Source organism: Mirounga angustirostris, unplaced genomic scaffold (genome assembly GCF_029215605.1).
Source record: "Mirounga angustirostris isolate CCGP_5_RB_7025 unplaced genomic scaffold, mMirAng1.0.hap1 SCAF_8, whole genome shotgun sequence".
NCBI lineage: Eukaryota > Metazoa > Chordata > Mammalia > Carnivora > Phocidae > Mirounga > Mirounga angustirostris.
Genome location: NW_026991716.1, coordinates 13,328,929 through 13,473,107, shown reverse-complemented (window position 1 = coordinate 13,473,107; position 144,179 = coordinate 13,328,929). Strand labels below are relative to the sequence as shown.

General features: G+C 43.8%; 2 long non-coding RNA genes across 2 annotated transcripts; one reads left to right on the top strand and one right to left on the bottom strand.

The window, feature by feature from the left end:
• Positions 1 to 104,798: 104,798 nt before the first annotated feature.
• Positions 104,799 to 132,513, bottom strand: LOC135365479 (uncharacterized). Its single transcript, XR_010413413.1, has 3 exons — positions 132,118 to 132,513; positions 109,861 to 110,010; positions 104,799 to 105,242 (listed from the first exon to the last, which is right to left on the bottom strand). It is a non-coding gene; the product is annotated as an uncharacterized LOC135365479 (long non-coding RNA).
• Positions 132,514 to 132,668: 155 nt separating this feature from the next.
• Positions 132,669 to 142,491, top strand: LOC135365530 (uncharacterized). Its single transcript, XR_010413486.1, has 3 exons — positions 132,669 to 133,928; positions 134,104 to 134,211; positions 134,428 to 142,491. It is a non-coding gene; the product is annotated as an uncharacterized LOC135365530 (long non-coding RNA).
• The last annotated feature ends 1,688 nt before the right edge of the window (positions 142,492 to 144,179 follow it).

Genomic DNA, 144,179 nt, shown 5'->3' with positions numbered 1-144,179 from the left:
GTCAATCCTCATTTTGACATTCATCCCAGATCCATTTTAGAGGCAGCCCACAGACTCAACAGGGCGAGAGAAAACGCTAAATCATAATTACCTCATAAAAGCCAAGCCTGTTTCTCTGAATGCTTGAGAACTGGTATAGCTTCTCAAAATATCATAAATCTATTGTGTTCTCTCCTGTTTTACTTAACAGCCAATTAATGTTACTGCTTAAAAGAATTAAAGCCAGGGCCCAGAGGAGGGTGAGAGTAGGGGAAATCAAGGTCTTTAAACTTTGGCAAGCGGGAGAGCGCACGTGCTCATGTAGCCCGCATTACAGGCTCATTAAAAGGCTCAGCCGCAGAAAAAAAAAACCCTGCCACCATGCACATCCATGGATAGGATCTTGTTCTGATTAGCATACTGGAAAGGAAAACATTTTTCAACACAGTCTTGAGTCGGTTTTAATATCCGACAGGCTGACACCGGACACGAAGGCGGGAGATCTTGCTCCTCTCTGGGAAGTCCTCCTGCCACCCACGTGGCCCACGTAATCAGGGGGAGCAGTGGGATGCATCAAAACAAGCCCTAAGGGGGTCCTCCTGGCATCGGTGACTCTGGCCCCAGCAAGGTCTTACGACGCCACCACGCATCGCCCAATGAAGACCATAATAAAACCCTGGGTTTTTTCCTCACAAGCCACTTGGTCATTCTCATGAAGAGAGTGCTGTCAGGTGGCACCCTAAATTCTCAGCAAAGACCGAAGCTGTGCATGCTTCCGGGCGGTGCCTGAAAACCAGCCTGGAAAGACGTAGAATCAGGAGCACTTAGGCTCTGACCATACCTCCTTACGGCCTTGGACCCCAGTTCCTGGCTCTGGGAAATGAAGATGTCAGTGATTGCCAGTGGTCCCTGGGGCAGAGCCATTCTAAAATGACCTAGGATATTAGGTTTGTCATATGTGAATCTCTCTATCGTATTGCAAGGTCTGACCAGGATGATATTCAAAATACGTAACCAGCCGTGGGGCATGGGTACCAGGATGACTGGCCGGCCGGTTGGAATGTGGTCGGTCACTGCATTAGTGACAGGGGGACATGACAGGCATGGCACTGCCTGTGTGGGCTGGCTCAACATCACCCTGGTCCCTGAGGGTTGTCAAAGTTGTTCTGAACTGAGGCTTTAGAAGGGAAGGGGAGGGGCTTGTAAGATGACATGGACGGCCAGGAGACGGCCAAGACGCAGATGACTATTCGAAAGTGGGACTCAAGGAGAGAGAACCAGATCTGGGCAGAGAATAGTGAGCGGGGGTCTTAGAGTCAGGCTGACTTGGCTCAGGTCCTCCTGCAGCCCCAGGTGTGTGGCCTTTAGGGAGCTACTTAACTTCTCTGGGCCTCAATTTCTACGTCTGTAAAATGGAGATAAAGTGGGGTGTCACAGAGGAGACAAAACTAAACACACGAGGCCAAATATAGTACGTATCACAACTTATTCTTGATAATGCTTCAAAATGCCTATAAAATTTACCTCCCAAGTCATCTCTCAGTGGGTCTAATGCAGCCAGATTTTCCTCTAACAGAACAGATTAAATTCTTAGCCTCAGTTTATGGGCCATTTTGGATGGGGAAAAAAAAAAAGAATTGGATCGTAAATTTATCACCAGAATCATCCTTGGTGTTGTGAGATGCTAACAGCGTGCAAGGCATCCCGGGAACAGAGATCATTCGCGCGATCTCACATCTCCCGTGCACTCTGGGGCCCAGGTTCACTGAGTGGAATTGGGAGTAAAATCATTTGCACCAATTATATTAAATCCATTCTCTCTCTCTTGCACCTCCATGCCTCCCTCTCTGTGAAGTATACACCACTGAATTTATCTAGGTTGGATAGGCCAAATGCATGCATCATGCCACTCTACTATAATTAGATACACATCTCACACGATGGGTGTAAGGAGTGAGGGGTGAGTGCTTGTCAAGGGTACAGCGTAAGGGCTCGTACGTATTTAATCAGTACAAAGTGCCTCTCTTCTCCCTCCCATTTGAGGGAGCCCAAAGGATGACTATTTTTTTAAGAGAATCAGACAAATCACATGTATGGAAGCCCTACCCTCATTCAACATCTTCACCCTTTTTTTCTAAAGATTTTATTTATTTGAGAGAGAGCACAAGCAGGGGGAGGGGCAGAGGGAGAGGGACAAGCAGACTCCCCACGCTGAGCATGGAGCCCCACCCAGGGCTCGATCCCAGGACCTGAGATCATGACCTGAGCCGAAGGCAGACGCTTTAACCGACTGAGCCACCCAGGCGCCTCTCAACATCTTTATCCTGGAATGTCCCTGCAGGTGGCAGCCATAGACAGAATGTGTCCTCCTAGAATTCCTATGTCGAAATCCTCACCCCCAATGTGTTGGTATAAGGAGGTGGGGCTTTGGGAGGTGTTTAGGCCGGGAGGGTGGTTAGTGCCCTTATAAAAGTGGCCCCAGAGAACTCCCTCACCCCTTCCGTCATAGTGAAAATGCAGGAATCTGTGAGCGGGAAGTGGGCTCTTGCCAGACACCAATCTGCTGGCACCTTGAGCTGGGACTTCCCATCTCCAGAGCTATGAGGAGTAAGCTTCTAAGCCCCTCAGTCTAGGGTAGTTTGTTATAACAGCCTGAACAAATTAAGATGGTGATAGGAAGTTGAAAAAGAAGGACAGAAGGAGGGCGAGAGGGAGGGAGGACAGAAGGAAAGAGGGGAGACCCCTGAAGAGCGTGTCAGGGGAGAGTTTCTGGAATGATGATACGGACGGCTGAGACGGCTGGGAAGGCGTTACAGCTTGATTCTGCTGGTCCAGGAGCTCATGAGGGTGAATTATTTATTGCTCGCTTCCTCTCCTATGGACCAGGCACCGTAATAGGCCTTTTCATGTGTGACGGGCAAAAAAAAACACACCGAAAAACAAAAAACAAAACAGTACTTATTCATAGCCTCACCCTTTTCCACCTGTCCAAAAGGATTCTGTGCCGCTCTGCGGTCCTTGAATCTTTGGTTGCAGAATAGGGATGTAGTGCAGAACAGATGGACTCTGTAGGGCTGGAGTTATGCACTTGCTGGGAAAGACAGTGTTTCCTGTGGAACAGAATCCAGCAAGGAGGTGAGAAAAAGGAGTAGGGTGAGAGGCGTAGGTGGAGAGAGCAGGAACATGGGCTTGAGCTATCTGGGGAGTTTGGAAAAAGAGAAAAGAGATGTGCATTGGGGGGTAAGGTGGGGACACTTCCCAGGACACGGGATGGGGACGGGGGTGTGGAAGGTTCTAGAGGACTTTGAAGCATATTAGGAATGCAACCCCACGTGAAGGGAGCAAAGTTCTCATTAACCTTCAAATAAATTTTAGGAACCATCATTCTTCCTTACTTTTGTAGCTTACTTAAAAAAAAAAATCTCTCCTCTTGTAGTATAATTCTTTCATTCAACTGTCACGATTTCTCTTCCATCTTGAACCTCAGATCTTGTTGAGCTTTTTTCTCTTTTTCATTTTTCATTACTAACCAGGAAGATAATTGCTCAGGTCAATCTCTGAAATATCAGTTTGTAACAACCATAGAAATTTGCTGTAATTAAATAGAGCCCCCCAATTCAGCAGTATTCACGCCCTACCCACAGGGCAGAGTGGGAGGACAGAGACATGCTTTCCGAGGACTTCCCTGAACATTCTGTACGAGTTGTCAAGTTGTCACTCTCCCAGCCTGAGTTATTCGGGGTGCGGCCACTCTCCACCGCAGACCTGTGACCATCAGTCACAGCAGGCTTGTCCAACAGCTTGCACTCTGAGGAGCCTGAGCTGCCTCCCGAGCATCTCTTACTTCCAGAGGTGTGAAGACAGAGGCACGTCTCCAGCCCCAAGGACTCGCGTGAGGCTAGGAAACTTGGAAGGGCCTTGTGGCACCACGGCCACCGTCCCAGAAATGGAACCAGGGCCGCAAATTAAACAACCCGTCTGCAGAGACCTGAGTCGCCAGCAGACGTTGCAAATTATTAATACCCCCTCCTGCTAAATCCTCAGAATTTGCAAGAGAGTGCCTCAGCAGCTGAAGCCCAGTCTTCCAGCAAAGGACTCTACCCCCACCCCACCGAGAAAGGTGCGAACAAGAGAATTAGTCAGGGCCTGTCCTGCGGAGTCTCAGCTGCTCCTTTCCTTCTTTCTGAAAGTGAATGTGACACCTGACACTAAGCCATCCAAGAATCTTAGGGCATCTGGCAAGCCAGTGAGTTGGAGTTTGTGTGGTTGCTTTCACAATTAACAACTTGCAAAGATACGTTTCTGAAATCTCAGAGTTACCTTCTTAATGATGTCAATGCCTCAGAGTTAATTGAGTAAAAATCTTGCTTTCGCCAGTCACAAATAACCTTTTTAATCGACAGGATTTCAATATATCTTCCGGGTCCGCTAAAATGGAAATGACAATTGCTGTATTTCTGAATCTTAAAAAAAAAAAAAATTTTTTTTTCTAAACAAATATCTACTACTACTGGGACTTGGGGATGCAAGGTCAGACACAGATAGGATATATCAACGCTGCACCTGGATTCAGAGGAAAAAGGGTCTTGGAAAATAGTCAAGCGGACAGGTGGTAGGGTCCTGTTCTCCTGTGATGGACACTGCTGAAGTCCTAAGGGGTAGGCTAGGAATTCCCATGAGTGTCTCTGTCACTTTTCACGTATGTGTCTTATCACAACCCCCTCCAGGGACACGTGCCTGCATCCACTTCCCAGATGCTGATACCCAACTGCCACCAGCTTCAAATTCCTTCTCTGATAGGAAAGACAAAGGGGACAGGAGGTGGGATTTATGATAATCGTTTGTGTCCAGAACTCTATCATGTTTCCGATGTTTATTGCACCATATTAAGAAATTAGGATGTTAGGTGCACTGCACCCGAAGTTTCTTTTAAAAAGTGTTCTGCCTTATTTCCAATACCCTTTGGTGGACTTCAGGCAGGGGACAATCAGGCAGCTGGGAGTCTCTAAATGGATAGCAGGAGGGGAGGGAGCAGGGACAGAAGAGCGCTAGGACCTGGTCAGGGCGTAGCCCTGCAGAATGGGCAGGCATTCCACGTGTCCATCTCAGTACACCTGGACAATGGTGCCCCTAGCCACCACTTCCCTGCTCTCATGCCTCCTTGGTGAATTACCTTTAGCTTCCATCATATGAGGATGCTTGATATTATCTGAAATGATAGTAGAGACCCTGAGTCATCTAGCTACCATTTCCTCCATGGATTGGTTCCTCAGTATGATCCTTACAACTCTGCAAGGTCTGGGGAACCTCAGAGGTACGCATCCTCATCTCAGTTCTACTGGCTCCATCACCTCGAATCTCTCACAGTCTTTCCAAAGATTCATCCTTTTTCCATCCTCCAGTGGTTGCAAAAAACAGTGCATCTCAGCTAAGAGATCCTTTATGCCCTAGTGTGAATAATTCGATTAACATTTACTCATGAACTTCTTCTCGACCTTTCTCATCATCTTTTTTGTCTCCTTCTGTGCTTGGAAAATTGGGCCAATGCTTTTCAAGGCCCCTTCTAAACACAGTGATCTCATTTTGTTCTATATTTCTGATTAGCACAAGATGTCTAGTAGACTCTCAATTCAACTTTAAAGTTGAATCTAAAGTGGTATTAACTATGGTCATTTGATACATAACTGTATTAATTTAATCTACATTAATGCCCCCATAGCTAATATTTTTCTTGTTATAAAATCACAGCTAGAAAAAATTAAAAGATCTAATAAGCCGGGTCTCTAAACTCCAACCATTAAAACTGAGACACACATGGAATTCTGCAAAATATCCAGACTTCATTGTTTTCATGTCTATTCTTTTTTTCCTCCACATGGTGTAATGGGAAAACAGGACGAAACAAAACAAAAACGTTGGACTTGGGCTCTTAATTCATTACTTTTTGTTTTCATGACCTCAGGTAAGTCATTCAACCCTGCTCCCTGCCCCCATCTCCTCATTTATAAAATGCGGGTTTGAATTATATCACATTCATTTTCAAAAGGCTTTTTATTTTTAGACATGGAAACCTTTCTTCAAAAGAAATCTTAGGGAGATGCACAATGCATATAACAGATAAAAGCAGAGTTCCCTGGTTGAAACAGGGATGGCGAGAACCTAAGACTCACCGCCTAGATCCTGTTATGCAAATTTCACCCATCCCCATCACCTTTTAACAATTTATGATTTCTCACACAAGCACAGCTTTGGTCTGTGTGAGCATTCACATTCACCGTACCTGTCTTTGGTAGAGTCTACCTGTAAGCGTGTGACTTTGTGTGGGTTTATATGAGCATATAGAAGAAATCCAAATTTCCCACAAACACCTTGAAATCTACGACTCGGAATGAGAGCAAACATTGCTAGTGCTTCGAGTCCCAAGCCTAACCCAGAACGGCAGCCCCACACACACTGCCCCCAGGGATCGCTGCCCGCCTCCTGGGCCAGGCAGTGGATGTCTCATTCGTATTCTGGCAGGTGCAGCTGTTCTTCCCCGCCTGGTCCACTTGGCCCCGTTATCTCTCCTGTGGGACACCAAAATCCCTGCCCATGGCCGTTGTGTCCACTGCTCCACAAGGCAAGGTTGGCTCTTGCTGGTTGATGGTTCCGCACATCAGTGCTCTGCTGACCACGTGCAGGTATGGCTGTTCCATTGTCAACAGTGCCCCACGAGGTAGTGCAACCTCTTGGTCTTGGCTCTTGGGCATCAGCATCCCCAGTGCGGTGAGCACTTGCTGGACCAATGCCCTGCAGCACGGTGGGAAGACTGCCTCCTTACCCACTCCCATTGTCACCACTTCATAGGACTCAAACAGGTGGCCAGTGGGTACTGGACCAGAAGACACATCTATGTGACAGGTCACACTATGCAGAGTACTACCCCTCCCCTAGAATGAATAAGTCAAATTCTTTGTGCCTTGTTTGTTTCTCCCCTAATGCTCTTCCAGGAGGCTTCTCAGCCCTTATGCAGATAGACTTCAGGTTTCTGAATGCCAGCTGACCCATCTCGGGCTCATTCTGAGATCCAGACATGCGGTTGAATCCGTGCATGGTTACAGTATAAATCAATAGCATCTTCTTATTAATATACCCACCAACTGGAGAGCTCGGATCTTCTCTCACAAGTTTTCATTTCGGGATGCATGCACAAACTCTTCACCTATGCTAGGCAGACATTAAATACCAACATTTTCAGCTGAAATCCAGCGGGGAACCTTGTGAACAATTACACTGTGCATAAAAGGAAGAGGCTTTAGATCCCAGTAGAAAAGTCTTACTTCACTACGCGATGACATCGCTTTGATTTTTGGCAACTGGTTTCAGAACTAACACGAGTAATACCTGTGCCTAAGAAATCTGCTTAGATCAGTATCTCCCCAAGAGTGACATGCACAACCCCCTGTGTTATGAGATCCTCCAGAAATAAAAGAATGCATGAACAAGTTTTGGGGAACTCCACATTCTATGTCTTAAAGGATCCCAATATGCTTCGACACACTCAAGATTAGAGAACTATTGAATAAAGAAACTTTTAACTTTTTATAACTCGTTGTTTTTAAATACACTGATAATAAAACTCTTTTTAAAAAATCTAATCCTTTTTAATATTCCTCCGAAGTAATGTTTTATGGAGTGCATTTTGAGAAAGTTAGCTTAGAAGGGGGGTCAGCAAACTATTGCTGTAAAACATCAAATAGGGAAATATTTCAGTTTTGCAACCCTATGCTTTGTAGCAATTACTCTTCTTTGCCACAAAAGTAGCCGTACACAACGCATAAACCACTAAGCGTGGCTCTGTTCCAACAGTACTTCGGTGACGGACATCGAAATTTAAGTTTCATGTCATTTTCTTGTATCACGAAGTATTTTTCTCCTTTTGGCTTTTTCCAGCCACATTTAAAATTCCAACGAACATTTAAAAATGAAAAAGAAACTAGGGCTGTATGAACATAGGTAGTGAGCTGAATTTGACCTGTGGGGTCGTATTTTGCCAGTCCCTAGCTTGGAAGTACTACCAGCTAGTAAAAGAACTGAATGTCTATGTAGATACCAGACCCACAGTCCCTGGAGCAGAAACCCCGTCTGGTCTGCTTATCCCCCATTCTATCTCCATACTCAGTTTGCTGCCGAGGACTGTGACAAACCATATGGTACATACTTCTAAATATTTTTTAAATGAGGGAATAATCACCAATTCAATTTACCTGTTAATAGCATGACCAAAATTTAGTTTGTATTGGCCCTGATCACTGGATATGTCAGCGTAAGTGGCAAATGGGAACCCATGACTCCGATGGGTTCGTTCAATGCCAACAAGAATTTCACACCTTTTTGAATAGCATTTGATTGCAATTACATATTGCTACAGCTGCCTGGTGTACAAATTCAGGCCATTAATGATCAGATCAGCCAGCTAGAATAAAAACAAATGCATTAGAAAAAGTTGCCCCGTCTTTGCAAGACAGGAATTTAGATTCAGTGGTGACATCTGGATTGGAACACATACTTCCTTTATTCGAAGCTGCCTTTTTTTTCGTGCTCCCTGGAAAGGGTCTGTTGAGGTGTCCCCCGAGGCCTCTATTTGTCTCCATCAGTCCCAAGAAAGTTCGTTGCAACAAGCTTGACTTCTGGGCTTACTCCCCACATTCAGGTTCTTTCTGGGACTGTCCTGTCCTTTGGAAGTTTCCATTGGTACGATGGCGTTGCTCATTGGATGACAACTGCCTGCCTGATTATAGTCCTGTCCCCTCACTGACACCCTCCCTAACAAACTCCAGGCTGCTCAGTGCTCCTTCCTCTGAACATACTGATCGATTGATCAATTCATCAATTCATTCATTCAACAGATGCTTACTGAGCAGCCAGTATGTGCCCCATAAAATGCTGTAGCCTAGAAATTTAAGCATGAAAAACAAAAACTCCCTTCAAGGAGTTCGTAACGCAGTGGAAGAGCCAGACAATGAGAGGGGCTTGGAGGACACTGAGAACCTCTCCACCAGCCCTTACTCACACACAGCCTGGGACCTTCAGTTCCCTTTCCAGGGGTGGATGCTATTACTCTCCAACGGGTTATGGTTCCTTGAGGGCAGACACTATGCCCTTTGTCTGTTTCACCTCGAAAGCGCCCCACACAGTGATTCCTTACATAGTAGATTCTCAGCGAGCATCTGATTGGTTTTGGGGCCATGAACAGAAAGCATAAATAAACTAGGGAAGAGAAATTGCAGACTTTATTGTGCAGTTTTGACACTGGATAGTTTGCTTCTCCATGACATAGATTCACCCAGACTTTTGTGCTGTTGGTGAGCAGTGGTCCCAAGGGTATGGCGTGGGGCAGGAAGGGACAGTGGGATCTGGACCTGCTCTGGGTCCTGGAGGACAAACAGCTGATAGGGAGTGGGGGGAGGGTGAGCAGTTTCCTTGATGGCCTTTCTCTCATGATAAAGGCCATTGTGTTGGGTGGTCCCTCAACTACAGTGGACCTCAAAGGATTCACTTCCTAGATATACCCCCACCTCCACAGGAGTGCCCCAGTAGACCAGATCCTGTGCAGGGGGCAGTGGTGACACTTTTGTTTCTATAGGAATTTTCAAAACAACAGAGTAGCTTGAGTCTAATGGCTGAACCAAGCTATGCAGCCAGATCTCTCACAGCGGCGGACCTGCCCAGCCCTGGCTGTCTCGCCAACCAACCACATGGCAACCTGGCCATGCCATCCACGCAGGTACAGCTGGTCCTCATGCCTCCATTTCCCATGGACAGGTGGTGGAGTCTAGTGGTGAGGCTTTGGAATTAAGAAGGCATTGGTTTCGTATCTCTCTGTTATCTGAGACAAATCACTATTCCTCTGAGCCTTAGTTTTTGCGTTTATGAAATGGGGAAAATTATACCCTTTTTTAAAGATTTTATTTATTGATTTGAGAGAGAGAGAGTGCATGAGCAGGGTGGGGAAGGGCAGAAGGAGAGGAAGGAGAGAGAATCTCAAGCAGACTCCGTGCTGAGGGTAGAGCCTGACATGGGGCTCAATCCCAGGACCTTGAGATCATGACCGGAGCCAAAATCAAGAGTCAGACACCCAACCGATGGAGCCACTCAGGCACCCCCATAATATCCTTTGCTGTTGTTGGAGGATGGCAGGGGAGGGTGTTTGTAAAGGGCTGGGCACCAGCATATGCTTCACAAATGTAGCTGGTATTACTTATTACCTTCTTCCCACAGGGTCGTTTGCAGGACCGTGCTCACTCTGGCCTGCTGCAGCACGTGGGCCTCCCAACTCCTGGGACAGTCCTGTGTTCTGCACAGTGAGCCACGGCTAGATTCCCAAGGACATCACCCTGGGGCTTTTGGGTTTGACTTTCCGTGGATCAACTAAGTGCTTCGCCATCCCGCCATCTGTTTCTCATCTTCGTGCACTGTGGTTCCAGATTATGATGTCTCCTGCCCTTAAAGAATATGGGGCTTGTGTTTCTGTTTATTGTTCTCTTCGCTGTTTTGGAGCGATTCTTGAAAAAAAGGAGGGTAGAAACATCTTTGCTCTGTCATCTAAAAACCTGGTTAATCTCTTCCGATATTTTGATGAGCACAACACATAATAGGGTATTTTAGAAATCAAACGTAATCTCTCCCCTCCCTCGTCCTCCTCCCCTAGGCCCTTAAATACAAGAAAGTACACAATAGTTTCCTGCCATCAGCACATTCCTCCCGCCCCGTCCCACAGGCCCTGCTCTCGGATGAAGCAGTCAAGGCTAGGCTTTGCCTGACTCGTAGGAGAGAGGGATGTAATTGGAGGGAGGAGAACATTACAACAAACCAGCTGCTCTTCGGAGGTTGATTTTCCTTTTGGAAAGCAGCAGAAGCAATCACCGTGGCTCATTAGAAGGCCTAACACACTGGCTGCAAAACTATATTTGGAAAACGTATTCACTTAGCTCTGAAGTGGTGAGAGGGTGTGAAAGGGTGGAAGGAAGAGGAAAAGACAGATCAGGGCCTGCCTGGGTGTAGACTTGAATCAGCAAACAGGTCATTTGAATTAGATTCTAAGAGGAACAAGACAGGGCTGGAGCTGGGACCGCAGGCCAAGTATGGACCTGGGTCTTGACACGCCTAGCACTGGAAAGCTCCAGTCCGTTAGCAGAGCGAGCTTGCCCATGGAGACGTCATTGGGCCAAGTGGGAAGAAGGTAAAGATATAGTTAATGTAATGTGCCCTGAGAAAGTCCACTCCAGGCTCAGGTTTCCAGGGACCTGTGGCATGCGTCTGTGGACCTGCCCCGAAGTTTCCCACCGAATCACATCCAGGCCCATTGAATGTAATGGGCCATTCCATTCCATCTTTACCTTTCTGCAGCTTTCTGACCAGAAACTGTCAACACCACAGGCTACAAGCTCTCGTCTTGTACTTGATCAGAACCAAAGGAAGTGTCCTGGGACTGGAAGGACATACTCTGGGCAAGAAAGGCATGCATGGTTCAGGAAGTTGGTAGGGTGGGACTAGCCCAGAAAGAACTTGGAAAGTCACCTCTGCTCTCTTCTGTTGGATGAGAGCACCGGGAGCCCTTCCTCCCAGTAACCCTTCTCATATGAGTTATGTAACACAGCCATTTAATTTATATGTAGGGGTGCCTGGGTGGCTCAGTCAGTTAGGAGTCTGACTTTGGCTTAGGTCATGATCTCGGGTTCATGAGATTGAGCCCTGAGTAGGACTCTGTGTTCAGCAGGCAGTCTGCTTGAGATTCTCTCTCCCTTCCTCTCTCTCTGCCCTTCCCACTGCTCATGTTCTCTCTCTCTCTCCAATAGATAAATAAAATTAAAAAAATGATACTTAAGCAGTCCCCAGTGTTGGTACAGTTCTTTATATATATTTTATAAAGTACTTTTACCAGGGCTGCCAAGAGCTGCTTCTTGCTTAAAAAAAAAAAGGTCCTCCCAGCAAGGACGGAGGATAGAGGTGGGAAAACAGTCTTTATATAGCATTTGTATTAATATGCAACACAGACAGGATCCAGGCCCCTTGGGATTCCTTAGTCTCAGTAATTTCTACTTGCCTTCCCCCTGCCCCACTGATGACCCCTGGCTTTCTCATAAAATATCTCATTAAAACTCAAGTAGATATTACTGTTCCTATTTCATAGGAATTAAATGGAATTGGAGAAGTTTTCATGACTTGCCCAGGGCCACCCATCGACATAACACCATGGCGGGGACATGGAACCAAGTTACTCTCATGTCAGTTCCTGTCGACCACAGGGCATTAATCAGAAATGTGCAATCCTTGACAGAAAACCTGAGCACCAATAACTGAAACAGTAGGTAGGGTTGAGTTATCTAAGTCTGGGGAATTTGCCCCAAGGAAGCAGGTTTCTACTGTCTTTCTGGTCTACCATCTTTATTTCGCATATGGCTTCCATCTTCATACTCATAAGCTGTCTGCTATTCCTCAAGGCATTACATCCTCATTCGAGGAAGACAAAAGAAGTTGTTGTCCCAGGGCTGCCATACAACGTACCACAGACTGGGTGGCATAAAATGATAGACATTTATTCTCTCAAAGTTCTAGAGGCCAGAAGTCCAAAATCAAGGTGTGGGCAGGGCTGCCTTCCCTCTGAAGGGTCTAGGGAAGAATCCATCCTTGCCTTTTCTGGTTTCTGGTGTTGCCAGCCATCTTTGGCAATCCTTGGCTTGTAGATACATCACTCCAACCTCCACCTTCATCTTCAACTGGCCTTCAACCCTGGGTGTCTGCACCTCTGCATTCAAATGTCCCTCTTTTTCTTCTTTTTTTTTTTTTTAAGATTTTATTTATTTATTTGACAGAGACACAGCGAGAGAGGGAACACAAGCAGGGGGAGTGGGAGAGGGAGAAGCAGGCTTCCCGCTGAGCAAGGAGCCCATGTGGGGCTCCATCCCAGGACCTTGGGATCACGACCTGAGCCAAAGGCAGACGCTTAACGACTGAGCCACCCAGGCACCCCTAAATGTCCCTCTTCCTATAAGGGCACCAGTCATATTTGATCCAGGGCCCATTCTAACTCAGTAGGACCGCATCTTAACTTGATTACATCTGCAAAGGCCCTATTTCCGAATAGGGTCGCATTTATTGGTAGTTATGACTTATTTGGGGACACTATTCAACCCTGCACAGAAGGGTAGAAAAATTACTAACAAGCTTCTTTTGTGTCCTATGGCCACGCTAACTGCAAGGAAGCCCAGAAAATCAAGTAGAGGTACACAAGGGAGAAGGAAGTTGGAATGGAGGACAGGTGAGTCGGATACACAGAGTTCTTATTTAATCAGCTTCTTGGTTTCAAGTGAAAGGAAACTAACATTTATTGATCATACAGTAGTCGTGGCACTTACTAGGTTCTTTATCTACATGATCTTATTTAATATTGTACATCCTTTCTCTGTGTCTCCCTATTGGATTGTCAGCTCAGTGAAAACAGGGCTATATCTTCCATTTCTTTTATACATCATACAAATTGGAGCCCAGTACCTTACCAGGTACCTTACTGCCCCTTCTTCCCTAATTTCTGCTCATCTATTCTTTCCCAAGGGCCTCCTGATGCCCACCATGGAAACTGGCCCATCTGGGATATTGTTTTCTTTCTCCTCCTTTATCCTTGTTTTGTTGTTGTCGTAAGGGAAATAAGCAGCACTTATACTGCAGAAGTAATTCAGTGGGCTGCCCCTCTGTGACCCAGGAAAGAGTAACTTCCTGTCAAGGTACTGCTACCTTGGAGGTACCGTGCATGAGAAAGACTACAGAATAAAGAATTACCATTTTTTTTTAAAGATTTTATTTATTCATTTGACAGAGAGAGAGAGTGAGAGAGCATGCAGGAGAGGGTCAGAGGGAGAAGAAGGCTCTCCGCAGAGTGGGGAGCCAGATGCGGGACTCAATCCCAGGACCCTGGGATCATGACCTGAGCCGAAGGCAGACGCTTAACCGACCGAGCCACCCAGGCGCCCCAAGAATTACCATTTTTTAAGAAGCTAAATTTGAATTCTGAAAAGGAATCTAGAGTCATGTGCTCTGCTCTCTAGAATCACAGCTGGAAGGCATGCCCTTCTGTTCCCAGTTTTTAGACCCATGCTAGCTTGTCCTAATCCCCATAAGTGTTTCTGAAGAGAAAGGAGAGGGGTATTAGCACCAAGATCCGGTATCTAAATATCACACCTAGGAAGGTAAAAATATAGGTAGATATCAGCTAGATGGGAAGGTAGACAGGGTATCTGGACAAACCCTGTGAAGTTCTGGGTGTCTGCAATGTTCACTCCTTGTGCTTTGAACCAGGGTCTCTACCTCCCTGGGCACAGCTGAAAGGACCAAAGATGAGCACCTGGCCTGGCCAAAAGGCAGCCCGCAATGGCAGTGGCTCTGGGCCAGAAGTGCACAACAGAAACACCTGGGGAGACTTTCCAAAATACTAATGTCCAATTCAACTGGACATTCTCATTTATTACATATCTCCGGATCCCCAGGAAGTGTGCTTTGAAAAAGCTATACAGTTGCTTCTGATGTGCTTCCCAGGTAAGCTGTGTGCTGGCTTTACAGAAATGTTGCCCAAAAGGGGTTGGGCACCTGCCTAAACTGGACAGTGATTAGGTAAATCAATCCAACCCTTTTTAGAGGAGTTTGACTGCAGGACCTGCAGAGAGGTGGGGATGCTGGAGAGTCCGCAGTGATGGAAGTGGTGAGCCAGGGCCACTATTTGGCTGATACGTCAGAGCCCTGGCACAGAAAGCAAGGGATGCTTGATCTGAATGGACAGTGAGGAGGGTAGATGCTGTGTCATCAGGGGCGCCATGATGTTATAAAGCTCTGACTGGACTATTGAGGAATAGTGACAGCCATGCTCATTTCTCAGGAGGGCCTGCCTGCCCCCTCCCGGGTCCCCTGACCTCCTCCTTGCTTGTCTATCCCACATCAGCGCTCGCTTGCGGAGGTAACCTGGGGTGTCTCTGTTGTTTGCAAACTGGAAGAACTGAAAACAGAAAAACAGAGGGACAGATTCATTCAGTACTCCTCAGGCACTTATTTAATAATGAGAATATAAAGAATATATGTGTTTTTCATTAACGAAGTGCTGAATAAGACAGACTGTATCCCTATTTTTATGGAGCTTACGTCCTAGTCCATTAATCAAACAACTATAAAGAAATTGACAAGAGGTTTCAGATGAGGCTAAGTGCTGTGTTTGAGAATGAGGGGGGGCGGGCAATACTTTGGGTATGCTGGGGAGGTGGCCTTCGGGCTGCCTACCTACATATCTATATATCTACCATGAGAACTGTGATTTTTTAATACTAAAAGGTCCTTTAGAGATCATCTTTGAATTGTTTCACTTTACAGATTAGGAAACAGGCTCAGAGAGGGGAAGAGACTTGTCTGTGGTCACACAGCAAGTTAGTACCAGGATGTAAGATTCCCATCTCCTCACTCAGTGGAGGTCTCTTTGGGTGTCAGAACTGCTCTTGCCACGGATCCATCCGCTGCTTTAAGAAGGGATGGCTGGAAGGGAGGGGAGAGCATAACGCTACTTCTCTTTCAATTATTGACAGCCTCTTATTCTTGTCATCACTTTGGGCCAATTTCTTTCTTACCCGAAGGGCTTGCAGGGACGTGGCAAAGGGTGGAGGGCCAGGCAAGTTTTGCAAATTACAGGGGACTCCTTGGTGCCAGAGCACCCCATTACCAGTTACCACTGGCTGACAGCTGTCTGAGCATCTCTCTTCCCCAGAGATTGCCGGGAGAGGAGCTGAGAAGAACAGGGAGGCAGCACCGAGGAAGGAAAGATGATCCTCCTCCACTCACTTAGACTTGCACCGGTATGAAAATAATCATCCACTAAAGGCACGTTTCCACCCTAACGTGATCATGGTCTCCAGAGATTTGCCATTCCCTGCCTCTTCTCCCTTTCTGGTCTGCCTGGGCTTCTCTCCTCCTTCCACACGCCTCCTCCCCCACTTCCTTCTTTCTTTCCTCTCTCTCCCTCACACCATGTTACCATTATTGTCAGTAGAACGAGCTGCATGCATGCCAAATCAGGTCATTCACAAATATAGAACAAACGTCTGTCACTACAGATTTACCACTATGACTAAAGCATGGCCCTTCTGTCTCTGAAAAGTGTGCCCATTAGTTCTGTGGGATCACAGCCCCCGGAGACTTTACACCCTCTACCTTAGCTTCACCGAGGTAAGCATTCTTCCAATAAACATCCGTTTTGGGGTGTCTTTGAATGATGTATTGTGGTGGCTCCATTTGTGTTTCTAAAGCCCAGACAAAGTCGGCCTTTCCCTGTGCCCCTCCCACCCCACCTCCATTGCGTGGATGCAAAGCCATTTTCTGGAGTTTAGGGCTTAGCTGTACATATTTGTTCTGGCTGAAACCGCTGGAGGATATTTGCTGAAAATTAGATAACTAACAACACTGCATTAAAGAAAAAGAGGGTAACGCAGGCAACTTTTCACAAAAAAGAGTGAACCAGAAACACGACAACTAAATGCAACACATAATCCTGTACCACATGAAAAACACAAGTAAAGAAGAAAAGAAAGAAAGAAAAAGAAAAAAAAAAAAGCTAACGAAACATCAAACCCTACTTATGTTATTCAGAATTCTGTGTCCGATGTTTTAAATTCACCATGTACTTCCACATCGTTAAAATCAGAGCAATTCTCCATTCAATCGGATATTGCAACATACTAGATGCCAACTGAGAAAAAGAAAAAAAATACAAAAAGGGGAAAAAAATAAAAAGGGGTAAAAAAGGATCAAATATGCTTTTAAAATACCTATTTATCTTGAAAGTGGTCTTGTTTCCAAATGGTTTGGTCCATGTCTGCTCTGAGTCTTACAGATAACTAAAGCAACGCCAAAGACACATATGTATGAATGAGAACTTTGGTAATGAAGATTACAATTCAGTACTGAACCCAAATTCCAAAAAGTTGGAATCTTTCTACAGTTTTCACAGTTTCCCTAGAACAGTCCAGACAAATTCTAGGGGACATCCAAAACCCAATACAAAACAAACAAACAAAATTGCAATCTACTACCCATACACCTTGTTTCTATTTTGATTCTTAGGTTGGGTCTATTTTCAGGGTTGATAATTAAAAAGAATTTTCTTTTTAACATGAAGGCAGTGGAAACCACAAAGGTTAAAGTGAGAAAATCAGCCCTGTTATTACTGCCCCAAATAACTTTATTACCCAATTGACCCCAGTTGTAAATGCCTTTGCCAGTTAATCATTACACTGTTGCTATTGTTATCACCATTGTTATTATTTTGTTCTTTTCTTTGATCATTAGTTTGCTGGTTCAACCATCATACACGGTTATAATAGAAATTCATTCCCTTGTGATGGCTCTTGGACTGCCTATGGGAAATGACTTGGTAGTCTTGCAAACACTGAATCATGCAGTAAATTAACACTCATTTTCATGCACGTTTGCTTGCATGTTGATGACCTGGAAACACATGCTTACACTCCATATTTTCCCTTGTTGCTCCTGATTTGTTTCTTCTGTGGTAGGAATAGAACAATATGGGCTTCCTCCAGGGGACAAAACAACACCTAACTCTGCGGCGTGGAAGGGCGAGAGGAGCAGATGGATACAAACTGTGCTCACAGAGGGCCAATAGAGAACACACAGAGAGGAAATGCTGCTACCTGGTTTCCACCTGGGTACTGCCAACCAGCTTGGCAGTCAGGCAGCCCGGGGAACTGGGAAGGCGTGGGCCAGGAGGAGAGCGGGATCCAACAATGGCTCATAGGACAGTCCTTGAGAGAGGGTATTCTAGGTAGATTGCTCCTCAAGGCCTCACCCTCCTGACACCGAAGAGAAGAAATGGATGTCAATGGATGCCCCGTCTTCACTTCATCAAACCTCTCCTGGCTCGCTTCAGTCTTTTTTGTCCTCTTGTTGGCATTAAGACCAACTAAAATAGCCTTTTATTCACCAAACATCAAACATTGCTTGGTCTTTAGAGTGAGACCAGTAACAGCTTTTTTGCATTATGAGTGGGCTTTGGGCAGGTTATCAACACCTTCCTCAGGGGCGCTGTCCCACAGAACTTTCTGTGGTGAAGGAAATGATCTATCCCTAGATAGCAGCCACTAGCCACATGCGGCTATTGGGCACTTGACGTGGGCTACTTTTAACTGAGGAGCTAAATTTCAATTTTATATGCTTTTGATTCATTTAAAATTAAATATAAATTCAACTCAATTTTTATTTTCCATAATAAAAGGGTTTTTGTCTTTAAATTACCCTGAGCCCTCAGAGCAGTGTATTCTAAAAGTACATTAACTATTGCTTCTCTTATTTTATCTGAATCGCAGGTGGCTAGCGGCTACATACTGGGCAGCGCAGATCTGAAGTACAACTCTGAGCTGCCTGCAGATCTTTCTGGCTATTCCTGTGTCAATTCTGCCAGCAATGTGCTCGTTGAATTGCTTCCATCTAGCTATAAAAGACCTTGGTGCCTAAATCTTCTTATTATAAACCAGGATTCAGGCCAATGTTATCACACCCAAGTATAGGATTACGGTCTATTATCTGATGACACACAAATTGACGTTCTACCCCCGAGTTGACCTTTTTGGGTTCATGTAACACTTTATCTACTCTGGCAGTGGGCCAAAACCTCACCCAAGACATACTGAATCAGAGTCTCTGAAAGGCCAGCTTTGCTTAGGAACTTACAATTTTTACAAGCTTCTCAGGTGATTGTTTTGCAAACAGTTCAAGATCGACTCCTACCACTTCTGCATGGCATTTCAGAACAGACGTATCACCACCAATTCAGCTGAATATGACAAAGATCCAACTCCTCTACTCCCCTCTGGCTACTTCTGCCCTTCCCAATTTGTCCAAACCCAGGAACAATGCCATAGTTTCCATGACATATTGTAAATCTTAGAGTCAATATCACTTTTTTGACTAAAGTACCAATGCTAGAGTGGCTGGTACTTAGGAAACATTCAACAGATATTTAATCACTGTGCTTTTTCTTGTGTCCTTTGTTTCTCATATCTGATTAGCTATAAAGCAAGGTCCTTTCCCCACATCCCATCTCATGTGTCCATTTTATTCTTTCTTTCTTCAACCTCCACAAAGTTAGCTGATAATTTAATCATCTTTGTTTGGCATTACTATAGCCATCATCATCATCATCATCACCAGCACCACCACCATGATCATCATCATTATCATCAGCACCACCATCATCATCATCAGCACCACCATCATCATCATCACCATCATCATCATCATCACCAGCACCACCACCATCATCATCATCACCACCATCATCATCATCATCACCATCATCATCATCACCACCATCATCATCATCACCACCATCATCACCATCATCATCATCACCACCATCATCATTACCACCATCATCATCATCATCACCACCACCACCACCATCATCATCATCATCACCACCATCATCATAATCATCACCATCATCATCATCATCATCCATTGCGGTTCCCTTTATATCAATCCACAAAGGAACCCTGTGAGATAGAAATTATAATTCTTATTTTATAGAGGATTACACTTAAGGAAACTTACCCAGTACCACTCAGGAGCACAGCCCTGATCTGGGAATAACCATTCTGGTGTAAACCACCATGGAACATAGACTGGTATTCCATAAAGACATGACCACAGTCAGGCTGACCATGTCCCAAGGACTCACACCACAGTGGAGATACTTACAACAGTCCTACTTCATTAAGGGTTTCACCTGATCCCAATCAAAAGCAATGAGGTTCACATGAGAAATCGACAGTGGTTGCATCTTTATATTAATTGTTCTTTACGTATTCATTATTTGGGTTTTTTTCACACTTACAGAGTAAGTCCTTCCTTTTTTTTCAAATATTTACTGAACACCTATGTGCCAAATGCTATGCTTGGCATTTGGAGTACAGTGTTGAATAATCAAAATACCTTTTGGATGTAAGACAGATGATATCTTTTCTATTCATTTTAACAAATTTATTAAGCACCTTGATATTTCAGGGACTGTGCTAGAAGCTAAAAAAGTAAACAAAATGGAGATAATTTTTGATTTATTGAGTATTAGATATGCACACGTATGCTTAAGTTGAGTGATTAATAAATAATATGTGGTTTTTTGAGATACCACCTTACACCAGCTAGAATGGCAAAAATGGACAGGGAAAGAAACAACAAATGTTGGAGAGGTTGTGGAGAAAGGGGAACCCTCATTTATACTCTTATACTGTTGGTGGGAATGCAAGTTGGTACAGCCACTTTGGAAAACAGTGTGGAGGTTCCTCAAAAATTTAAAAATAGAGCTACCCTATGACCCAGCAATTGCACTTCCGGGTATTTACCCCAAAGACACAGATGTAGTGAAAAGAAGGGCCATATACACCCCAATGTTCATAGCAGCAATATCCGCAATAGCCAAACTGTGGAAAGAGCCGAGATGCCCTTCAACAGATGACTGGATAAAGAAGATGTGGTCCATATATACAATGGAATATTACTCAGCCATCAGAAAGGATGAATACCCAGCTTTTACATCAACATGGATGGGACTGGAGGAGATTATGCTAAGTGAAATAAGTCAAGCAGAGAAAGTCAATTATCATATGGTTTCACTTATTTCTGGAACATAAGGAATAGCATGGAGGACGTTAGGAGAAGGAAGGGAAAAATGAGGCGGGGGGGAATTGGAAGGAGAGATGAACCATGAGTGATTATGGACTCTGAAAGACAAACAAAGTTTTAGAGGGGTGGGGGGAGTTTGGTTAGCCCGGTGATAGGTATTAAGGAGGGCACGTACTGCATGGAGCACTGGGTATTATATGAAAACAATGGATCGTGGATCACCACATCAAAAACCAATGATGTATTGTATGGTGACTAACATAACATAATAAAATTAAAAAAAAAAAACATAAAAAAATGTGGTTTTATGCCACATGGCACAGATAAAATAATTATCTTTGAAATATTTTTCTTGTCTCTCTATGACATTTTAGTCATGTTATTTTTTGGCTTAAAACTCCTCAATATTCAAGTTCAAAATCCTTCCCCTTAGAAATAAGGCCCTTCATTTTTTGGTTTCTGTGCCTGATTTTCCAATGTATCTTTCCAGCATATCTTCAAAATACACCTACATGAGAACAAAACTGAACTTTTCAAGTTTCCTGGCAGTAACCATGCATGTCTGCTTTTGCACTAATTTTCCATTTATCTGACATCTCCTCCCAACTCACATGCTCCCTTCTTATTCTGCAAGGCTCAGCTCAGATTTTAACCTTTCTGAGAAGACCTCTTACCTTTCCCATACAGCCACTCCTATGTCCTAGCAGAATTTGTTACCTTTCCTGCCATAAGGTGATTTGATGTGGGTAGCAGGACTAATCTCAGTCCACCTACTGAGCTGTGTAGGACATGTCTCTACTCAATAGAACACAACAGAACTTTCTGATGGCAAGTGTCATTTTGCCAAGGTAGCAAAAATTTTAACTTCAGTCACCTTTAGGATCTGCTGTTCCCACCCCTGGGCTGTGCCATGGGACTGCAGCTGCACAGTGCTGGGTGGGGATGGGGATGGGAGTTCTCTGCTCAAGGTCTCTCTCCATACAGCCCCTTGGGGTGTTTTGCCATTCTGTTGCCTTTTTGCCATGCCCGGTTATATCTTGCAAACCTATCTGGTCTCATCTGCTGCCTAAATGAGTCATGCATCCATTGCTCTTTGCAGTATTTTCACGGCCCCAGCAGGATGCCCAGGAGCCAGGCTGGCTTCCTGCTGCTCTAAGACTCACAGGCCTCAATCTCTTCACGTCCCCCTCCTCCTTGCAATATGAGGGAGAGTCTAGTCTGATAGGGAGAAGGTGGGGAAAGAAAACACTTACGCTTCAGCCTAATCATCCACCTGGCCACCAGTATTTGTCTATTGCTATAATATCTCCCCATTCTGGGGCTTAAGCTTTTGAAAACAAAAGCTGGGCAGTATACCAGCCTATTTCTTCTTTCAGTCCTGCCAGCTTTTTTGCCTGAGGATATTAATTTGAAGCCTGCTTGAATGGAGGGGAGGTAGGGGAGAGGGAATGAAATAAGAATCTCATGGATTATTTTTGCAGAATAATATACTGCTTTACCTATAAACGAATAAGTATCACACAGTAGAGTGTTTCTTGGTATCGTGAGTCGGCTGGAGGCTGGGTCACCACTTAGTTACCTTTGCATTCTCTGAATCCTGAGTAGCATCTAATGTGTAGGAGACAACAACCATTTATGAATGAATGAGTGAATAAATGAATCAAAATGTCAGTGGCAGCTCTCCCTTGCTTGGAATCTTCAATGGCTTACCATCACCTATATTATAAAATTACAACTTTTTAGCATGACAGTTGAGAACTTTCATTAACTCGTCTCAGTCCTGTTTTATGACCCCATCTTATTTTTTCATTAATCTCTTTATTTGTAGTTTGATTTCTCCACTAAGCTGGGAGCCCCTTCAAGGCAGAGATCATATCATATTCCAATCCAAACTCAAATGTAGTAAAATGTGCTTAATAAGGGCTGCATTAATGCATTATTTAAGCAAAATTCAGAGCATCCACTTATTATTTTGTCAAGATTCTAGTGCCCAAAGCAGGCTGATCTGGAAAGTGTTAGTTCTAATAGAATGGTGACTGCCCAAGGCATAGGTCTTTCTAAATCTTTCAAATGGTATCTATACGGTTATTAGTTTTGCCTGCTGGGTAGCAGGGACACAAAAGTGTTTGTGACCATAGGAGGAAGGGAATCACAGTGTGAAACTGAGGGTGAATATACACAAAATGAGCTCCTTCAGGGCAAGAGTAATTATTATTCCCTTTACCCCCTGAATCAGCACCTAACAAATAGAATCTGCAATACAACAGGAATACTATATATATATATTTATTTATTTATTTATTTATTTATTTATTTATTTTTAAAGATTTTATTTATTTATTTGAGAGAGAGAGAATGAGAGAGAGCACATGAGAGGGGGGAGGGTCAGAGGGAGAAGCAGACTCCCTGCCGAGTAGGGACCCCGACGTGGGACCCGATCCAGGGACTCCAGGATCATGACCTGAGCCGAAGGCAGTCGCTTAACCAACTGAGCCACCCAGGCGCCCAGGAATACTATATTTTTTGAAATCAAGTACTGTGAGTCTGCCAACTTTATTCTTTTGTTTTCCAAAATTATTTTGATCGTTCTAGTTTCTTTGCCTTTCCCTATAAATTTTATAATATTTTTGCGCCTACAAACAAAATAAAACCTGCTAGAGATTACATTAACTCCATGGATTAAGTGGTAGAGGATTGACATTTAACTCTAGTGAGTTTTCCAATCCATGAATATGGTATGCCTCTTCATTTATTTACGTCTTCTTTGATTTCTTTCACTAGCATTTTGTAGTTTTCAACATGCAGATTCTGTACGTTTTTTAATTAGATGTCATCCAAATGTTTTATTTTGGGGAGTTATTATAAATGGTATTGTTTTAATTTCAGTTTCCAATTGTTGATTGCTAGTCTATTGAAATTTAACTGATGCATGTGGATATTGTATCCTGCAAGCTTATCAAGTATACTTATTAATTTTAGGAGGATTTGGGTAGATTCCATGGATCTTTCTATGTAGATAATTATGCCGTGTTCAAATACAGTCAGTTTTTCTAATTTGTATGCCTTTTATTTCTTTTTCTTGCTTTATATTACACTGCTTAGGACTAATAGTATAATGTTGAGTCAGAGTGGTAAAAACAGGTATACTTATTTTGTTTCTAATCATAGATAAAAGCCCTTTATAAAGTTAAGAAAGTGCTCTTCTTTTCCTACTTTGCTGAGAATTTTGATCAGGAATGGATGTTGAGTTTTTTCAATGACTTTTCTGCATCAATTGATATGATCATATGGTTGTTCTTTTTTGGTCTATTCATATGATGCATTACTTTGATTGGCTTTCAAATATTGAATCAATCTTTGATTACTAGGATAAATTCCACTTGATTATGATGTATTGTCTTTTTATATATTGTTGGATTTGATTAATTAGTATTTATTTAAGAATTTTTTATCTATGTTTATGGGAGATATTCTTTTGCAGCTTTCTTTCCTTTTAACGGTCTTTGTTTGCTTTTTATATTAGGGTATTGCTAACCAAAAGAATAACTTGGGAAGTAGGCTCTTCTCTTTAAATTTTAGGAAATTCTACAAAAATTTCAGGAAAATTTATGTAGAATTTGCATAAATTCATCCTTAAAGGTTGAATAAAATTAATGAGTAAAACCATCTCAGTCTGAAGATTTCTTTTTGGGGGAAAGATTAAACTAAATTCCATTTCTTTAATAAGTATGAAAATATTCAAGCTATCTTTTTCTTCTTGGGTGATTTTTGGTAGCTTGTGTCTTTCAAAGAATTTGCCCATTTTATCTAAGTTATCGAATTTATGTTTGTAAAGTTTTTTTTTTTTAATTTTATTATGTTATGTTAGTCACCATACAATACATCATTGGTTTTTGATGTAGTGATCCACGATCCATTGTTTTCATATAACACCCAGTGCTCCATGCAGTACATGCCCTCCTTAATACCCATCACCGGGCTAACCAATCCCCCCTCCCGTCTAAAACCCTGTTTGTTTCTCAGGTCCATAGTCTCTCATGGTTCATCTCTCCCTCCAAATCCCCCCGCCCATTTTTCCCTTCCTTCTCTTAATGTCCTCCATCTTATTCCTTATGTTCCAGAAATAAGTGAAACCATATGATAATTGACTTTCTCTGCTTGACTTATTTCACTTAGCATAATCTCCTCCAGTCCCATCCAAGTTGATGTAAAAGTTGGGTATTCATCCTTTCTGATGGCTGAGTAATATTCCATTGTATATATGGACCACATCTTCTTTATCCAGTCATCTGTTGAAGGGCATCTCGGCTCTTTCCACAGTTTGGCTATTGCGGACATTGCTGCTATGAACACTGGGGTGTATATGGCCCTTCTTTTCACTACATCTGTGTCTTTGGGGTAAATACCCGGAAGTGCAATTGCTGGGTCATAGGGTAGCTCTATTTTTAAATTTTTGAGGAACCTCCACACTGTTTTCCAAAGTGGCTGTACCAACTTGCATTCCCACCAACAGTGTAAGAGGGTTCCCCTTTCTCCACAACCTCTCCAACATTTGTTGTTTCTTTCCCTGTCCATTTTTGCCATTCTAACTGGTGTAAGGTGGTATCTCAGTGTGGTTTTGATTTGGATTTCCCTGATGGCTAATGATGATGAACATTTTTTCATGTGTCTGTTAGCCATTTGTATGTCTTCTTCAGAGAAGTGTCTGTTCATCTCCTCTGCCCACTTTTTGACTGATTATTTGTTTTTTGGGTGTTGAGTTTGAGAAGTTCTTTATAGATTTTGGATACCAGCCCTTTATCTGTAGTGTCATTTGCAAATATCTTCTCCCATTCTGTGGGTTGTCTCTTTGTTTTGTTAACTGTTTCCTTTGCTGTGCAGAAGCTTTTTATCTTGATGAAGTCCCAAAAATTCATTTTTGCTTCTGTTTCACTAGCTTTTGGAGATGTATCTTGAAAGAAGTTGCTGTGGCCAATGTCAAAGAGGTTACTGCCTATGTTCTCCTCTAGGATTTGGATGGATTCCTGTCTCACATTGAGGTCTTTCATCCACTTTGAGTTTATCTTTGTGAATGGTGTTAGAGAATGGACGAGTTTCATTCTTCTGCACGTGGCTGTCCAATTTTCCCAGCACCATTTATTGAAGAGACTGTCTTTTTCCCATTGCATGTTTTTTCCTGCTTTGTCAAAGATTATTTGACCACAGAGTTGAGGGTCCATATCTGGGTTCTCTATTCTGTTCCATTGGTCTGTATGTCTGTTTTTGTGCCAGTACCATGCTGTCTTGGTGATCACTGCTTTGTAATATAGCTTGAAATAGGGCAACGTGATGCTCCCAGCTTTGTTTTTCTTTTTCAACATCTCCTTGGCGATTCGAGGTCTTTTCTGATTCCATACAAATTTTAGGATTGTTTGTTCCAGCACTTTGAAAATGTCATTGGAATTTTGATTGGGATGGCATTGAAGGTATAGATTGCTCTGGGTAGCATAGACATTTTAACAATGTTTATTTTTCCGATCCATGAGCATGGAATATTTTTCCATCTTTTTGTGTCTTCTTCAATTTCTTTCATGAGTGGTTTGTAGTTCCTAGAGTATAGATCCTTTATCTCTTTGGTTAGGTTTATTCCAAGGTATCTTATGGTTTTTGGTGCTATTGTAAATGGAATCATTTCTTCAATTTCTCTTTCAACAGTTGTGTTGTTAGTGTATAAGAAAGCAACTGATTTCTGTGCATTGATTTTGTATCCTGCCACATTATTGAATTGCTGGATGAGTTCTAGTAATTTGGGGGTGGAGTCTTTTGGGTTTTCCACATAAAGTATCATGTCGTCTGCGAAAAGAGAGAGTTTGACTTCTTCTTTGCCAATTTGAATACCTTTTATTTCTTTTTGTTGTCTGATTGCTGTTGCTAGGACTTCTAGTACTATGTTGAACAACAGTGGTGAGAGTGGGCACCCTTGACGTGTTCCTGATCTTAAGGGAAAGGCTCTCAGCCTTTCCCCATTGAGGATGATATTTGCTGTGGGTTTTTCATAGATGGATTTTATGAGCTTGAGGAATGTTCCCTCTATCCCTATACTCTGGAGAGTTTTAATCAGGAAAGGATGTTGTATTTTGTCAAATGCTTTTTCTGCATCAATTGAGAGGACCATATGGTTCTTCTCCCTCCTCTTATTAATGTGTTCTATCACATTGATTGATTTGCGAATGTTGAACCACCCTTGCATCCCGGGGGTACCCACTTGGTCGTGGTGGATGATCATTTTAATGTATTGTTGGATCCTATTAGCTAGGATTTTGTTGAGGATTTTGGAATCCATATTCATCAGGGATATAGGTCTGAAATTCTCCTTTTTGTTGGGGTCTTTGCCTGGTTTGGGGATTAAGGTAATGCTGGCCTCATAGAATGAATCTGGAAGCTTTCCTTCTGTTTCTATTTTTTGAAACAGCTTCAGTAGAATAGGTATTATTTCTTCTTTGAATGTTTGGTAGAATTCCCCAGGGAATCCATCAGGCCCTGGACTCTTGTTTTTTGGGAGTTTTTGATCACTGCTTCAATCTCGTTACTGGTTATTGGCCTATTCAGGTTGTCAATTTCTTCCTGTTTCAGTCTTGGCAGCTTATAGGTTTCCAGGAAGGCCTCCATTTCATCCAGATTGCTCAGTTTATTGGCATATAGTTGTTGATAATAATTTCTAATAATTGTTTCTATTTCCTTGGTGTTGGTTGTGATCTCTCCCCTTTCATTCATAATTTTATTAATTTGGGTCCTTCCTCTCTTCTTTTGGATAAGTCTGGCCAGTGGTTTATCAATCTTATTAATTCTTTCAAAGAACCAACTTCTAGTTTCATTGATCTGATCTACTGTGTTTCTGGTTTCTAATTCATTGATTTCTGCTCTAATTTTAATTATTTCTCTTCTAATGCGTGGCTTAGGCGTCGTTTATTGCTTTTTCTCTAGTTCTTTAAGGTGTAGAGTTAGTTGGTGAATTCAGGATTTTTCTATTTTTTTGAGTGAGGCTTGGATGGCTATATATTTCCCCCTTAGGACCGCCTTTGCAGTATCCCATAGGTTTTGGACCGATGTGTTTTCATTCTCATTGATTTCCATGAATTGTTTAAGTTCTTCTTTGATTTCTTGGTTGACCCAAACATTCTTGAGCAGAGTGGGCTTTAGCTTCCAAGTGTTTGAATTTCTGCCAAATTTTTTCTTGTGATTGGGTTCCAGTTTTAGAGCATTGTGGTCTGAGAATATGCAGGGAATAATCTCAATCTTTTGGTATCGGTTGAGACCTGATTTGTGACCCAGTATATGGTCTATTCTGGAGAAAGTTCCATGTGTGCTCGAGAAGAATGAGTATTCTGTTGTTTTAGGGTGGAATGTTCTGTAAATATCTATGAGGTCCATCTGGTCCAATGTATCATTCAAAGCTCTTGTTTCCTTGTTGATTTTCTGCTTAGATGATCTGTCCATTGCTGAGAGTGGAGTATTGAGGTCTCCTACAATTAACGTATCATTATCAATATGACTCTTTATTTTGGTTAACAGTTGGCTTATGTAGATGGCTCCTCCCATGTTGGGGGCATAGATATTTACAATTGTTAGATCTTCTTGTTGTATAGACCCTTTAAGAATGATATAGTGTCCTTCTGTGTCTCTTATTACAGACTTTAGTTTAAAATCTAATTTGTCTGATATAAGAATTGCTACCCCAGCTTTCTTTTGAGGTCCGCTGGCATGGAAGATAGATCTCCATTCCTTCACTTTCAGTCTGGATGTATCTTTAGGTTCAAAATGAGTCTCTTGTAGACAGCATATGGATGGGTCCTGTCTTTTTATCCAATCTGCAACCCTGTGCCGTTTTATGGGAACATTTAGGCCATTCACGTTGAGAGTGATTATTGAAAGATATGAACTAATTGTCATCATGTTGCCTGTGAAGACGTTGTTTTTATAGATTGTCCCTGTAAATTTCTGTTGTAGATCACTCTTGGGGTCTTTCTCCTTTTATAGAACCCCCCTTAATATTTCTTGCAGGGCTGGCTTAGTGGTCACATGTTCTTTCAACTTCTGCCGGTCGTGGAAGCTCTGCATCTCTCCATCCATTCTAAATAAAAGCCTTGCCGGATAAAGTATTCTTGGCTGCATGTTCTTCTCATTTAGTACGCTGAATGTGTCTTGCCAGGCCTTTCTGGCTTGCCAGGTCTCTGTGGATAGGTCTGACGTTATTCTGATGTTCCTCCCTCTGTACGTAAGGAATCTCTTCCCCCTAACTGCCCTTAAGATGGTTTCCTTGGTTCTAAGATTTGCAAGGTTTACTATTACATGCCGGGGTGTTGGCCTGTTTTCCTTGATCTTAGGAGGGGTCCTCTCTGCCTCTAGGACTCGAATGTTTGTTTCATTCCCCAGATTAGGGAAGTTCTCAGCTACGATTTGCTCAAATACATCTTCTAGTCCTCTCTCTCTCTCCACTCCCTCCGGATTCCAATGATTCTGACATTGGAACGCCTCATGGTGTCACTTATTTCTCTGATTCTATTTTCATGGATTCTAAGTTGTTTTTCCCTGGCCTCCTCTTTTCCCTTTTTATCTATTATACTGTCTTCCAGATCGCTTATTCTCTCTTCTGTCTCAGTTACCCTAGCTGTTAGATTATCTAGATTGGATTGGATCTCATTGATAGCATTTTTAAGTTCTGCCAATTCCCCTTTTATTTCTGCCCTTAGAGACTCTATGTTGCCATTAATTGATTTCTCCATTCTAGCCATTGTCTTCACAATTGCTAGCCTGAATTCCATCTCCGACATCTTGGTTATATCTTCATCCATTTGTAAATCTGCAGCATAAGTCATCATCTCTGAGTCTTTTCTGTTTTGGGGTCTCCTCCTCCTAGTCATTCTGTTGATGGGTGTTTGAGGGAACGTATAGACTCCAAATTATTGACCAGAACCCAAGCAAGATGCACCTGTTTTCGTGGGACCTTAGGGTTGCTGGCCTCTTGTTTTCCCAGCCTGTCTTCTGCGGGAGGGGCCTGCCGCGCTGTTACTCAGGCAACCCTGTTTGGGCGGAGTGGCCCTGCGCCCCTGTGGCGGGGGATGGGCTCAGTGGGAATCAGTCTTTGGGGCTTTTGTTCTCTGGTGGCTTTCCCTGGCGGCTTTCTGCGTCTCTTCCGCGAGTCAGAGCAGAAGAGACCGTTTCCAACCCTCTGCCTCAGAGCAGACAGACCTCAGTCTGTTCTTCAGTGAGCTCTCCAGGCCACACTGTCTCTGTTTCTGTCTGTGCTGCTATAAACTGCAGCGTCCTGGGTTGTGCGCCCCTCCACAGCGCCCCCAGTCCTGCCTCCAGGTCGGGGCCCGTCTCTGCCCTTTGTGCTTCTAAAACTGCCAGCCACTCCCCATTCGCGTGTGCGGGACTCCACCACTTGGGGTTTCCACCCCCGGGGGTTGCAGTTCACCGGCGCCACCCCGGCGCACCAGGTTTCTGTCTCGGAGGCTGCAGATCGTGTGCACGCGACCGTCACTCCGGGTTTCTGTCCGGGGGGCTGCGGTTTGCATGCGCACGACCCCACTGCTCTGGTTTTCCACCTCGGGGGCTGCCCTAAAGTCCTTTCCCGAGGCTACTGGTCTGCGAGTCCGTGCCTGTGGGCAGCGCGCGAGGCTGTCACTCACCGTCAGTATAGGATCCCCACGGCCAGGCTCCCTCCCGCCGCCGTTTATCCTCCGATATCTGCCCGCAGAATCAGGGCTCCCCGCTTCGTACCTCACAACCAACCAACCGCCTGCGATACTCTGTTTGTAGAGATCCAGATCTTCTTACATCTCAGGCTGGTTTCGTGGGTGCTCAGAGTGGTCTGGTAGATATCCAGCTCAATTCCGGGGACCAGTTGAAATAGGGTCCCCTACTCCTCCGCCATCTTTCCCCCCTCCTGTAAAGTTTTTTGTAATATTCCTTTATTATTATTATTATTTTTAAAGATTTACTTATTCATTTTAGAGAGTGAGAGGGAGAGAGAGCATGAGTGGAAGGGACAGAGGCAGAGGGAGACAGAGCATCAAACAGACTCCATGCTGAGCGCAGAGGCTCATGCAGGCCTTGATCTCACCATCCCAAGATCACAACTGGAGCTGAAACCAAGAGTCCAGCACCTAATGACTGCGCCCCACAGGCGCCCCTCCTTTACTATCTTTTTAAAGTCTATGGAGTCTGTAGTTATGTGATCTCTTTTATTCCTGATAGTAGTGATTTGTGTCCTTTCTCCTTTTTCCTTTTGTCAGCCTAAATAGAGGTTTATCAATTTTATTTATCTATTCAAAGAATCAATTTTTTTTATTTCATTAATTTTCTTTTTTTTTTTTAAGATTTTGTTTATTTATTTGACAGAGAGAGAGAGAGCGTGAGTAGGAACACAATAAGGGAGTGGGAGAGGGAGAAGCAGGCTTCCCACCAAGCAGGGAGCCTGATGTGGGGCTCGATCCCAGGACCCTGGGATCACGACCTGAGCCAAAGGCAGACACTTAATGACTGAGTCACCCAGGTGCCCCCTTTACTGCTTTTTAAAATAAATTCCATTAATTTCTGTTCTTATCTTTATTATATCCTTCTTTCTGCTTCCTTCGGGTTTCTTTTTCTTTTCTCCTAGTTTCTTAAAGTGGAAGCCTACATTTTTGAGTTGAAGCCCTTATTCCTTCCTAATAGAAGCATTTAATATTATGAATGTCCCTCCAAGTACTGCTTTATCTTCCTCCAACAAATTTAAAGATGTTGTATTTTTATTTTTGTTCAATTCAAAATATTTTAAAATTTTCTTTGAGATTGTAACTGACAGAGGTGAATGGAGTGGTCTAATAATAAATCTGAGTGGTCATTAGGTATGGTTAACTGGGTGATGTTAACATTGTTTTCCCTCTCAGTCTAACTGAAGTGAGGCAACCCAAGAAAGATTTTAAGAAATAAAACATGGCATAAACTGTTTACTGTGAATAGTTTAAATATAATTTAATCTTCAGCAATTTAATGTAACAGTTGCCCTGCACCTTAGTTCTGGGAAAATCCTAGAACTAAACTCTTGCAATTTCAAAATCAGAAAACTTGCTTTTGCCAGTAGCAACTCATCTTCCAGAAACATGTTACAAAGTTGTTTCTCAGATTCTAATGTGCATAAAGATCACTTTGAGAGCTTATTAAACACAGTTCTCTGGGCCCCCACCTCAAAAGATTCTAATTCATTAGATCTGAGATGGCACAGAGATTTGCACTTCCATCAAGTTCCTAGGGGATACTTATGCTGCTGGTTTGAGGACCACTTTGAATAGCACTGTTTTACAGCATTAGAAAATATTATCCAACAAGTTCTCTTTGGCATGTCTTCATACTTTGCATGATTTTCTTTGCCTTTCCTTTTTTTACTTTTTTGAAATATTCTTGTCTTCTTTCTTTTTCTCTTCCTGCCATCTAAATATGAATATTTTCCAAGACTATAACTTCTTATCTCTTTATCTTCCTTTCCGCTATAAATTCAACAACTACATATTGAGAATCCACTAATTGTTAAATTTGGCTCTAGGTACCATGTAAGGCAAAACCAGTAGGGTCCATGCCCTTTGCTCCAACATTATCTTCTCTGTGAAAGTTTTCTAAGAACTTTCTCACAAACGCGACCATCTCTTCCTTTGCTTTCCCATAGCTCTTTACTTGTTTCGCTCATGTGGTTTTTATTTCATTCTATCTTGGTTGGGAATTCCCTGAAACAATATCTCAAATCTTAATTGAAAACAGGATCTGTACTGGGCAAAATTATCTCAGCCTCTAATTTTTATTCTGTCACCCATCTGTATTTACTTTTTCAGGTTTAATAATTATATCAGCCTTGGAATTGATCAGAAAATCGTGACAATCTTTTCAACACAACACCACCTTATCCCAAAGTAAAATATATATTGGAGTTATACAAAATTTTGATTAATATTTGGAGATGTTGCAAGATGACAGGGAAAATGAAAAAAAATTCCACTTCTAAGCATATTGGCAGAAGACAAGTATTTATGGCTTTTACTTTTATCTACTTTGGTCAATCAACATATATTGACAAACCACAATAGGCAAAACACCATTCTATTATATTTGCATGAATTTTTTTTCCCTAACATATATCATGCTGCCCCCCAAATTTTGTGGGAGAAATAGAGATTGGCCCTGCCATCTCCATTCTGTGTGTGGCAGCAATCAATGAAAATAGTGCCCATCTCTGTGGATATCTGTGTGTTTAAAGGGGGGAGAAGTGGGAGCAGAAGAGAATTTTTCATGTAAAGTTTGAGTAAAACATGAGTGGAAACCTCTCCAAGCTATCTGCCCTGTCCTCCAGACTCCTTTCTCTGTGGTATAAAGTGCTTACATAGAAGTCACAAGGTTACAATGGAAATCCAAGCCTGAGACGATTTACTAGATGCTCACATGTTGACCTCTCCTAGACAAATAATTGGAGTGGGAGGGCATTTGGTTAAGAGAAAGAAAGGGGATGGGAGCCTGGGTGGCTTAGTTGGTTGGGCGACTGCCTTTGGCTCAGGTCATGACCCTGGAGTCCCAGGATTGAGTCCCACATTGGGCTCCCTGCTCAGCAGGGAGTCTGCTTCTCCCTCTGACCCTCCTCCCTCTCATGCTCTCTGTCTCTCATTCTCTCTCTCGCAAATAAAATCTTAAAAAAAAAGAGAGAGAGAGAAAGAAAGGGGAGCCCTGAGTAAGCCAGTAGATTGGAATCAGACAGATTTAACAGAATGAATAGCAGGCATTTCCTGGAGAAGGAGGGAAGTAGAGTTCTGCCTGTCAACCACCCTTGTGACCATATCAAGTTTGGAGTATCACAGATATTCTGCCAGGGTTTTCCAGGACAGGGAAGAGGAGGTCCGCATAACTTTTCGTATTTCAGTGGGGACACATCACACTCACATTCAACTTATACACATTCAACTGCATGTTCGGGGAAAATCAACAACCACCACAACCATATTTTTTACACAACACGGCCCCTAAATACATACTCACTACTTAGTCTGGGACAAAAAAAAAAGAAAGAGAGTCATGTTCCAACAATGGAAAAAACTGGCTCTATTGGCCCCATTGAAAGGTGGTGTGATATATGCAAAGCATGCATACTGTTCTTTGTGGGTGATTTCCATGGTGGAAGAAAGCTGATATTTCAGTACCCTTGGGGCTTCCATAGGCAGCGGTGGAATCGGGTCAGTGCCCCTCAGAAAAAGCTCTTCTGAATCATTAGTGGTTGAGAGTAAGAGGAAGGAAACCACCTTTCTCTCCCTTTCTATCTTTCTGTACATTCTGCACACTCCTCCTTCCTCCCTCTTTTCCAAATCCCCTATCAGAGAACTTTCCTCATTTCACAAGATAAGGCAATGAGGGTAATGCTGTGAAGGCTTCATTGAAGGGAGAAGCCCGTGCATTGTATTTTTGGTGAGAGCTCTTACCTCAGATAAACCAGGTGGACCCCTCAGGGCTCATGGTGCCCAGTACAATACAATAACGACATCCAGCTAAGCCACCACAGCTGGTGCTTTTCTAAGCACAAAAGACCTAGCTTTGTCCTCATAATGAGATCAAGTTTGGGATAAAGCTAGGTAGGACACCACATGGAGACATTTCTACCCATGTCCAAAATAACTTTTTCTAGTCAAATCGTGATCAAGTTTTAAGAAGCAGGAAGTTATTTTAAATTTTGCTATTGTGCAGAATTGTGGAAGAAATGTATAATTAGAAAAAATAGCCAGATATTTTGAAAGAAAATGGAAGGTAAGGGGCAAAGTGGGAACTCACAGTACTGGAGCAAGTTGCTAATCCATCAGTAGGCAGTGTGATTGCTCTAGAGGAACAAGGTCATCAGGAAAACCTTTGCTTAGAAACTAAATTAAGAATAAGGTCCCCATTGTTTGTCTTACAGTGGCCAGAGGTCATGAGTGTCTCGCTTTGTCCCCAGGGGCTCTGTTTCTCCACTCTAGGCCAGCTCTGATTAAGAGGAAGCCATATATCTTCTAAGAATATTTCTGTCTCTTGCTTAACTCAGTAACATTAACAGAGGGAAATGAGGTTATGTGAACTTCCCATGGATATTTCGATGGGAGGGACTGAGCTGATACAAAGGATTCCCTGTGAAACGCATCCAAATAAATAAAGTTGGATTGATTCTAGTGATTCCTTTTGGCTTCACAAGCTCAAGAAGGAGGAAAGAATATCTTCAGAGACAGTGACTCCATAACTACCTGCAGATGGCCAAAATCTGTGCCTGGAGATGCCCCCACATAAAATAAAGCAATGCAAAAGCTTCCACTTGCAAATGGATTAGATGTGGAATATTTTAATGACTGAGTCAATTCTGTTGTGAACAGCTTCCTCATTGTTTCATTTTTTTATATAAAAGGCTATCATTGCTTGGCAGCTAGCGAGCTAGGTTGAAAACCTATCTCATCTTCAAAATCTTCTGGAGAGCTGAAAACTTATACTAATGAGGAAAATAAACTCTTAGGCAACAAAGTTTAGATTCTTTCAGAATTTAGCAAGTGTGAAAATTACTACATAAGAAAAGAAATTTTGCAGTCTAATCCTAGAAACAAACTGCCAAAAATCCCCTTCTCTCTCCCCCCGCCACACACACTCTTAGATTTCTGCTTTTCAGGATGTATTAATTATAGCCCCATAAAAAATATTTAACCCTAATATGAGGAAAAGAAAGTCATTTCCCTAAGCAAGGGATTAGAATAGGTTACATGTTTCCATTTTTGGTTGTAGGGAAGAATTACTTTTGGTCTCCTCTCTGAAATATGAGTAAAACTTGAGTCTCTAAGGGGCGAGATGGAGCTGAGGTGAAGCTGAATTGGAGGGAGGGAGAACAAACGTCTTAGAAATTGATCTGTAGATTCTACCTGCCTTTGGAACCACCTGAGACACAGAATCCTTGACTACGCCTCTTCAGTCCTTCCTTAATCAGTTACATTTTTTGTGCTCATCCTCTCTCCTCTGATTTTTTATTCATCTCCCAGAGTGGTGAACCAATGCCTTCAAAAGAGTAGGTATTCAATAAATATCCCATGGATGAATGGATCTTTCTTATTCACTTCCAGGCTTTAAAGGCTTGTTTGGCTCTATCTCTCAACAGATACTAGTGTGCATGGAGTTCAGAAATCAAATTACGGCAGTTACCACAGGAATTACTTCTACTTCATTAGCAGCCTGGGCATTATATACTATAGTGGGTTATTGAAACCTGAAATTACTTACCTCAAAAAAATGTAAATTGGGATCAAATCCAGATGGGAAAAAGGGAAGGCTTTAATTTCTGGATCCACCTAAATATCACAGAAATACTATAGGTATCTTCTGCTTCTTTCCCTTTCTTCTTGGTGGATAACTCGGACCCAAAAGGAGGGAAAAACCTCTCAAAAAATGCAGTTAGAAGCTTTAGACAGAGAAACATGGCCATGATATAACAACATTCTTGAGAGTGTATGTCTCCTCCTTTCAGAAAGCCATCAGCTTTTGTCTTTATCAATAACTGCTATCACAAAGTCCCTTGTTACTAATATAAATTATGAATACAGAATTGGTTACAGAGATACCATAGCTTCTCTGGATCTGGTCAAATGAAAGGGAATTGACTTCCTTGATAGAAATGTTCTCAGTAACAATAGTAAAAGAAGAAGGAAAAGATTTGCCTTGATTTTAGTCCCCTTATACTTCTTACATCCATACATTGAAAACAATCTATTGAAAATGTTCATGGACAGAAGGCTCTGCTCAGCCTTTGGAAGAATGCAGTATTAAGTCTACATTCTGCAATGACCTGAGTTGACAATATCAGTAAACATACTGTACTTAAACAAAAGTGTTCAAAGATAGAATAAAAGTAAAATCCCAGATATGGAGAGATAAGGCTAGGACATCCCACAATACTCATCTGAATCTCCTTTCTTAAGAGTACCAGCAAGTGGAGGGTATTGTGGGCCTGGAAGAAACCAAAGACATATTTGACCTCAATGTGGTTTTCTACTTGACCAAAATGAGACAGTAGCAAATAATCAATTACACACTGAATAGACTCCAGAGCATTTCAGAGAAAATCAAGTATAGTGCTGTTGAGGCACCATCCTATCATCTGTGCAAAGTCAGATCCCTGGGATAAGTCTCAGGGCTTGTGTAATATTTACATAACCTGCATCTGTCCAAAATCAGCTCTGGGGAACTGTTCCTAAAAAATGTTCTCGGCTCTTCCCAATTCTCTGTTTTGTCTCCTAGAATCCCTTCATCCCTTTCAACATATGACAAGCCTCCAAAGAAAAAAAAAAAGAATCTCTTGGTCTTCTTAAGTCATTCTCTCTCTCTTTTTTTTTTTTGGACAAAATATTCATTGTTCATTATTGAGTCTTCTCTTCTTCCATACAACACGGTGCCCAGTGTTCAGTGTTCTGGACAAATAATTTTGTAAAGCACTTTAAAAGTGTATTTAGATGATGGTTAATATGGGTGTTTTTGAACCATTGGTGAGAAATTAGTAGGGTCTAGCTATCCAAAAACCGCAAGGTTTGTGCCCCTGGTCTTTGCTGTGTGAAACAGCCATGCAGCCAAAAAGCAGAATGAAATCTTTGGGGAACAATGGATCCAGCTGTGCTCATGGAATTCATAGTACAAAAGTGGAGAAAGAAGCTTGAAAGATCCAGCCAAGATCGTAAGTCTCAGTGTTGACTGCAGTAAGAGTTGCATTAATGGGAGACAGATGCCTTCCAAGACTAAGATTTTTGGTCTTTTGGGTCAAGTTTTGGTATAGTTCAGGGGTCAACAAGCTGAGGTACACAAGCCAAATATGGACCCCATTGTCTGTTTTTATACAGCCTGTGAGTCAGGAGTCATTTTTTACATTTTTAAATTGTTGGGAAAAATCAAAAGAAGAGTAATATTTTGTGACACATGAACATGGTATCAAATTCACATTTGAGTGTCCAGAAGTAAAGTTTTATTGGAGCGCAGTCACACCATATTGACTAAGGCTGCTTTCGTGTCCACCAACAGAGCTAAAGAGTCGCAACAGAGACCATATGGCCTGCAAAACAAAAAAACAAAAAAACAAATAACCAAAAAAAAAAAAAAAAAACCCTTACACTCAGGCTCTTTTCAGAAAAAGTTTGCAGATCCCCAATAAAGTTCATTCTGAAATTCAACTTTGGTCCTTAAACAGATGCCTGAAATCTCACTCAAATACATGGCTTACATTTAGGGGATTGTTACATCATCCACTGGAGAATGAGCCATTCATTTTTCTCAACTAGAAATGGACTACAGAACAAGTGGCATAGAAGACATTTGACCAACCTGTTAGAGAAATGCAAATTAAAACCACAACGTGATACTGTTTCACATCTATCAATTTGTCAAAAAATTTTAATTTGATGTGTTGTGAGGATACAGAGCAATAAGCATGCACACTGCTGGAGGAAATGAAAATTGGCACAACCACTTTGGAGAGCAGCTTGGCAATTCCTAGTAAAATGGAAGGTATGTTTATAAGATGACCTATAATTCCATTCCCATGTTTATCCTCTATTTTGAAGAAATTCTAGCACTTATGCAAGAGGAAATCTGTAGAAGGATGTCCAATGCAGCCTGGTTTATGCGGTAGTCATTAATGCTGTTAGCCAGATAGTGTGGTTTTCCCCATCCCTCCCAGGCACATGGTAGGTTGTGCTTTTAGCTCCCATGTGGCTAAATGGAGCCCCACATCTAGTTCTGGCCACTGAGTTTTGAGCAGAAATGACACATATCATGGCTGGAGAATATACAAGGCCAGTGTGAGACTCTTCCAAGTTATGATAACCCGTAGGTCAAAGAAGAAATTACAACGAAAAACAAAATACTTCAAATAAAATAATAATACTCCATGTCAAAACTTATCATTATACTACAAATATGTATCATTATATTACCAAATACAGCACTTCAAAGCTATAGCTTTGCTTAGAAAGAAATTTATAGTTTCAAATGCATACGTATCAGGAGAGAAGAAATGTTGAAAAGTCAATAAACTTTGAATCTTGGTTTGGATTCCACAGAAGCAGATCCCAAGCCAAGGGTTCAAGGACAAACAGTTTATTGGGAATAAGCTAGCATGTGAGGACTGCTATAGCAAAATACTGCAGACTAAATGGGTCAAACAACAGAAATGTGTTTCTTCACAGTTCTGGAGGTTGGAAGTCCAAGGTCAAAGTGCTGGCAGGATTGCTTCCTCTGAGGCCTCTCTCCTTGGCTTGTAGATGGCCGCCTTCTCCCTGTGTCCTCACGTGGACTTCCTTTGGTGTGTGTGTGTGTGTGTGTGTGTGTGTGTGTGTGAGTCCTAATCTCCTCTTCTTATTAGGGCTCACTCCATGACTTCATTTTAGCTTGATCCCCTCTTTAAAGGCCATATCTCCAAATACAGTCACTTTCTGAGGTACTGGGGGATAGGGCTTCAACATATAAATTGGGGGACTGGGGGTGGGCACCGTTCAGCCCATAACAGGCAGGTTCTGGGAACACATGTGGAAACGCAAGTAGGAAGTGAGACAGAGAAGGGAAGGTAACCAATAAAGGGGAGATTATTAAGGCCCCATAACAGCAGATAACTATAGCTTGATTGCCAAAGAAAACTCTAGAAAATATATAAAATATGCTTCAGAATTATCTTGGCCAAAGGGCAAGAAGCTGGGGTATTTATACCCTGACAGCATTTGGTCTTTAGTTAAGTGTTTCCTTGGGCCATGTTAGGCACATCTAGTCCTCTGTGTCTACAGACTAAGTGGGTTCAGGCAGTTGGAGGGCAACCTCTTGACAAAGAATTTGCTGCTGGCCCTTGGAAGTCAGGCTAGTGTGCACGGGAATATCAAGGGGATCCCAAGGCCTATGCGCAGTCTCAGCAGGACCAGCTTAACAGCCCTCTCCAGAAGTTACAAAAAGAGCGGCAAACAGACTTACAGGAACACAATAATGAAAACAAATTTAAATGTATAAATAGATAAGATCCACAAAGCCATAGATTGGTTCATTAAAATACTAATAAAATTTAAAAATTACTGCCCAGACTCATCAATTAAAATAGAGAAGAGGCACAAATAAAAAAAATGTCAGAAATTTTAAAATAGGGCATCATTACAGATCCTGCAGACATGAGATTATCAAGAGAAGAAACAAATAAAAGAGAGCAATTCCACTCTTTCTCAAAAGAATTGAAAACAGGTCCTTAAACAAATGTACACACACATACATGTCCATAGCAGCACCATTCACAAAAGCTGAAGGTGGAAACAACCCAAATTTCCAACAAAGGATGAAGGGACTAACAAACTGTGGGATATCCATACAATAGAATATTCTTCAGCCATGAAGTACTCAAAGAAAAAAAAATAGAGACAAACAAAAAAATACCCTTAAATACAGAGAAGAAACTGATGGTTACCAGAGGGGAGGTTGGTCAGGGGATGGGTGAAATAAATAAAGGAGATTAAGAATACACTTATCTTGGTGAGCACTGAGAAATGTATAGAATTGTTGAATCATTATATTATACCCCTGAAAGTAATATAACAGTCCATGTTAATTACACTTGAATAAGAACAATTTTTAAAAGGGATGAAGTACAACATACATGAACCTTGAAAACAATGCTGAATGAAAGAAGCCAGACACAAAGGCTAGTTTGATTCCATTTATATGGAATATACAGAATGGGTAAGTCCATGGAGACTGAAAGTACATTATTGTTTGCAAGTGCCGGTGGGTTGGGCAGGGGGGAAGGGGATGGGGAATGACAGCTTAATGAGTACAATGAGTACAGGGTTTCCTTTTGGGATGATAAAAATACCCTGGAACTAGATAAAAATGCGATTGCACAGTATTGTGAAAGTATTAAATGCCACTCAATTGTTCACTTTGAAACAGTTAAGTTGCTTTTTAAATTAAAGTTTATTTATTTATTTTAGAGTGAGAGAGAGTGTAGGGGCTAGGGGAGAGGGAGAAAGAATCTCAAGCAGACTCCCCACTGAGTGTGGAGCCTAACATGAGGCTGGATCTCACAACCCTGAGTGAGATCATGACCTGAGCCAAAACCAAAAGTCAGATGCTCAACCGACTGAGCCATCCAGGTGCCCCAACAGTGAATTTGACATATGTGAATTTCATTTCAGTTAAAAAAATAGAAAAGATGAGAAAAGAAGTAGAAATACCTGGCAGTATTTGAGAATGGAATACAGACATTCGCCAGATCTACAATTGCCACTCCCTGGCAGTTTTTAATATTTTGCTGATCTTATTAAATATTCACGCTTGTCCCATGAGGTAGGGATTACTAATAATCCTCATTTTCACAGAGGAAAAAGGAGTTGATGGAAAACAGCCTGATCGCTTCTCTGACTTTGTGTCACTTTGTATTTTGCCGAGTTGATCCAGAGTTCCTCTCTGGAGAAGCAGGACCATGAAGCATAGATGAGGTTACTTTAAGGCTTGGAGTCCTCTCAACTAAAGGAAATGAGCCAGGGAGGAGTGAGGTGCTCTGACATTCCAAATATAGCCTGTGCTTGGCCACTTAGGAAGATGGATTTGTTGCTAGCAACGAGTATGTAGAACGTGTGTGATTTGGCATGTCTCGAGCTGTGAAGTAGATGCAATGCAGGCAAAAAATTGATGATGTTATGGGGAGGGGCTGTGCAGGGTGCTAATTGCCATACGAAGTGCCTGGAGGTGGAGTGGAGGGGAGGGGAGAATCTCTTCCTTTTTAATAGATTTTCAGGGTGGGAAAGTCATCTTGCAACCCCTAAACATTTGGGAACAATTGTACATAACCCAGAAGGCACATCGAACACGAGGCTGGGAAATCTGGACACTCCCTGCACACTTGGCAGATTCCTGTATGTCAGAAGAAAAGATCTGTGGCCCCCTTACTGCTTCTAGCCACGCATACCAAGTCTGGAAGAGACAACAGAAAGCAGAAGAGCAGGTACCAATGACTGTGGGACTTCAAATCACCACCTACGATTACTTCTGTGATCTCTGGGGAAGTAGGCAAAATGTGTTAGGTGAGATAGGAGCAGAGTTAAGATGTAAGCCTGAGCCACGACCCTGCAGGCATGTGGTGAAGCAAATTTGTTGGCACCCTTTAGGATTTACATTAGAAGGCACATTTGTGAAATCTCTGTGAACCTGTGAATCTCTGTGAATATATATGATGTTCCCTGCAATTATACCTGGAGAAGTAGGTTAATGTTGAGTCTTTCTTTTAATTTTGTCAAGGAGAAAATTATATTGCAGATGTTAAGGTAAAAGTGGAAATTAGCATGGAATCATAGGTCCAGAAGCTGAAAAGGCTTTTGACTAAGTCCTAGAAAAAAATCAAACTCTTGAGAGTAGAGGAAGAAGAAGAAAGATTAAAGTAAAATTAAAAATAGAAAGCCTTAGACTCACACTTTAGTTCTTAAAACTCTAAGACTCTTGAGTTTTTACTGTCATCTAACCATCAAATGGACCAGCATTTTCTATTGATTTGAACTCCGATTTTAAGGCCTTTCTGCCACTTTCCTGCCTTAATTCAGGCCTGGGTTATTCTTTTCTTTTTTCTTTCTCTGTTAACTATGTATTTTCACTGGGGTAAAATACATATAACATAAAATATACCATTTTAAGTATTTTTAAGTGTGCAATTCAATGGCGTTAAGTATGTTAACAATGTTGTATAACCATCACCACTACTGAGAGTGGTGCTAGAGGAGTAGGACTTTTAAGGATGAGTTTTCTCAATTGGTTCTGGGAATTGACTCTCCAATCTGATTAGATTTTAAAATGCTAATGATTCTATTTTCAGTAGTAAAGAGAGTACTGATACAGTCCAGGGCAAGATCTGGCAATAGAGATACATAAAACATTTCCACTGGATACTTCTACTCAACCACTTATAAGAAGCAGGGAGCTGAGTGACCATGTGTATGATCATTTTGAACATTTTCGGTAAGCTAACAAATACAAGGAGATTGGTGGCTGTTCCTAATATCCTTGGACAAAGTGGGGACAGAAGAGGATGAGTTCAGTGGTTCAAATTCCCAGCTCAAGGGCCACATAAATGACCTGGAAGCTTCTATGTGTGCCCTCAAGGAGATCCTTATCTCCTGAAATTGCTGAAAATCGAACACAGAATCTCATCCTGTGACTGGTTGAATTATAGTGCAAGTTAGGGCATTTATCAGAAAGGATAGGGATTCTGAAAGTCTGAATGGGGACATATGGGAAGTCCCTGATGAAACTGAGGACATTGAGCCCCTAAATTCTGATGAGCTTTCTTTGCTGGTGGAAGAAAGCTCTCCATCTCCAGGGGAAGTGGCTTTTTCCATCCCTTCCACTCTCTTTTCAGGGGGATCAGCCCTGAATTGAGTGGGGAAATTATACTGGCCTTCCCAGAGGTGGCTGCCATACAAGACAATGCTGATTCTCTTCAGGATCCACCCCTACTACTCCCTTTTTGCTTCTAGACTTATAATAAGACTCAAGATCCAGCAAGTGCCTAAAGGTGACATACAAAGGGTGACTCATGAGGAAGTGTGCTACACTCTAAAAAACTATTTCGGTTTTCTAACTTATACAGACAGAAATCTAGGGAGCACACACGGTAATGGCTTTTAAGAGTGAGGGAAAATGGTGGGAAGAACATAAAGTTGGATCAGGCCAAATGTATTGACATGAGCTTGCTAAGCATAGATTCTGCATTTAATGTTGCAGCTCAGAGAGTTAGAAAAGGGCTCTAAAGTATGCTTGGTTGCTTGGTTGAAACATGGACCCAAAGGTGGCCCCCAGTGAGTAAGTTATAAATGCCCAACCTGTGTTGGTCTTGAGGTAGAGGAAAGGAAATTGGAGTGTTAGAGTGGATTTGTCATTTAAGACCTACTCATCCACTCTCAAAGGGTAGAAAAGACATACCTTTCACTGTGACTGTGAGAAATAAATTCACGAGGAGAGTTCCAGAATCCTTGAAAAGCTCTGTGATCATTCTTCTATGTAGGTCAGACCTTAACCATAAGAGTTGTAGCCACTGAATTAAGAAAATTAAATGTAATGGAGGTAATTGGAAACCAGGGTGGCAGGAGCCAGGTGGTAGCACTCAGCTGCCCAAAGCAAGGTACACATGATTACCATAATGAACAGCAAAATCAAAGCAGCAATATGAATAGGATGGTCTGACTCATGCAGACCTACGGTGTTGGCTAGTTGATCATGGTGTTTCTAAATGTGAATTAGATAGGAAGCCTGCTAAATTATTACTTGATCTATGTGGAATAATAAGAACTATATTTGATCTTTATTCCTGGTTCCTGGCATAGATGTCCTAAAACCCTAGGAACCTGGTAGGTCTTTCCTTATTCAAAAGGTGCCCTTTTGAGCACACCTGAATTTATGTTAATAAGGTGATATAGTGTGGGCCCTTAGGTAGCCTCAGGATGGGGCTGATCACGAGAAAGAAAGGTCAAGTGATTACAGGATTGAAACTTTCAGCACCACCCACTGACCTACAGGGAAAAGGAATGGGGCGGGCCAGAGATTAAACGCTATAAAACTTTTGAACTATAAGATTAATGAGCTTCTAGGTTGATGAATGCATCCACATGCTGGGAGGGTGGCATACCCCAGTTCCACAGGAACAGAAACTCCTGTGCTTGAGACCCATCTGGACCCTGCCCTCTGTCCTTCTTCATCTGGCTATTCATCTGTATCTTTTATAATAAACTGCTAAATATAAGTAAATCTTTACTTGAGCTTTGTGAGCCACTCTAACAAGTGATTGAACTTGACGGGAGGGTTATGGGAACCTCTGCTTTACAGCCAATTAGTCAGAAGCAGAGGTGACAAGCTGCACTTGCAATTGGCTTCTAGAGCGGGAACAGTCTTGTGGGACTGAGCTCTTAAACCTGTGGGACCAGAAGCTATCTCCAGATAATGTCAGAAATGAATTGAATTGTAGGACACCCAGTTGATATCTGCCAAGAACTGGAGAATTGCTTGGTGATGTTGGAAAACATTCCAGGATCTCTCTTGGCAGACAGGTACTACATTAAATGAACAAAAATCTAACTCCAATCATAAAGCAGAGAGTCATGCCCTGCCCCCCAGTCAATTCTCAGACTTGAGCCAGCTTATAGACCCAGAACCCCTTGAATGAAAGAGAAGCCAGGTCCCCTTGAAAAAAGATCTCACGTGTTTCAATGATTAATCTTTCTCCCAGCTTTCCCCAGAGGTGTCTATGGCCTTTTACCAGGGTAAATGTGCACTGTAAAAAAGGAAATAATAAGACATTTGAACTAACACTGAGCTAACACTGATTCCAGGAGACCCAAAATGTCACTGTGGTCTACCAGTCAGAGTAGGGGTTTATAGATGTCAGTGATCAATGAGGTTTTAAGTTCGGTCTGTCTCACAGTGGGCCCAATGTGTCCCTGAACCCATCCTGTGGTTATTTCCCCAGTTCCAAAATGCGTACTTGGAATAGATGCACTTGGCAGCTTGGTTCTTTGACCTATGGAGTGAGGGCTATCATGGTGGAAAAGGCCAAGTTGAAAACATTAGAAATGCCTCTGCCACAGAAAATAATAAACCAAAAGCAATACTGTGTTCCTGGGGGAATTACAGAGATTAATGCCACCCTCAGGGACTTAAAAGCTGCAGGAGTGGTGATTCCCAGCATATTCAGTTCACCTTGCCTATTGGACCTGAGCAGAAAACTGATGATCCTTGAAAAATGACAGCAGGTTATTGTAAGCTTGACCAATTCCAGCTGATATCTAACGTGGTGCCATATCTTGAACAAAATTAGACCTTGCCTGGTACCCGGTACACAGCTATTAATCTGGCAAATGGACTTTTTATCCACACTTGTCAATAAGGACCAACAGAAGCAGTTTGCTTTCTACTGACAAGGCCAGCAATACACCTTCACTGTCCTGTCTCAGGGGTGTATCAACTCCCTGGGTCTATATCATAACTTATTTCACAGGGATCTTGATTGCCTTTCCCCTCCACAAGATATCACACTGGTTCATTACATTGATGGCGTTATGCTGACCCAACCTAGTGAGCAAGAAGCAGCGACTACTCTAGACGTATTGGTCAGACATTTGTGTGTCAGAAGTGGGAAATAAGTCTGACAAAAATTCTGTAAGTTTCTACCTCAGTGACATTTCTAGGCATTCAGTAATGTGGGGCGTGTTGCAACATCACTTCCAAGGTGAAGATTAAATTGTTGCATCTGGCCTCTCCGACAACCAAGAAAGAGGCACGATACCTCGGTCTTCCTTGGATTTTGGAGGCAACATATTTTTCATTTGGATATGTTACTCTGACCTATTTACAAAGACCCAAAAAAGCCACTAGCTCTGAGTGGGGCCCAGCACAGGAGAAGGTTCTGCAGCACGTCCAGTTCACTGTGCAAGCTGCGCTGCCACTTGGGCCATATGATCCAATGAATTCAATGATGCTTGAAGTGTCAGTGGCAGATAAAAATGCTGTTGGGAGCTTTTGGCAGGCTCCTATACATGAATCACAGTACAGACTATGAGGATTTTAGCGCAAAGCCCTGCCATCCGCTGCAGAAAACCACTCTCCTTTTGAGAGACAGCTCTTAGCCTCTCCTGGCCTTAGTGGAGAGTGAACAAGTTACCATGTTATCTGAGTTGCCCATCATGAACCCGGCTGTTATCTGACCCACCAAACCATAAACTTGGATGTGCACAGAAGCACTCTGTCATCAAATGGATATGTGATTAGGCCTGAGCAGGTCCTTAAGGCACAAGGAATTTCCATGAAGAACTGGCAAAAAATGCCTATAGTCCCCATTCCTGCTACACTGCCTTTTAGCTCCTAGCAGAAGAGAAGACTTGAGTGTGGTTTACAGATGGTTCTTCACAATATGTGGGCATCACCAGAAAGTTGATAGCCGAAGCACTCTAGACCCTGGCTGGGACAACCCTGAAGGGCAATGATAAAGAGAAATCCTCCCAGTGGGCAGAATTTTGAACAGTGCACCTGGCTATTCACTTGCAAGGAAGAGAAATGACCAAATGTGCAATTCTATGATTATATACCAATCCATGGGCTGCGGCCAATAGTTTGGCTGGATGGTCAGGAACTTCGAAGGAACATGATAGAAAAATTGGTGATGAGAAAACTTGGAGAAGATTTATGTGGTTAGGCCCCTCTGAATGGGCAAGAAAAATGAAGATATTTGCATCCTACATAAATGCTTACCTATGGGTGACGTCAGCAGAGGAGGATTTTAACAGTCAAGTGGATAGGATATCCCATTCTGCGGACAACAGTTGGCCTCTTTCTCCAGTTACCACTGGCATCATCATGATGGGCTCATGAAGAAAGTAGTCATGATAGCAGGGATGGAGGTTCTCCCTGGACTCAATGATGTGGACTTTCACTCACTAAGGCTTACCTGGCTACAGCCACTGCCGAGTGCCCAATCTGCCAGTAGCAGAGACCAACATGGAGTCCCCAATATGGCACAAGTACCTGCGGTGATCAGCCAGCTACCCAGGGGCGGGTTGATTGCACTGGGCCACTTCTATGGTAGAAAGGGCAGCATTTTGCTCTTACTAGAGTAGACACACAGGTACAGATTTGCCTTCCCTGCAGGCAGTGCAAAAACGACCATCCATGGATATACAGAATGCCTTATCCACTGCCATGATATTCCACATAGCATTGTTTCTGATCAAGGAAATCACTTCACAGCAAATGAAGTATGACAACGGGCCCCTGCTCATGTAACTCATTAGTCTTACCATGTTCTCCACCATCCTGAAGCAATTGGTTTGCGAGCATGGTGTAATGGCTTTTTGAAGACTCATTACAGCACCATGTAGATAGTAATAACTTGCAGGCCCGGGGCCAAGTTCTCCAGCAGGCTGTGTGGGCTCTGAATCAGTGTCTGATGTATGATGCTGTGTCTCCCAAAGCCAGGATTCACGGGTACAGGAATCAAAGAGTGGAATTGGAAGTGGCACCACTCACTATTACCCCTTGTGACCAGCTACAAAAATTTTTGCTTCCTGTTCTCTCAACCTTAGGCTCTGTTGGCCTAAAGGTCTTAGTTCCAAAGGGAGGAATGCCTCCACCAGAAGACACACAAAGATGCTATTAAACTGGAAGTTAAGGTTACTGCCCGGCCCATCTAGACACTCATGCCTCTGAATCAAAAGACAAAGAAGGAAATTACTGTGCTGGCTGGGTTGATTGATCTTGAGTACTAAGGGGAAATTGGATGACTACTCCATGATGGAGATAAGGAAAAATAGGTCTGGAATAGAAGCGGTCCCTTACGGAATCTCTTAACATTACCATGCCCTCTGATTAAGGTCAATGAAAAACTACAACAACCCACTCCAAGCAGGACTACTAATGGTCCATATTTGTGAATGATGGTTTCACTCTACCAGGTAAAGCACCCACAACCAGCTGGAGGTACTTGTTAAAGGCCAAGGGAATACAGAATGGGTAGTGGAAGAAGGTAGTTATAAATGCCAACTATGACCACATGACCAGTTACGTAAACTAAGGGTAACAGACTCAGGAGACAGAAACCTGGATCCTTAAGGACATTTCTGAGTGGGTGACTCAACCAGCTCTGAGGTCTGCCCCACCTCTGGACTTCTTACTAAGTGAAAGAAATAACCTTATTGCTTAAGTTGAGATTTTCTTATACTTTTAGCCCAAATCATCCCAACCCATACAGTGTGTGGGAGTATGCGAAGCCATTGCTATTATGAGGATCCCAGATACCAGGCCATGAACTGATTCCAGAGGTAGAAGTAAAAGACAGCCTTATATTGCCACAATCCCTCAAATACTTCTCTTACCTCCCAGACTTCTGAAATTGCTTTACTAGGAGACAAAAATTTATTTTTCCATAATTAAATATCATCCTGCTGATAGACAAGGGAAAATACGAGTAGAAAAAAAAATACCTCAGGAAATGATCAGTCCAAAAACTAATAAAGCATACAGATTTCAACAAGATGCATTTCATGCTACCAAATTAATTTTAAAAGATCCTAACACTCAAATGACTGGCCAGGTTGTGCTAAAATTTCTGAAAGCAAGAAAAATTGATCAACTTCTTTGGTAAGTATCTTAGTTTGCTCAGGCTGCTGTAAAAAAATACCTTTAGACTGACTTAAACAACAGGCATTTATTTCTCACAGTTCCGGAGGCTGGAAGTCTAAGATCAAAGTGCTGACAGATTTGGTTCCTGGAGGAAGCTCTCTTCCTGGCTTATAGATGGCCACTGTCTTGCTGTGTCCTCACATGGCTTTTCCTGGATCATGCACATCAAGAGAGTGAGAGTTCTCTGTCTTCCTCTTCTTATAATGGCATGAATCCCATCATAAGGAATTCCCTTATGACCCCATCTAAACCTAAGTACTTCTCAAGTCTCCACTTCTAAATACCATCACACTGGGGATTAAGGGTTGGACATGGGAATGGAGGGGGTGCACAAACATTCAGTTCATAATGATATGCAATGTTAAATATTTTTATTGAAAACCATACAAACACTCATACCTTTGTCAATGTCCTGTAGCCAGTGACCACCAGACACACAAAACACCTAAAATTGACCAAGCTGGGTTTAATGCCCATGGAGGACCATGGGAAAACTCAGTAAGTCCTAGACAGGACTTACGATAGGATTTGGGCTTGTGTTAAGTGTTTGGGGAGAGATTTTTAAAAAGGATGGATTTTTTAAGGATTTTTTTTAAATTTAAAAAGGATTGGATACTGTCAGGAAATGAAAGTAATTCAAGAATGAATCTTATCTAGGAGGAGGAAAGAGTAGGGTGAGGCTAAAGCTCAAAGTGGTAAAGAAGTAGTAGTCACTCATATTATCCAGGACAGAAAGAAGTTTGGCTATTTTTGTGGTTTGGACAGTGTTCATGTTTTGTCTGGATAAAGACATGGTTATGGAATGGTCTTATTTCTGTCCTGATCCATCATGGCCTCGTGGTGGCCTGGTTTAATGTTTTCTATTAAAGTGTTTAACAGAGAACTGTAAATGCAAGGCCAGCTCCTGGCTGTCAGCCGCTGCTTTTTCTTTTTCTTTCCTTTCAACCCAAACACAGTGTGTATCAGTCAGCTTGTGTTGCCAGAGCAAAGTACCACAGACTGGGGGGCTTAAACCACCGGCATGGACTTCTCACTGTTCTGGAGGCTGGGAGTTCAAGATGAAGGTCCCAGCAGGATTGGTTTCTGGTGAGACTTCTTTCCTTGGTCTGCAGATAGCCGCCTTCTTGCTGTGTCCTTACATGGCTTTCCTTCTGTGCACAGAGAGCGAGCGAGACCTCTGGCATCTCTTCCTCTTCTTAGAAGGACATGGGTCATATCAGATTAGGCTTCACCCTTATGGTATTATTTAAGCTTAACTACCTCCTTAAAGGGCCTATCTCCAAATACAGTCACAGTTGGGGTTAGGGCTTTAACATACAAATTGGGGGGAGGCATAATTCAGTTCCTAGCACTGTGCATCAGAGTCTAAGATTTCTAGAGAGATCTTTCACAGAAGGTAAAAGTAATGGACATGTTGATGGTGCTACTACCTTTTACAGGAGAACTTAGAAATGGCCAGCATCTAACAAAGCAGGGTAGAAAAGGTGTGTGATGGCTCAGAGGGCAAAAGGCCCAGGGTTGGCTCAGATGGCATTAGGGTGGTGGGTTAATTGGTAACTGTTTTTAATTATCAATTTTTTCATGTTTCTATAATATTGCTGCTGTGGCAATTAAGATACAAATACCTATGGGAAAGTTGATAAATATATTTAAACTTTTTCACCCGTTGGAGTAAGTGCAAGCTAGCAGATGCTTGTCCGTGTGCTTTGCTGTGCCTATGGGTGAGACCATCAGAAGGGGAGAGCAGCAAAACAGTGAGGTGGGGAGGGAGCCCCTGGAGCAGGGGGCTTAGCATAAGACCGGGAAGGGCAGCCAGAGAAAACCTGGAAAATCGACCACCTTCCTAATTTGCCTATCATCCGTCTGGCTGCATCATCAGCCCATAATTACCCAAATCACTTTCAGGCTCTGCCTTCAGAACTGACCCAAGCTCTTATGTATGGCTGCAACCCCCACCCCAAGTAGACGGCAAGGAAGAACAATTGAAAGAATAATCTCTAGGGGCGCCTGGGTGTCTCAGTCTGTTAAGCATTTGACTCTTGGTTTCTGCTCAGGTCATGATGCCAGGGTTTTGAGATTGAGCCCCACATGGGGCTCCGTGCTCAGCAGGGAGCGTGCTTGGGATTCTCTGCCTCTCCCTCTGCCCACCTCCTCTCCCCACTGCTCATGCATACTCTCTCTCTTTAAACTAAATAAAAACTTTAAAAAAAAAGAAAAGAAAAGAAAGAATAATCTTCAACCACAACCCCCACCCTCCCCTCAGCTGAAACTCTAGCTCCATCAAAACAACATTATAGCATTATTTTAGGTACAAGGTGATAAATGAGAGCTTCCTTTCTGTCCATTTTTGCTGTTCTTTTTGAGTTTTCTACCTGAAAGAACTGCCCCCAACATAAGGAACAGGTAGGGTAGAGACATTCACTTAGGTTGTGTAGATCTTGAAAAAGTGCTCAAGGAGCCTTAAGCATGTGGACTGTCCTTAGTTTGGGGACAGATCATTGCAGAAGACAACACACTGCGACCTTCATGCTCAAAGTGGAGTCCAAGGCTACTATCTAGGCCAAATCTGTTTTCTGGATAAATCTGCTCCCATCTCTTGTAACAGCTGATTTCCTCTCACCTTTATGGTGTGCCCCAGTCCCTCCTTACCAGAGCACCCCACCACCCCCTTCTTCCTCTTGGGGTCCCTTGGAGGATAAAAGAGTCCATTTTGAAGTGAAATGGCAATTGGGAAAAGCTTTTGGTTTCATATGGGGAAAACCTCATAAAGCATTTCTGTCCCTTGATTGGCGTTCACAGTAGCAGCCTGGAATGCTTTCTCCAGCCAATTTGTAGCTGATCTTTTAAAATGGATCTCTCTTCTTGATCTGATTTGGCCACCCCCATCCTGCCTGCCCTGTGCATTTGCTCTGCTTCAACCTTCCAGCACATTTGTTAACTTGAGTGACATTGAACAAAATCGCCACCCCGTTAACACGGAGTCATGCAGTACACGGGATGTGTATCATTCATTTAATTGGGATGGCTTGGTTGCCTCCCAGATGTTCCCTTTCAGCAGATACCATTGTGTTTTAAAACTTTGGATAATTATAGCTCTGTAAAGCTAGAGTACAAGATTTGTTGGCTCCAGCCAGCTCCCGGCTCCTTATGTAATATCTTCATTGTTTGGTAATCGCCCTATTCACAGAGGAAGGGATCCGTGTCAGCCAAGACATCTATTCAAAGCACTTCCCCTGTGCTGGATAAACAGTAGCTGAAGAAGTCTACCAAGAGAACCAAAACACTCACGAGAGACTTGGCCACAAGTTTGACCAGAGCTACTTTTCCCTTCTCGCATGGAGTTGTTCTGCAGAAATTTCTTCACCTTTTCTTTAGCAACACATCAGTCTCCAGGCAGAGGCTCCCCCTTGGCAGGGGAGATCCCTGCTAAATGTGGGGAGCCCGGAGTGGGTGTGGCAGCTCCGTGTGGGTGGTGCAGGTGGGAATGCTCTGCGGCCCAGAAATAAGATGAAGGGCCTGGGAGGAGACACAGAGTGCCAGGGTGGTCCTCACAGGCTCTCCCAGAGGAAGAGAAAAAGGAGAGAGAAATGTCCCTAAACCGTTTCCTGGAAAAATTCAGAACGACCTCTGGGAGCTGCGTGGGAGGATTCACCAGGGACGGCACAGGGCAGAAAGATAGAAAATTCTTAGATTCTGTGGGAGGTCTTCACCAGAGCGTCTATACCCTGAGGGATGTCAGTGAATGTCCCAGCCAGTTTCCTCCACTCTTCTTCACACCTGCTAATGCAGGAGCAAATGCACCCCAAAAAGCCCTCCCTTCCGTGCTGGTGTTTCTGAGCACCATAGCTGGTGTGTGATGGTGTGTGATGGAAGTCTTCTTGGAGAGTAATGATCTTGAGCCACACGTAGCTGGCTTCCCCCCAAATCCATGGTGGACCTAAGAGCCCAGGGCTGCCCCACCGTAATTGGAAGGCACTCAGCTAAACCGCTCTCCTCCCCGCTCGTCCCCCACCCTGACCCCAATGCCACTCTCCCACCTCCTTGGCTGTCCTCTGAGTCCCGGTCCTGCAGGACCCCGGGGAGCAAGCCAGGGTCCTGAGAGGAGACAGAGGAGAATGAGAGAAAGTAACACAGGGAGATTTTAAAAGGAGTGATACAGGCCCCCATCCAAGGCTAATTCTATGTAATGTCGAAATGCCATAACCTACCCTCCAGTGTTGACACACTCATGATTAATTACTAGAAACATTTCTTCCTATCTGTCTTCTCTCTCTCTCTCTCTCTCTATCTATCTGTGTAGGTATATACATACATGCATACATAAATGTAATTTATATATCATACATTTGATATATATATGTATACATGCATATATGTATTAAAGGCATCATGGTTTGGGCATAAAGATTATTTTAAAATGAAAATATTTGAAATCTTATCTGAACTTCCCTTATCTGACTAAACCAGAGCCTTCCGAAAAATACAGCTACGACCGCCCCTGTTCCGAGGGGGTTTCCTGTGAATTCCAGGAAGAAGACTGACAGTCCATTCCCATTAGCATCAAGAAAAACCCTACAGAACTTTCCATACTTTCCTGCTGAAGCTCTAAGACCCCCACAACACACACATACACACACACACACACACTTTTTATTAAATTAGTATATGAACTTTTACCTCTAAGTATTCCGTGAGTTACGCATTACTGAAAACTCCCACATGCACAAGTAAATAAACCGTGTCTTTTCTCCTGTTCATCTCTCTATTGCCAGTTCATTTGCAGGGCCTGACCATTTAAACCCAAGTGGGTAGAGGAATCATTTTCTCCCAACCGTTTATATACACAAATGTATATATACATATACACACAAATTTATATATACAAATAAACAGTCTATATACGTGTGTTTATACAACTTTATATATGTATGTTTACATGTACACACACACACACAGTTATATATTTTGATACCCAACAGTACCTACAGGCCCTCTGACAATACTGAGATCTGAAAATCCTCTGGCTACTGGTCCCACAATACCCCTCCGTCACCCCACCTGATGGGCACAATGGTCTCCTCCCATGGGGGTCTGCTTCTGGAGGGTAGGCATCAGCTGTGGCCTGTGCTCTGCCAGGCACTCAGGGTTCCAACCACAGCTGAAGTCCTTGGCCCTCAGGACACCAGAGTCCCTGAGCCTTCTATTGTGCACAGGATGAAGGGGGTGGGGGTGGGGGGAGGGCGGGTCCTTTCTCTCCTCTCTGTGATTTTCTGTTGGAGACTTTTTAAAAAAACATTCATGCTTATCCTCTACTATTTTGTAAGGCTTTAATGGAACATGGTGGAGTGTTCTCTTTAAAACCTGCCTTCTCCCCCTGGGCTTATACCTGTGTGATGTGGCCTGGCAAGGACCCACCAGCTCCAGCAGGGACCTGGTCTGAGGTCCTCGGCGCAGTTTCCCCAGCACTTAGACCCTGCCTGGCACCTGGCCCAGCTCCACAGTCTCGGATCCATAATTCTAAACTCCGAAAGGCTTTGAAAACAGATTTTTATAACCGCTTTGGTGGCCAAATGGGAAGTGAAGTGATATAAAGCGCCATTTATCCCACTTAGTGTGAATATTCATATATTTTGCTGATACAGGACTGTGGAAATATTAACGTATTTGATTCACAGAGTGTCACTTCAGACCCTTTGGGATGTTACATAATATTTGGTGTATGCACCCTATTTTCTTTTAAACCCTGCAACACTGAATTCTAAAACCCATCTGACCTCAGGGGCTTCGGATCTGTGCTTGTGGTTTAGGCAGGTTTCAGTAAGTAAGAGCTGAATGAATGTCTGAATGGCGCTTCCTCCCACACCCGGGCTTTATTACGGGTCCAGTTCTCCGCTCTCAGCAACTTTCTCTGCAGTAGGTCCTGCCCCCAGGCTCGTGCAAACAGGTTTCGCTAGGTCTGCTCCGGTTCATTATGACCAGTGGGCAATGACCCACGGCTGGACCAAAGATGGGTCCTGAGTGCACAGTTTCATAAGAAAACAACCATCCTTAGCATCATATTAAGAAAGAAATAGACGGGGAGACACAATATTTTCAGATCTGAGCAGGTATTTAGGTCTGGTCAGTTAGCAAGGAAAAAAAAAACAACCCAGGCAGTTAATCTTACTAGTGGTCGCAAACACCTGAATATGGTCATTGACTGATGCTCTAATCATCTGATATCCCAGTGGGCTTGGTTGGATACATCAAGCCTTTTTCAAGGCCCCGTCCTACTCTGTACTTGTATGTAGGATTTCTTTCTTTTTTTTTTTTTTTAAGATTATTTATTTATTTATTAGAGAGTGAGCAGGAGAGAAACAGCATGAGAGGGGAGAGGGTCAGAGGGAGAAGCAGGCTCCCCGCCGAGCCGGGAGCCCGATGTGGGACTCGATCCCAGGACCCTGGGATCATGACCTGAACTGAAGGCAGTCGCTTAACCAACTGAGCCCACCCAGGCGCCTGTATGTAGGATTTCTACACGTTCAAAAAGGCCCCCAAATTGATGAACTCAGGGCCCCACAAAACACGGATGCTCTTCTGGGAGCCGACGGCCATTCCTGGCCCCAACTGGGCCGCACTCTTGAGTTTCTCATTCTTCATGACGGGGCATTTACGCGGCAAACCTTCCTCATGTGAATCATGATGGCTTCTCACCACATAAGTTGAATATTTCATGCTAACATATTCCCTCCCGCCCAGGATTCAGAGGCCTGAGATAATAAGGGACTCAAAGGGAAAGTCTGTACACGGCTGAGTTGGGCTTTTTTTTTTGCTTTCATTTACAAAAGGGAAAGATGATGCTCACAGGGCTTGGTGAGTCATTTACCTAAGATCGTGTGGCTGGTCAGAGACCCAGCCAGAATTTGAACCTAGATCCTAAACTCCCAAACTGGTGCCTCTTATGCTATTCTGTATTCCTAATTCATTAGAGGTATTCCCTGGCAGAAATAAATTGGGTTTTACCTTTTTTTTTTAAAGCAATCTTCACACCCAACGTGGGGCTTGAACTTACAACCTATAGATCAAGAGTTGTGTGTTCTACTGACTGAGCCAGCCGGGCACCCCCTGGGCTTTACTTTTCAGAGCCAGTTCATATAAGAAGCTCCTGGGTCTTGCTGAGGAACCTGGACCTAATATTGCCAGAATTTTCAACAAAGACCAAGATCACTTTTGAGGTTGTATTTTTTCTCTTTACTTTTTTTTTTCTTTAACATTCATGGGTGTTTCAGTAGGAATGTGATCTCTGTATGTGGGATACTAATATGCTTAAGCCACTTAATAATTTGGGGCTTCATTTTTGGTGAAGCTGGTGCTGAACCGATTTTTTCAGAGCAGTACTTGGAACCAGAGCAATCCATCACAGTGTGGCTGCGTCCTGCCCATGTTGATACTCCTGGTATAGTGGCAGGGCAGGCAGGCCAGAGGAGCCAAAATCATGGGGGCTGTGGGGCAGGACCACCTCATCGCCCCTACATGACATAAGAGCGTCCAGCAAGGTGGGCTTCCAGATGATGATCCCGCGGGGAGAATAGTGTAAACGTGACAAGGGATGGCGCTATTGACTTGCTAGGGCTGCTGTGGCCAATACTACAAATGGGTGGCTTAACAGAAACGTCTTGTCTCCCTGTTCTGGAGGTTAGAAGTCTGAAATCAATGTGTCGGCAGGGCCATGTTTCCTCTGACGGCTCGAGAGAGGAATCTGTCCCATGCCTGTCTCCTAGCTTCTGGTAGATCCTTGGCTTGTGGCAACACGCCCCAATCTTTGCATGGTGCTCCCTTATGTGTGCGTCTGTCCAAATGACCCCTTATTTTATAAGAACATAAGTCATATTGGATTCGGGGGCCACTTTACTCCAGCATAAATTCATCTTAACTCATCACATCTGCAAAGACCCTATTTCCAAATATAGTCACATTCCGAGGCTGGGGCTTCAGTACAGAAATTCGGTGGGGGGACACATTTCAACCCATAACCGTCCACCCTCTCGCCCCTCCCCCCAAATTAGTGTCCCTCTCACATGCAAAATACATTCACCCCCTCCCAACAGCCCCAACATCTTAAGCTATTCCAGCAGCAACTCTAAGTCCTAGAACTTGTCTAAATAAGCTAAAGGTGAGACTCAGAGTACGATTCGCCCTGGGGCAAAATTCTTTTCCATATGTGAACCTGTAAAAGCAGACAAGTTGTCTGCTTCCAAAATACAAAGGTGGAGCATGCTGAGGCTAGATGTTCCCATTCCAAAAGGGAAAAGCTGGAAGGAAAAAAATAAAAAGGTGTTATGGGTCCCATGCAAGTTTGAAACCTAGCAGAGTAAGTTCCATTCAATTTTAAAGCTTGAGAATAATCCATTTTGGCCCCAAGCTCTGTCCCCTGAGCCCATCCGTGTGTTGGAGGATAATCTCCTTCACGTAAAGTCTACTGATTTAAATGGTAATCGCATCTAAAAAATACCTTCACAGCACTGTCTGGACTGGTATTTGACCAAAAACCAGGGTACCATTGCCTAGCCAAGTTGACACGTAAAATTAGCCACGCAGATCATTTCTGAGTGAATACTATAATGTGTCCAAGATAGGGAAAGCCAGGAAATGGTAATAAAGAAGAGAAAGTGGAGAAATCTTCTTGGCTGTTTGTCCTGGGCAATGTACCAGTGGGGCAGGACTCCGAGGGGTCATCATTTAAAGATTGTGTAAAGAGTAGTTTTAATCTGTGACAGTGGTTTGGACCAGGGGAATGGACAGAAAGAACATTGTGTTTTCAGCCATCACAAAGCAAGGGAATTTGCCGTTGGCATAAAGGGTGGGAAACAGGGTGACTAGAAAGTCAGGGTGTGGTGGTATAAGGTGGGGTGCTAAGGAGAACTGGCTAAGGGGCTGAGGACGCTGGCAGCCCCCCAAATTCACATGTGGGGCCCTTAACCTCCACTGTGATGGTGGAATCTTTGGGAGATAATTAGGTTTAGATGAGGTCATGAGGCTGGAGCCCAGATGATGGGATTAGAGCCTCTGTAAGAAGAGGAAGAGACGCCAGATCTTCCTCTCTCCCTGACGTGAGCGAGAAGTCAGCCTGGAACTGAATCTCACCAAACGATGAATCTGCCAGCCCCTTCATCTTGAACTTCCAGCCTCCAGAACTCTAAGACATAAATACCCGTTGTTTAAGCCCCCCAGCCTATGGTATAGTGTTACAGCAGCCCTAGCTCACCACGACAAGGAGGAAGCCACTAATGGCGTCCTGAACGTGTCTCACCAGAACAATATTCTTTTTTTTTTTTTAAGATTTTATTTATTTATTTGACAGAGAGAGAGACAGTGAGAGAGGGAACGCAAGCAGGGGGACTGGGAGAAGGAGAAGCAGGCCTCCCGCTGAGCAGGGAGCCCGATGCGGGGCTTGATCCCAGGACCCTGAGATCATGACCTGAGCAGAAGGCAGACGCTTAACCGACTGAGCCACCCAGGCGCCCCCAGAACAATATTCTATTATATTGTATTTGCCTGCCTCTCTGTATCCCTACAAGGCTTCAAGTTCCACAAGCTGGTCTTTTGAGAGGTTGCCTCCTCTGCAACCAGCACGGGACCCCGTCCTGAGCAGGTGCTCGGACAAGAGTTGTTCAATGAAAACGTCAATGGACTGCACTCAGCTTCCTCAAGCTCAGCGGTGACAACAAAATTTCATAGTTGGGGGGGTGGAGCAACTTAGGTTGTGGGGTACAGTGAACCTATCTCGAAGGCGTGTTGTCAAGCAAGCACGCAGTTCTTACCTAGATTGTGTGGTTGTTTGACTCCGCTTGGGGCAGGCAGACAGCTGAGAAGAGGGAGGTGTTGAGACACCCCCAGCCACCCCTTGAAGGCTGCAAGAGCCTGGTGGTTGTATGAGCCAATGTTAAGATAAAGGACTTTAAGGAGACTAGCCTGCAAATACCTTTCTGTTCTCAGTCTGTAACCAGAGATCTTAATCTCTACGCCAAGTAGATATTTGCCTCTAGGCATTCTTTATTCTAAAGGGCATGGAGGGAGAAGGAAGGAAGGAGCACATTTTGAGGAGGAGAGAGAAGGTAAGTGAGAGCTTATGCCCCTAAAGAGAAATGCCTTCCTACTGGGTGCAGGGAGCAGCAAGTCACCCATTTAAATCCTCCTTAGAGCCTTCTGGGTGTCCGTCTGTCTGGAGCCCATCTTGTTTCTGCGCAGGAGAGAGGGAGCTGAAGCAGGCAGCTGGGGTTTATGATGATAGCTTCATGTCAGCCTGTTCGGCACCCACACACTACCCAAAACATATGACATGTGATATTTCATTCCCTTGTATTGCTAACTTGCCATCTACGTTGCTCAGGGGCCCCCTTCCTTTGAATGAGGCTTGCGAGAGAACCAGAAGGCAATCTGCGCCTCTAGCTTCCCATTGACGACGAGGCAGCTCCCCAAACTGGGATTACTGATTTTCATTTCAAAACTGTGTTCAATTTAGTCGATTTAAACGACTTGACTTTCCTCTGTGAAATGACTGTGGCATCTGAGCTCAGCCAGTCGCTCTTTGAAAGGCATAAACACGCTCCCTGCAGGGACCGATGGAGCTCTGCCGCTCATTGTTTATCTAAAAACAGCGTTTTCTTATTGTCGCTCAATTAGTCCAGACAGCGGACACAAATGACTTTCAACAGCAACATCCCAACGCTGCGCGTCACTCATAAAATGGCAAAGACTGCTCTAATAGGTGGCTAATAAAATCAAAATGCGCCTCTATTGATTCCACGATTACTCAAATCCTCACCCTTTCTTCTGAAATCTCTTCTTAATCTAATTACATACAATTTTTTCACTTTCGTAAAAGAACACTAACCCCAGCAATCAACGATTTTGCTCTCAATTTATGAGCAATCAACCAAGTTTCTTCCGAATGTAAACTTTGGAGAGGAGTTTATTTTCTATAAACAAGCTAGCATATTTGTTCCCCTCAAGGTCAAAATATTATTGCCTGTAGGGTTTTTTTTTCTACAAACTTTTTTTTCCCCTAAAAATTGCACGATCTGTCATTTCGCAGACACCCACGAAAAGCCACTCCTAATCACTTGCAGAAGATAACTTTCTCCCTGTTTGTACTGACTGCTGTGAAAATGCTATTATACGCAAATGTTTCATCTGTTTCGCAAACATATGCTTTCACACACACGCTCAGCTCACCGCAGAGACAGTTGTCTGAAATGGGAAAAGTCCTTTGCAAAGGACAGAAACGAGATGCAGCAAGCCTCTCAGCATTTCCCATTTTTCAAATCCGTCTTGGAAGCATGGGTGACTGATACGCAGAAATCACATGCGCCGTTGACTCCGTGAGCGCTGCGCTCTCAGTGGAAAGATGCCTGCTCTCTGATTCATGCCTCTGATTTACACCTGGACAAGTTGGCGGTCCGAGAGGTGGAGATTTAAGGAAGGTGAGCAAGCAAAGGAGTGGGGAGCCCAGGTGTTCCAGTCATGCGCCCAGACTGCTGGGTGATTGAAGCAGAATCTGAGAATTTGGGTGGTAAGGACCCGTCCTCTTTGTGGGGACCATGAGGGTCTGCTGTAGTTCAGGTGTGCTTGCTTAGCTGTATAACGGCCCCCTCCCCCATGACATTTCCCCTCCCCCCACCCTTACCCCAACACACACACACACACACACACACACACACTCTTGGGTAATATAACATTTCTAAGGTTTTCATTGGAGTTTAAGGTTGGAAAACATCCAGGCCAAACGTAAAATCTCAAATCTGACACTCTCTTCCCTCAAGGCCACTGCCAAGTGCCCTCTGGTTTCAGACCTAGATGAGGAACCAACATGACCTCATGGCTGGAAACTCCATCTTTGGGCAGGCCTGGTCTCGCCCCGTCTCTGCTCTCTCCTCAGGTGAGAAGGAGAAGGTGATGTTGGCATGGCGAGAGGAATTCCTCTTTTACCCACGGGCAGAGAAAGGACCCTGTCCGGGGCTGAAGGCCAAAGGGAAGGAACCTCCCAAACATTTCTAAAGGCTGTGAATGAACTTGGAGTTGGGGGCTCAGAACTCTGCCCGCCTGAGCACAGCTTCTTGTTTGTTTGGTTGGACTGAGCTTCCAACGTTTCTTCAGAAGAATAGGAAGCATTAGGTCATTGCCAAAGCAGCACCTGGGTGTGAAGCCATCTTAACCTTGGTGCCCAGCAAAATGCCTCTGCACTTGACTGGCTCTAAGCCACATGACTTTGGGCACATGTCTTCTGCCCTCAGTCTCTGTTTCTATATCCCGCACGTTTTCCTAATCATTCCTCTCCTTGCCTCCCCCGGGGGTGTGGACCCCTCTTTGAAAAGCACACAATGTCCTCCCGATGCACATCCTTATTTGCCCCGATCTCTTCCTTTCATGGAATGATGACAAGTTCCAAGGAGAGGTAAGAGACGTCTGATGTCTGATAAGTGAGTTAGAAAGACTTCCTTGGCAGGAACACCCAGCATTAGTTGATTAGACATATGCTACTACTCAGGGGTCATCTGCTGTGTGTACGCCTTTAAGAGAAAATACATTTTTCATCATGCCAAATTCTCTCCGAGTGCTGTCAGTTGGTCAGTTTCTTTCCCACCTCCGCCTGCCCACCACATAGGGGGGAAATACCATCTCCATCACTCAGCTAGCTGCTTGGCGGAGTGATGGGCTTCCTTGGTTTCCACCAGCTAACTTTGCAATGGCATTGCACTCTGGCCACTGGAACTTTCCTCAGGAAGCCACACGAGTGACCCTCGAACTGCGAGGGCTTTCTGGTGGTATTCACCCTGAAGCTTTAAGCTCTCACCCCTCTCCGCGGCTCTGGCCTCTCTTGCCTGCCCCCTCCCGAAACCACAAAGCAGTTAGAGATGCTAATCTCTCAACACAAAGTCACTCTGGCACCCACAATCAGATGTCACCTGAGGTCACAGCGGCCCGCCCGTGGTGGAAAGTTCCAACGCAGGTTGCAGCTGCGTTTACGATCTGCCTGTTGACTTGCAGAGAGCGCCCTGAAACCCAACAGGAAGGTGGTTTTCTGAGGCATGTTAAAAATGTATTTACATTTGTTTATATACGAGTGATTATTTTTAGTCTGAGGAAGAGGCTTGACAAGGATTGAGAGGCTCCTCCGTGGCCAGGGGTAACCATTAGGATTTGCACCTGCACAAAACCAGTCGTTGGGTGCTCTGCTTCTGGGCTGTTGCCTCACATTTTTCTCCCGGCCGGTCTCCCAGTGCTGCAGGAAGAGGGAAAACTGGTCCCAGACCAGGCTTTCTATCTTATTTCTCTGTTCCCCTCCAGGCACCGCTAAGCATGTCGCACTCAAGAAGCCAACCGCTGAGCCTCTGGCCTCAAGAAGCTCTTTCTTGTTTCTGCAGGACAAGAGCCATGCCTTCTGAGTTCTGCCCATGGGGCTGTGCTCTGTTATAATGACTGGGAGCTCCTGTCACTCCTTTGGGTCAAGGGAGCAGGCTGGCTGAACAGCTATAATCCAGATGGTTCCTCCATTGTGGTAGGAACTCCAGACTGAGGGACGGCTAAGGTTTGGAAAGATGTGCTGATTCTTTGGTATCTGGCCACCTCCTATATGCCCTTCTTTCATTATGCCCTTCTTTCAGATGTGGCACATAGAGGAGAACACAGAGATGTACGTTGTTCTCCAGCTAATGCAACGGCCCTCCCCGCCCCCACCCCACCGCCATGCCTCCATGCAGTCAAGGGGGAAGGGTGGGGAGCACGAGAACCAGAACAAGTTAAGGCAAGATGAAGGGCATAACCCCAGAGGACCAATGGTTAACAGTAACTCTGGGATCAGTGACAGTGTCTGGGGCACTCACAAATCAACAGTGACCATCTAGATCCTTCTGTACCTGTGCTGCCATGGATTGCTTCAGTAGCGTTTCTCCTATGGATAATTGTACCTGCTCTGGATACCCCTGACCTCAAGTGATGACCTGCCAGCCTAGGGCTCTCGAGTCCAGACAAGAGACAACGAGGCAGTCAGCACTCGGCCCGTACTCCTTGGGAGCCCTTGATCATTATCATGCACACCCTCTTCAGATGTGCCAAGCAGTACCTGTGTCTCTGCTGGAAGGCTACCCTCAGGGTCCTGAAACTACTTTGCCTGATTATAGGAAAAGCAATGATGAGAACTTGCATCTTTCCAGGGATGTCAGCCCTTAACTAGTGAATGACAGATGGGAGGCGGTGTTAATACTCCAGCTCCCCTGGCCTCTGATCAGGACCACAGCGTGGGGCACAGGAACGCTCTGGAGAGAGCATCAGTCACCCTTCACAAATTCCCTCCCTGGGACTTCTCATGATGTTGCACCTTTACCTGACGTCCTTCTTTTCTTTGGCCATTTCTCAAACCGCCCGCTGGTTTTTCCTGGGAACATTTCTTGAATGAATCCCTCTGGGTCTGCTTCCGGGGAATCTAACCTAAGACACAAGGTAAGACACAAGAGGCGATTTTGCTCTGAGACCCTAGCTCAACAACACAGATTCCCCTCAGCTCACATGGCTTCTCATCCTTTTAAAGTTCAGCCTTCCTAGGCTGTCTCACTAAGACGCTTGGAGTGAAGGACTATCACCCTGTTGCACTAGCATATTGGGCGACTGTTTTCCCACTCCACAGAATCTTCTGGAAGATCTCAACTCAAAGTCAGCACCAGGGCCCTGGGGAAATTCTGTTTCCTCAGTCTTAATTCAGAGAAACATGGGTCCTGGCCAAAGCTTCCAACCACACAACCACCTCATGTTTCTTCCTCCCTCTAGCCCAGCAAAAAAATCAAAGCCAATGGGGGCCTTATATGGCATTCACCAACTCTGGAAAACTTTTCAAAAATACTTTTAGTGCCTTTCTTATTGTCTCCCCAGAGGCCAGTAATTCCTGGAAGGAGAACTGTAGCTTCATTGACACTTGGGAAGTCCAGCAGAAAATCAATCCTGTAGCTCAAGAAAGCTGTATGGAAACCCCACGGCTTCCCTATTAGGAGCTGTCAGCTCTGTCCTCCCTCCCCCCTCTGTGAGCTTGGAATTAACTCTTCCCATTCTGTAGAGCAGGCAGTGGACGACCAGAGGCAGGGAGGGTAGTAAATGGTCCACATTAGAACTAGAGTTCCTCCATCTTGTCCTTCCTGCCTTTTATAAAAACTCCAAGCATGCCTCATTTAGGAGAAGCATCAACATTTGTTTCAGCCTGACATGCATGCCAGGAAACTCTTTCCGGATCTCTAAGCAGAGCTTGGGTTTGCAGTGATCACTGTTGCTCTTGGCCCAACCCTGGAAAAATTCTGAAGATACAAGCTTGGTCCGGAAGCCTACAGGCAAATACTCAGAAATCCTATGGGTTATTCCATCTCAGTACATACTACTCATATCAGGACCTGTGGGCACAAGAAACAGGAAGAGGGGTGTCAAGAAAGCTCTCGAAATCCCAGTTCTTGCACTTGGTTTCAGGTGGCAAGGCCTGAGAGCCTCCTAATGGTGGAGGGGGGCAGGACTATTCATGCGGAGCTCTATTCTTAAGGAGGATGCTGCTTGGATCTGTTAAGGGAAGGAGAAGCTACAAGGGAAGGAGAAAGGTAGAATGAGGGAGAGGAGGGCTTTGAACAGCAATAAAATTTGCCTTGTGTTTATAGTAAATCATTCGGGTTGTGCCAGGTGTGCCCTTCAGGGCCTGGCCTCTCCACTTAGCCCACAGCTCTGAGGAAGGCCCACGGAGGCACATCCATAGTCAGCAGAAGTGTTTACAGCAGCAATGTCCACAATAGCCAAACTATGGAAAGAACCCAGAGGTCCATTGGCAGATGAATGGATAAAGAAGAGGTGGTATAGATATACAATGGAATATTACTGAACCATCAAAAAAGAATGAAATCTTGCCATTTGCAATGACATGGTTGGAACTAGAGGGCATTATGCTAAGTGAAATAAGTCAGAGAAAGACAAATACCATATGATTTCACTCATATGTAGAATTTAAGAAACAAAACAGGTGAACATAGGAAAGGAAATATAGGAAAAATAAAATAAGATATAAACAGAGAGGGAGACAAACCATAAGAGACTCTTAGCTCTAGGGAACAAACTGAGGGTTGCTGGAGGGGAGGTGGGTGGGGGGATGGGGTAACTGGGTGATGGGCATTAAGGAGGGCATGTGATGTAATGAGCACTGGGTGTTATATCCAACTGATAAATCACTAAATTCTACCCCTGAAACGAATAATACACTATATGTTAACTAAATTGAGTTTAAATTAAAGAGAAATAAAGAAGGAGTGTTTGGGCTGGAGGAGAGATGGTCTTGAATTCCAACCTCAGCAAAACCCTTGAGGACACTGCCACCCCAGGTGTGGCAAACAATGAAGTGTGTTTTTTCTTTTCTCTTTCCTTTCTTGCCAATCAGAGTGAATGAATTCTAAGCCCGCTATAATGTTTTATTTCTTTAATTATTTTTAATTAAATAAATGTGTTTTAATTATTTTTTGATTAAAAAAAAAGGAAGGGAGTTAAAATTAAAGCCTGCTATATAAAAGCGATGCAATTTCTGGAAGGTCACGAGCTGCAGCTGGCAAGTATGCCAGGAGTTAGGAACAATATACTTGCTGTTTGGGGGAGCGAACCAGCAAAGCAAATCCAGGCCGGAGAGGGTGTCTTCGCCCAACTCAGGGTTGGGTTTGGTTCTGGAGTCACACAAGCCTCTCTGAAAGTGACTGAAGGGGCAGGGCCCACTGACAGTCCAAAGCGTGTTCTCCAGGCTTGATGCCCCAGTGTTCGCAGGTGGAGCGTGACTCCCAGGGGGATGAAGGATGGGTGGGGAAGAAGCTGACTGAGCTCTCATTTCCCTATCACCTAGTACAGTGCCTGGCGTGCCACAGGTGCTCATTGTGTGCTTGCCAATGATATGGAAGCCCATCGAAGCCATCCTGTTCACTGGGGAGGTGAAAACAAGATCCAGAGGGAGTTGCTAAATGGAGAAAAGACAGGGACCTCGTTTATTTCTCTCTTTTGAACTAAAAAGTAGATACGCCATCAAGATTTGTGAGAAAGAGCATGAAAGGAGAGTTGCTTTAAGCAAGAAGCCCATGCTTTATTGCCTCCGCTTTAGAAGTGAGAAACCAGGGATGCCTGGGTGGCTCAGTCGGTTAATATCTGCCTTCGGCTCAGGTCATGATCTCAGGGTCCCGGGATCGAGTCCCACATCGGGCTCCCGGCTCAGTGGGGAGCCTGCTTCTCCCTCTCCCTCTGCCCCTCTCCTCTCTCATGCTCTCTCTCTCTCTCAAATAAATAAATAAATAATCTTAGAAAAAGAAGAAGCAAGAAACCAGCTTAGTGCTATGGATAAGAACTGGGACCCTATGGCCAGACTGGGTCAGTATCCTCACTCTGCCATTTCATAGTTGTCTGACCTCAAACAATTTACTTAACTTCTCTGGGCTTTGACTTCTCATTTATAAATTGGTAATATTAACAGGACCTATCTCATGGGATTGTTGTGACAATAAATGAGTTGACATACAGAGAGCATATACGACAGTGCCTAGTACATAGGAAGTGCTACTGAGGAATTACTACCATGGTTATTGATTTTGATCATTGTCTGGGTCAGTCATGGTGCTAGGAACTTTACATAGATTGTCTTAGGTCTCACATACACCATCTCTGTAAAATAAACACCATTGTATTTACTTTATAATTGAGGAAATGGAATCTAAGAGAGATTAAGTCATTTGTGCACGGTCAAGCATCTAGTGGTCATTGTATTTAAGCCAAGATCTGTCTGCTTCCAAAGCCTGTGCTTTTTATGTTAAGCTACATTCAAGGTGACACGTTTGAAACTTCCTCTGCTTGCCATCCTGCTGGCATCGTCTCAACCACTGAAGCTTATGAAAACATGGCACTAAAGTCAGCTTCCCCGGGACACTGACAGAAGAGCAATTGTACATTTGCCAAAGAACGTACTCAGCACCAATAATGGTTCTAGCTACTGTGGAATACTTTAAAGGAACTAAATTTATGAGTTCTTAAATACAGACCTCTTAAGAGTTCAAGGATTAGAAGAGGCAAATATGAAGGAGATGGAATAATTATTCTTCTACTCTGACTGGGGAGAGCAGAATCCCCTTTATTTACCTTAGGAAAATTACAGCTCCAGAACTCAGGAATATAGTTCTCAGCTACTGCATATTAAAAAACAAGAGAGCCCCAAATATACCCAATCAACTGATCACTTTAGGGAAAACTCAGTCCAAGCCCCCTGGTATAGAAAGCCACTAGTCCTGTGAGTAGAACCACCTTCTGTGAGACTCAGTTGCCTAGTGGCAGGAAAGAGAGAGACCAATGTGGGGCAGTTGCTAAAACACAATAACATTACAGCTCTATTGACTTCATGACCTCATTCTCTTGACCTGGTAATTCTGAGATGAACCCCCACCCCCCCGGATGTCCCCAGACACTATTCTTTCTGTGCGGAAGTCAGTAGACCAGATGTCCTTTTAAGTTTAATATATTGGAGCCATCAGGGTCTTTGATTGTGTGGGCATTTCCAAGTCATGTTTCTTTTCAGTCTTACCTAAGCGTCTGTGCAGCTACTCTGCCTTGCCCTCCTCTGGGGGTTGAAAGATGTAGTTGGAAGAGGAGCAGTGAGGGTTTTTTGGCAGGGGGAGGCGGTTGTTTGTTTGTTTTTCATCCAACAGAATTTTAAATCTTGAACATAGTATGATGGCATACAAACGGAAAAGTACACAGATCGTAAGTATATAGCTCAGCGAGATTTCACAAAATGTTACTGTTACTTAACATCATATTTGAAAGTTTCCATGTATTTGTGTATAATAGGAGTTAATTTATTTTCATTGCTCTGTACTATTCCATTCTATAAATATGCCATAATATATTTATCTATTCTGCTGTCCATTTGATGAACATTTAGGTTGTTTAAAGTTTGAGGCTCTTACGAATAATTCTGCTGTGAACATTCTTGTGCATGTCTTTTGGTACAAATTTTGGGGTGGAGGAGGATCATGTATGCCAAGAGTAGAACCGCTAAGTCAGAGAGTATACATACATTCATGTTAGAGAAATTTGCCAAAAGTTTTGCCAACACTTCCACCAGCAGTGTATATGCTCAAAATCCTTCCTAATATTTGGTATTGTCAGTGTTTTAAATTATAGATCTTCCTTGACTTATGTCCCAATAAATCCATCATACATTGAAAAAGTTGAAAATGCATTTAATACACCTAACCCACTGACATGATAGCTTAGCCTAGTCTACCCTAAATGTGCTCAGAACACTTATGTTATTAGCCTTCAGCCGGGCAAACTCATCTAACACAAAGCCTATTTGATAATGAAGGGAACACTATCTCATGTAATTGAACACTATACTGAAAGTGGAAAACAGAATGGTTGTGTGAGTGCAGAGTGCTTGTCAGTTCACCCTCGTGATCGCGGGGCTGACTGGGGACTGTGGCCACCCTTGCCTCTGCATCACAATGAGGATCACACTGCACATCACTAGCCCAGGAAAAGATCCAAATTCAGAACGTGAAGAATGGTTTCTACTGAATGCATCTCACTTTCGCACCATGGTAAAGTCGAAAAATCCTGGGTTGAACCACTATAAGCTGGGGAGTGCCTGTGTGGTCATTCTGGGAGGCATGTGGTGGTAGCTCATTAATTTTCATTTCCTTGATGACAAATGAGGTAGAGTACCTTTTAAAATGTTTATCGTCAATTTGGCTACCTTCTTCTGTGAAGTGTCTGGTCACGTCATTGGGTTATTTGTCTTTTCCTTTTTGATTTACAGCTCTTATATATTCTGGATACGAGTCTTGTGCAGGGCAAATAACTTCTCCCACTCTACAGATCGTCTCTACACTCTTTTAATACCATTTTTCTTAATGAATGGAAGGTCTTAAATTTAAAGGAATCCAATGTATCTCTTCCTTTATGATTAGTACTTCCTGTGCCTATTTAAGAATCTTCTTTTCCTACCCCAAGATCATAAAGATACTCTCCATTATTACCTTCGGACAGGGGTTAGCAAACTGCAGACTCTGGTCCAATCCATTTCACCACCTATTTCTGTAAACAAACTTTTAATGGGACAGAGTCTCTGTCATTTGTTTACATAGTTCCTATGTCTGTTTTCCTTCTACAGTGGCAGATTGTATGACCCTCAATGCCCGAAATGTTTATTATCTGGCTCTTCAGGAAAAAAAAGTTGCCAAATTCTGTTTGAGTTCACATTTGGTATTAGCACTTGTGTACAGTATTTGTGAGAAATCAAGATTCATTTTTTCTATATGTATATATCCAGTTAAGCCAAGACCACTGGTCGCAAAGGTTGTCCTTCCCCCACAGCTCTGTGATGTCATATATCAAGAATACCTTGTGTGCATGAATCTGTTTCTGGATTTTCTATCTTATCCCTTGGCCCATTTTTCTAGCCCATGACCAGGGCCACCCTGTTCAAGTTGGTGCATTTTTATAGTGAGTCATGATATCCTCCCACTTCTTTTTCTTCAAGATTGTCTCTGCTGTTCTTGAAACTTCGTGTCTCCAAATATATTTTACCATCAATTTGACAATTTCCTCAAAACAACTTCCTGGGACTTGAATTGGTCTTACCTTGTCTCTACAGATCAGTTTGGAGAGATTTTACTTATTTACAATGATGAGCCTTCATGAACGTCATGTATTTTTTTTTTAAATTTATTTAGCGCTCCTTCAATTTCTTTCAGTAATATGTAGGTTTTCCGACTGAGATTTTGTGATTTCGTATGTATCTGATAAGTTTATTTCTAGGTACTTTGGACACTATTACAAATTTATATCAGTCTAGCTTTTATGTTAAAAAAAAAAGGAGAGAGAGAGAGAAAGAGAACCAACTACTGACTAGTCACTCACCAACCATGCCCTAATGAAACTATTGTGGGAATTTAAAATTCCATGTCTCAAGAAATAAAAAGATTTGGATGGGAAAAGAAAATGCAAGACTGACACAAAAAATCACACATAGCACACATATAAATATATTCACTTCAGTCTCTCTTCCATGGGTTTTTGAATGTCTGTGGGCATTGACTCACAGGCTATGTGCTCTAAGATTATAGGATAGCATGAAAACGGTGCTAGTGGAATGTCAAAACTCCTGGATCCTAGGCCTGGGTCTTCACAAACTGGTTGTGAAATGTCAGGTAAGGTCCTCCTTAACCTCCCTGGACCTCAGTTTCTGAACCTCTACAAAGTAAGTTGACTCTAATACTCTCTGACTTACAAATGAGGACGGGGAACCCTTCGGTTACTGGTGGCTACCATCAGGATCGTCCTGGGTGTGATCTGGGGGCTCTGAATGGTCAAGAGATTTCTTAAGGGAAGTTGTCTCCCCACTGGTTTGGGAATGCTTGGAATGCCTTTTATAGAAACAAAGCTTTTCAAAGAAGTATCTCTGAGGGAGGAGACCCCCCCACCCACCCAAGGTAAAAACAAACAGAGGCACAATGAATGCAGAAGAAACCACAGGGTCTGGGCACTGGTTCCTAAAAGGAAGTGGATTCCAAACAGGGGTGGAGAAGGATCAAGGGAAAAGCCTAGAGGCAGATGTGTAATGAAGCTGGTAGTGCCTGTGTGAGAACTTCCCTTTGAATCATGGGTTTCACAGGAGAGATAGATTAGGGTTCTGCTTTAGAAACCTTAGAGAAAAAGTTACACTCATGCTGCTATTTTTCTTAGAGTCTAAGAGTGACAAAGATAAATGGGGAGAGCAGCAATGGCTGTTTGTCAAAATTCATGCTCCTCTTTACCTAGAAAATGGTGCTGGTGGGGTTGAGCTAAGCTGTCAGGGACTCTTATTTCCAGCCCCTCGTGACATCTGGGTTGGGCCAGTAGAATATGTATAGAAATAGGATTTGTCACCCTGAGCCAGGGCAATCAAGAGGAAGGGTTAGCTTCTCCACTCTCGCTTTCTCTTTCCATGGCAACATCCAAAGGACTCCCAGTTCCAATGAGATACCAAAGCTGCAAGATGCAAGATGCCTCAATCCTTGAGTTATCTCATGGAGCAAAATTGTGTTCCCCCTGGGAATACCTTTCAGGACAATTCTGGAATGAGAAAGAAACATTTTTTGTGTTAAGTGACTGAAGTTCGGGTTTATTTTTATTTTTTTAGAGAAAGAGAACTGGGGGTTGGGGACAGAGGGAGAAAGAGAGAGAGAGAAAGAATCTTAAGCAGGCTCCACAACCCACACAGAGTCTGACCAGGGGCTGGATCTCACAACCCTGAGATCACGACCTGAGCCGAAATCAAGAGTCCGACGCTTAACCGACTGAGCCACCCAGGCACCCCTAAAGTTTGGGTTTATTTGTTACACTAGCTAGTGTTATCCTAACTAATGCAGCTGGTTTCTTAAATCATTCACAATATTGACAGAAAGGGATAAAACCCAATGTTATTATGTTACTGCCATTTCATTTGAGAGAAGATAAAAAATGAAAAAGGAAGGTAACTCAAAGAAGCTTCCTGAAACTTCCAGTCATTGGAGAATATTCACAATTAGTGTAAAAGCAGGACAATAACAATGTCAGTACGTAATATCTGTGCTTAATAGACTTCCACGCATCGATTTGCATTTTAATTTCCTTGCTTTGGCTCACCAAGCGTTCTTATGTGGGATTCAACCTTTAGCAACAAATAAGACTTCCTTCTCTCTTGGCACCTCTCATTGCTCCCATTCCCCCCACACATGCATATCCCCACTGCCTTTTCCTTCCCACAAAGCTCACTTTTGGCAAAACGGTTTTCATAAACCACACATTTTAATGAATTAAGTGCAGTCTCACCATCATGCCTACATTCCTGCACAGCCCCTGACTTCTACACTCTTCCAGCTGTGGGAATTCTCCCTTACACCTCCAGGAAAGAAAAAAAAAATGTATTCGAAATTCCGTCTGTAAGTAGAAAAGTTATGCAGAGTGTAATGGCTCTTCTACCTTCTTTCTTTCTCGAAAATCCTAGAAGGAAGATGATTTTCCACACTGCATGTCCTCTGAGAAACTAAAAAATTCAGTGCTGTTTTTCTTTGGGCACTGGCAAAACTGGTTATGATCATAAATCTGCATAGTGCCCCCCCAACACCCTTTTCAGTGGCAGTTTCATGGATTGGCTTCTACCCCGCCAAAGATGAAAGTTGAGGTGTTTGGCAGCAGGGAAAATTTAGGGAATTTCAAATAAGTAAAGGAACTGATATGTCAATTTCCAAACCTTCTTATTTGACTACTGAGATTCATGCACATGGTTCAATTTGCCCAATGTCATACAACAAGCCAATGGCTCTTAGAAAATTAAGCTGTGTTCAACCTTTACAGTTGATGTCATATGGAATTTCTAGCACCAGATCTGCCTGGATCATCACATCAACCACACGGCAGTGATAAAAGCACCTCTCTCTGAGAGATGAGGGGACATCACAGTGCTAAGAGGCGTGCCAGGTTTTAGGGTTTAGCCCTTCACCACCAAATCTATGTCCTCAAGTCTCCCTGGTGTTTTCTTCATTTCGTAGGGTGGCACCAACTACACATTAGACACTTGACGAGCGTCTGGGGACAAAAGACAGGACCTCTGCCCCCAAAGAACACACAGTTCCCTGAGGGCAGATCTCTAATACATGATTCTAATCCTCTACAGTAGATGCTCTGCATGTCTTTCGCTCCTGGGGCGCAGTCGCTCTCCAAGCAATGCCTGCTTTTCCTGGGGAGGGAACAGCAGGGGCAGCAACAGCAATAGCCAATCGCAAAATCATCAAGCGAGGAGGAGCCAACAGCTTTGCCTCCCAACCGAGGAGCATCTTACCCAACCTCCTTCCCACCCACCATCACCACCTGTAGGTTTGGAACCAAGAAAGGCTTTGGAAACTGAAGATCATGTGCTAATAGGATGTTAAAGCAAAACCACCCTCACCACCCACTACCAGGGGTAGTTTGTGTAAATGCGTTATTCGCGAGCCTGGCACTTCGTTTCAGGACTCCAGCGCCTGGCACTTCGCTGGCTTTGAAAGCGTTGCTTATCCAGAGAGCTCAGAGTCGGCTTTTGGCAGAGGACTCAAAGCAGGCAGATCCAACCTTCTCTCTGTCTCTCTTGTGTTGCCAAAACATAAGACTCTTGGTTTTATGGGAAACTTGCATGAAGTCTCCTCCCAGTGAATAACCTGAAAATTAAAATCAGGTAGTGGAGGGACCAATAGAAGGAAGTGGAGGGAGGCTGGGAATCAGGAGATGTAGGATTTGGTCCCGAATGTACTACTTATCTAATTGCAACCCTTGGGCAAGCCCATTTACCTCTAGGCTTTCATTTTTTGTTTGTTTGTTTCATTTTCGGTCCATTTTATTATTTTATTTTTTCTCTTATCCTACTTTTTTCCCACCTTTGAAATAAGAGGACTAAAGTGGACTAAATTACCACCAAGGTTTCTAACAATTCTGGCACCGAATACATTAAAATGTTGTTACTTGATTTTAGAGAACACCTACCAAGTCCCTATCACATGCCAGTCACCGTGGCAAGTGCTGGAGTAAAGAGATGAAGTGGACAGACTTGCTGGAGAGTCCAGCAGTTAAACGATCAGAGTCCAGCAGGAGAGGCGGGATTGCAGAATGTATGGGGGCGGGAGGGACATTGTGGAGCAACAAAGAAGGGCACCGTGTCCTTCTAGCTCCATTCCTGTCACTTCCCCACTGAAGAGGATCTGAACAGGCTACCCCGAAATATGTCACTTTGACATATTGATTGTTTTGAGCTGAAAGCACTTGAGAAATAGAAGATGCAGGAAGTACTCTCCTATCTTCCCTTTCAACCTTAAAAGTAGGACACATTCCCCATGAGAATGGTGCCTCTCCACCACCTGAGGTGAATTTGTACAAACCAACCCCCCCCCCCAAATACCCTTATATTCCATTAGTTTCCCTCCTATGTTTTCCTAGTCAATTTCCCAGTATTTACTGCCCCAGCCCAGACCCCTTTCCCTTCATCTTGGCACATCTCCACACTGTATTTTTCTTTGGGGAATTGGTCTAAAAGCTCTCAGGCCTATCCACTTCTTTGGCCCTGCATTTCTTTTTTAAGAAGACTCCTGTGTCCTGTAAAAATATTAATATCAAATAAAATGTGTATGCTTTTCTCCTGGGAATCTGTCTTTTGTCAGTTTAATTCCCATGCCCAGCCACAGAACTGAAGGGGGTAGAAGAAAAGTCTTTCCTCCTCTCTCCTACCCTTGGCTCATCCCCGGAGGTTGGCTTCCATGGGCCCTCTGGGATTCTCTGGCTTCTTGTTGGCTTCCATCGATGGGGACCATTTCAGGAGATCAGAGGGAGAGAGAAAGGGAGCTCAGGGGTATTTTTTTTCCCTTCCTGGGAGGATGACACAATCAAAAATCATGACTCATCTTCAGCTGACCGGCTCTCTCTCTCACCTTTTCCCTCCTGACCGAGTGATGGTGGCAGCTCTGCCCTGTGGCCAGCCCAGCTTTTATATCACTTCCTGGGGTTCCATGGCACCCTACCCATAAGTTTGTAATTAGTGCCTTATAAATAAATCTTCCTCCAATTTAGATGGATCAGAGGGTGCCATCTATTTCCTGCTGGGACCCTGGCTGTTAGAGGCATGAAATCCACTTTTGACACGTGTGTGCATTGGAAAAAGTTGGGGTGATAGTGAGATGAAGAGAGGGAAGGGGCAGGACGGGAGAACAGGAAAGTGTCCCAGAGAAAAACAAAGCTAAATCTTGAAAGATGTCTTGTAGGTAGCCAGCTAAAGAAAGGAGAAGAAGGGAGGGATGACTTCAGAGAGCAAAATGTGGATGCTCAGAGACAGGAGAGTATCCCAGGGAAGGTGCAATGTTCAAGATGACTGGAGGGAAGACTAGTGAAGACAGGGGCTGGTAACGGATGGGGTTGGAAGTGGGGAAAAGGGTGAGCTCACAATGGTCTCTGTTTGTCTTGTTAATGAGCTTGGATTGTATCTTGCAGAAAATAAGGAATAACTGAAATATTTTTAAACTGAAGAATGACATGATCAGGTTTGCATTTTAGAGGATTGCTCTGGTGAGCAGTGTGGAAGAAAGCAGGAAGATTGGTTGGCATGAATCAAGGACAATTTGGACTTTGTCCACAGTGGTGGAATAGAAGAGAGTGTATATGAGAACTACGAAGAAATAGTGAGAACTTGGGGAACTATTTGTGGTGGAACATTCTAGAATGATTCCCAGGGTTCTGGGTTTGGCAAGTTGGTAGATGGTGAATCATCTATCAACAGAGAAAATCCTAAAGGGGGATGTGATTCAATTCACCCTTCATTCACTTTTTTTTCAGTGTGCTAATGATTTCCCTTTGATTATTAGCTTTTATTAAATATTCAGCTTGTATATTGCTCTTCCATCCTGGCTTCTGGGTATAATATTAGTTTCCTCCTCATATTAAGGATTAATCAATGGATACATCCATTGTTCCAGGCACAGAATACATACTCAGTAAAGGCTATTATCAAAACCAATGTATAAACTCAATCCAAAATAGTCATAAAACTTATTTGCTCACACAACAAATACTGCTTGAGCGACTACTTTGTGCCTACCATTGTTTATTCCTTATGTGGATGCTTGTCAAGGAGCTGTGAGAAAGGGCGTATACCATGAAAATAATTTTGCTTTCTTCTTTTTTCTTTGTATTCTTCTTTTTCTCCATCCTTCCCTCTATCCACCTCCCCCTTTTCTCTTTTAGCTTTCTTTCCCCCCGTATGTATATAGCTTCCATTTCCATGAGAAAAAAGTCCAGAAAGCTAGATTTTTAGAGAGGATAAAAAAACTTGCCTGAATTATTGATTCATAGCTTTATAATGCACCCAGGATAGTAAGGACATTTATAGATTTCATGAGCTGTTTAATATCTATTTGTGGAGCACCGCCATGTGCAATCATCTTGGACTCATTATGTTTCTTCGGCTACCCAATGAGTCATAATGAGCCTCTGAAAATGTAAAATAATGGGTTAGAACTAGAGGGAATGAAGTAACAGCCAAAGTCAGATATAAAATTATTATTACATGCAGTCTGTACGAGCGATCAAGACAGGGAAGGGATAGAGGCCCTATTATTACACGTGCACACACACAGGCACACAAACTTTAAAGAGAGCTCTCTGTAAAGGGGGAGCTAAGTGGGGAGCCCTATGAACAAGATCCTTAAAAGTGATGGATTGCAGATCTATTTCCCATTAATATTCAAGCAAGTGGGGAGTGGGGAGCTCAAATTATGGGGAAGAAATAGAAAAGCCAATGGAGACCCCTTTGAGAAGATGGAGCCCTGTGCTAAAAGGATAAAAGAGACTTTATACTCCAGCACTTAAAATGAAGAGGAAGAGATCATTTCCAAACAGGGCACAAGAAATAGCTTCATTTCTCCCTATTAACCTCTGTTCCCCCAAAGAAAGCCAGCTGAAGCAAGCAGGACAAAAGAATTCTGTGTGAACATAAAGAAGACTACCTTCTGTAATGGGAGCCATATTTTGAAAAAATATTAATGTAATTTTCTCTTTCAGTTTGCAAGGATAGGTCCTTCTTCCTAATTGGTTTCAGGGTCATCTGCCCAGAGGTCTGTGGGTAGGTCACATGTGGTATGCAAAGAGAAGGAAAGAATTGGTATTCAGCTTTTGATATTCAAAATCCGATTTGAAGCAAGATAATAGTCTTGCAAGAAGACGGTTTTCTTTGAGACCCAGTCTTTATCTTCCTTTATCTTCTCCTTTGGCTTACCAAGCACCAGCCAGAGGCACCCAGGATGTTAGAGTTCTCCTGCAGGTAGAAAAGTTTGTCCCCTGGAGGTACAATGAGGCCTTGATGCTTGCTCCTCCTTGGGAGAAGGAGATGCCACAGGGGAAGGTGGGAAAGTCCTGCCCTTCCTGTCCCAGGAGTTGATGAGAGGAAGAATGGAGAGAGTAAAAGGGAGCGTTTGATTTAGGAATATTCAGAAGGAATTGCAGGGGCACTGAGACAAAATCGGGGCGCCCAGCATTGGTAAGTGGATGGGGTGGGGTTGGAGACAGGATCTAGAGCACTTTGGGGAGATTTTGTCAGTTCCCGCGTGACACTGAGGGGCAGAATATACAAATGGACAATGGCCAGACCATACTTAAAAAGAGAACCCTGACCCCAAATCTGCACCAATTTGCCCAGGAAACCAACTCCTTATCTCCAATAATCAGCCTAGGAAGGCAGCCTGCTATATGTCCATCTTCCAGGAAGCCAGATCGCTATCTCTAGTGCTAATCCAGGAAGCTGAACAGCACCTTCTCTAACAATTAGTCCCAAATGGCCAGAACTTGATGAATTACTGACAACCTCCTTAATTTTCATCCCTGCTTCCAACTTAGAACCAAGCAGAGAAAGCTAAGTATGCACCCCTAACCAATCATGTAGGATACCCCGCCACTAGTGAGCTCGCTTACAGCTTCCAGTCAGGTCATAGGTGAAGCTTTCCCTTTTTCCCCACTATAAAAGTTTCCCACCCCTGTGCCTGCCTTTCAGTCTGCCAAAATGCATAACGGCTGACTCCCATGCTACATCAAGCTCAGAACAAATAACCTTTGCTTTTCTCATTTGGGTGGTCTTTCTTTATTTTGACAGTAGAGAAGCTTCTAATGGAACCAGTTGGCCTAAGCTGGGGGCTCCTATGGCAGGGCAGGCCTTCCTCTTGAATGTTTGTATCTGCCAAAATTCACATGTTGAAATCCTAATGCCCAATGTGATGGTATTAGAAAGTAGCACCTTTGGGAGGGTCTTAGGTCATGAGAGTGGAAGCATCATACATGGGATTGATTTATGCCTTTGTAAAAAAGACCCCATAAAGATCCCTTGCCCCTTCCACCATGTGAAGACGCAGCAAGAAGTCAGCAGTCTGCAATCTGGGAGATGGTTTTCACCAGAACCTATCATGCTCCCGCCCCGATCTTGGACTTCCATTTTCCAGAAGGGTGAGAAATGAATTTCTGTTGTATAAAAGGTACCCGGTCTGTGATCTTTTGTTACAGCAGCCCAGATAGACGAACACATAGGATATCACCCACCTACCCTGAGGAATAGAATGGCGAATCAGGGTTATAAGTGTTACAAATGGCTAATGCTGAGGAAAGATCAGTTCACCCAGAGAGAACCGCTAGTACCAAACCAAGTGAGGTTCATCAACCCTAGTTGTACAGTCCAACAGAGTAGGTAGCAAGCAGGTGGCCAAGGGGCATTGCTCTGGAGACAATGGGAAACAGAAAACCCTGAGCTGTCCTTTTTCCCCTCTGCCAAGAAGACACAACAAGTCACATCCCTTCCTTTATACACCTAGACACAATCTTGGGGAGGAGCTGGAGAGAGGAGTAGAAGTATGAAAAATTGCCGAGATTAGGCATTTTTACTTAGGCTAAGTATTTGCTAACGGGGCTGCTTTGCTGACTTCATTATTATTTCCCCTCTAACCAGCTCACCCTGAAGAGCAGATCAGTTATAGGCAAAATATTAAAACCATATTTCCTCTGCATGCTTAAATTGTAGTATAAACAAATTTTGCAAACCCATAAGAACCAAAACTAACACATTTTCCCATTGCTGTGCTAAACAATTCTGGGATAAAGCCTAGTTTCCTGGTTTTGAGCTGAACAATGCTGGGCCCAGGAAAAAATAACTTAGGTTACTTACTCCAGTAAGTACTTAGTCCTGGAAAATTAGCCTGCGGAATGACTCAAATAGCTAACTTGTCAAGACTGAAATTGGGATGTCTATTATTTCGATGTGGTTTTTTTTTGTGAAAGTTTATAGAGCTGTACACTTAACTTGTGAACTTCTCAGTACATATGTTGTTTTTTTTAGCAAAATGTTTTTTAAAAATTGAACAGTTTCGTCTCATGTTTGTGTTTGCTATTATGGAGCTGTTGAGGTAGACGCCAGACAACCTCTTCTTTGGGCATTCATGGGAGATTCCTACCTAGCACAGAAAGCTGGACAGCATTTCTGTTTCTTTGGACTTTATGATTCTATTTTCTGGTTCTTTCTGAGACAGGGAATTAGCATAGCATGCATTCTCCTGCCACCAATATCAGTCCTCAAGAAACAGCAGACACGAGAGAGAAAGATGGATTCCAGGAACCGAGAACGATGGTAACAACACAAAACCCTGAGCAGTCATTGGGTGGCGGAAGCTCGTCTTTTGGTGTGAATGTGGGAGACAGGTGGCTCAAGTCTGGGGGCTGTGAAGTGGGTCGAAGTGGCAGTGGGAGAAGAGGTTGGAAGAAAGCTTTGTAAATTCTGCTCTGGTCTTCCCACCCCAATGCCCATTTCTGGAGCCTGAGGACAGTCCTGAGGACCCCAATGTCATAGCAATGGCTCAGCACTGGTGTCCATACGTCTAAGGGCTTAGGGGTGTGAGCAGCGCTAATACCCGGGCAGAAGAAACCCTAATTGAAGGTGGAGTTAGGTCTGAGCAGCTCTCCTTAGGCTGGTGGGTAGCCACCCTGGAGAATGACGCCCCCCCTGTGTAGATTCACTGTGAGGCATGAAAGTTAACCCTAACCAGAGAGGTTTCTGATGGAATGAGGGACAGTGGTTCTAGGGCGACTGGAGTTCCGATTTGGGACTCATGCCCTGCCTCCTTTCTAAACTCACCACCCTTCTCAGATACATAGCACTTTAAAACTGTAGCAGGTGTTCTCAAGGGACTGTGAGCTCGCCTGAGCACAACCAGACCCCAGAGGACCACTATGGCTGAAAAGGGCTACAATCTGTAGGACAAATACTAACTGACACAGAAGGATTAGAAGAGTTGGGGCTTAAACTGATCACGACACATATAAGTGAAGAAACAGGGAAGGCATTATCAATACAAAACTTTGTGAGGACAAGTAAGGTGAAGCACTAGGTATGAAAACACTGTGGGTTCAAATATGCCCCGGACCTAAGGGCCCCACACAAGTTCCTCATGTATTTCTCACAACGTAGGCAGGTGCTATTATTTAGCCCATTTTTCAGATGAGGGCCTTGAAGTACAGAGAGGGTTAGTAACTTGCCTGTGGTTACAGGCAGAGCTAGAATTGAACGAAGTCTATCTCCGAGGACAGCCTTAACCATATCCCATTCCCATGTTTGACAAAAGGTCCCTGTGGAAGAAAATGGCACCATGGATGAAGCCAAAGAAGACACGTATGAGTTGGACTTAGGCCAAGGCCTTGAAAGCACGAGGAATGTATAAAATGATAGAAAATGAAAAAGGAAAGCTAAGAAATATAAAAAAAATAAAATCGAAGTGTCAACATTCCGATTTTAAGACTTAAAGATGGACAGAGATGGAAACCAGGAGAACCGTATGACTCTAAACCAAATTGCTTAAGTGATGCCCTTACACGTCTCCTTGATTGACAAGAGGGGGTGAGTTTTGTCACCTACATTATCTACCTGTCCCATTCCTGCCAATGGTGGGAGTTTATCAACAAAATCATGACACCTGTAGTCGCGATCCCCATTGACTTTTGCTTTACCTTGTCAAGGTAAATGGCCAATTCCAGCACTTGGGGTTTGTAATAGGGCCCAGGAGGGTGGAGAAAGCACAGTCACACAAAGGTTTGGGAGCAGGGAGGCACACTGGTCTCCATCTAGGACATAGCTAGTTAAATATGACTGTGGAGGGGGCAAAAGGGAAAGCACGTCCTCTAGATCAGGGGTCCAAAGAATACAGCCCACGGGCCACATCCAACCTGCCACCTGCTGTTGTAAACCATCTTTTTATTGGAACACGGTTATTTTCAAGCATTTTTCAATGGTCTCTGGCCCATATTGTGCCCTACAAGGCAGAGTTGAGCGCTTGCAACAGAGATCGACAGAGACCAGACGGCTGGTGAAGAGAACAAATTATTTACTATCCAGACTTTTACAGAAAGAGTTTGCTGACCCAGTCAAAACCTGGCAGGACATTTTAAACCCAGCTTGTCCTGCTATCCCTTCATCCCACCAAGTTCACACGTGACTCCGCCATTTCCCTGGGCCAAGTAACTAGGACTCGCTCTCTCACCAGTGGGCTCCCAGTGGGAAGTTCAGCTCCTTTGTTTGCACCTGAGCAATTAAAAGGGAGGTTTTATTTCTCTGTATTTTCAAGGTGCTGCCCCCATCTATAAATTTGAACAGGGCTCAGCCTCGTTGATGGGTGGAGTGAAGGAGGGAAAAGCCATAAAAACCAGAGGGCAGTTCCCTCGGCCACAAGCAGCCCTCAGTAGCTCACTTAATTTACACAAAGAATAGAAAGAGAACTTGACCTACTGCTCAAGGGGGGGTGGGGGGGAGAATCCAGCTGGAGCTGGGGCTGCGAGGGAAAGAAGGGGCTCTCTTCTGGACAGTCATTTGTTGACATTGCAGTCATGGCCTTTGCTTGGACCTCCAGCCCCCCTGCTGAGATGACATTTCACAAGGAGAAAAGGAGGTGGCTCCGCCTGCAGAGGTTCCTGACTTGGCTGGAGTGTTCTGCTTCGCTGACACGCTTTTTCTCTTCTCAAGTTAGCTGAGCACACAAATCATCCTGCACTTATTTGCACAGTCCATATTGAGATAAAGGCAAGACAGTTTGACTGAGGGCAGGAGGAAGGGGGTGAAGAGAAGGAAGAAAGGCAGGGGCTGTGGTCTGGCCAGACTGAGCCTTCCTCAAACTAGGTCACTGTTTATAGAAAGAGTTAAAAATAAACCAAGGGCTCTTTTCCAAGCTTTCTGACATGGCTCTGTACACCATCCCTGGAATGCAGTGTAATAAACATCACAGAGCGCATGACATCACGTCGAGAGAAGCATGAATCACGAAATCACGTTGAGGGCAAGGCAATGAATTCCAGACTCTACAAAATTATCCTGGAGATGGGCGGCATACGTGCTGTCTCTGGCTCTTCCTTCTGAGTTTTCCTGCTGGCTTTTCCCATCTTTCTAATGTCCACATTTTTACCCATGGGTGACCACATTCCCTCTGAGCTACCATACACAGGAGTCTCTGTCCCCATCTGGCCAACAGCATAAGTTCAAAGCCTGTCTCCCCTGCAAAGCCTTGCCCTTCACCCCTCCAGCAACCTGTTACCACCTAACATTGCCTCAGTGACTCCTCAGCATGACCCTATAAGGTACATATTGCCATCACCAATTTACAGATGGGGAAAAGAGAGGGTCAGGGACATGCCTATGGCCACAGAGTGAGTGACCTGTAGAGAGTGCTCTGAGCCAGGTCTCCTATGAGCTCCCCACCACACTGGAAGCTATCCTTCTGACCTCCCCTCTGCTCCACTCACCTTCAGGTGTTTAACCAACTAAATGACAACAAGAATGGATGTTCCCTGTGAGCAGGGAATCTCGGTCATGCTCCTTGATGGATCCCTGGGCGCCAACCCAGTGCCTGCCTCATAATGGACATCCAATAAATCCATGTTTTGTGAGGGTCTCGGTAGTTGCCTATTAACTGTCCACTTGATCTGCTTCCTAGTAGCTCCAAAGGTCTTTGAAGGGCTGGATTGTAGTTTTTCTTTAATATAGGACCAACCCAGTAACCTCCACCTCTGCCTCCAAGGGATTTAGATGGAAATAAAGTACTGAGTATAAGGTGAACCCACCCAGTCCACCAAGCATCGTTCTTTCTATGGCTTCCCTGCTGTCAAAATGTCTCCTTCCATGCCTGGGCATTGTTGACTCCATTGCTGACATCCCGCCTCATGCAGCAGCTCCATCTGGTAGGCAGATTCCTCCTCCCTGTTTGAATTCTATATCTATGTGTTTAAATAAGCCAGAAAACACTCCCTTCGCCAGCTCCAAATTAGTTCTTCCTTTCATGCCTTTTCTGTTTCCTGGCTCAGGGCCAGGCTTTCCCTCCATTAGAATCAGGAAGGAGTGCTCAGAGTCATATGTCTTCACCTAGTTAGCGCCTCTCTTCTGGGACAATTTCTCTTATGGTGGCTCCCACACATGCCAGGCTTCTCTCCCAGCCATTCCCAGGTTGTTAGTGACAGGGGCACGGACGAGGATGTGTGAGTCCGAGCCCCGACTTTCAGCATGAGCGTGGGGGGAGGGGGTGGGGAGGGCGCACTGTATTGTCACAGGCGGCGTTCTGTCACGGTGATTGAAGGAAACAGTTTCTTGGCCACATGTCCAGGATGTGCTTTAAGGAAGCCAGGAAGGATGGTTCAGATCTTGTGAGGAGCTGTATTTGAAATCTTGAAATAAATAACAAAAGCTTGCATCTTCTTGTCTACCTCTACAGTTTTGTTTTGTTTTGTTTTGTTTTAATGTTTACCTTCTATCCTGAATTTAATAAAGCTACCTGGAATTAAATCTCCCCAAGTCAGGTTCCATAGAGGGCACTAGCCAGCAAAATCTTTCCCTCTGGGATGGCCTGTGTTGGGAAATTGCCTCACTCCTCCCTTCCTTTCCATCCCTTCCACGCTCTTCACACTGCCCTTCTGGGCACTTTCCATACACCCCCCTCCTCCCCCAGGATCATTGGCTTCTTGTGTCTCCCTCCCTCCCTACCCTCTCTATTCACACTGAGCCTGACTTATAATAGAAGGTCAACAGGAGACTATTGAGTGAATAAATACATGAATGAAAATTTCATGACATCACTAGTTTTTCCCAGATTTCAACAAAGGACTGTCATAAAAGTATCAGGAAAGCAGAAATGACCTAAAGGAAATCTCGTGATTATTGAATTATTGTTTAGATTTTAAAATACACTGCCTTTAAAAATATCCTGCATTCCTCCTGTTTCAGTTACCTATTACTTTCTAACAACCACCTCCCCTGATTTCTTAGGAGTCTGCACTTGACAGGGATCAGTTCCTGGTTCTTTAGCACCAAATGCAATAGCTGAGGTTACTCATGAGACTGCATTCACCTGGGAGCTGGGGCTGGAAATTTCTGGATGGCCTCTTTATCCCTGGGGTCTTTCTCCATTGGGATGTTTATCATTCATTGATTTAGCCCAAGCTTTTTTACAGCATGGCAGATGGGTTTGAAAGGGAAACATCTCAAGAGGACAAGCCCCAATGTGCCAGTGTTAATCAGGGCTTTTCCATCACATCTGCTGCTGTCCTACTGGCCAAAGCAAGTCATGTGGCCAAGTCCAGAACCAACGTGGAAGGGACCACACAAGGGCATGTAGCTGTCTACCGCACCTCCCAACCTTCCTGAATATTTCCTTGTCTCCAATGCCGAGGGGTCAATGCACCTTGTAGATTGACTCCCTTGTGGATTGAGTTGGTCGGCAACATGTACTGAACGTTGGCTAGATGCCAAGTGCTGTGGAGTGATAGGAAATAGGATCCTTGACTCAAGGACTATATGTTTTTATTTGGGGACCTACAAGATATATCTCTGAAAATATTTTAAGCCATGCACCAGTGTTATTTATGCATAAAATAAAAATATTAGTAGTTAAAGCCATGAAAGTCAGCACAGTGAAAAACTTAATTATCAGAATTAATATATGATCCAGATTGATATTGTGTGTGTGTGTGTGTGTGTGTGTGTGTGTGTGTGTAGAAATTTGTTTTCTGTTGATGCCAATTCTAAGGATGAGGACTCCAATAATTCTCTTAGGGAAAAAATGCCCATGAATAAAACATAGTTGTAGCTCTTCATCATGATTATCACAATCTATATAGTTGTTTGGTTGATCATGTAGCATCCTTGCTCTTAATCACTCACCTAAATGATCATCCAAAGCTACTCTGAGGGATGTGAGTGACAGGTAACACCACCTAGGACAGTGTTCTCTCAGTGTGGTCCTTAACCAGCAGCACCTTGGAAGTTGTTAGAAATGCAAGCCTTACCCAGACCTACTGAATCACAAACAGGCAATCTGTGTTTTAACAGCCCTCAGTGATTCTGATGCACACTGAAGTCTGAGAACCACTGCTTTAAGGACCACAATAGGTTTTAATGTGGTGATGCTATAGACTGTGTTCCCCCAGAATTCATGTGTTGAAGCCTAATTCCCAGTATGATGGTAGGTGGCGGTGGGGCCTTTGGGAAATGATTGGGTCAGAAGGGTGGAACCTTCACAAATGGGATTAGCTGGGCCCTTGTAAAAGAGATCCCAGAAAACTCCCTTGTCCCTCCCACAATGTGAAGTTACAGTGATAAGACAGCCATCTATGAACCAGGAAGCAGGTGCATCAAATCTGCCAAGACCTTAATCTTGGACTTGCCAGCCTCCAGAACTGAGAGAAGTCTATGGTATTCTGTTACAGCAGCCCAGATAGACCGAGACAGGTGACTTAGTTATAGCAGATAATTCTAATTACAGTGGTTCCCCCTTATCCATGGGGGATGCATTCCAAGACCCCCAATGGATGCTTAAAACTATGGATTGTACTAAACCCTCCACATACCATGTTTTTTTCCTATGTATACATACCTATGATAAAGTGTAATTTATAAATTACATACAGTAAGAGATTAACAACAATAACTATTAATACAATAGAATAATTATAACCATACACTGTAACAAAAGTATGTGAACATGGCCTCTCTCTCTCTTTCAAAATGTCTTATTGTACCGTACTCACCCTTGTTGAGATGATAAAATGCCGACGTGCTGAGGTGGAATGACCTGAATGACACAGGCATTGTGACATAACACTAGGCTATTGTTGACCTCTGACCACACATCAGAGGAGGATCATCTGCTATTGGACAGTGGTTGACCTCGGGCAACTGAAACCACAGATAAGGGGTTGGGGGTGTTTTGTGTAGCATGACTGCTCACATCCCTGCCCTCTGGCCAATGTGCAGCATATACCCTCATAAGCAATCGGGGATGAAATCTTATGCTTTTGGTAAAATCATGCAATTTTTCAGAGGTAAGAAAATCCTCTCGAGAATCTTCTATGGTGTAGATTTGGCATGTTATGTGTACCAACTTAGACATATCTATCCATAGTTCTTTTTATTCCTCTTGTATGAAAATTTCAAGCAGAAGGTCAGAATTTCAGGCTTAAGTAACTGCTAAAGGAACTCTTTGGTGGAGTGTCTACTTTTACTCTCTTCTCATTTTCCTACTATATCCCAGGAAGAATGGGAGATGAGAACTCTGAAAAATCGAGTCAGAAAGTAGTCACACTTCTTTGAAAAAAGTTTATCCCCAGACCCAAGATGAATATTGTAAAGAATTTCATCTTTCCAGAATTGTCAAGCCATCTGGCAAAAGAGCTGACGGATACAATTTCTATTTTATTGACCAGATTCTCATATCCATTTCCTCTTGTCCTCATAAATGTAATTATTTTCCAGTTAAATTTTGGGGGTTGGCCATGGTGGTGTGGGTGGTTCTTCATTGTTGATTTTTTCCTTTTGAAATGAAGTGAAGGCAATTTAGAATTATGAATTAAAAACCTTCCACATTCATATCTTTGATTCCACAATAGCATATCTAGGAATTTCTGTCAAATAATTGAGAATGTGTGCAAAAAATAGCCATAAAGTATTTATTTTATCATAATTTATAATAGGAATAAACTGAGAACAACCGAAATATTCAGCAATAGAGGACTGTTTTTAAAAGTATGTGCAGGGCACCTGAGTGGCTTAGTCGGTTAAGTGTCTGCCTTCAGCTCAGGTCATGTTCCCAGAGTCCTGGGATCGAGTCCCCTGTCGGGATCCCTGCTCATGCACTCTCTCTTTCTCTTTCTCTCAAAAATAAATAAAATCTTTAAAAAAAAAAAAGTATGTATGTGCATACATACAACTGAATAACTACAGTTGTTAAAATAATTGATATGGATTATAAAAGAATATTATCTGACTTATTCCATAACATGTTGGAACTTATTCCATAACATGTTGCGTGACTGGCACCACGCACTTTCCACCTGGCTGCTGTCCTACTGGCCAAAGCAAGTCATGTGGCCAAGTCCAGAACCAACGTGGAAGGGACCACACAAAGGCATGTAGCTGTCTACCGCACCTCCCAACCTTCCTGAATATTTCCTTGTCTCCAATGCCGAGGGGTCAATGCACCTTGTAGATTGACTCCCTTGTGGATTGAGTTGGTCGGCAACATGTACTGAACGTTGGCTAGATGCCAAGTGCTGTGGAATGATAGGAAATAGGATCCTTGACTCAAGGACTATATGTTTTTATTTGGGGACCTACAAGATATATCTCTGAAAATATTTTAAGCCATGCACCAGTGTTATTTATGCATAAAATAAAAATATTAGTAGTTAAAGCCATGAAAGTCAGCACAATGAAAAACCTTGTATGATCCCGATGGGGGACTCGATCCCAGGACTCTGGGAACATGACCTGAGCTGAAGGCAGACACTTAACCTTATGGTGGAAAGGAAATATGTTCAGGATATATCACTAAGAGGAAAAACCAGATTTCAAAATAGTATGTATAGCTCCTTCACACTCATTAGGATGGCTGTTATATATATTTAAAGACAGAAAGTAACAAGTATTGGTAAGGATGCAGAAAAACCGGAACCCTTATGCATCAGTGGTAGGAATGCACAGATCTTCCTTGACATACAATGGGGTTACACTCTGACAAACCCATCATGAGTTGAAAATATCATAAGTCAAAAATGCATTTAACACACCCAACCTCCCAACCATCATAGCTCAGCCTGGCCTACCTTAAACATGCCCAGAACACTTACATTAGCCTACAGTTGCACAGAATCATCTAACACAAAGCCTATTTGATAAGAAAGTGTTGAATAACTCATGTAATTGATTGAATACTGTACTGAAAGTGAAAACCAGAACAGTTGCGTAGGACGGGGTGGCTGTCAGTGTTTTGGTCATTCACCCTTGTGTTGTCTTGCTGACCCTGCCCGGCATCACAGGAGAGGATCATATTGCCCATCGCTAGCCCGGGAAAAGATCAAAAATGAAAATTCAAAGCACAGTTTCTACTGGATGTGTAGTGCTTTCACACTATCATAAAGTCAAAAAAATCCTAAGTCAGGGACCGTCCATATAATCATGCAGCCACTGTAGAAAACAGTCTGGCAGTTCCTCAAAAAGTTAAACAGAATTGTCATGGGATCCAGCAATTCCACTCCTGGGATATTTGGTTCCAAAGAATGGAAAACAGGGAATCGCCTAGGTACCATATACCCACGTTCATAGCAGCATAATTCGCGGTAGCCCAAAAATGGAAACAACCCAAGTGTCCATCAACAGGTAGACAAAATGTGATATATTATTCATCCATAAAAAGGAATGAAAATTCTGATCCATGCTGCAATATAGACAAACCTTGAGAACATTATGCTACATGAAATAAACCAGACACAAAAAGACAAGTATTGTATGATTTCCACTTAATGTGATGAATAGGCAAATCCATAGAGACAGGAAGTAGAATGGTGGTTACCAGGCACTGGGAGAAGGGTAGAAGGTGGAGTTCTTAGGTCATGGGTAGAGAGTTTCTGTTTGGGACGATGAAGAAGTTTAGGAAATAGATCGTGGTGCCAGTCACGCAACATCGTGAATATTCTTAACGCCACTGAAAAATGGTCAATTTGGTGCTAGGTACGCTTTGCAAAAAGAAAAAAGAGGGGTTTGGGGTGAGCAAAATGGGTGAAGATACAAAAGATACAAATTTCCAGTTACCAAATGAACAAATCAGGGGGATGTAATGCACAGCATGGTGACTACAGCTAGTAATACCCTATAGCATACTTGAAAATAGCTAGCAGAGTAGATCCTGAAAGTTCTCATCACAAGAAAAATCTGTAAGGGTGTATGGTGACAGATATTAACTGGACTTACTGTGGTGATCATTTTGCAGTATGTACCTGAATTGAATCATTGCATTGTACACCTGAAACTAATATAATGTTATGTCAATCATACCTCAGTTAAAAAAAAAAAAAAAGAAATACAAACATATAATATGTATTTCTGGTTTGAAGATGTCCTCATTTGTAGGAAACCACATTAGCTTAATGTTGTTGAAGGCTTTTTGGAGAGAAGGAAATGCTGCCCACACTGTATGTACCCATAGATTCAACCTGATTCCAGAAATACCAAACTTTGAAACACCTGCATCTTATAAACTAGGAAATGTAATTTTCCATAAGCATGGTAAAAAGTCTGGAAGATGCTCATAGCTAGTATTTTGGGTGAGGGAATCATGGGTATTATTTACCATTCCATTTTTCCCGGTACATGTCCTCTATTTTGTTTTGTTTTGTTTTGTTTTGTTTTTCTGTATACAGTACTATGTGTATAATAGTAATTTTGTATCTATTTAAAAAAATGCCTTTTCTAGAATGATCTTTTTGGAACCCACGGTTTTATAATTTCACCCACATCAAACATCATACACTCCCACTCTGGAAATAATGTCAGAGAATTAAAGTCAGCGTGGAAAGACCTCTCTGCATTCGGTCAGGGTGAGGGGACTCGCCTTCACTAAGCTCGTTTTTGCTTCATCCAACTTCCCTGTGCCTGGCATCCACATCAATATTTACACACTCCATCATTCCTCGGGTTATTTATTTTCCTTGGTTCATTTTGCACAGTGACTAAGTTTTGCAGCATGGAAGTTGACAGAATTTGTCTCTGATATCAATCTTTATTAAGTTTACTGCTGAGAGCTCAGAAAATGGCGGCTCTGGAGCCAGGCACGGGGTGGGAGCAGGAGCACCATCCGGCACTAAAGAAAAGCTAAACTTCCTTTCTTGAAAAAAAAAAAAAAAAAAAAATGTTTGTCATTGTTATTCAGGACCTGAATTTACCGATGTTGACATTTCCCTGTGATGTGTTTAGTTTTTACACAAACAAATTCCTCAACCCTGCTCACCAGCCCCCTCCACCCCAAGAGAGAGCAGGGACATTCCTCACAGTCCCTCATCCTCCTCCTCGGGCCTGAGCACTGAGTCCCAGAAGCTTCCTTGTGTTGCACAGCCAAGTTCTCACAAAGACGCGGCTTCTGTAGAGAACTCTTCCCATGACGGACCTCCTCCTGGAGCTTCTGAAAGTGAAGACGCCAAGGCCGTGTGCCACAGGAAGGTGACTCTTTGTGTCTTGTATGGTGAGTGTGTAATGAGCAAGGGCTCTAGAAAGAACCCCGCTACCTGACTTCCCCACTTGCTAGCTGTGATCTTTGACAGGTGACAAGGGCTCTCCACCTCACCGGTAACATGGGACAGAGACTATTTCCTCCCTGTCTTACTTTAGGCTGTCTTAACAAATACCACAGACTTCATGGTTTCTTTCTCACCATTCTGGAAACTGGAGGTCCACGATCAGGGCGCCGGTTTGGCTGCGTTCTGGTGAGAGCCTCTTCCTGGTTTGCAGACAGCTGCCTTCTTGCTGACCTCATATGGCAGAGAGCAGAGAGAGAGGAAGCAAGCTGTCTCTTGTCCCTTCCAAAAGGGTGCTAATCCCATCCCGAGGGCTCCATCCTCATGACCTCATCACCTCCCAAAGGCCCTACCTCCTAATGCCGTCCCCCTGGGGGTTAGGGTTTCAAAATATGAACTTGGAGGCAACACAAACATTCAACCCGTAACACTACCTCAGGCAATTATGTGATCAAATAAGTTAATGGTGCCCAGAGGACAGATGCACGCAACAAAGATTAGCTTTTCCCAGTATAACTTGGAACAGGCTTCCGTGAAAGCCAGGAATTCTCCTGGTGACTTCCTTTTCACCTTCACCAGAAGGATCTGTGTCGAGGGTGACGGCTCTTCCCCACTGTAGATCTGTGTAAGAAAGAAGTAGCATTTCTAAGCTGGTCTTCATGTTGTACTTGATTAGTGTTGGTTGGCAGCCCCAAGCAATGAGGCTAGGCAAAAGAATGCTAGGGACCAAAATTAATGTGAAAACTTGCCGAGTGTTCAGCCAAGGGAGATGGAGAAAAGCAGTTTAAACAGAGCTGCAAATGGCAATAGAGTTTAAAGCTCTCAGCCACTCTCTCAGATTAGCATGGTCTTACATGCAGCGAACGTGTAATAAATAATTGGGTCATATCAACATTTTTAGCCATTCTGCCAAGCATGAACATCAGGTCCATAAGCAAAATACCTCCCTGAATTAGCTTTTGAACTTTTTTTTATTACTGTTAAGTGAATTTTTACAAAGTGAACCCACCCATGGATTTGCCACCTAGATAAAGACATAGAACACTGTTTGCATTCCAGAACCTTCTAATGACTCTGAGTTATTAGCCACCTCCTTCCTTATGATAGCAATTCATCTGACTTGAATCATCATAGATCTGTTTTTCTTATTTTCGAACTTTATATAAATGGTATCATAGAGAAGTACTTTTCTGTGTCTGATTTCTTTTGTTCGATATTATGATTGTGAGATTCATGCATGGGGTTGCATGGAAGAATTTGCCCTTTTTCTTTGCTGTATAATACGAATATTTTCTTGTAGGAAATATGCCATATAAATATATCCATTTTACTCTTGATAGACATTTGTTTTGTTTTAAGTTTGGAATTATTACAAATCTTATTTCCCATATATGCATTTAAAATTACAGATTTCCATCTTAGCACTATTTTAGCCACATGCCACGTTTTGATATATAATATTTTCATCTTTGTTTCATTCAAAAGACTTTCTAATTTCCAATATGATTTCTTTTTTGACTCTTTGATTATTTAGAAGTTCATTGCTTAATTTTCAAACATTTGAAGACTCTTAGACCTGATTCTGTGACTGGTTTCTAGCTTAATTCTACTGTGTTATGAGGATATACTCTGATTTCTATTCTTTAAAATCTGTTGACTTTCTTTACGGCCCAGTATTTATTTAGTTTTGGTAAAATATTCCTTGGGCACTTTAAAACATCTGTATATTCTATATTCTGTAGTTTGACAGTGTAATTTTCAACACGTCAATTAGATCAAGTTCTTTAGAAGTATCATTCAAATATTATATATATCCACTTGTTCTATCAATTACTAGAAGAGAAGTAGTAAAGTCTTCCATTATATTTGTACACTTGCCCAATTCTCCTTTGTATTCTGACAACTTTTGATTTACAGATTTTAAAGTTATGCATTAAGTGCATATAAATTTAGGATTGTTACATCTTCTTATTGAATCGACCCTGTTTTCACTAACTGAATTTGTTTGCCTCATCAACAAAAATTTCATCTTTATCTCTGGTAAAATTTCTTGCCATACCAAGTATCTTTTTCTACTGATAATAGAACTTTATTTAGTTAGTGGCCGCATGGTATATACTTCCAAATTTCCCATTTTCTTACATTTAAGTTATGTCTTTGTAAGCAGCATATAGTTTTTTTAAATACAGTCTGAATTTTTTTTTTTTAAGATTTTATTTATTTATTTGAGAGAGAGAGAATGAGAGAGAGCAAGCACATGAGAGGGGGGAGGGTCAGAGGGAGAAGCAGACTCCCCACCGAGCAGGGAGCCCGATGCGGAACTCGATCCAGGGACTCCAGGATCATGACCTGAGCCGAAGGCAGTCGCTTAACCAACTGAGCCACCCAGGCGCCCTGAATTTTTTTTTTTTTTTAATTGGAATGTTTTGTCTATCGACATTTCACGTAATTATTGATAAATGTAGATTCATAATTACCTCCAACTATTTGTTTTCTGTCTGTTCCTTCTGTTTGTTCCTTGTTCTCATTTTCTCTGCTTTCTAGGCTTCTTTAACATTTACTGATTACACTTCATTCCATATTCTATTGGATTTTTAGCTATATCTTTCTATATTATTACTTTGGTGGTTACCCTAGAGATTGCAATATGCAAGTTTGATTTATTAGTCAATCTCAACTTCTGTTTTTGTCACTTTCTGGATGTAGAGTATTCACTATACTTACTCCTTTCTAGTCTTTTGCACTATTATTTTCATGCTAATTCCACATATGTTTTAAACACCACAAGACATTATTATTTTTGTTTTTTAATCAGGCAGTGTAGATGTAGATTTGCCCACACATTTATCCTTCCCAGTGTTCTCCACCCCTTATCTGCTTTACACTGCTTCCTTCTAGGGTTATTTCGCTTCTATCTGAAGATAGAAGGTATTTGGTATTTTATTCTCATGGTCCTGCCAACAATGAATTTTCTGAAAATGTTATTCTTATGCCTTCATTTTGAAGGATATTGTGTTTGGGTATAAAATTCTAAGGGAGAAGTTATTTACTTATTATTTATGTTTAACACTTTAATGATGTCATTCCTCTGGCTTCTCAATTTCTATAGTCAATGCTATTATTAGTCTCTTAAGTGTACTGTGTTTTTCTTTTCCTCTGGCTACTTTGAACATCTTTGATTTTCAACAGCTCCAGCATGATATTCTAGTATAGTTGGAGGGGGAGGGATTGTGTTTTTGGTTTTTTTCTTTTGTTTTTATCCCATCTTGAAAAATCATTTGAAAAAGTTTCAGTCAAAATAAACATTGTGATATGTAGCAACTTTGTATGGTGACAGATGGCAGCTAGATTTATCATGGTGATCACTTCATAATGTATATAAATGCTGAAAGGCAAGGTTGTGCACCTGAAACTAATATTATACGTCAACTGTAAGTCAATAAAATAAGAATAAATATTCTGAGAATATTCTCAGAAAGAAGAAATATATTCTTTATTTTTAAAAAATATTTTATTTATTTATTTGAGACAGAGAGAGAGAGAGAGCACAAGCAGGTGGAGTGGCAGGCAGAGACAGAGGGAGAAGCAGGCTTCCAGCTGAGAAGAGAGCCCGACATGGGGCTCGATCCCAGGACCCTGGGATCATGACCTGAGCCAAAGGCAGACGCTTAATTGACTGAGCCACCCAGGCGCCCTGAAAGATATTCTTCAAATATCTTATGATTACACACATACTAGACTATGTAAAATTGTTCCACAGCTCACTGATGCTTTTACATTTGTTTGCATTCTTTTTTCTCAACTTCATATTAGTTTCTGTTCTTTTCTTCAAGTTCACTAATCCTTTATTTAGCCATGTCTAATCTGCTGCTAATCCCCTCTAATGTATTATTTCATCTGAGAGATTGTAGTTTTTACCTTCAGAAATTTGATTTGGGTCTTTTAAAGATATCCTCCATATCTCTACTTTCCCATTTGAACATACATGATACAGTTCTAAGAGTTATTTTAATGTCCTCCTCTGCTAATTCTAATGTTTGTATCAGTTCCAGATTGGTTTCAATTGATTATTCTCCTCACTATGGGTCGTGTTTTACTGTTCTTTGAATGCCTGGTAATCTCTGTTTGGATTCTAGACATTGTGAATTTTACCCTGTTGGGCACTGGATATTTTTTTTAAATTCAGTTAGCCAACTTATAGTATGTCATTAGTTTCACATGTAGTGTTCAATAATTTATCAGTTCCGTATAACACCCAGTGCTCACCACAGCACGCACTGGATATTTTTTGTGTTTATGTGAAGAATCTTTAACTTTGTTCTGGGATGCAGTTATTAGGAAGCAATTTGATTCTTTCACATGTAATTTGTATGAGTTGTTTTGGCAGGTCCATAACTATGCTCTATCTAAAGCTAATTATTCTCCTCTTCAGGAGGCACACCATTCCTGAGTGCTCTACCCAAATATCTCATGAATCAGGAGATTTTCTAGTCTGACTGATGGGAAGAGTTAACTAACATTTATTCCCAGCTTTTGCAAGTGCCAGGTGCTATTCTCTTTTTCTTTTGTCTCATCCCCCATTTTTGGATAGTTTTGGATATGCTGATGTATACTCTGCTGTGTACTCAGGGGGGACTTTTGCCCATCCCAAGGGTTTGTCCCTGTGCAGCTCTCTGCTTTCTAGCATACTGTCCTGTGAGCTCTGGTCATGAAAACCTTCCTGACCTCAGCTCCATGTCTTCAGTTCTGCTTGCGTTTCCCCTCCTGCACTGCAGCCTAGAAGTTCTCTGGAGACAGTAAGCTAGGGCATTCATAGGACACCCTTTGTTCTCTGTCCCTCCGGTGTTGCCATATGAGAGGTCTTGAAAATTGTTGTTTTGCATATTTTGTATGTTTTTGGTTGTTATTTCAGAAAGAAAGTAAATCCAGTCCCCTTTCCTCCACCTTGGGCAGAAGCAGAAAGGAGTGTGCTATATTTTAAAATTTTGTTTGACTGTGGGACTCTTTCTCATGGTACATTCTTTGGGAAATTGTAGGTTAACACATTCAATCCATAGGAATAACAGTATCTGATAGACACTCAGTATTTTTTTGAGCCAAGAAATGGAACTTACCTTTTAAAACTCAAATTCCTTTGAGAGGTAACACTTCTTAAATCATGAATATTCATTAGCACTGATTAGTTTATCTGAAGATTGGTTTTCCATTTATTTTCTTGTCTATCAGAAACCCCAAAAATGGAAGAAGTAAAATTATAGAGTCAGAAAATTAGATCCTGAGGACAGAATGAAGATAAGGACCAAAGCTTGATACTGATTCTAAATTCGATGATGCGTGGAGATGTGGCCTGTCATACAGGAATGAACAATAGATACTAGTTCTCTTTCCTTCTAAATCTAATGCTGGGTGCAGGAGGACTGAATAAAGAAGTGGGTCTTGGGATATTCCTCAAGGGGTCCACAGTTAATAGGCTGGCTGCCCTAACTGGCCCAAGACACCAGGACAAGCAAGTCAGGGATAAGGGAGGAAAAAGAAAGACATGTATAGGCTGCTAGAGGATAGTAATCACAGAAGACAATGGAAACAAGTGACATATATATCAAATAAAAAAAAAAGTCACTGCCAACAACTAGAAATACTTCCAGACACACCTTACTTCCTCCCTCCCTCTTGAAATCTTCTCATACAGGCCCATGGATCCATTGGCTTCCTATCTTGTTTCAGCTGCTCTGGATTTCATAGACTGGCTTTGGTCTAGATACTCAGTTCTGCCTCACCAACTCCTTCAGATTCTGCTTCAGGCATCCGTCCAAAGGGCCTAGTGCCTCAGCTCCTTCAGCCCAGCCCCTAGAACACCGCTGGCTCAGACTACAAAGGGGTGGAAGTGCCAAACCCACATGGTCCAAAATTTGCCTTCAAGCCAGCATGAAATCTGAATGAGAATTGAGCTGTGTCCTGATTTCTGCTGTAGGCTCAGCACAATCACCAAGGAACAAAAGGTACTTTCCCTTTAGCCCAATCCCACCCTCACACCACATTATACATTTAAGAGAATATGAAATGAAGGGGTTTTCCATTCTGCAGGTGGAACATCTTTTGCTCCAGGGGAAAATTCACAGACTTTTGTTTAAAGACTATAAACCTAAAGCCACAGAACTGGATTTCCCAGGAAGCCATGGGCCCATTGGTGGAGAGAGAGAGAGACCAACAGAGACAGAGACAGAGACTGAAAGACTCTGAAACTGAGTAGTTGGGTGGATAGAAGAGATGTTGTCCCCATTTTGCTATGGGGAGTAACAGTCTTCTGGTGGGGATGACCTGTGGATTTCAGGGGACTCTATTCTGGGAGCACAGCTCTAGGTGAGGAGCCACCAGTACTGAGTTTGGCTTAGGTGACCACTTTGTAACATGGCCAGAGCACACACAGGTGCCCAAAGAAGGGCAGAGGACTAGCGTTGGGTAGAGCATTAAGGAACATGGGAGTCAAATGATAAAGGGTGGTCATAATCATAGACGAAGGATCACACAACTGTCCCATTTTTCTGGCATCACGTAAGTTTTTCAACTCATGCTAATAATCATCAAAGTTATGATCACACTGACATTTTCTGGCCACTTGAAACAGGCTTTGTTCTAAGCACTTATACATACAGTTTCATTTAATCTTCCACAACCACCTTCTATAGACAAGACAGGTACTAATATCTGCATTTCACTAATGAGACGACTGAGGCACAGAATAGTTAAGTAACTTGCCAAAATCAGGCAGGGATTGAGCAATGGAACCCAGCGCCTGGCAGGCCAGCAATGGCTGGTCCCAGACCTCCCTCCAATCAGATGGTGGGCGCTGGAGCCCCTTGTAATTTGATTTAAAAATAAAGAAAGAAAAAACTGCTCTGCTTCCCATGCCAGATACCACATCAAAATTTTACCTTCTGCACCCACCAGCTTTGAGGCTTTATTTACAGAATTAGAGTTCAAGGACACCTATCATGACAATAGGACTGTTTACACTCCCAAGTATCTATAAAAAAAAAAAAAATCTCCAAACCCTTCCTTGGAAGATATGGAGAAAGGGCAGAAGAAATGTTTTCAGTAGATGAACGGGTCTTAAAGAGAATTACATGAGGAAAAAAAGAAAACCAAAAAACAACAGCCAACAACATCCAAAACCCCTTAATTTTAAATTTTTATTTGGCCTTTTTTCATGTGTGGGAATTTGAATTTCTCCTTTTGGATGGACACGAATTCAACCATTTCGTTCCTCGTTAAATTAGTTAAGAATCTTAGTATAAATGGCAGTTTTTCAACCGAGTATCTATTCCAATAGTCTCTCCTTATCTATGGGGGATGCATTCTAAGACGCCCAGTGGATGCCTGAAACTGCAGAGAGAACCAAACCCTACATACACCATGTTTTTTCCTGTATGTACAGACCTATGATAAAGTTTAATTTATAAATTAGGTTCAGTAAGAGATTAACAGCAATAACTAATAATAAAGTAGAATAATTATAACCATATACTGTAATAAAAGTTATGTGGGCGTGGTCTCAAAGTATCTTGCTGTACTGAACTCACCTGTCTTTGTGTTATGATATGAAAGGATCAAATGTCTGTGTCATCGATGAGGAAAAGTGAGGTGAAGGACGTGGGCTTTGTGACATAATGTTAGGCTGCTCCTGATGTTCTCACCGTATGTTAGAAGGAGGATCATCAGCTCCTGGACCGTGGTTGACCTTCGGTAACTGAAACCACGGGTAAGGAGGTGCGGGGGATTACTGTGTTCCCGTAATTTATACTACTCGACCCAAGGTAAATTTCCCCAAATATTTTGATCAGCATTTTTAAGAGGCAGAGAATCAGGCAGATGATAGCACAAACTAAATGCAATTAGCAATTACAAAATGAATTTTAAAACTTGGGCTCTTAACTTCAAGAGGCTTAATCTAAGCAGAGATACCAGAAAAGCACACATCAAAGGGCTTGACAAAATGCCCCCAAACAAATCATTGCTGTGCAAAATATGTACATTCCTATGAATGAGAGCTCGGATTGTCAGAATTTGTTGAGTATGTACTATAGGTAGGCACGTAGGTATACGGTATATGCTATTGCATTTAATCTCCAATTTTAGATGAGGAAATAAAGACCAGAGAGGTTAAGTCACTTGCCTGCAACCACACAGCTAACAGGTGACAGAATCAGGTCTCAAGGCCCAGTCTGTCTGACCCCATCACACCTGCTCTTACCTCTGCCCTTCTTTCTTTTTTCAAGGGTGCTTTGGCTATTCAGGGTCTTTTGTGGTTCCATTCACATTTTAGGATTGTTTGTCCTAGCTCTGTGCACTCTTACCCCTGCCCTTTTTTAAAGAGACGCAACACGGTGGAGTCTTACCTGTCGAGCCGAAGTGGTAACGCACAAATCCACAACAGAAATAAATTCAAGATCAGCTTAGCTGGGAGGACCCCGCATACACTGGCAAGGTAGATGGGGCATTTAATAATTTAAAAAAAATCAAATACTGTCAGGTAGTAGTAGAGTCAAGGGGAAAAGAAAAAGACCTTAACATTTAAAAAATAACAATAAAGAAAAACCAGATAGGGAAGGATGAGGGCATGGTGACCCTTATTTCAACTTCCCTGATTCCTCCTTCACAAAATCATTTAGGGAATAGAGAGACAATAACAGGAGGGCAAAGGCACTTAATCAGAGATTTTACAAACCACTAAATCAAAAGAGAGTGTGAAAATTCCCGCCCAGGGAAGCTAACAGTGAGATTAAGTGGATTAGTCTACTGTACAGGAATCCCGGGAATGCGGCTGCATGTGATTTTGTTGTGGATTACCCAGCAGCAACATGATGGTTTTACATCTCCCCAAAACATATGGGCATGTGCCCTTCTGCAAACCAGCAAGAGAGAGCAGTGACCGGCCCGGGGCTCGCCCTGCACTGTGCTGGCGGATTTCTGGACGGGGAAGGATACTGACATTTTCCTGAGAGTTTGCACAGGGAACATGTTGAAAATGAAAAGGCAACCAGGCTAATGACCCCCATAATTCCTATCATTTCTACACTCGGAGGCTGGGTCAGGATGGCGGTAGGGGGAGGGTTGGGGAGGGGGTGGTGGGGAAAGGGAGCTGGAGTTCTGGTCTCAGTCCATCCAAAGAAAGAGGGAGAAGAATGCCTTCTGACAGCATGCCTCCCAAACTTTTTGGGGAAATTGCTACCTGACGATGATGATCGAGAAGAGTCCTTTCTAAGCATCTTTCCTTCTGGTGTTAACAGCACCAGAAGACACAAACCCACCACCCAGATTGCTAGCTTTCAGAAATCGGCACCCGAACTCCAAAGAGCGAGGGCAGTGGATAGATACGTGTACCAACTATGACCTGCCAGAGTTAACAGTTTACATCAGCAGTCTATAATAAATAATTAATATAGCCCTAGGAGATATAAAGCCAGTGACATGGTATCTCTCCCTTGGCTCTAAATGGAACTCCAGATAACCTACTTTGAACAGTAATGTGTTCACAGTATGTGGGAATTAACTGCTCAATATAATAAGTACTATTGAATTTCCCATCTCCACACAGATAAAGGGCAACTGCCACCAAAAACACAGTAATAACAGTAACAGAGTGATGGGGGAAAAAAAAAAGAGCCCCCCCCCTTTTTTTATTACAACCTTAAAATGTTATAGGTTAAAATAATCTTAAAGGGTTTAAAAAACAGCAATTAAATCTTTCCATTTCTGTTTTCCAAGACTGCAGCTGAGAAATCGAGGGCCTAAGAGCCATACGGTGCTAGCCTGGCTAATAACGCTCTGTGAAAAATCTCATTAATTCAGTCTGGCTCTTCAGATCAGCCGCTAAATCCTTGTATTGTCACTCATCCTCTGGCCTTTTCAGGATTTCCATAGCCTAACTAGCACTATCTCCATGGAAACCAAGCAGTCCTGCTTTGCACATCCCGGAACTTTTTGTTCCTGACAAAGCTTGACAAATCACATGCAGCACGGAGAGTTTAACATAGCGAACCAAACCCTGACCCACACTTAGAAATGATAAACCCAAGCATACCAGCTTTATTATAAATGATTTCCTTACAAGATACTTAACCAAGCCAGTGAAATGTTGAACCAGACAAGTTTCAAGAACAAGGTGCTGGAGGGAGAAAGGGGGAAAAAAAAAAGGGGAAAAAAAAAGGGCAAATAAATAAATAAATAGATAAATAAGAACCCCAAGCGTGTTCAGCTGTAGGTTTTGGGATCTCATTTTCTGTCTAATTGACTTAAACTGAAAGCAACCAAAGGAGAAAAAGAGCGAGAGGGAGGCTATTTCTGGGATGCTCCCGAGCCTGAGAAGTGGCCTTTCTTTTCCACTCTGAGTCGGAAGGAGAAATCCTCCATCCATTCCCTTGTTTTCCCTAACTCCTGCAGAGGATGGGCTTAGGAGTCTAACAGGTCTTTATGCCTGGCAAGCGCTTTTTGGCTGTTCAGCCTGGCTCTTTGGAGCCAAGGCTCTTAGCCCTGGGAAATGTGGAGGCATCGCTGGCCCTGGAAAGTGAGGCTGGCCTCGCTGGAGAGAGAGGCTGACTTCCCTCACAAGGGTGACAAAAAGGCAGAGAGAGGAGAGGGTTCTCCAGGATCCTATTTCCAGAGATGCAGTCAAGGACCTGGCAGAGAATACACACACACGTTCACAGAGTGGGTATCATAGGCCTACCTGGAGGCCAAATCATAAGCTATATACTACTCCTCAGCCTTAGCCAGGCTTGAAGGTGACACAGGGCAAAGCAGGAGAGCTGTGAATTCTGAGGGGAAAAGGGCCCTTCCTAGCCTCCTCTGTCTTAGCGCTGCGTTACCTCCCACCAATGAGGCTTCCTGAGGGTTCACAGATACAAGGTGTCCAGAGACCCTTAGAGGTGACACAGGAGGGTGTCACCATGATCTATCTCCCGTCTTTCTTTTATCACCTCTGCCATACCACAGGCCACCAAAGGTGAGGTGGGTGCCAGGGAAAGGCACGGGTGTGGGAGAGGGAGGCCTGAGAAACACCACAAGGCTTTGACTTGCTTCTGCTCCTTGGTCTGGGCCTTGACCTCACTTGGAATCACACTAGGGACGTGTAAGGGTCTAAGACAAGGTCTTCCTTCTTTGTTCTTCTTGGGTTGGAGACTGGCAATGTGTTAGAGACGCCATGATACTTGTGGCAGTGGGCATGCTTTGCCTTGACAAGTCAGACAGGACCCCACCGACTGCCCCCCCCTCTGTTTGACCGCAACACCCAACTCTCATTACCCAAGAGCTCCCTAGCACAATGCTATCGGATGTTGACAACAATGACCAGTTCTGGACACATTGTACGTGTTCTACAGATATTTGCCGATTAACTGAATTAGTGCCTATAATATCTCAAAGTTCCCTCTGATTCTTCCGAGCAAGAGTAAATGAAGCTTAGTCTCATTTCAACCTTCAGTGAACTTTACTGCACTCTTTGCCTTTATACAATAATAATCATATAATAATAATAATAATAATAATAATAATAAACGGCAGCTAGCTTTTACCAAGTTCTTACTCTGTAATACCAAGCATTCTTCTGAGTGTTTCACATATATTAGCTCCTTTAATCCTTGTAACTATCATCTGGAAAAGATACTATCAATATGCCCATATTATTAACTTCATTTTATCAATGAAAACCCTGAGACATGGAGAGCTTAACTGACTTGCTCAAACTCTCAGAGCTGGTTAGTGGTAGAATGGGGCTTCGATTCCAGAAAATAACATTTCACCACTACCCTTTGCTGTCTTGTTGTATTACCAATGCTAAGTGCCTCAAATCAGAGCAACCAGTTACTGAAAATAGCTAACAGTTACTAAACGTTTGCTGTGCTCCAGGTGCAACATCACCTCAACTGCCTTTACAACAACACTTCAGGCTTGTGCTATGATGTAGACACTATGAGAAACACCATTTTACAGACGAGGAAACTGAGACACAGGTTCAATGACTCACCCGAGGTCATATAACTAATAGATGACACGACAGGTTCAAACCCAAGCCACATGGTTCTAGAAGCTTCTGTCAGCCAGGACTCCTCTATTTCTCTGATCAGTCTGGGCAAAATGGAGAATCATATTCCATGGAACCATTATTCCAGGCAAACATCATCTTCCCAAATGTTCCCATTCGGCCCACCAGACAAGCCTGGTATTAGGATATTTTTCTTTCCGAGATTGTTTTTCAGAGGTGTCCAAGGCAATTTGAGGCCCGGAAGCAGGCCCGTGAGAAGGGCTGCCCGATCCCCTGGTCCAAAGAGGTCACACCTGAGCAGGCACAGACTCTTGTCCCCTCCTGGGGAGCCGAGGCTCCGAAAGGTGCTGCCCCACGGCTTACACAGGACTGCCAGTGAGTTCAGCTGAGTCTAGCTACACTGTCAATGCTTAGGGACCTAAAATTAGACCTACCAGCTGTGTTTTGGTTCTGCAGGCACGTGAATGTCTGCTCCATTCTCGAGCATGCCGGTTGTTCAAATATATATGAAACCTGCTTTCTGAAATATGGGGAAAGCACAAAATTCTTGCCCCTATTCTTCTATTTATTGTTCCTCTTCTGAGGCCCTAACTTCTTTGCTGCACAGGGAATGACATTTCCTCCCTGTCCATTTTCCCCTCTGGGATGCTGCCTCTGAAGGACACATCAACACTTACCTTTAAGACACCCAATCTGTCTCCTTGGAGACTGAGCATGAGTATGTGACTCTCACCCTTAGCCCAGGTGATCTGATTCCTGGGTCACAGCCTCTCCTGGAATATGCAACCTACTTGACTTAGCAAATGGGGCCCAAGGCCGAGCCCAGGGTGGTCCAACAGCTGGTTCTTGGTCTGGGAACGGATAGGGCTCTGATGTGTGGCCATGGGACATGGGGTAGACAGGACCTGGGGTCCACATCCCAGGGAAGGGCAAGCCAGGCACTAAGGATGGTCTGGGGTGGGCAGTCTAAGAGCAGGCAGGGCACCTGTGTCTGTTTACCCTGCTGTAACAAAAATACCAAGGAATGAGTAACTTATAAATAACAGAGATTTATTTCTCACAGTTCTGGAGGCTAAAAGTCCAAGATCAAGGTCTCAGAAAATTTGGTATCTGCTGAGATCCCACTTCCTGGTTCATAGATGGCTGTCTTTCACTGTATCCTCATATAGTAGAAGGGACAAGGGAGCTCTCTGGGGTCTCTTCGATAAGGGGGCACAAATCTCATTCAGGAGGGCTCCACCCTCATGACCTAATTACCTCCCAAATGCCTCATTTACAAGTTAGGATTTCAACTTGTGAATTCAGGGGGACCTGGGGGCTGGACACAAACATTTAGACCATACTAATATCCAAAACAAAAGGGTCAACAACGGAGAACTGGCAAGATGGAACTGAGATTAGCAGGTCTGACCTAGAAATATTCCAAGAGGTATTTAACCCAGGGGAGTGAGAACTTTCTATAGCAGTCCAATAGAAGGTCCCATGACAGAATGATTCACAGCTATGCTAACCAATGAGGTAGCCGTTAGCCACAGGTTGTATTGAAGGGCTTGAATTGTGCCTAGTGTGTCTGAAGAACTGAACTTTAAATTTAATTTCACAATTTTTAATTTAAATAAAAATGGCCACCATCCGGGCAACACGATGGGAAGAAGAAGGAGCTGGGCCAGGGCACTCATGAAATACGGCACATCGGAATCCATGCCTGGAGCAACTTCTAGTTTCCTGGTCCAGCTCCCTGCCTTTGCACAGGGTCACCCTCCATCATTCAACATATGGCTGATTTTTAGCCCCTTTCCTGGGGCCCTCATGAAAGATACACCCATTTTTCCACTGTAGCTCTTTTCAGAACAAAGTAGTCCTTGCTATGAGGAGATCCTTCATAGCCTAAATTAAATTTTCCCCGTTAAGTGTAAGTCCGTTTCTGTGAATTGCAGTTTTCTCTTTTCCAAGCAGTCCTTCCCACCTGTGGGCAATATTCTCATTTTGCCACCACACCCTTCTCCTCTGTGAGCAGCCCCCTCCCCTGCCCTAACCCACCACTTCCACCACCCTATTCCCAGAATTTGTCATCTCTCACCTGGACCGCTGCAGCCTCCCAGCTCATTCCTCTGCTCGACATCGGCCTCATACAATCATTTGTCCACACAGCAGTTCAAATGATCTTTTAAAAATATGAATTGGAACCTCTCACTCCCATGTGTTAAATCATTCTGGGGCTTTGTGTAGCATGATTCAGCTTCTGCTCACCTGTCCATTCCCCTTCTTACTGTTCTCCCTGCTGCCTCCCCTCCGTTGCTCCCTATGATGTCACCCCAGACACTTAACACTCTATAAATCCTTGGGTGCAGGAGCCAGTCTGTTGTGTTCATGGCTGGGGACACAGTGCCTGGTATACAGAAGGTACTTAATAAAAATTTATTGAATGAATGAGTGAATACTGGATCGGCATGCCCTGGGGCCATGACAGGTGCATACCATTATGAATATTTCACTGCTACTAATAGTAATGATGTAGTCTATCCTAAGTACTCAATGGGCTTGGAAGACATTTTTACATTGATCCTGAAATTAAAATGAAATATGTGTATCTTAAGGGCTGAGCCATAAACCGGGAACAAGACCGTATGTCTTCAGCCTGCGACTTCCTCTCTTCCAAAACAGTATCTTGGGCTTGGGTATCAAACTCTACCATACAGGCCTCCATCAGCCACAGCCACACACATGCATGTGCCATTTTGAAGTCGTCTTAGAGAAAAGAGAGTTTAGAGTTTGGGCACAAAGGTCTCAAGGGAACCTATTAAATTTTGTACAGTTCTTTTAGTAACATAAAACAATACAGATGGAACGATACATCAATAGGTTGTGGCTCACATTTATCAGTCCTTCAATGAGAATATGGTCCAGTCACAATTTCCATCTGCTGTTTCTCGCTTACTCCAAATCCTGTAGAATTTTCACATCCCATGGTGTTAGTGATACTGTCATCATGAAGAGGTTTGCATGTTCTGTATCTTTCCAAACACTTTGTGTCTTTCTGATCTTGAGTCTTGAGACTACGAGTGTCCACCAGTCAGTTCCCATCCCTCAGGGCTCACTGTGGTCACAAAGAAAGTCATCTGTTTGATTAAAGAACATAAACCTTTGGGAAACCTTTAATTAATAAAAGCTCAAGATTCCACAGGGGAGTTTCCAAACCCTTCCTTGGAACATAGAGTTACACACCTTTAGTTCTGCCCATAATAACCTGGCAGTTGGTCATAGGGGAGGATGGCAGACACTCCACCAAGCTCAGGCAGCCTCTTGACCCACAGAGATTCCTTCAGCCCAGTAGACCTCGGGGTCTCACATAAAGGCCCTGCTTCACTGTACTCACCCTCCTTTGACTTCCCCAAGGCCAGTGTCATGGGCTCAATTGTGTTCCCCTAAATTCATATGTTCAAGTTCTAACCTCCAGTTCCCCAGAATGTGACAGTATTTAAAGATAGGACCTTTAAGGAAGTAATTAAGTCAGCATGAATTCAAATGGGCTTGCCCCATCCAATGTAACTGGTGTCCTTATAAGAGAAGGCAATTAGGACACAGACGCACACAGAGGGAAGACCTTGTGAGGACCCAGGGAGAAGATAGCCGTCTACTAGCCAAGGAGAGAGGCTTCAGAAAAAAACAACCTGCTGACACCTTGACCTTGGACTTTCAGCCTCCAGAACAGTGGGACAATAAGTGTCTGTTGTTTAAGGCCCCCAGTCTGTGCTATCTGTCATGACGGATACTTAGATCCTGGGTTGCCAGATGACTAATACAACCAGAAGGCAAAAGCCCCTGCTCTTCACATAGCCGTGTCACTCTTCCCTACCACCAGCTCCTTCTAACTGATCTTATCAGATACAACCAGTCATTTGCAAATAATCACATTAAAATTTGCAGGCATGAAAAATGTATGCTGGAAAAAAAAAGAATCTAGAACCTATTAGAATTTCCCACAGGGGGATTTGCTGCTGGGACAGAGGATGGCCAAATTAAAAGGCCCCATAAGCATATCCAAACTACTGTCTCCGAATTTAGCAAGGGTTTCCAGGTGAGCCTGGAATGAGATCAAAATCACCTTGTGGGATGGCCTGATGGGCCACTGGGCTGTGAGAATCTTTTTTGAGTATTAGATTGTCTTGAGGGAAAGGATTCTCACGCAGAGGAGAATTTGTGCATGGGTATTTGTGGAAAGAGAGAAAAAACACAGGAAGGGCAGATGGGGTCTGACACCAGACTCAGGGGGGCCCTTGAAGAGAGAGCGACTGGTGGAGAGGCAGGTCTCCCTGAGGGACTCTGCTTCAGAGCCCCAGTGACAAAATGGCAAACAGAACAAGGGAGGGGGGTTCTGCACATCTTTGCTGCAGCAGGACCGAAAGGAACACTGTATTACATTCACAGCACACAGGTTTATAGCTGAAAGAATGCAGGGAGATATTACTCTGGATAAGGAATGTAGGAGGACTGTCCACATGAGGCTTCTAGGGCCATGTGGGTATAGATGGGGAGGCTGGAGCTCTTGAGGACATCATCTGGGCGGTCATGACGTGCCCGTGGGACTCCCGGTGTTGCCTCTGCTGGGACCTAATCCACATACAGGTGTTGCTGAAACCTGAGGAAATGTGGGCCCTCAGTTCAGCTCATGTTGAGCATCCACGTCAATGGTAACTTTCATGAGTTAAGATGCCCCTATGTCACTCTCCTGATGACATCCTTCAAACGCTTGGAGGAACAGAAATATAAAATATTTATGACTTGGGTAGAGGATACCATGTTTTGATTACTCAGAGGCGGAGAATTGCATTATGCTCAGGGAATGGATTGTTTCTTCTGTTCTGCTTGAATCAGTTCTAATGAAGCCCAGAAGGTGTGAAAAAAGAAAAACTATTTCAGGACAAATTTGATTTAGGTACATCTGACCATGCACAGCATTTCACATACAGACCTCCAAATATATACTGGACGAGGTTTTTGTTGAGGCCATAATGTTCCCTTCATAGCTTTTACTCACTTTCCTGGCAACCCAGGATCTAAGGTCCACATGCATCATGACTTTCCTCATCCCCACACCAGTCTGACTTGGGACACAGGGTCTGGAGCTGCATGAATTACAGCAAAGTTCAGGTTCAGCCTGGAGGTGATTTTAATACTCTAGATTTAATTGTTTGGGGAGAACTTGTTAGAGGAAATAGGTTGGTATGTTTCCATTTTGTACTGGTTCCATGCGTTGTATGTGCATGCATGGAGTTTGTTTATTGAGGGGAAATGGATTATATTTTAATGTAATCAAAATTAGTGGACAATTAGGATCATAATTTGAGCATATTAAATCATACATTCTCATCTTCAGCGGCCTTGTTCCTTGCCACACTGCGGCCCCCAAACGAAGAGCATAGCCTGGCAGGTTCACGCAGGTTTCTTCTGCGATACAGAGAAGTTACTCCTGCCGCCAACTGCCAGACTGGGAGGTTTGCGGCCCTAGGGAAGCAGGTAGGTGTGGCAGAAAAGAAGTTCCTGATAAAACCCTGTCCTATCCCCTTGTGGAGTGTAGTAAGAGGTACTAGAACAAATGATCAAGACTATGTGTTCTGACCTTCCAGCAAGCCAGAGCCATGGCGAGGCCCAAAGCAGAGGGTCTAGCTCCCTGCTCCCTCTTTGGAACTCCACAAGGGCACTGTTGCTCAGCATGAGCCTGTGGTAATGTGAACCTGCTGAACGAGAGCTAAAAAGATGGTGTAGTACTGTCAGAAAGTCTGAGGAGCCCTCCTGAGCCTCCTTCAGTGCACGTGGGTCATGGAAGGATCCAGAAGTGTCTCCTACCCCGTGAGGAGCAAGACAGGTAGACAAAGGAGCTGATGGAAAATCTGCCAGGAAGGTTGCCGTTGCCACGGCCAAGTGACCAGTAACCTCGAATGCTGCAGAACTTCTAGGCCAGGGATTGACTAGGAATGACAACCTGATTCCAAGGAGGGGTCTGCAGGGCTAGCAGGAGCTAAGTGGGCTGAACCAGTCATGGAGAACCACCAACCCTGCCTGAGCTGAGAGAACAGATCACAGAAATCACTTACAGAGTCTTCATCAGCAGAGACCAGATCTACCAGATCCATCCCTGCCTGGATCATCTAACCAATTTGGAGGATCCTAAGGCTACCACAGAGACCCAGGAGCCCTCTCTTTCACCACTGTGGTCATACAACACCTGGCCAGACCCACCAGACAACACTGTCATTCACTCAGTGAATGTGTCTCCAGCCAGACAAGGGGAGAGGTAGGAGGGCCCCAACGGTTATCTGCATCTATTGCTGCAAATTACTCCCAACTGTAGAGGGTTAAAAAACTATGAATTTTTGTTGTCTTGCACTGTTGCTGTGAGTCAAGAATTTGAGAGTGGCTTAGCTGATGGCTCTGGCTTGGGCTCTCTGGTGTGGCTGCAGTCAAGATATTGGCCAGAATGACAGTCATCTGGGAGAATTCACTTCGAAGATAGCCCTTCCAACTTGTCTGGCAAGTTCCTGCTGGTCGTTGAAAGGAAGTCACAGTTTATTGGGCTGCTTAGGTATCTTCCTGACACAGCAGCTGGCTTCCTCCAGAGAAAGTGATCTCAAACACCAAGGAGGAAACACCAATGTTTGAAGTGGCTTAATCGCAGAAGTCACACACCAGGACCTCTGCCATATTCTGTTGGTCACGAGAACAACCCTGATGTGAGGTGGAAGGAGATTACATAAGGGTGTGAATACCAGGAGCTGAGGACCCTTGGGGGCCATCTTGAAGGCGGAGTGGCGAGTTCATTTTTTTTTTTTTTAAGATTTTATTTATTTATTCGAGAGAGAGAGAATGAGAGAGAGCATGAGAAGGGAGAGGTCAGAGGGAGAAGCAGACTCCCCGCTAAGCAGGGAGCCCGATGTGGGACTCGATCCCGGGACTCCAGGATCACGACCTGAGCCGAAGGCAGTTGCTTAACCAACTGAGCCACCCAGGTGCCCCTGGCGAGTTCATTTTTGAATTGACTGAATAATCACCAGAAAAGTGATTGATTGAACCAGAAGAGACTGGAAAGTTCCTGGAGGGGTCTGACGTCCCTATGAAGAAACTATTATATTTTTAACTAGGAAATTTTCCAATTTTTCCCTGGTCTGTAAATAATGATGAGTCTTGAGAAGCAAAGTTGATATCAATTATTTGAAAAATAAAAGAAATTATGTTTGTCTAGTGCTGAGTTTTGATTATTTAAGCAAACCTGTTGCAGGTGTTGACTCAAGTTAAGTCTATATTTTTCACAAAGGAGTGTAGTTCTTTCTAGTTTGGGGTTTCTTTTGGTTCATATCTCTTAGGCTTAGTTCCTGATTACTCTTCTTTAAAAATGGATAAAGTATTTGATCTTTTTAAAAAATTTTTAAAAATTTTTTAAAAATTTTATTTATTTATTTGACAGAGAGAGAGAGAGGGAGCTCAAGCAGGGGGAGCGGTAGAGGAAGAGGGAGAAGCAGGCTCCCTGCTCAGCGGGGTTCAATGCCAGGACCCCGGGATCATGACCTGAGCTGAAAACAGATGCTTAACCGACTGAGCCACCCAGGCGCCCCAGTATTTGATCTTTCCTTTAAGAAATGTATATTACAGATAAGAAAATAAAAACAAAGAGAAAAGTCTAATTTTGCAAAGATGCATCCCCAGGGCAGCACACTTACTGGTTGGAGGTGAAGAGTGTCAGGTGCATCCAGGTGAAGCAACTCCGCTGAGGTTCATGGTTTCAAGCACCAAGAGGGTCATCTCCATTTCCTCAAAGTTCCTAAGCACCAGGCAGCCCAGACTCCATCATATCAGGATCCTGCTCCTTCCTGGGAAAGGGGGAAAAACAAACCACCTCCGAGAAGCTTCTCAGATAACGGTCCTACCCCAGTGGCTTCTGCAGAATGGAAAAATCTCCATAGGACCTGGGGGCTTGGGAGGTGTGTTTTCCTGAAACAGGATTCTCGTAACATACCAGAGCTCAGGTTTCCAGTATAATTGAAACCTTTGGTATTAATTGGAGAAGGGGATGGGTAGAGGAATGGGAAACCTTTTCCTGCCATTGCTGGAAAACTTCACGCTGTGGTTTTGGGGAAACAAATAGCCCAGTGTTTCAGTCTTAGACCTGAAGTGGGGGAGGGGAAGGGAATATGCTCTGTTTATTCTGCCTTTTGGGTTGGCAAGGGACAGATGACCTGGTTTGGTGCACTGGGAAAGGAATTCCTAAATACTTATTATTTCAAAACTTGCGGCTTTGCATCCAGGCACGCAGAGGCCCAAGCCTCATGCACACGTTATGAACGTGTCAATCAGTAGATACGATTTTCCACGGCAACTAGCCCATCCGCATAGACAATAAATAGTATTCAGTGATGATGAAAGGAAATTATGCAATCTTTTTTATTTATAAAATCATTGCTACACCTTAGGGAGAGTAACGCAGTCCAGCAGACAGAAGTGAAAATGAAAAATAAAATTTCTCATTTAGCATTCATTTGCCTGCAACGTGTATCACGGGGTCTGTGAGTTTACAGGGAAGTTAATCTCTCCTCTTACTCTCCTTCTTGACTTCCAAACAACCCCCAGAGGCTTGAGGGCTCACACTGGAAGATACCAGGGACATTGGTTCAGAGAAACTTCCAGAAGAATCCCCAAGAGGAGACTGGACTATCCAGGGCAACTTAGCCTAAAGCTGACTTCCCGAAGTCCCAGTATTTAGAAGCCCTTCCCACTAGTGTTGACCAAATTGATGGCTATAAACTTTTTGCATCATTCCTGAACAGGACTGCTGCCTCAGTTTTTTCATCTGTAAAGTGGATATAACTTGACATGTGTAAAAGGGTTGTACATACTTATGAAAAGATATCTAAAGTACCTAGCACAGTGCCGAGAATAAAAAATGTAACTTCTCCACCTAGCCTGATCTATAATATGAGGGAGATATTTGCCTCATAAGGTTACGAGGTTTCAACAAAAAACATCTAAAAGCATTGAGTGTCGTATATGATATATGGAAGGTTTAACACGATGAGCTTGAGAAATGGTAATAATAACAACATAATATTTGTATAATGATTATTGCTGTTGATCTCCACCTCTGTAATGTAAGAAAGGAATATAAAATATGTTTTTGCCCTGGTTTCTGCCCTCCACCCCTGCCCTTACTTCCGCGTCTTCGGGAATCTCTGTGAGTCTTTGCGATCTTGAGTTCCGGACACACTTGCCCCAAAGGGAGTCAATAGATTGTCATGTTTCAGAGGCTACATTTAAAGATAATTGACAACCAGACTTTTCCTTTGCAAGTCAAGGCTCAGCTAAGAGAATTAGTCTTCATGTTGAATAAGCAGACAGGACTGACCCTAAAGATGAATATTCAGGGGATAGGAAGAAAATGGTGAGGGCCAGCAGAGGAGCCAAGTCATGTCACTGATGGCAGACTGGAGCTTGGCTCTGAGGCTACCCCTGGGAGGCGGCAAGCCCTTCTATGGCTCCAGCTGGGTGGCTACCCAGGAGAGCCCCCCTTTAAGCTTCATGCTTCGGAATGCCTCAGTGGAGGTCTCTACAGTATCACGGTATTGCCCAATGGATACGAAGCAGCAACATCACACAGTAGAACAACAACCGTGAAGACAATGGGTCTTCGTCTTGATCCCCCAAGACCAACTGGTCTTGATCCCCACAGACCAAGAAGCAAGCCCCCCTGTTCTCTGCCTTCCCTCTCAGTCCATCCCTACTCCATCCTGGAACCCTGAGACCATAAGAACAAATAATCCAGTAGTCTGAAAAGTTCCACAATAAAATGAGTCTTTCATGATTGAAGAATTTTGCTCTTTCCAGCTGGCATGGAGGTGTGGGGTGAGCAGCATGATTTCTTGCTCACTAATATCTCTTGAGAGAGACAACCATCTCCCCACTTTATCCTGCCATGGGTTCTGTTCCCAGAAGGTCTCAGGTAAACAAGACACAGAGCATGCTCCCTAGGGCCTAATTTCATATTGCCCTCCCCCCTCCCAGGGGTGGTCAATTTTATATTTTGGTTGACTGGGCCACAGAGTGCCCAGGTATTTGGTCAAACATGTTTCTGGATGTTTCTAGGAGAGTGTTTTGGGCTGAGCTTACATTTTGAATTGGTAGATGGGGTAAAACAGATTGCCCTCCCGCATGTGGGTGGGCCTCATCCAATCAGTGGAAGGTCTGAATAGAACAAAAGGTGAACCCTAGCCTGAGTTAGAGAAAATTATTACCTGTCTTGGAACTGGGACATCAGCTCTTTTTTGCCTTTAGACTTCAATTAAAACATTGTCTCTCCCTGGGTCTTGAGCCTGCTGGCCCTGGGACTGGAACTCTATCTATCATCAGCTCTCCTGGAGTGCCAAGTCACCCTGCAGATCTTGGGGCTTGCCACCTCTGTAGCTTCATGAGCCATCTCCTTACAATAAATGCTTCTCTCTCTCTCTCTCTCTCTCCCTTTCCCTCTCCATCTCTCTCCCTCTCTCTAGTTCTGTCACTCTGAAGAGCCTTGACTAACACATAGCCTCTCCACGAGGCCTGTGGGTTTTGTGCCAAATCCTAAGAAAAAAAGGTAAATGAGAGCAAGAGGGGGAAGAAAATGCCATGTGAGGCCTTGATCCAGGAAAGACTCCTGCCTGGGTCACGCTTTTGTCCAGAAACTTGGGGTTCTTGTTTTTTTCTGTATTTACGGACAGCTTCTATTTATAGCTGTTATGTTTTCAAAAAATCAAAGGGGAGATCCATTGTCAGGAACACAAAGATTCCCACAGAGCTGGACAGTTTTTCAAGGGAGCAAGATAAAGTTTCCATCACCACACACAAAACAAAGTGCTTGGAGCAGAAATGGGTGCTGATTTCCCCCAGAAAGGCGCACCCACCTTTGAGCGGTTAGGCCTGGGGAAGCATTCAGAGCTTTCTTTGAAGGCTCAGTGGCTCTGTTATTAGACTTGTCTCAAGCTTGTTGAAAAGTATTTATTAGAGGCCTTCTTGAGCCTTCCTCTGTCCGATATGTCATAACTTTTACGACACAGAAATAACCAAAATGAAGAAGCAGAGACAATTCGGGGATGACTTGCCAGTTCTCCCAGGACCGCCGGCCATTTATACGGAGAGCAGGCTGGATAATTTATGGGAGCAGAACTAGTCTGTAGGAGTGAAATAAAGCCCAGTGCTCTGCAGCAGTCATAATGAACAAAATAAATTCCATCGTTATGCAGATGTTCCACAAGGGCTGTCAGTGTGCTGAGGAAAATTTACTCCCTGTTGCTGATGCTCAATTCCAGGGGATGAAAAACAACGCAGAAGGAGAAGGTAGAACCTGGCTCCGCATGGTCCCCAGCAAGTGGTACCCGATGCCACGGCACACGTGGGTGACAAGAGCACCCCACAAGCCACTGTTTCCAAACTTCACCAACCGACAGACAGGGAAACTTTTTTTTTTTTTTTTTTTTAAGCCTAGTGTTTCCACCTGGAAACACTTACGGAACCCAGGGAAACAAGGGGAGACTCTCCATTTGGGCCGTTTTGCATGACTGGGTCTATATGGTTCCAAGAGAGGCGAAAATAAAATACCGGGGCGCCTGGGTGGCTCAGTTGGTTAAGCGACTGCCTTCGGCTCAGGTCATGATCCTGGAGTCCCGGGATCGAGTCCCGCATTGGGCTCCCTGCTCGGCGGGGAGTCTGCTTCTCCCTCTGACCCTCCCCACTCTCATGTGCTCTCTCTCATTCTCTCTCTCAAATAAATAAATAAAATCTTTAAAAAAAAAACAAAAAAGACTTTAAAAAAAAGAAAAAAAGAAAAGAAAATACCGGTTGCTTTGTAGAAACCAGAGATGGTTTCCATTCCCCTCAGCCCATAGGACTTGCTTCCCCCTTCAGAGAAATCCAGAAGTGAGTCTCTCCAGTGTCCACCGCTGGCCATGGGCTCGTTGCTAACTGCAACAAACCCTACCAAAGGTCTCAGATTCCTGATGAGATCCCTGAGCAGCCCTCTCCCCTCACCTCTGTGGCTGGTTGGCCAACATCTCCAAACTGGTTCCTCAGACGGTGCCAAGGAGTTACACATTCAGGTCTCCCAGCCGCCTACAATTATGTGTTTTGGATACGATCTCTACTGGACTCTGCCCCGCTGGTAAGTTCACCATAAACCATGGCTCTCGCCTTCGATTTTATTTTATTTGGAGGGAGGGGCTCCTCACCAGGAATGCCTTTCTCATGAGGGGGCTTCGTTAGGACCGCCAATGCTCTGCTGGAGAAACCCCTTGTGATTCCAGAGTGGGTTGTACTGTGGCTCACCGGCCCTATGGATGTCCCCCCCGGCAAAATTCCATTAGCCAGGTTCCCCCACCATCTGGAACGCACCTGAGTTGCAGCCCCCCCCCCACCCCCACCAGTTGTATGTATTGGCACCTCTTCGTGGCCTTTTCTTTCTTTTTTTTTTTTAACAATCTCAACTGAAAAGCAGAAGTGAATATTCATTTCGCAATGAGACATTCTTAAAGCCCACAAGGAGACAAGCACTTGCTTCTCCCTTTCTGGATTTTTCAGGAACTCATCCCAAGCGGTAGGTAGATAGAGCCAATCCCTCATGGCTCAGAAGTATACCAGTGATTCTGGAAGCCTCACCACCAGATTATCCAATTGAAATTGCTAGGAGGGTAAATGAAATGCCTTCTCTTCTCACGTTCCCTAAAACAAAGAGAATCACACCAGGCCATGAGTCTGCAGCGGGCCTAGCCTGGTGACCATTTTTTTTTTTTTAAACCAAATAACTCCAACCCAGCAGCTTTATTTAGCTTGGGCTGCTCTCGGTTCTGCATAAATGTACTATAAAATCATAAAGCAAAGCATAAAAGGAGAATGGCAACAGTAAAGTAGCTATGGCACAAATTCGACAACGATTATATATTCTATCTAGGGCACACTTACCTCTCTCTAATTGCTAATTGTAATTTAAATGAAAACATGTGTTTCTTGTTAAATTCATCAGCTACATTTGTAAGTGCTGCCAAGGAGGGCGGGGGAGGAGGCGGCATGCACACCTCAGGGTCTTGCCGACCACAGGGCTCGGCCATTACTGGGATGCTGTCTGACATCAGAGGTCCCTCGCGCGGGCATCACTTTCCAAACCAGATAAGGCGGCAGGATGGAGGGGGAGCATCTGGGAGAAATGGCTCTGCTGGGATGCTCTGCACGGGGTATGCTGCTGTCTCCCACGTGCCTGATTATTGAAACCCCAAGAAGTTCGTCCGGATCCAGCCCTATTTGGAATCTAGCCCTCTTGCTTGCTGAAGATACTCTGCGGAGTTATAAAATCCTGACCAACTGTAGCAAAGGAGCTGCTTCCCTCTGTAACCTGCTCCCATGGCTGCCATCCACCTGCCTCCCCAGCCCCCGGGGTGGGCACGAGAGACGCCGTAAATCAGGTGATGCTTATGAGGATCCCATGTGACACACAACACACCAGGACTTCATACAACTGCGAGCACCAAGTAGATGCTCAGCCAACATCTGTCGCATTCTTTGACCTGATCAGCACAAATCCGACATCATGAATCAAAGAAAAAGGGAAAAGCTCCTGCATTCACCTTTGTTTAGGGAGAAACCAGTCTTAAACCATGAAAGTCTGGAAGAAAGAACAGGTGGTGAGGGCAACAATTCTTTTCAATTAGATATCGTAATTAGAAATTGTCCATCGAATTACATTCTGCTTATTTTTATTGTGCTACCAGGAATAATTTGTAAAGAGCTTATCCACCCATTGATAATGTCGAACAACCTTTATAAGGTGTTTGGAATTCTGTATTAGTCTATATTCGCCATAGCAACATGACCAACAGGAGATATTTATATTTATGATTTATTATAAGTAACGGGCTCATGTGCTTTTGGAGGCTGAGGAGGCCTACAATCTGTAGTTGGCAAGCTGAGTGTCAAGGAAAGCCAATGATGTAGTTTCGGTCCGTCTGAGTCCAAAGGCAGCAGAGTGATGCCCCCGCTCACAGCCAGGCAGAGAGAGAATTCTCCCTTACTTGGCCTCTTTGTTCTGTTCCAGTCTTCAGTGGATTAGATGAGGCCTGCCCACATCAGGGACGGCAATCCACTTTACTCAAGTCTACCAACTCCAATGTTAATCTCATCCACAAACACCCTCCCAGACACACCCAGAATAATGTTTAACCAAATATCTGGGCACCCATGGCCCTGTCAAGCTGACATATAAAATTTACCATCACAGAATCTAAGATTACCTTACGAAATATTGAAAGTACTGCGTCTATGAATGCACTGGAGAGTCTATGGGTCTGGGGTCAGGCAGGTCCAAACCGAATTCCGGGTCTCTGGAAATTTACATGACCTCATTCAGAGACAAGTTAACTTAATGGTCCAATGTGGGCAATAATAACTATCTGCTCAGTTCATTGTGTTTGTCACTTGTGTGGTTCAAGGTGTAACCAGTATGTCCCATCTCATAGGTGCTAGAGCCACCAGCCCCCATCCACGCGGGGCCTGGGGAATCAGGGTCTGTTTTCTGCTACTGTGACTCTGATGCGGGCATTGGTGGCAAAGGGCTAGTGAGCTGGAGGACTGGTCCAGTTGGTCGTTTCCTCCATTCCAGCCTCTTCTCATTTATGTATTCATTCATTCTTGTTCGCCTCCTGGGTTGCATGCTGATCCTGGAATACTTGGTCAGAACAGTCTGGCATGTGCTAACTCACAGATGCTGGACCCCCCCAAAATCTTCTTGCTTTCCAGTCTCTTCCTGGAGTCTGGAAGCTTCTCTGTTGGATTGGTTATGAGTTAAATTGTGTCTCTCCAAAAATCCTGTGTTGCAACCTTCAACATAGCACCTCAGAATGTGACTGCTTTTGGAGATGGGGTCTGTAAAAAGACGACAGGTACCAGGAGCATGCACACACAGAGGGAAGACCATGTGAGGACACAGGGAGAACGTGGCCACCTGTAAGCCAAGGGGGGACCTCATTTTCTTCTCTGGGGTTACCCTATACATTAATTTTCCTTCCTCACTACAACTCAAGAGCCCCTCACCACCCTCCCCAGGTCTGATGGAAAGGACCTGACTTTCTTCAATTTTTTTTTCGGCCTCAAATGTACAGATTTGGATTCATCATAATTTTTGGTGATTGAAACACTCTGATCCTTGGCCCATGCATGGCCCTCTTATAAAAGAATTCAATAACTAATCATAATATAAATAAACTCCCCTGAACCTCTCATCCAACATGAGAATCAAAACACGGACAGTAATTTACACTGATTTATGTCCTCCTTTCCCATCCTATCCCCTTACCAGAGGTAACTGCTATACTGAAGCTGGGGGTTATCATTGCTTTTTTTTTTTTTTTTTTTTTGAGAGAGAGAGAGAGAGAGCATGCATGCAATCATGGGGTGGCAAGGGGGCAGAGGAGAGAGAATCCTAAGCAGACTCCCCACTGAGCAGAGTCTGACAACAGGGGGCTCAATCTTACAACCCTGAAATCATGACATGAGCCGAAATCTAGAGTTGGACACTTAACCCACTGAGCCACCCAGGTGCCCCTAAGTGCTTTACTTTTTAAAAGTAAAAAGTTGAGTGCAGAGCCTGATGTGGAACTTGATCCCAGGACCCTGAGATCATGACCTGAGCCGAAATCAGGAGTCAGACACTTAACCAACTGAGCCACCCGGGTGCCACTTAAGTGATTTTTTTAAACCTTTATATCAATAAATTTGATTTTATTGTTTCTGTCTGTCTCCCTCTTTGTTTCTCCAACACTGGTCTTGGGAAAGGGAGCCAGCAGTTTGTGCTAAGTCATAGTATTGCAAGGAAACAGAACTCCCTTGACCTCTCTTCCCACTTCCTATCAAAATGAAGTCCAGAGCTCTGTCAGTTTCCTGCCTGCCCCTGACCCCCACCTGGGGCCTGACAACTGAGTCTGTGTGCATATGCACTTCTTTCTTAGCTCAGGGGAGATGGTCTTTTCCATTGTTGAGCTCATGCCCTTGCCTCTTCTACTGGACTTTCTTTTCTAATGATCTCGTCTCTCTTGCTGCTTCAGTCTCTCCTCTCTCCTCAGAACATAAACATTTCATGCTTTCCCCAACCTTAAAAAGAAAATAAACATGAGAACAATCCTCCCTATAATGCTGCATCCTGTTCGAACTGCCGTCTTATCTCTCTCATTCCTTGTACCGTGAGATCCCTTCAAAATATCCACTCGTATTCTCTCCTCTCCACCACTTCTGGTGCATCTCTTTTTCTATGCTAACCCAGCTTCCATGGCACAGAGATGGCTTGTCTAAAGGCCAGTGGCTCCCAATCTGCAAATCCAGTGCCTTGTCTTGGTCTTTATCTCATGACCTCTCTGGGGCACAGGATGCCCTCTCCATGAGCTCCCTTCTCCCTGGGCTTCTGAGACTTTTTCTCTCTGGTTTTCCTGCCACCTTTCTGCCAACTGCTTCTCAGCCTCCTTTGCTGGCTCTTCTTCTTCTGTCCATTCTTGCATGTGTATGCTACCAAGGATTCTGATCTTGACTTCTCCCACTGGACACTCTCAGTCTTACTGTGCCACCATATCTTGATGTGCTCATGTCCATCCTAAGAAGACACATGACTTAGTTGCCTGAGCTTCTCACCGTGCCATGCTCTCCCCTGCTGCAGGCTCAGTGATCAGTACACACTGTAACACGTTGGCTGATTCCAGGAGGTGGAGCCTTGATGGCTCAGTGGTCCCTGCATCAGAAGAATTGGTCAGAGTGGGAAGGACAATGTTCTTCCTTTCAATGGGGCAGGATTAATGCACCAGGTTCTGGTGACAAAGCTGGGTTAACAGGCAGAAGTGTATGCCGAGGAACTCTCACTAGTATGCCCTGATCCGTGGTTACTTTTTTAAAACACTGTATTTGGTCAGACTGATTATTAACACAGACATAATTCTTATGGATAAACCCTTTTGGAGAAGGTCAAATTTCAGATGGTACATTAGTTTCCTAGGACTGCTTAAAAAAGTAGCATAAACTGGGTAGTTTCAATAGCCAAAATTTATGGTCTCACAGTTCTGGAGGCAATAGTCTGTGATCAAGGTGCCAGCAGGAAGGCTGATGGAAAGTCTTACAGCACCAGGTGACTTCACTGCCCCACTCTTGCAGAAAAGGAAAAAGAAGGTTTAGTTTCTGGAGAAATTCAAGCAAAGGAGCTTTGAGCTTGAGGACAGCAGACACTAAGGAGGGTAGGATAAAATGCTACACAAAAACAAGGAAATCAGAACATTCTGAAGCTTTCAAAGCTTTCAAAGCAAGTTACAAAGGATCAGGAACCAGGATCACGAGTGGATCCAAACAGCAAAGCTGGAAGCTGGAAGACGGTGTAGGAATGCCTTTGAAATTCAGAGAACAACTGACGATTCTGTTCAAGCCAAATGATCAAGACATTTTCAAATATGCCGTGCCTGAAACTTTACCTTCAATGGTGTGGTGCCTATGCTCCACCAAAACAAGAGAATAAACTAAGAAAGGAAGACATGGGATGCAGGAATAAGGGATTCTCCAAAATGAGAGCAGCAAATGAAATTCTCTAGAAGGATGATGAAGACATACACCAAGACAATAGCCATGTATCAAGTCTAGAGAGGGTGGAGGGCTCCAGGGGGGACACGTCTAAGAATATCAAGGGATCTCTTTTGTTGAGAGATCTGGTAGAAGTATTAGTCATAGAACATAGAACATTAAACAGTAAAGAAACCAGACAATTATGAACTCCAGGAAAGTTGTAGAAGAAAGCAAGGATGGAAGGAAGGAAGGAAGGAAGGAAGAAAGGAAGGAAGGAAGGACGGAAGGAAGGAAGGAAGGAAGGAAGGAAGGAAGGAAGGAAGGAAGGAAGGAAAAGAAGAAGAAGGAGGAGGAGGAGGAGGAGGAGAAGGAGAAGGAGAAGAAGAAGAAGGGGGAGGAGGAGGAGGGGGAGGGGAGAGAGAGAGAAAGAAAGAAAGAAAGAAAGAAAATGTGCTATGATTATGCATCTCCATTGTGAACAGAATTTCTATATAATATTTTCTTTCCTTTTGTACAAGAAGTCAATAGATACTATCTAAATTAGAAAAATAAAGAAATACTAAGCATGGCCATTAGAAAAGTGGAGCTAAGAACCAGAAGTACTAGACACTAAAAGAATTAAAAATTAGTTGGGGAGTGGATTTAGAGGCGTGGGATACTTTTCTCTTCATATGCTTTGTAGTACTCTTTGACCTTGTAATTTATGTACATAAATTTAGTTGATAAAAGTTAAAATTATGATAAAATCTTTTTCAGAGGAGTTGTGAGTATCCTTTTTTTAATTTAAGCACTAACTCAGCTCTGCCCACCAGCTGGCTCTGCTATCCCATGCCCTGATGTTTTAGAACGGCACAGGGACTGACATGTCTCCACCCTGTGACCAGGGAAGGGAACACTACTGGTGGATAAAAGGTTTTAATTAAGCTTCCAAGCGAACGCCGTTAAACAGTGAATGAGAGCAGTTCACAGCCTTCTCAATGTCCTGTTTCTTATCTGTTTGATTGAATAGTAGAGAGTTTACAGTAAGGATATCTTTGTAGACCAGAAGGTGAGAGATTTTGGTTTTGTTTATTTTAATCCCAGTTTATAAACCCCAAATCCAATTAAATAGTCCAAATTGTCCAGATTGGTGGAAATCATCTATTTGGGAAATAAAATGTCTGGTAGGTTCCAGGATGATTAGAATATTCCAAGTCTGGGGTTTTGGCAGAGTCCACCCGAGGAAGACGGAGGTCCAGAGCTCAGACAAGCCCCTACTTCCAAGGCTTCTGTGAACCTCCAAGCCTACTCTCTGAAGCTCCTGTTAAATACTTTTCACTGGTAGAAGCAGGGCAAAAAGGTCTGTCTGGAGAATTCTCATTTAACATGAAGGTGAGCCGTGGTGGGCGAACGAGGGCCTTGTCCTTTTCCATTAATGCCCTGAGCGAGCTCTGACAAAGCATCCAAAAAGCGCTTCCAACATACACCCCACCACCACCACCCCACCCTGTCCGACGAATCCAAGTGTGCCAGCGGGGTCTCACGCCCATGGAGCTGGTCTGGAGGCAGCACTGACCCTGACAAAAGCAAAGCTATTGGGCGCCTGGGTGGCTCAGTTGGTTAAGCCACTGCCTTTGGCTCAGGTCATGATCCTGGAGTCCCGGGATCGAGTCCCGGGATCGAGTCCCGCGTCAGGCTCCCTGCTCGGCGGGGAGTCTGCTTCTCCCTCTGACCTTCCCCCCTCTCATGTGCTTTCTCTCTCTCATTCTCTCTCTCTCAAATAAATAAATAAAATCTTTAAAAAAAAAAAGCAAAGCTATTGGATGCACGCTCTGATGAAGATGTTCTCTGGATTGGGGTAGAGTCCCACGTTTTTCATTTGTTCGTTGGAAGTTCATCATGGTCAGCTCTGCAGGGACAAGAGAAACCTAGGCATGCTTTCTCCTTTGACCTGCATGACCATAGCAATGTGCTGTGACCAGGGAGGAAGTGAAATCGGGGAAGACAGCATGGTGCAGCCGTCGGCGTCCCTACCGGTCTGCAGGTTTGGGCTGCTGCCTGGCCTAATCAGCTAGTGATATCCACACGGCCATCCATTTCCTCTCCACCTGTGTACCCAGAAAGCATTTCTGAGGGCAATGAGCACCAGCTAGCAAAGACCCTGTACCTCCAAATAAACAGCATGCAGGGAGCCTGGGTGGCCCGGTCGGTTAAGCAGCTGCATTTGGCTCAGGTCATGATCCTAGGGTCCTGGCATCGAGCCCTGCATCAGGCTCCCTGCTCTGCAGGAGTGTGCTTCTCCCTCTCCCTCTGCCTTGCTGCTCCCCCTGCTTGTTCTCTCTCTCTCTCTCCGTCAAATAAATAAATAAAATTTATGTGAGAGAGAGAATGAGAAAGAAGCATGAGAGGGGGGAGGGTCAGAGGGAGAAGCAGACTCCCTGCTGAACAGGGAGCCCAATGTGGGACTCGATCCTGGGACCCCAGGATCATGACCTGAGCCAAAGGGAGTCGCTTAACCAACTGAGCCACCCAGGCCCCCTATTTAAATAAATAAAATCTAAACAAACAAACAAACAAACAAACAGCATGCTTGCAAGGAAGCAGAAGCCTTGCTCTTTTGAAGAATGTGTCTTGAAGGCTTTTCCACATAATGCAAAGAAAATAAAGGAGAAAAATGAAAAACCTCCCATAATACATGATATTTCCCCCACGGAGCATTTGGGTGCTGTTTTGACAGCCCTGGATTGTACTGATCCTCTCTTAGACTAAGTTTCCATCTCTAATGACATGTTTGCATGAGCACATTTCATCTGCATCTACACCAAACTCTGAATAGGGTGGAGAGCAGAAATCCCCCCTGGAAGCGGTGAGTGTCTCTGAAATACACCCAACTTTGTCCTATCCTTGAGCTCTTCCAATTGACTCATATTTGAAAATAGGAATGTAATTTTCAAGCTAGATCAAAGGTGGTAAGTAAGTATTAGACATTTTGGTCAAATTCTAAGTAATTTTGTGAAATTGCATCTACTTGAAAATATTGAGTACCTTTTTTCAAGGCTAAAGAGAGTCCATTTTTAGCCTTGAAAAAAATTTTGGTTAATGTCTTAGGAAAAAAAAATTACTTACTAAATTTCTACATCTCCAAAGTGGGTCAGCCATGGTTTTCATGTTTGTTTGTTTGTTTGTGCTCAAATTTGCAAGGTTTCTGGAGTCAGCGCCATTGAGTGACTGAAGATGAGGCCAAAGAAATCTGATCTGAGATCCTATCCAAATTATCTGACATTTTTCCAGGACCGGAAGAGCCTCTATCATCCTGAAGTTGCTTTCCCTTCCAAGTCTGGCTCGGATTTTAACTACCTGGAAGCCAGTTCTCAATGCATATCATAGACCCTTGAAATGAAATCTCCACCTTGTCCGTCCTGACCTCCTACATTCTCAGACAGGGTTTTATCTGTTTGTCCTTAGTCGTCCTTTGGTTTATAAGAATCTTTGCAATTTTTTCTCAAGTGTACACATCACCCACTGTTGCTAGAATGTGATCTCTGACAGCAGCACTGGTCTCCCCAGAGCATCTAAACCAGGACTCTGTCCCCAGCTGCCCCACCTTGTTCCTTGTTGCCCACCCCTCTCACAGCATGTGTGCACTCGTCCCCAAAATAAACATACTGTTTGATCTGCTGTAGGAGAACCGGGATTAAAAATCACGGGAACGGGGCAACTGGGTGGCTCAGTCGGTTAGGCGACTGCCTTCGGCTCAGGTCATGATCCTGGAGCCCCGGGATCGAGTCCCACATCGGGCTCCCTGCTCAGCGGGGGGTCTGCTTCTCCCTCTGACCCTCTTCCCTCTCGTGCTCTCTGTCTCTCCTTCTCTCTCTCTCTCTCAAATAAATAAATAAATAAAATCTTTGAAAAAAAAATCACGGGAACATTTTTTGCTTGGAGAAAGGAATTATGTAAGGATTTTTTTGGTAATACTGAAATCTGGGTAAAGGGCATGGTGAGTCTATAAACTGTGTTAGATAAATACATTATAAACAGCAGTGGTCGTTAAATAAGCAACACTACGAATAAGATAACAGCTGTGAGAAATGGTTTAAAATAAGAAAATACTTTGAAGCTTAAAAGGAACATGATCAATTCAAAAAGTGTAAGAGTACTAATTGGAACATTGGTGTTCCTGATTCAGACTGGGACTTCAGTTTCCTTGTCTTAATTAAATAAAAGGGAGCAGATATGATCTTTATGAAATCTGTCAGGCTTAACCTGCCTTGTTCACTTTTCTTTGTAGAAGCTATTTCTAAGCTTACAGAGGTATCATATGCCCCCTATAAAAATGACCTCTCCCTATTACCTCTCCCTGCCAGACCCCCTATGCACTTCTATTTACCGTGGGTGCACGTGCACACAAGTGAACACACAGAAATCTTTTTGGTACATAAATGGCATTATAATATACATACTGTTCAAGCTCTACTCCTTTCACTTAATAACTGGCATCTTTCCTTATCAGTACATTCAGATCTGTGTCGTCCTATTAATGGACTGCATAATACTCTACATAATTGTTGTATCATGGTTATTCCTCTATCGAAAGCCACCTAAGTTGTGTTTTATTTTTTGATATTACATGTGGTGCTTCCATGAGCATACTTGCATGTACATCTTGGAGCATATTTCTGTAGGCTGTAGGAAAGTTTCTGGATGAAGAATTTCTTGGGCAAAGAGTTTTAATTTTGGTGGGTACTCTCAAAGTAACTTCTTAAAGGGTCTTGTCTCACTAGCAGTATCCGAGACTGTCTATTTCTTCATAGTTTTACCAACACTGGATGTTACCACTCCTTTTATTTTTTGCCTCTCCAATAGATAAAAAGAGATGTTTTCGTTTGCATTTTCCTGTTTTAATTTGCATTCATTGGATTATTAAGGTAAAAATACTTTTTAAAAAGATTTTATGTATTTATTTAGTTAGTTATTTATTTAGCGTGCACGTGGGCAGGGGGAGGGGCAGAGGGAGAGGGAGGAGAGAATCTCAAGCAGACTCCCCACTCAACACAGAGCCCGATGTGGCTCACAACCCTGAGATCATGACCTGAGCCCAAATCAAGAGTGGGACACTCAACCAACGGAGCCACCCAGGCGCACCCTAAAAAAAAAAAACCTTTTTATTAGTATGCATTTTTGCTTATCTTCTTCTCTTTTGTATGTATTGATGTTGTCAAATGTCTGATAATCATACTGATCATTCCTACTTATGAATGAATTAATAAATGCAGCAGTATCAGTAGCTGGGTTGCATTTCTTCTGCATCATTTCATCTTCCTTTCCTCTGTCAGTCCTTCCCCTGACCTGGAGGTACTTCGGTGGAAATGAGTAATAGGTGGTGGGGGAGCTTCTGCAGGGGCTCGTGGCTCCTTCACTTCCCAGGAAAGGAGGGTTTGTGCTGGGGTCTTTATTTTACTTCTGCATAGAGCTGCCTTTCCATTTTCCCCCTTCCATGCTGGGGTAGACATCTGAGGCTCGGCGTCTCCAGCCTCAGCATCTAAACTAGAGGTTTTCCCTCCTAGATCCTTCAATGTATTTGAATAGTAGCTCTAGTTGTTTTGGTTGGGGAGCCATTCCCTGGAAGCTGTCTCTGTGGGCCAGAAGGAGAAGGCTGTGATCGTCACAGCTGTTCTGCAGACAAGCCTCCTTTTGTGACTCGGCTTGTAAGACCACTCCCGCTCTAGCAGCAGTTGACTGGGATGTTTCTGAAAGTCTCTTACCTCTGAAACAGCCTCCTTTTGCATGTATCCTGGGCTCCAATTCTCCCAGTCCACCTAATCAACTGATTCTTAACTGGGGGCAATTTTGTAACCCCGCCCCCAGGGGACATTTAGCGATTGGAGACATTTCGTTGTCATGGGTTAAGAGGTGTCACTGATGGCTGGTGGGGAGAGGCTCGAAGGGCTGCAAAACATACTGAAATACACAAGCCAGTCCCCACACCAATTCTCCAGTCCAAAGTGTCAATAGTGCCGAGTTGGAAAAACCCTGATCTGATCCCATCTACTTTCTATTGGAGTGTGCCCTTTCATGTCTCCCAATGCACCTAGGGCTTTATTCTTTTACAACATATTTTTTTTTGTAATTTCAATGAGATTTGGTGAGCGAGGACAAGCATATGCATGAGTTCAGTCTGCTATCATGAATGAGAAAATAGATTCTATGATTTTGTTAACATACTCTGGGTACAGAATGATGTGTAAACATTTCCTAAACACACGGGTTCCGATTTAATTTTTAACTCTTCTCTTCCTGCTACGGTTTGCATAAGGGACATAGAACCAAAATGAATGCAGAGTGTAACCTGAAAGAGACAAAGATTTAAATTTTTTGAAAGTGTTAATATGTATGAAAGTGATGTGTGTTGAAAAGGGAAAGATCACCCCCATTTTGTCATCTTGGTGATAGTAGGGAATTTTCAGGCTGCCTGTCCTCCAGTAGTATGTTTCTAAATTTAATATTAAAAAATGAGAGCTCTGGGGCGCCTGGGTGGCTCAGTTGGTTAAGCGACTGCCTTTGGCTCAGGTCATGATCCTGGAGTCCTGGGATCGAGTCCCGCATCGGGCTCCCTGCTCGGCAGGGAGTCTGCTTCTCCCTCTGACCCTCCCCCTCTCATGCTCTCTCTCTCTCTCATTCTCTCTCTCAAATAAATAAATAAAATCTTAAAAAAAAAAAAATGAGAGCTCACATCCCCAGGAAAACATAGAATGTCGGAGCTGAAAGAACCTTAGAGATCACGTGATAGAACAAGGTGTGTTCACAGACTAGGGTGCTTCCTGGGAGTGAGATTTTTATGAAGAAGACTGGCAGGTGACATTCTCAAAAAAGGAAGAAAAGAGTTATTCCATACATGTTGTTGGTGTAAGCCACTGACTTTCGGGGTCGTTGGCAACACAGCAACAGACAACTGAACGTCTTACTTTTAGAGACTCATCTCTAAAAGCAGCTGAGAAAGTCATGTTCTACATAGTGGCAAAATTGCCAGGTCAGCTCCATAAAAGTGTAATATAATACCCACAATATACCCGAAGTGGTACCGATACTCTTTCACCTACTTCCCCAAACCGCATCCCATGCATAAAGGATGCATTCTTGGTCTCAACATTGCATGACAGGTTTATATTCTAAATGCACTTTCCCCCTTCCTCTCTGACACTACGAACACCACCACAAGTGGGAAAATGTTACGTGTGGTAGTTACTTCCGGGCACTAGCAATTCAGCCTTCTGCCTGGATAGTAATAATAAATACGCTCTGCTTCTGCCTTAAAGAAGCACCCCTTCCAAGATTTTCACATTTCAGATGTTCTGAAATGAGCAGCTGGTCAGGTAGTTGGATTCACAAAAGCCCGGTTCTCAAAGGGAATAAAACAATTAATCCTTATAGGTGTTGGGTATGGGAAAGGTCAGTCTCAAGTTCTGACTTTCAAAGTCAAGTACTGCCCATCTCGGAACACCAAGGGTTTTCCCCAGCCCAGCATCTCCTGAACAATGTGGCATGGACATACTATTGGTATTTTCAGGATGACTATGGGCTGGATCCATGGGACACCAAGAAGTTTGAGACATACATTTAGACCTCAAGGGATTTCTAATCCAAATGGAAAGAAACATCACATACTCATCAGAAATCAATAGAACTTAGGTTTGTTTAAGCAGGTATTGTCATAGTGGTTGTTAAATTATTGAAATACTTCCCTCTGAATGGCCTCCAGGCTCCTGAGGGCCCTCCCCACCTTACTCAGCGTCCCTGGCTCCTCCCCTGGGCTCCAGAGCTCTCCTTCACTCTGGGATCAGCAACGGAAGCAGGAATGCTTTGCACTCCAGGTTCCTCCAGAACCCTGTCCATCACCACCCTGTCCATTGTAATTGGTCAGTGACCATGAAGGTTGTTAAATATTTTTACCATCACCCTGGAGGCAAAGCAATAAACTTTAGCTTCTAAATGAGTAACAGAGATGCCAGGTGTTGAATACACTCAAACGGTGGGGGGCAGGAGCACCATTACAGTGGGGTGGTGGAGGGGAGGTAAATTTTGAGTAATCTGGAATGAATAATGAGAGAAGGGGCAAGACCCTTGATGTGTTCAGTTCATGAAACAGAATTAGAGGACATAAGCACCAGCCAAGGGTGCCCAGTTTAATGACAGAACTGGGAGTAGGGTTTAGGTCTTCCTAATCCCCGAACCCATGAAGTCTCTAGAAAAGAGGGGATAAATTACTTTCTAAAATAAGGATATAGAGGCAGGACAAACAAGGTGTGTTCACAGACTAGGGTGCTTCCTGGGAGTGAGATTTTTATGAAGAAGACTGGCGGGTGACATCCTCGAAAAAGGAAGAAAAGAGTTATTCCATACATGTACTATACATATTATTTCATACGTATGACTACAGTGTTCTTCCTTATACTTTCTCTTTGTCTTATCTCATATTCTGTTGTAGTCTCAGATGTGACTTTTAAAATTTTTTCGTTTGAAAGTTTTCACTTGAAAAGCCAACTCCAATTTGAGAAAGGTGGTTGGGGAAAGAAATCTAAATAGATCTTCAACAACATTTGGTTTTGTCCATAGAAAATTTAGCAGATACCTAAGGAGCAGTCTGCCCAGCATGTTTTTTTTCTGAGAATGTCTCCCTCCCCCATCCCTATAGTTGCCATGGGATCTGCTGTGTTAGAGCAATGTGACTGACTGCATAGCCAAGACTGACTGGGCCAGTGGTGGGTGGTAGAATCAGGCAAGGTCAATGATGTCCTTCCCCAGGATTTTCAAAATTGGGGCTATATGATATAAAACTTGGGGACCATGTGCTTCCATGTCTACCACTTGTAGAAACAGAGGAGCCAGTCCTCCAAAATCAAGAGGAACAAAGCTGTAATGTTAGAAGTCTCGTGGCATTGGACCTCTTCCTTCTGGTTGTTTCTAAAGCCCAGACATGTCCTTTTGTCAGGTCAGAAGAGTAGACTGGGAATCTGCTAATGCTTTCTTCATTTCGTAAGTTAGTGTGAGCTTGTTTCTACACTTTTTACCAAACAAAACCTACTCCACTGTGAGAAAATATACCTATTTGTTTTCTCTAGGCAAATCCTCACAACCTTGAAATCTGAAGGAAGGATTATTGGAGTAGAAGGAAAACAAGTTTGGGGCAAGGAAAAATTTGGATGCAATTGACTGGATAGTTCCATTCCTGAGAATAAATCCTAAGGAAATATTCAAACTAGTGTGCAAAGATAGACAGACAGAGAAATAGAGACAGAGAGACATACCCAGAGAGAAGATCATAAAAGCATTGTGTATAATACTGAAAAATGATGAACAACCTATATGTCCACAGAAAAGACACTGGTTAAATAAATAAGGATATATCTATATGGTTAAAATGGAAAGACATCCACATTACGCTGTTAAAAGGGAAAAGAGAGTTCTATGTAGAAAAAGACCAAAAAGAGTGAAGAAAACAAACCCCAAAGAAAAATGCAATATGTATATGTATAGAAAAATGTCCAGAAAGACAATCAAAATGTTCACAGTGCTTCCTGTGGAATGTGATTACGAACATTCTATATTACTTTTTGTGATTTTTCTCAATCTTACTTTCTTACAATCACCATGTATTATGTTCACAAGTATACAAAACAATAAAGCCACAAAAGTTGTGGTGCAAATTAAGAATCCTACTCTTGGTCTCAGTGTAGTGATCTGCCTTCCCCGGAGACCTACTGAACAAGAACAGTGGAGTACCCAAGCGAGAGTGGCGTCAGTTTTGATCAGAAGCAAAGCAAGATGGCAAGGGCAAATCAGACAGGAGGAGACAGAGCTTGGGTTAGCTGGAGCTAACCACCCATGCAGGGCATTTATGCCTTTTCTCCTCAGCCAAGTGCTCAGCTTCTTTCTGCTTTAGAAAGAACTCTCACACCTGTGCTGAGACTTGAACTCAAAGTGAATGTTCATAGCCCATGAGCATCCCCTCTGGCCAACTGTTAAAATCGAGTTATGATTTAACTACAAGAGAACATGCCAGAGACACAGTTTTTACTTAGAGCTGTCAGGGACTGCAAGGAGTCTGAGATTTGACTCTACCTGTGAATGAACCAGGTAGCCTGCAACAAATTCCTGGATTCTAGCAGAAGACATGAGACCCCTGAGTCAGAAGAAGAGCAGGTTTTTCTCCTAGGACAGCTGATATCCAGGGGAACATCATTTTCTTTTTTTTTAATTAAAGATTTTATTTATTTATTTGAGAGAGAGATCTGGAGAGAGAGCAAACACAAGCGGGTGAGGGCCAGAGGGAGAAGCGGACTCCCTGCTGAGCAGGGAGCCTGATTCGGGGCTTGATCCCAGCACTCCAGGATCATGACATGAGCCTAAGGGAGATGCTTAACCAACTGAGCCACCCAGGCACCCCTGGGATCATCATTTTCTTCTGCCAGTTCCCTGAGCCCCAGTTTCCACAGGATAATGTGCAGAGAGCCAGGTGATGCCTGCACATTGGCATTGCAGGAGAGGAATTTCAACTTAGAAAACCTGAATCTTTTATTTTCTTTTCCTTTTGTTTTGCTTCAAGTTTTTATTTAAATTCTAGTTAGTTAACATATAGCGTGATATTGGTTTCAGGAGTCTGAATCTTTTATAATAGGCTGTCAGCATCCTGTTCTCTGCCCTGGAGGCAGACATTATCTTTATTTTACTGGACAAATCTTCCTTTTGTTTGGGAACGAGACACTATCTCTATCTTTGAAGTGATTTCAGAACAAAATCTGTGAATGCCTCTGTTTGCAAAACATGCAGAAATGGGAGCAACCTATGGAAAAACTGTCTTCCAAGAGCAGTCTGTTAACTTTTTACCTTTTTCACACATAAAAGAGGAGCAAACCCAAGGGCCAGAATTCAAGTGTGTTCATTTCTTTGAGTTGATAGAGTTATCAAAGTCGGCTACGGGATTATTGCTGGGTGAACCCAAGAGGAGAAAGATGGTTTCCTCCTAATTCAATAGGTCAGTTTCTAAGAAGAAATGTCTAGCAGCCCTTAGTGGAACTCTCATTCAGAATATACAAAGCAGGTGCTGTACATCTTTCTAAACACCACCGAACAAACATACACAATCTTAGGGTCACTTTGTAAGTCTCATAAATGTCCAGGATATTTTTTGACCAAAATACAGACATATCTCGTTTTATTGCTCTTTGCTTTATTGCGTTTTGCAGGTATTGCTTCCCCCACACACACACAATTTGAAGGTTTGTGGCAACTCTGTGTTGAGTAGGTCTATCTATTGGGTCCATTTTCCCAACAGCATTTGCTCACTGCATGTTTCCCTGTCACATTTTGGTAATTCTTGCAATATTTCAAGCTTTTCTGTTATTATTACATTTGTTGTGGTGATCTGTGATCAGCGATTATGACCCACTGAAAGCTCAGATGATGTGTAGCATTTTTTTAGCCACAAAGTATTTTTTAATTAAGTATGTACATTGTTTCTCAGACATAATGCTATTGCACATTTACTAGACTACCGTAGTGTGTGAACGTAGCTTTTCTATGCACTGGGAAACCAAAAAATTCATTTAACTCGCCTTATTGCAATATTCACTTTATTGCCATGGCCTGGAACCAAATCCGCAATATCTCTGAGGTACACCTAAATAAAGAGATATTTTAGAAATCTTAAAGATGAACATGGGGTGGGTGTTGATTGAGAAGGGGCACAGGGAAACTTTCTGCGATTACAGAAGTGTTCTATAGTTTGATAGGGGTGTGGATTATCCAGGTGTGTCATTGGTCAAAACTCCATCATTCTACCTTTAAGATCAGATTGGTACCTTTCACTCTATGTAAATTACACCTCAATTAAGAAAACACTGTCAACTCTCACTCACTCAGGGGCTCATGAACTTAACACCGGCAATCCAGATCTCTTGCTTTACGTGCATATATTTTTCCTCTACATTCTATAAACTCACTACATACCTCTCCATCACGTTGCAGATACTAATACCTCTGCTGGATAGAATACAATGGCAGGTACTGATGGACAAACTTAACTTAGTTAAACCAGTTGTTTCTTTAAAAACCCCGTTTAGTACACTTCCTGGCATCCAGCAAACACTCACTCTGTGTTTCCCGAAATGAACGACTTGAAAGTTAAGAGTAGAATCAGTGGATGGAGATTGCACACACGATTATGGAACCATAGGTCAAGCATGTTTGGGCTTTATTAGTATATTTTCATTACCTACTGTGTTTGTAAAGCCGTTTTGTAGATAACCCAAAATGCCGAAGGGAAGGGAATAGGAGCTCTGTGTCTCATTTTCGATCAGGTAAAATGTTGGCCCTACATGGCAGTGAGAGCCCCTCCTCCTTACCTTTGCTGCATCCTTTGTTCTAATTATCCAGAGGGGAGGAGGGAAGATCAGCAAAGAGCAGAGCGATGGACACTGAAGGTCAGGCTCACAGATACACACACAAAGAAGCACTTGTGAATGGCATTCTTGGGGTAATGAAGTAAGCAGCCAGCACACCCTTCCTCCTTTCTTCTTATTCTAGACTCTCAGTCATAACAGGCCCTCCCTCCTGGACATGTCTCTGATGTGGGGGTTGGAGGAAAAAGATGGTGTCACCAGAAACACATGTAACTCAAGTGTCCCTAGGATGTCAGAGCTCCTAGGTTCAAAATAGGTTCCGTTAAGTTTTGCTCCCTGAAAACTCTGACCTGCTTAAGCAGGAATGCCCAACCTCACAGGGTTTTATATGATACTCCTCCCTCTTGCTCACCACATACCCCTGGGAGCCCCTTATGAGCCAGCCTGTCTGCTCCGCCCACCTCCCAGGCTGGCATCTTGCGGGGTCATCCCCACCCACCACACCCTGACCATCATCAGATGACTGATGACCCTGTCAACCCTTTGACGTCCTCCTGTCCTTATAGCTGATCACCTCTGAGCAGCCGGAACAGTCCCAGAGTGTGTACAAAAGAGGCAAGAAGGGTTCCCCTCCCCACTTCTGGATGTTTCCAAAGCATACAGTCTTGCATGAAAACAGTCCCTTCAGCTTCTGTGCCCTCTCCTCAAGTCCCCAAACCAGGCCAGGTGCCATGGTAAGGAGCAGATGCCATGCTTCTCCCCAGGTGTCCTGGTCTCACACAAATCATATAACCACACAGCCCCACTCTCCTCTCTATGTCCCTCCCTCTCCCACCGAAAGCCATTTGGTATATCAATCATACAAATTCCCAAAGGATGCAACAAATAACCCAACTAAATCTCAAGCAAGCACTTCGAGGACCCCTGCTGTCCCTGGGGCTCCTGGCCATTTCCTAACAGCAGAACAGGAGGGAGCTCTCTGCTCTCATGAGAGAAAAGGGGTTCCTAATTTGCTTAGCTGGAGGGTAAATGAAGAGAACATGACGTCAGAGAGTTTTGAATGCTGCCTCTTCCCAGATGCCGTCCCCAAACGTTCCAAATTACGATTTGTTGAAATTCAAAAGGTCTTGAAGTCATTTGAGGGCGAGGAGTTTCCAACGTTACTATACATTTCACAACAACAATGAGAATGCGTAGAACTCATGCTCTGCTCTTACACGAAGTGGAGTCTCATCATCCCCATCTTACAGACAAGTAATTGAGGTCCAGGGAGGTTAGGTGAGTGAATCAGGGCATACGATGAAAAAATGTCGAATTCAGGTTTGAGCACAGGCAATCTGAAAGACAACCTACGTTTTTGGCTATTTTATTGCCCTGTCTCACAGAAGGAGCCAAGTTCCAGGGAGCCTGAGGCCCAGAGTGTAGGAGGATCAGGATGAGCAAGGCTCCGAAGCTCACAGTCATCTGAGGCCCGCCTGCATACACCCCCTCACACAGAAGAGAGAAGATCACACGGGAAAGCATGGGTGGGGCATTCCCTGGGACCCTAGGACACTGACCTTCTCAGAAGAATAAAAAGGTTTAAGTCTGTCCAGTCCAACCTCCACCTGAAAATCTAGCAGACAACTGGACAAGCGTGCTTCATTGGATTTAAGGCTCATGTGGTTTTGGCTCTTAAAAGAACTTGGAAGGAGAAGAGCTTCACTCAGACTCCTGGGAAGAGCTATGCTCAGGGGACAGTGACTAAGAACATGCCCAACGCAGCACATGTTTCTACAGCGTGGTGATGCATCATTACGTCTTTCCACTCAAGAGTGAGTCATTTGTGACTGGCAGTGGGGAGGAAGGAACAGCAAGCAGGGGAAGGAACATGAACCAGTGGCATCCGATGGCTTCTATTCGTGCAAACACCATTTCTCCCAGTAGGGAAATCAAAGAACGTTTATAAAACTAATTTGTTCTCTCCTTTCCTTCCGAGATACTCCGCAGTTTAAGAAGGCAAAGGGCATTTCAAGAAGAGGGAACACTCCGTACAGAGCCTTGGATTCAGGAATGTTGAGCGAGGCCACATTGGAAGCATGGTGGGAGTCTGGTCAGGTTGGTGGAGCCTGATGGGTATGAACCCAGAACGGGAGGCAAGGCTGCTTGCTTGACCAATATGTGTATAAGATGTCTTACCCATTTCCGAGTAGGAAATGGATCTTCCAGACTCTGTCCTGACCAAATGAATGCTGTTCATTAATGGAATCTCTCCAATTCAACTGTATTTTTTTTTTAAGATTTTATTTATTTATTTATTTGTTTATTTGACAGAGAGAGAATGCACGAGCCAGGGGAGGGACAGAGAAGCAGACTCCCTGCTGAGCAAGGAGCCCAACTCGGGACTCGATCCCAGGACCTCGGGATCATGACCTCAGCTGAAGGCAGATGCTTCACCGACTGAGCCACCCAGGCGTCCTCCTCTATTTTACATAATAGTCATATATTGTGCCCCCAAGTTCCCATCCTTTGAAAAGTTTCTATCTCCTCAAAGTCCTAAAAATCCTGAGGTGAAACGATTAAACTGACCAATAACAAATCAATTTTAGGCAGAACTACAAAGGCATATGTTATGAACTGTACTATTTCCCACCCCCCGACCAAGTTCTTATGTGGGGAGTCCTAACCCCCAGTACCTCAGAACGTGACTGTATTTAGAAACGGATTCTTTAAAGAAGTAACTGAGTCAAAAAGAAGTCAGTAGGGTGGGCCTCGTCCCATAGGACTGGTGTTCCTTATATAGGGAGGAGATTGGGCCACAGACACAGAGGGAAGACCACGTGAGGACCCAGGGAGAAGGCTGCATCTGCAAGCCCAGGAGCCCAGCCTCGTTAATAATGGAGTTGATAGAGGAAGGTGGCCAGGTGCCCTCGTCCCTATGTTCTCTCGTCAAAAATAATCACGAGGCTGCAGAAGGAGGTGGGAAAGAAGCCCAAGAAGACCCCATGGGCAGCAAGGAGTCCTCTGTGAGACAACAGGACACGGTTGGATGCGGGGCTGAGAGGCCTTTGTGGGGTCACTGCTGGTCTCGCCCCACAGGCCCTGCCACGAGCGTCGTATATTTCGAGGGGAAGAGGCACTGGGTCCCTGGAAGGACCATCCTTCACGTCCAGAAAGCCCCAGCGAAGCCCGGCAGAACAGCACTTAGCCTGGGGATGGTGGGCTTCTTGCGCATCCCTTGGCCACCATGGCGTGGCCCCCTGCCCCCATCTAAAGCAGACGCTAATGCAGGGAAGAAGCCCTGTGGGTCAGAAGGCTCTGGAGGGTTAAGGCTTGTTCTGGAGGTCACTCCATTTAACCCTTCCCTCTGCCTTTCTCTTCGCTTCTCATGGAAGCCCACCTAATGGTGATTCTTTTCTCAAACGCATCCTGCCTTTTGGGTTTGGAGGTGCCGGCCCCGAAGCCGGCGGTGGCAATGGGATTAATGGGGCCAGGAGGCTTTCGACCCCCAACCTCTGTGGGCTTTTCTGTGGGCTTTCTCGCTCTCTCCCAGCAAGCCCCGTGTCTGTGGGACGGACCGCGTCATTAACATGCATGCATTTGAAAAGAGCAGATGAAAGCCACTTCTCTGAGCCAGCCTAATTGGACAGAATTGCAGTGGCGAGGTAAGGGGTGGGCCTCATCAGTGAGAGGGGGGCCGAGCACAGAAGGGAGGGGCGTTCTAGAAGGACACTGGCTCTTTTTGATGAAAACGTGGGCCTCCCTACAGTCATTCCTCTTCAGCTGCTGCCTCGCAGATGGACCCTTTAATTGAATTTTCCTACGGGCCTGGGGGAGGGAGCCATTTCAGGCCCAGAGAGCAATTGAAGTGAATCGAATAGCTTCAGTTTCTTTTATCAGGAGCCGAAGGGGCAGGTGGGGTGTTTGTTGGGCTTGGTGCTTCTGCCCTCTGCCTACCATCCTCTTCTCTTCAATTCACCTGATTTCCACCCCCCCTTTTAAAAATCCCCACTCTACGTTCTGGCCTTCGCCACCAGGGTAAACTTGGAGGAAGGTGAGTTAGACACACAGGGGTTTGTATGATACCACCGGATTCAGCAACACTTGCCTAGGCCTATGTTCTGCTCTGAAGGAGACCGTGACAAGTTCCATGTGTGCCTTCTGAGAACATAGCCTCGATCGGCGGGGAATGCTCTTAAAAGAAGAGCAAAAAGTAAATCAAAACACAGACCAGATCAACAAAGCCACTTGAAGAATAACGAAAGCCAGCATGAAGTTCCCAACCGAATAGGTGAGAGCCGGAAATGTGTGAGCAGGGCGACCGGAAGGTGTCCCTGGAGGTCAGAGGCCTTGTGGGACGTTTAATTTGGACAATAGCCTGTAGATTGGCTGGTGGAAAAAAAAAAAAATGCACGTCTGGAAGGCAGTGCACCTCTCTGCCCAGGGAACACTCAGAAGAAAAGAAGAAAAAGAAGCCCCAGTTCTCCTGCCCTTGGGAAAATAGGGAGCTGTGTCTGATCAGGATTCTGCTGGATGGGCCTCAGGTATTAGAGTTTCAAGAGTGATTCTCAGCAATGCCGTGAGGAAGCCTGGCTATCTTCCCATCCACACCTTTGGTCATCTGTACAGACCTTCCTGAGGTGGGGAATTCGGCGGTGGAGAGGGAAAGAAAGTGTATTATAACAACAATCTTGCATTGGTTCGGTCGTTCCTCAGTGTTTGCTAAGTCTGCCGACCCTATTTCTGACTGTTTGTTAAAGTCCAGAGATACGGAGTCAAATATCACATGGCCCTTGAGGCCTGGGCAGCGGGGAGGTGCATTCTAAACATTCTAAACAAAGGGGAAGGCTCTAAGTTCTTCATCTTGGCCCTTCATGGCGGCCACATGAAGGAGGTAAGGAGGCCCTCCTCGGCATAGTGGTCATTCTCTGATGCTCAGGGGGTGGTGACTGAAGCTGTTGGGGGAGATGACCTGGAGAAAAGAGACTAGTGCTGTCTTTTGAGAGAGGGTGGTTTGGATGGAAAGAGAGAGAAGGCTACTCTGGGAAGCTCAATACCAGCAAAGACAGAGGGACAGTGAGAATGGACGTGGGGAGAGCAGACTGCCTACGTGGGCAGAAGGATTGTGTCCATAAGGAATGAGCGGATGTTTAGGCAGATGAAGTAGAAGCATGGAGGAAGATCCTCACCCGCATGAGGAATTTAGCTACTCCTTAAGAAAGAAAAAAGAAAAAAGAAAACAAAAGCAAATACATAACTTTTATCAAGTTCCCACTTTCGTTTTGATTATTTATCCTTGTCAACATTGCCTTCGCGGTCATCATGGAATCCTTATGTAATGATCACGAAGTAGTCACCATTCTCCATGGTAGGGGGGAAAAATCAAGGTTCCAACAGTATGTGGGGCGCGTCTAGGGTGGCACGGTGTGTGGATGGAGCTGAGAGTCACAGACCATCTTCTGTGGCACAGTTGCCTCCCGGGACAGGTAGCAGAACAGGGTCACGGCTCACATCCTCCTGAACACTCCCTCAGGCAATCTAGGAATTTTTCTTTCAAGCCTCAAGACCTGTCTCAGCAAAGGCTGACTCAAGTTCCCTGCTGAGAACTCCCCAGGGGGCCCTGGAGAGGCCATCCCAACCCATGATACCAACCACACTGTGGCACGCAAGTGCCTGGGTACGTGGGCACCAGGAGGAAGGTGGGCAAAGCCTTCCAGACAGCCTTTGGGTCACTATTTTAACTAACAGGCCTCAGCTCAGGCAAACCTGGAAGAACAGCCTGTCCTCATCTCCTCCTAACTAGGGGTTCCATGTAAGTGTCTATCATGCCACCTGCTGGGTTAGGCACTTTACATTCATTATTTCAGTTAACTTCTCACACCAACCCTTGAGGGTGAGAGTGATCCCTCTTGTCTGGCACGTGAGGAAATGGCAGCTCTGAGAAGGGGTTGAGCTAAGCGTCAAAAGCCAGTTTGGTTCCCACCCCTCGCCAGTGAGTCTCTTCCAGCCACCATGCCCGCCTGAGTCTTAGGGTTCAGACTCAGTAAATGTCTTTCTCGAGATCAGCCCATTCCCCTCCTACCCCCCCCTCCACCGGCGTCCCCCTGTTAGTCACATACCTTGCCTCCTCTATTTAAAGAACCTTCAGCGAAGGCAAGGATTCATGAGGAGTGCATGTGCTAATGGGAGAAGCAGCTTCGTTTGGCCAGATTCTGGTGTGTGTGGGCTCCCAGGGATCCAGTTCCTCCTTCACCCCCAGGGACCACCCACCCAGGATCACAGACTCAGCCCTCATGTGGCAACGCTTGGAAACAGAGGACTGATGATAAAGTAAGCTACCATTTGTTGCCAGCCGCTGTGCCCAGAACTTCACATGTAGGGGGGGACAAGATTTCAAAGCAGTTTCTCAACCTCGGCACTACGGCCATTTTGTGCCAGATCATTCGTTCTTGTGGGGCGGTCCTGTGCATTGTAAGAGGACCTCTGGCCTCTACCCATGGGACGCCAGTAGCATCCCTCACATTTATGACAACCAAAAATGTCTCCAGATGTTGCCAAGTGTCCCCTGGGTGAAAAAATTGCCCCCAGTTGAGGAGCACCGTTTCAAAGTGTAAACAGACGTGCCTCTAAATTGATAGCATGGGACCACGTGCCTCTAGTTCAGACTAGCATGGAGTCTGAAGGCACGCCCTGTCGGCTTTGACTCAGCTCATCCCGAGCTGTTCTGGTCATCTGCCTGGAATTCTGGAGGACAGGGTCACACCTGCAAGGTGACCCTCCATAAAGCCAATGCATAACAATATGAGCCCCACTAACGAAGCACCCAAAACCAGAATCAATAGCTCCCAAACCCCTGGGCCTCGGGTTCTCTGGGCTGATTTGCTTGGGAACAGCTGCTAGTAGACAGAAAACCCTGGAAGAACTCTTTGTCAAAGGTTGCCTGGCCACGAATGGGATGTGCGGTGTTGCAAAGTGATTCAACGTCTCTACGTTCAGTTTTCTTGTCTGTGAAGTCAGGATGGGTTCTCAGCAGTGCTAGACAGAATGCTAAACATGCCGCTCCCACTCCTGCGTGGGCACATAGTAGTCTCACTATGTCTAAATTGCCTTCGCCCTCACTTTTATCTCACAAGACAAAGATAGGATTTTATGTGGAGTAAAACCGGTGAGGGGCGTACCACGGGTTCCATCAAAGAGAGCCCGTGTTATGAATGGGTGGTTGTATTTCCTTCCAAGCATGACGTTCAGGCTTGGCATAATCCAGCTCCTTTGTGAATCTCCAAGTAATCTCTCTTTGACCGTGTGCACAGACCTGTTGGATCAAAACGGCCGGCGGAGCCTTCCCGAGAAAAGGTGTGGGCCCCTCTGCAGGTGTCCGCTGTCCGATAAGCTTGTCAGCAGAGGCTTTTCTGTGCCTGGCTCGTCTGTCAGAAGTACAGGGGTGCCTGGGCTCAGCTTACAGTACTGAGTCAGGGCTATGATTGCCAGGACGGACGAGTTTCACCCAGGGATGGAAGCTTTTATCACCCTGAGTAACAACCTACAGAGGCCTGGAGCCCACAGAGGTGGATGAATAGGTTGCTCTCAGCCCTGCATCTGAAAACCAAGAGCCAATGCTCCCAAAGAGACTGAATTGCTGGATTCGCTGCAGAACCAGGTCGGGGGAGCTCTTGGTGAAGCTGCTGGTCATGGAGTGAAAAGGACCAGGGAGGTCGCTGGTAGCTCCGCAGTAGGCTCTCGTGTCTTCAAAGGGATGACTGAAGAAAGCCTCGCTCACAGCAGCGCTGAAAATCCAGGCTTGGACGGCCTCTGTTCTTCTAGTCATCTTGGTCAGGCTTGCATTTCCCTGAATATCTTCAGAGACAGAGAGACGGAGAGGGAGGGAAAGAGAGAAGGAATGGAATAAGGGAAGAGGATGCCCAAACCTGAAAATCCTAATATTTGCAAGTCGAGGAATCGTTTTGATGGAAAAAGAAGGTAAATTTTCTGGGCAAAATGGAATTTGAGGGGTGATTCAGATTTCACTTATCCCCTTCCTTGTTCTCTCTTCAAGCCAGCGAGGCCCTCTGGAAATGGCTAGAAAGTGTTCTGCATGTAGCAGCTTGCTTCTGCCGTGGTCCGGGGGGGCAGAGCTGTTCAAGCATTCTCCCCAAGAGCCTCGGAGCAAGAACCTCAGAACCAGCCTGCCGTCCCCAGCTGGGGCTTGGGGGCCTTGCTCTGTGAAGCTTGTGAAAATTGCATAATTTGAACATAGACTCAGCTAGGATAATGAGGACAAACTTCAGATAAGCATGTGACAAAACCACTCATACCACAGAATAATACCTCCTGGGACAGTGGATGGTGAAGTACATCAAAATGCAAGAGTGGAAAATAAAAACTTTGGTGCTCCCCAAGCAAACAATGAAGCTCTCCAGAACTCAGCTGAGTATCATGTAACGATAAAGAGCACAGACTTCAGTGTCAGCCCTGGTTTCGAATCCTAGCTAGCTCATGAGCTGTGCAAGAGCTCCATCAGGTTCTTCCCCGTTCTGGTCCTCCATCTCTGCATCGGTCAAATGGTATCTGTGGTAGCTTCCTAGGGCTGCTGTAAGAAGCTACCACAAATCTGGTAGCTTAGAACCACAGAAAGGTATTCTCTCAAAGTTCTGGAGGCTAGAAATCTAAGATCAAGGCATCAGCAGGCCATGCTCCCTCTGAGGCTCTAGGGGAAGATCCTCCCTTGTCTTCCAACTTCTGGTGTTTGCCAGAAATCCTTGGTGTTCCTTGGCTCATAGATGCATTACTCCAGCTTCTACCTCTGTCCTCATGTGGCATTCTCCCTGTGTTTGTATCCTCATCTCCTCTTCTAATAAGGACACCAGCCATTGGATTTAGGGCCTGCTCGAATCCAGTATGATCTCATCTTAACGAATTACCTCTGCAAAGACCCTCTTTCCAAATGAGGTCCCATTCACAGATACTTGGGATTAGGACTCCACCATATCTTTTTGGGAGACAAAATTCAATCCACAACAGTGCCCCATGAGTCTGTTGGGGGGATTAAATGGGAAAATGGGAGAAGAGCTTCGACCAGCACCTGGCACAGAGTAACACAAACTATCAATAACATAATTTCAAAACTTTACAACCAGCTAATGATGGTGGATATTATTGTTCTTCTTTGATGGAAGAGAAAACCTGAAATGGAGGTTAGGGGAATAGGCCTAAAGTCATAGCTTCAAGTTAGTGGCGGAGTCAGAGTGAGTGTATTTCCTCCTTTAGTCCTCTGCTTGGTTTTCTATCCTAATCTAGTTCCTTTTATCCTTATCCTTTTCTATCCTAATTTAGTTCCTTTTATCCTTATAGGTTCTTTCCTTGTAAGACTCACTCTCCAACCCTTGGAGTTTTCTACTTGACCCCTCAAAGTTGATTCACTACTTTAGAACCCCAAATTAAAAAGCACTCAGCTAGCATGGTAGTGATTCCCGCATTCAGCAGAGAGGTTTTAAGCCCTTAACTGTGCTAAGTACAATACTAGATTTAAATGCCAAGTATCGTGCTTAAGTTTAGGACACCAAAGTAGATTGTGACATTGACGTTCCTTTATGTCAAGAGTTTGAAGATGATGTATCTCCAGAATTCGCCATTTATAAACAAATTTACAACATGGCCAGATACTGTTCTAAGTGCTTTAACAAATATTAATGCATGTGATCCCCCTAATAACTGTGTGCAGGAGGTACTGGTTTCTTCCCACTTTACAGATTAGAATACTAAGGCATAGAAAGGCTGAGATCATAGAGGTGGAATGTGCCAGAATGTTCCAGAACTGGGACTTGACCTGGGTAGTCTGCCTTACGGACCCAGAATCTGTGCTTTTATGTGGTGTATCCCACATGGAGTGGATCCCTTGGACATTAAGGTTATTTTTAATATTTTAGCATTAGAGACAATGCTACAATAAACATTCTTAAGCCAAATCTTTGTGCACATCTTGAACTATTTCTTTGTAGGAGATTCTCGCTGTGCCCAAGAGTAGGCATGTTATTAAGGCCTTGGTACATAACATCAAATTGCAAGAAGGAGAGGAGTTCTCAGGAAGTGAAAATGTGATAAGCAAAAGCATGAAATGGAAAAGCATGGGGGTATATCTGGAAAATAGCAAACCCTCCAATCTGAATGGATTGGAAAGTGCCTGAAGATGGGAAATTGAAGAGCTGCCTCTAAAGTGGTCTGGAGCCAGCTTGTGGAGGGCTTTGAATACCACAGTACAGAATTTGGATTTTGTCAGCAGCACTCAGAAACCAGCAAACGTTTTTGAAATGGGGAGTGAAATGATCAGATTCTGTCTCAAATCATCCCAAGGAAAATTTCCTCTGTCTCCTGAAAGAGAAGTCTTTCATCACAATTGCTTTAGTGCAGATGGATTGGGGCAGGGGTGGGGTGGGGGTGGCGGGCAGTGTATATTTTACTTATTTTTTTTAACACGGTGCATTCTTGAAATCATCTACTTTAACATCCAGGAAAATTAGGGTGTAATAAAATATATTAATGATACACAATAATTATAATTATATATTATATTTTATATTTATATAATGTAATAAAATAATAAAATATATAATGTAATGTTATATATTATATAAAATAGAATGTGTTAATGCATGATTATGTATTATGATATGTTAATATCATATCATAACATAAAAAATAACGTAAAGGATAACCACTCATCTGACTCTGGAGTTGATCATCCCGACGCTTTTTTTTTATTACTATTTACTAAGCATGTAAGTTATATGAGCAATAGATAATGAGCAACAGGTAGAGAATTGCCTGTTTTTTTTATTTTTTGCAAATTGTCTATTTTAAAATTTTGTATAAATGGAATTACACTGCATGCATTTTACTGTAATTTGATTCTTCATTCACTGTGAGGTTTTTTGTATTCGTCCTTATCAATATAAGTGGTTCTAGGTCATCTATTTATGTTACTGTTGTAGAGCATTATATTGCAGGGATATACCCGATTCATTTTTTTCCCTTCTTGACAAACATTTAGATTTTACATTAAAAAAAAAAAAAATTTTTTTTTGTTTTCCAAACAACACAGTCCTGACATTCTTCATGCCTTCTCACGTACCTTGCCAAGCGGGAAGCCTTTCTCAATCAGGGTTCCTCCTCTGAACCACAGAACACAGAAGATAATTGCAATGACTATTTTCTCAAGTTCCCACGGATGGTATGTAACTAGCGCCATTCTAGATGCATTAAATGAGAAGTTAATTCATTTCACATAATGATGCCTCAGGACATTAGGGCTTAATTCTCTGCATAAATGGTTGAAGACTGCTGGGATCTATCTTAGGAGTGGAATTGCTGCTGGGTTCGTACAATTTCAATTTCACTTGATGGTGCCAAATTGCTCTTCAAAGTGGTTGTACCAATTTATACTCACACCAACAATGTAAGGGATCCGCTGCTCCATGCTGCCTCCTACAAATCGTACAGTTGGGTTTGTTTTTCTTTTTTTATGTTTTCACGCTGAAGGGAGCACAATAGTATCTCAGTGTTTCAAACTTGCATTTCCATGATCACTTGAAGGAAAAGCTTTCTTTTTTTCATATTTTCTGGACTATTTGGGTTTTTCCCTTTGTGGATTTCCTGTCACCATCCTTGGTCTACCCATTTCTAAGAGATTGTCTTTTTTCTGTCTATTTGTAGGCACTCTTTACATATTCTGATAGTAATCCTTTGCTGAGGGGCACCTGGGTGGCTCAGTCGTTATGCGTCTGCCTTCCACTCAGGTCGTGATCCCAGAGTCCTGGGATTGAGCCCTGCATGGGGCTTTCTGCTCAGCGGGAGGCCTGCTTCTCCCTCTCTCACTCCCCCTACTTGTGTTTCCTCTCTCGCTGTCTCTCTCTGTCAAATAAATGAATAAAATCTTTTTTTTTAAAAAAGTAATCCTCTGCTGGTGATATGCATTGTGGCAAGTATTAATTAGGGTAATCCTTTATGGTGAATTTAAGAGGTTCTGAGTCCTGTTTTAAGGTTAATGGCGGGGGGGAGGGGCGGGAAAAGGTTTCCCAGAGGGATGGCCAATA